Here is a 144179-nt window from a genome sequence, read left to right on the forward strand (position 1 = left end):
TTGCACAGGGAGGAGTTGAGACCCAGGGCATCCAGCTTGATGATGAGCTTGGAGGGTACTATGATGTTGAATGCTGAGCTGTAGTCAATGAACAACATTCTTACATAGGTATTCTTTTTGTCCAGATGGGAAAGGGCAGTGTGTAGGCATTTGCGTCATCTGTGGACCTGTTGGGGCGGTATATGCAAACTGAAGTGGGTCTGTGTATATCTCTATATTGTTTAGGGAATTATTCTGTTAATATATGTTTCTTGTCAGAATGTGTGTTGTTTCAACCATAGAGATCTGACTAATGTGTAAAAAAAAATCCATTATACAAAAAAGGCTAATAATTAAATGTGTATTAGATATTATTCTTGTAATGTATTTAATTGTTCATTTAATTAATTGGTGCCATCTGTGTAAACTGTCTGACAACTTCTTTGTATTGAATTAATGCAATGACAGACACCCCTGCTTCACAATGCTTTATGGTCATGTTCTCTTAAATCGATTTGACTTGAATAAAACTTTCAGGTTTGATATGTCTTCAGAAAAAAACATCCGATTCAAACTTCCAACATGTAGTAAACCTCTCTAGCCTCCATACCTTTCTACCCCATATGATTCTGGTGACTTGTTTAATATGGCTTTTTGCATTAAAAAAAGATTGTGAGACTAGAATCGAAAACTTGGAGTTGTATTTCAAGACATGAATAATGTGTGTGTCACAGGAGGTTGGTGGCACCTTAATTGGGGAGGACGGGCTCGTAGTAATGGCTGGAGCGAATCGAGTGGAATGGAATCAAATACGTCAAACACATGGTTTCCATGTGTTTGATGCCAATTCCAATAGCTCTGTTCCAGACAGTATTATGAGCCGTCTTCCCCTCAGCAGCCTTCACTGTGTGGGGAGCTAGAACCAGAACCTAAAGTTGAGGCATGCTTGAACAAAATGGCGACCATGCTTCACCCTCCAGTGACTCTCAATAAAGGTCTTCCAAGCTATGGTGCCAGTCATGTGTAGCCCAACCACCTCATCAGCAAAAACATCTAACAATGTCATGCATCTCATACCGTCACACTTTGTGTGCATTGAACATTATGATTTGCATGCTTTTTCAATGTGTAAAGCATAAGGACTGAGGCCAGAAATGTCTCTATGTAAATTATATGACAAGTAAAGTGTGGGAAACAGGAGAAAAAAAACATTGACTAATTGAAAGATTTATTCATCATCATTATTTTTTTATTTACCTTTGTGATAACAAATAAAATGCACCAAGAGAAAGGCATTATGAGTAGTGTAATAAATCCAAAGATTAACCAGGTAAATTATACAAAAGAATTACAATAAATTATGAAAATCAACATTTGGATTACAACATTAAATTCACTCTTACTATTTATTTTAATTAGAGTAATACCTTTTGAGCTAAAAATGTCAGATATTATCAATTAGTAATAATCAGCCCTGAATTCATTTGTGTATTGATAACAACCTGTTGTTCAATTCCCATCACTGGAATCAATTATTATTTTTTAAAAAATAATAACAAAATCATAAAAACTAACAGGACCAAGTAATGAATTAATACAGGAAAGATTAGAAATTGTATATTTATTTCAGGTTTATCAAAATGAGCACTGTATCTGAAAGAGAGAAAATATGTTGTATTTAGAAATGCCTACATTTCTATTTTATGTCCAGGAGTTGAATTAAATTATTTCTAGAAATTCTATAATATTAATATTTTGTTCATATAATTGTTGACAACTAAAACGGCACCAGAACTTGTTCTTGTTCTTTCTCTCTTTTACATCTTTGGCACTTACAACATTTTCACGTGGAAAAAAAATCATGCAGAATTTCATGAATTTAGTCTTAGAGAAATATTTGCAGTTCATTTGTACATTAACTTTTTTAAATATGTTTAAGAAAAAGTGCTGTTCAAACGTGTAACATTCTTAGATGTTACCCATCATTTTGGGCAAACATTTGAATCATTTGTTATTGTTGTTTCTATTGTCCAATTCAGATCTGTGATTCAGATGAATGAAATGAAGTTTTGTCTGGTTTAACTTGAGATGTAAATGTTCTGTATGAACAATATATCTGTGAGGAGGATCAAAAAGGTCCGTTCCAATCGAAATACTTCCCTTATTGGGAATTTAAGTTTCCTAAAAATAACATCCGCGTTCAATTTGTTTTTAAAATCTACTTTTAGATTCTTCTTCATCGATGCACGTTGCTTGGTAGCTACCCAAACACTGTAGTATAATCAAACTTTAATATTAATTCAAATATCTTCTACCACAAGACTAGCTATTTGAAAACAATGTAGACTGTTCGATTGTGAATTGTATTGTAGTTATTGTATGGTTTACTATTCACATTATATATTTCACTACATGTATTAGGGCTGCATCCTAGAGAGCCAATCCCCAGCAACCACCAGATGACACAAGAGAGCAAAACATTTCATGTAAATTCCACATTCGGAAATTAAATAGATACCCAGGCCTACCTATTGCTGTGAAGGTCTACAATAGAAACTACACATCGAAAGTAACAAACACAGTCAACACACAACTGAACAACATAATTGAAGTTTCAAATTATGAAAAAAAGGCTTTTTGGGGGGAGAAACGTAATATAAAATATATTGCTGCCCATTTCCAATAGGCTACACACTACACATTACTGTACTAGGCTTTCTTTCAATGTAATGAAATTAACACTAGATGGTGCTACGCTGTTACCTATATCAACATGATTGCACTGAGTTCCTAGGGGCAACACTCACTGTTCCAATGTGGCGCTATTTGTACAGGCATCCAATCAGTCATGAGAGTAGCAAAAGGTGAGGCTGCACAGAGGCACTATGGCTGGACAGCGCAGCTGTATGGGGGGTGATAAGGGACATATATAAGCCTAGGCAACCGTACCACCTGACATGACATGATACCAACACCCAACTAACATCTGCGTGATGCCTGCATCGCATGTTAATGAAAGTCAATGTGCGTAGTTTATATTTATATTAATTAAATCTCAACCGTAAATGTTAGAAACGTACAATTTTTCCAGTACACAGCCACCTTGAACTATAGTGTAGCTTACAGTTTGTGTATTTCCTGTTATCGCTAATGGCAGAGAAAAGATTATGCCCGATCTATAAATAATCTGTGTTTGCCTCAACACCTCATGGCATGTTATCTTATCTCGCTGTATACAGATCGAAATGTTGTTAGCCAATCACAGACTGTATTATTACCAGTTCCACATCAGACAACCAATGAGAGTTGTGTCCATGGCTTTCAGGGGAGTTAATAGTTGCTATTTTTAGGCTCCTTAGGATGTCCCTTCAGTCGAATAGAACAGTTCATAGACTTTCCCAGTGCTATACAGGATCTTTAGGATGTCCACACCTCTATCAAGTATAAATGTAAATTGGTTAAGGTTAGTGTTAGTTTAGGGTAAGGACGCCCCAAAGAATCCGGATTGCAGCGACCTTCATAGAGTGAGAGACTGGCACGGTATTTGAGAGCTCGGCGGCAACACGACATTCATTCGTTTTTTACAAGTGACAGTAGCGAGTGTCTGCCCAAGATAGTTTCCTTATTTGAGACGATGAAAATAATTACCAAGATGTCCTTGATCCAATTGAGGAGTAAGTAGGCTATATTTAAGTTAGGAAACTAAGGCTTTTATAATACTTTTTTGTTGTTAACGTATTGTTGAAAGCACGTAGACGATATCATTTACTGTGTCAATAGCGGGGTAGACTAGGGTACAATAATGTAATTTGATGTGCTAGTATTACTTATTTAATGGATTAATTCAATTGTAAATTAAATAACTACTTTTCACTGAAGGGAAACTAGGTACAACATGCAACTTCGAAGGAAGACCTAAAATCAGGCCTGACAAAATCACAACGGTATCCTAATATAGTGTGGATACAGTAGTAGCCTATTCTACCACAATGTAACTGTATGTGCTTGCTAGCTTTATTTATCGAATGGATCAATTAAATTGTAAATGTGGATGGGTACGCTATTTCATTCAATGATTACGTTATTGTACAAGGTAGATACAGGAGTAGTCGATAGTCTACAATAATAATGTAATTATCATTTATTACATTGATGAATACAATTGTAAATGGGGATGGTAGGCTACTTCATTCAGTGAATACATTGCTATCTCTGGGAGTATGTTAATGACGGCTTTTCAGCTGCTGAACTATGGCAATGTGGAACTCATTTCTACATTTCTTTCTTTTATTCAAGATGTTATGAGCAAGAGCAACCAATCAGCTTCACTGTAGGTGCTCAACCCAAACCCCTCATTGTTCTCCCTCCACAAGTAACCTCATCCTCTTCTCCTCTCCTAATTCTTTAGGTAACATTTATAAATAAAATGTTTTATTTATTTTATTGCATGCTTATGTGAGATATTTGTCATTAGAATGTCTTCTTTTAGATAATACTGTTGGCTGTTTGCAGTTATCTGTTCTCTGTCAGGGTTCAGTTACTTGGGCCACAGAAAGGGGAGAGGTCAAGCTTGTCTTCATATGTAAACATATCTTTTAAACCATGTGAAGGGATGATTGAGGGGGAACCAATTATCTCTTGGCTCCACAATGTCTGTGTGCCAGTCACTGTCTCTCTGTGATCTTGTCCAGGAGGGGGTGTATTTGATATATGCCATTGGGTGAGGTAATGGTGTTGGTCCTGAGTGGTACCAAGAGCGAGATAAGAACATAGTTTAGGAGACAAAGCTGAACGATAATTTTTAGCCAATGCTGGCTGGCTATGTGTGTCTTTGCTATAAAGGATCTCAGTTGCAATGTGTAAGGACTCTCAGAGAATTCATTTATAGACACTGAATTGATCTGAGAGTCACAGGGTTGTGATGGAGCTCATAATAATTAAAGATGGACTTTATGATAACTCTGACTTGTGTGGTGGTTTGCTCTCATGATTTGGTAAATACAGAACATTTCCACTACAACATATACCCCTGTGCCATCTCGGTGTAACATGATCCATCCAAGGCCTCAGCTGGATGCCTAAAATGTGAGGAGAGTGTAAGCTAAATACTATTGTGTGTGTGTGTGTGTGTGTGTGTGTGTGTGTGTGTGTGTGTGTGTGTGTGTGTGTGTGTGTGTGTGTGTGTGTGTGTGTGTGTGTGTGTGTGTGTGTGTGTGTGTGTGTGTGTGTGTGTGTGTGTGTGTGTGTGTGTGTGTGTGTGTGTGTGTGTGTGTGTGTTCCATGTAAAGACTTGATAAGATGGCAAAGGAGATGGTGATGAGAGTAAGAGCATACAGTATGAAAATAAGGACCCCTTGGGATCTATATCTTGAATAGCAAGCATATGTATGAGTACAGAATCAAATGGTATACACTTAATAGGCTACGCTTGTTGAGTACACTCTTTGAGAAAGGGGTTCCAACAGGGTTCTTTGGCTGTCACCAAAGGAGAGAACTTTTTGGTTCCAGCTGGAACCCTCTGTGGAATGGAGAAAGTGGACATTTTTAAGTTCCTCAACTAACCTGTACCCCCGCACACTGACTCTGTACCAGCACCCCCTGTATATGGCCTCGTTGTTATTGTGTTACTTTTTATTATTTTAGTTTTTACTTTAGTTTATTTGATGAATATTTATTTTAAACAATTCTTGAACTGCACTGTTGGTTAAGAGCTTGTAAGTGAGCATTTCACGGTAAGGTCTACACTTGTTGTATTCAGCATTTCACGGTATGGTTTACACTTGTTGTATTCAGCATTTCACGGTAAGGTCTACACTTGTTGTATTCAGCATTTCACGGTATGGTTTACACTTGTTGTATTCAGCATTTCACGGTATGGTTTACACTTGTTGTATTCAGCATTTCACGGTAAGGTCTACACTTGTTGTATTCAGCATTTCACGGTATGGTTTACACTTGTTGTATTCAGCATTTCACGGTATGGTTTACACTTGTTGTATTCAGCATTTCACGGTATGGTTTACACTTGTTGTATTCAGCATTTCACGGTATGGTTTACACTTGTTGTATTCAGTATTTCACGGTAAGGTCTACACTTGTTGTATTCAGCATTTCACGGTATGGTTTACACTTGTTGTATTCAGCATTTCACGGTATGGTTTACACTTGTTGTATTCAGCATTTCACGGTATGGTTTACACTTGTTGTATTCAGTATTTCACGGTAAGGTCTACACTTGTTGTATTCAGCATTTCACGGTATGGTTTACACTTGTTGTATTCAGCATTTCACGGTATGGTTTACACTTGTTGTATTCAGCATTTCACGGTAAGGTCTACACTTGTTGTATTCAGCATTTCACGGTATGGTCTACACTTGTTGTATTCAGCATTTCACGGTAAAGTCTACACTTGTTGTATTCAGCATTTCACGGTAAGGTCTACACTTGTTGTATTCAGCATTTCACGGTATGGTCTACACTTGTTGTATTCAGCATTTCACGGTAAAGTCTACACTTGTTGTATTCGGCATTTCACGGTAAGGTCTACACTTGTTGTATTCGGCACATATGACAAAGTTTGATTTGATTTGAAATAGCTAATCCTGGCTAAAACAGTCCAGCACAACAACACCCCTTTAACCAGACCTAGAGAGCTGGAGGTGGAAAGTGAGATATCTGCACTCTGGACTGTGGTGAGACAACTTCAACAATATAAAAAGCAAGAGCAGGAGAAGAACAGAGCACTAGAGGAGAGGATCAGACAGCTGGAGGAGAGGTTGAGGGAGATGGCGTGTGACAGAGAACAACGCACTAGAGAGGTGGCACCCCCTGCAGAGAAGCCAGCAGAACAGCCCACCTCAGCTCCCGACAAAAGTCTCGACACCACAGCAGAACAGTCCACACCAGAACCTGACCATAGCACCGACATCACAGTAGAACAGACAAATGAAGAACCCCAAGCCCAGAGGATCTCACCCCCTCTGAACACCTCCCCTATCAGCCACCCTGAAAGCCCTCCTGACAACCCCCCCACACCCACTGAGGACATACACAAGACACACAAGACACAGATTGTACTCCTTATGGACTCAAATGGGAAATATACACAAGAAAACAAAGTTCCCAAACAAAGTGTGTCTAAACTCTGGTGTCCAAACACCCAGCGCTCCCTAGACCTTCTGTCTGAGGACCAACTAGGTTCACCCAGCACTCCCTAGACCTTCTGTCTGAGGACCAACTAGGTTCACCTAGCCACGTAATAATACACACAGGCACAAACAACCTGAGAACACAGCAGGAAAGGGTGGCCACAGCACTGAAGGGAGTGATTGAAAAAGCTTCTACTTTCCCCAATGCACAAGTGGTTATCTCCACCCTGCTACCAAGAAAAGACTTCCACCCTGCTACCATACAGTAAACGCAAGTATTTCCCTTGACTGTGCCTCAAAATCAAATGTTTTCCTGGCCCATCACTCCACCCTGGACTTAAACAGCCTCTATGACCAGGTCCACCTATACAAGGCAGCAGTGCCCACCTTCACCTGGACTCTAAAGGACATCACTCTCAAACACAGCCCCAACACTTCACACAGGAGCAACAGATCAATACACACCCCGCCCAGACATTCGGGATTAGGTACAGAGCAGACCTAACTCACTCCATTAAATTAATCAAAATAGGAACATTTTACATTTGGCTAGAAATTCAAAAGGAAATTATCTTAACAGAAAAAAATGTCCTCCTGTGTGTTACCTATATCCCCCCACTAGAATCCTCATACTTTAATGAAGACAACTTCTCCATCCTGGAGGGGGAAATCAATCATTTCCAGGCCCAGGGACATGTACTAGTCTGTGGCGACCTAAATGTCAGAACTGGACAAGAACCTGACACCCTCAGCACACAGGGGGACAAACACCTACCTGGAGGTGACAGCATTCCCTCACGCATATGCCCCCCTAGGCACAACTATGACAACATAACCAACAAAAACGTATCACAGCTCCTGCAGCTCTGTCACACGCAGGGTATGTACATAGTCAGTAGTAGGCTTCGAGGAGACTCCTATGGTACACCTACAGCTCATCTCTTGGCAGTAGTACTGTAGACGAGAACTGTAGACTACTTTATCACTGACCTCAACAGGGTAGCCTAGTGGTTAGAGCGTTGGACTAGCAACCGAAAGGTTCTGTCGGTCTGCCCCTGAACAGGCAGTTAACCCACTGTTCCTAGGCCGTCATTGAAAATAAGAATTTGTTCTTAACTGACTTGCCTAGTAAAATAAAGGTAAAATAAATAAAATAAAAACCAAGAGTCTCTCAGAGCGTTCACAGTCAGCCCACTGACACCCCTATCAGACCACAGCAAAATCACAGTCTACTTGAACAAAGCAATACTCAATCATGAGGCATCCAAGACGAGTAAAATTAAGAAATTCTACAGATGGAAGGAATGTAGTTTGGAAACTTACCAGAAGACAATTACGCAACAACAAATTCAATCCCTTTTAGACAACTTCCTAGATAAAACGTTCCAAAACATTCCACTGTAATAGTGAAGGTGTCAGCTTGCCTTTCAAATCTAAAAATCTCAAATAGAAAACCGAAGAAAATGAACAACAATGACAAATGGTTTGATGAAGAATGCAAAAATCTAAGAAAGAAATTGAGAAACCTGTCCAACCAAAAACAGAGACCCAGAAAACCTGAGTCTACGCCTTCACTATGGTGAATCACTAAAACAATACAGAAATAGACTACGGAAAAAGAAGGAACAGCACGTCAGTAATAAGCTCAATGATATTGAAGAATCCATAGACTAACCAGTTCTGGGAAAATTGGAAAATACTAAACAAACAACATGAATAATTTTCTATCCAAAATGGAGATGTATGGGTAGACCACTTCTCCAATATTTTTTGGCTCTATAACGAAAAGAACAAACAGCAAAAACATATACATGATCAAATACAAATCTTAAAATCAACTATTAAAGACTACCAGAACCCACTGGATTCTCAAATTACCTTGAATGAACTACAGGACAAAATAAAAACCCTCCAACCCAAAAAGGCCTGTGGTGATGATGGTATCATCAATGAAATGATCAAATATATAGACAACACATTCCAATTGGCTATACTAAAATCTATAACATCATCCTTAGCTCTGGCATCTTCCCCAATATTTGGAACCAAGGACTGATCACCCCAATCCACAAAAGTGGAGACAAATGTGATCCCAATAACTACCGTGGGATATGTGTCAACAGCAACCTTGGGAAAATCCTCTGCATTATCATTAACAGCAGACTCGTACATTCCCTCAGTGAAAACAATGTACTGAGCAAATGTCAAATGGGCTTTTTACCAATGTTATCGTACGACAGACCACGTATTCACCCTGCACACCCTAATTGACAAACAAACCAAGACAAAGGCAAAGTCTTCTCATGCTTTGTTGATTTTCAAAAAGCCTTTGACTCAATTTGGTATGAGGGTCTGCTATACAAATTGATGCAAAGTGGTGTTGGGGAAAAAACATATGACATTATAAAATCCATGTTCCCAAACAACAAGTGTGTGGTTAAAATGGGCAAAAAACACACACATTTCTTCCCACAGGGCCGTGGGTTGAGACAGGGATGCAGCTAAAGCCCCACCCTCTTCAACATATATATCAACGAATTGGCGATGGCACTAGAAAAGTCTGCAGCATCCGGCCTCACCCTACTAGAATCTGAAGTCAAATGTCTACTGTTTGCTGATGATCTGGTGCTTCTGTCACCAACCAAGGAGGGCCTACAGCAGCACCTAGATCTTCTGCACAGATTCTGCCAGACCTGTGCCCTGACAGTAAATCTCAGTAAGACCAAAATAATGGTGTTCCAAAAAAGGTCCAGTCGCTAGGATCACAAATACAAATTCCATCTAGACACCGTTGCCCTAGAGCACACAAAAACTATACATACCTGGGCCTAAACATCAGCACCACAGGTAACTTCCACAAAGTTGTGAACGATCTGAGAGACAAGGCAAGAAGGGCATTCTACGCCATCAAAAGGAACATAAAATTCGACATACCAATTAGGATCTGTCTAAAAATACTTGAATCAGTTATAGAACCCATTGCCCTTTATGGTTGTGAGGTCTGGGGTCTGCTCACCAACCAAGAATTCACAAAATGGGACAAACACCAAATGGAGACTCTGCGTGCAGAATTCTGCAAAAATATCCTCAGTGTACATCGTAGAACACCAAATAATGCATGCAGAGCAGAATTAGGCCGATACCCGCGAATTATCAAAATCCAGAAAAGAGACGTTAAATTCTACAACCACCTAAAAGGAAGCGATTACCAAACCTTCCATAACAAAGCCACCACCTACAGAGAGATGAACCTGGAGAAGAGTCCCTTAAGCAAACTGGTCCTGGGGCTCAGTTCACAAACACAAACACACCCCACAGATCCCCAGGACAGCAACACAATTAGATCTAACCAAATCATGGCCCTAAACAGAGAGTACACAGTGGTAGAATACCTGACCACTGTGACTGACCCAAACTTAAGGAAAGCTTTGACTATGTATAGACTCAGTGAGCATAGCCTTGCTATTGAGAAAGGCCCCCGTAGGCAGACCTGGCTCTCCAGGAAGACAGGCTATGTGCACACTGCCCACAAAATGAGGTGGAAACTGAGCTGCACATCCTAACCTCCTGCTCAATGTATGACCATATTAGAGACACATATTTTCCTCAAATTTCACAGATCCACAAAGAATTCTAAAGAAAAAAAAAAGATAAACTAACAGCAGCAAGATTTGTGACCTGATGCCACAAGAAAAGGTGAACCAGTGAAGAACAAACACCATTGTAAATACAACCCATATCTATGCTTATTTATTTTGCCTTTTGTACTTTAACCAGTTGTACATTGTACACTGTATATATCCAGATGACATTTGTAACGTTTTAATTCTTTTGGAACTTCTGTGAGTGTAATGTTTACTGTTAAATTTTATTGTTTATTTCACTTTGTATATTATCTACCTCACTTGTTTTGGCAATGTTAACATATGTTTCCCATGCCAATAAAGCCCCTTGAATTGAATTGAGTTGAAAATTGAATGGATAGAAATGTATGAAGTTGACATTACATCATAAAATCCACCTTTTACATCGTACATTATCAATTTATCTTATTTGTAACTAATGTTGTTGGTTTGGCGTCAAATAAGCCACTCTTTATATGTTATTTGCCGAATCTCAGTTTGCCATGTGTGTTTTATTCTAGCTAACTTGCATCTTCTTTAGGAGTGCTATTTATATCCCGTCGACTACTCATCATTCATCCATACTGTTTGTCCCATGATTGCAGGTCATTTATGACAAATGTATAAAGTATATGTTTTATTCATTTATGAGCACCAGCCAGCAGCGTATTAGCCTGGATTTGTTAGTTCAGGAAAATATGTGGTACATTCTAGGTGTATTATATTTCTTCGCCACAAGAGTGTGACGTTGAATAATTTCAGGTTCATTTGACAAAGTTTGAATACTAAAATGGATGACAGTTAATTCTGAGGTTGTGAATATGAGATTAGAATATATTTTTATTATGGTAAATTAGGAATTATTAGAAATTGTTAAATGCACTATACGATCACAATGACTTTGATAGACATTTCAATTGTTCTTTTGTTAGTATATTATAGAACAGTTCTATGGAGAATTGCTGTGGGAGTGCTATTTATATCCCGCAGACTACTCATCATTCATCCATACTGTGTGTGTCCCATGATTGCAGCTTCGAAAATAAATGAACTATCTATCCATTACTCCTTTCTGTGTTGACTCGCTGACTTGAGGGAAGGGACCAGGAAGGTCACCATAGCATTGTTTCGCATAGGCGTCAAGTAATTTAGAGGGTTTTTCCCCCCGAAATTGACACTGATAGTACAGTGAGTTTTATATACAATGTGTAGATGTATGGTGCTCCACGTTTGGATGAACAGACCAAGGGGACTGCCAGGGGGAATCCCTCGACGGGTACCTGGAATGATGGAAGGACAATCTGAAGGTAATTATCTTTACACACAACACAGCAGTGTCCAGGCCTCCAGAGTAATCATTCTATAGCCTGCTATATGGCAGGGACCCGTAGCATTTAACTAACGTAAACAATGCACTTGTATATGACATTATGAAGTATCATTTTTTTGATTGACTTAGTGTTTTTCTTTTGCTGTTTTGTATAATGTACTTTGAGGTCACTGATACTCCACCTGATGTGGTGAAATTTGTCGAACCAGATCAGAACGCCTCCGAAGACCACCTTCAGGCACGGACTGAGAAGGATGTGGAGGTTTTTGACCAGGTAACACTGATTGTTCGCTGTTAATTTATTTTCTGGCCCTCCAAGATATACAGTTGAAGTCTGAATTTTACATACACCTTCACCAAATACATTTAAACTCAGTTTTTCACAATTCCTGACATTTAATCAGAGTAAAAAGTCCCGGTCTTAGGTCAGTTAGAATCACCACTTTATTTGAAGAATGTGAAATGTCAGAATAATAGTAGAGATAATTCTTTATTTCAGGTTTTATTTCTTTCATCACATTCCCAGTGGGTCAGAAGTTTACATACACTCAATTAGTATTTGGTAACATTGCCTTTAAATTGCCTTCAAACATTTTGGGTAGCCTCCACAAGCTTCCCACAATAAGTTGGGTGAATTTTGGTCCATTCCTCCTGACCTAGCTGCTGCAACTGAGACAGGTTTGTAGGCCTCCTTGCTCGCACACACTTTTTCAGTTCTGCCCACAAATTATCTATAGGATTGCGGTCAGTGAGGTTTGTGATGGCCACTCTAATACATTGACTTTGTTGTCCTTAAGCCATTTTGCCACAACTCTTGAAGTATGTTTGGGGTCATTGTGCATTTGGAAGACCCATTTGCAACCAAGCTTTAACTTCCTGACTGATGTCTTGAGATGTTGCTTCAATATATCCACATGATCTTCCTACCTCATGATGCCATCTATTTTGTGAAGTGCACCAGTCCCTCCTGCAGCAAAGCACCCCCACAACATGATGCTGCCACCCCCGTGCTTCACGGTTGGGAGAGTATTCTTCAGCTTGCAAGCCTCACCCTTTTTCCTCCAAACATAATCATGGTTATTATGGCCAAACAGTTATATATTTGTTTCATCAGACCAAAGGACATTAATCCAAAAAGTACGATCTTATGTGCAGTTGCAAACCGTAGTCTGGCTTTTTTTATGGCGGTTTTGGAGCAGTGGCTTCTTCCTTGCCGAGTGGCCTTTCAGGTTATGTCGATATAGGACTCGTTTTACTGTGGATATAGATACTTTTGTACCTGTTTCCTCCAGCATCTTCACAAGGTCCTTTGCTGTTGTTCTGGGAATGATTTGCACTTTTCGCACCAAAGTACGTTCATCTCTAGGAGACAGAACGCCTCTCCTTCCTGAGTGGTATAACAGCTGCGTGGTCCCATGGTGTTTATACTTGCTTATTATTGTTTGTATAGATGAATGTGGTACCTTCAGGCATTTGTACATTTCTACCAAGGATGAACCAGACTTGTGTAGGTCTACAGTTTTTTTTATGAGGTCTTGGATGATTTCTTTTGATATTCCCATGATGTCAAGCAAAGAGGCACTGAAATTGAAGGTAGGCCTTGAAATACATCCACATGTACACCAAATTGACTCAAATTATGTCAATTAGCCTATCAGAAGCTTCTAAAGCCATGACATCATTTTATGGAAATTTCCAAGCTGTTTAAAAGGCCCAATAAACTTAGTGTATGTAAACTTCTGAGCCACTGGAATTGTAATACAGTGAATTATAAGTGAAATAATCTGTCTGTAAACAATTGTTGGAAAAAATACTTTCGCCATGCACATAGTAGATGTCCTAATCGACTTGCCAAAACTATAGTTTGTTAACAAGACATTTGTGGAGTGGTTGAAAAGCGAGTTTTAATGACTCCAACCGTGCAGCCGAAACGCGTCGTTTAAAAAAAGCTTTATTTCTATTGAACATTCCATACTAATGCATTTTAATGAATTATATGAAGAGTGCCTTGGTCCTCATTTCTTTTTGATGTACTGAATATAAGATGTATTTGTAATAATATGAAATATAATTGCATTTATATCTATTATCAATCAAGGTGAGACTGAACATGGACAGGGTGCATGAGAAGGAGAGCCACCTGAGAAGAATCAAGGGGACCTAGTGCTTCGACATCTGGGTGAATAACTTGGCTTGGAAGAAGGACAAAAGGAAGTTGAGATATGGGAAAGCTTGGTGCTCTTTCGCTCCTAGCTGGGGTCAACATCCGTTAAGGTGAATATAAAAATCTCCGATGATAACTATTTACATTTGCTGCCTAGTGGTGGGCAGCTTCGCCAGTACCAACACTGGCACAGGGTTTTCTCCCAATAGTCAATCTCAAGGCTAACCACTGGGTCACGTTAAGTAACGGTCACGTCCAGGTAGGTACTGTTAAGGTGTATGACTCCAGTGGTCATGACACCACCCTGGAGTTTCTCAAAACTCATCTTTATCTTTTCCAGGGACCATCCCTTACCAACCCCACTGACATAAAGAAAATAGACAGGTATATTTTCTGTCTGCCAGTAACATTATTGCATATCTAATCAAACATTTAAATTAAATAATTCAATAACTTTATTTTTACATACCTGATAATAATTTAACCTGTGTGTTTTCTTTTTTATGTCTGTTTCCTACCCTGTTCCCTTTACTCTGCTCCTGTTCTCCAGGACCTAGTGGTTCTGCCTAACACCCAGACATGGATCCACCTGATGTTCTCCATTATCAACCACCCTCCAAATTTTCATTACATCAGCTACTGTTATTGTCAAGTTGTCATTATCTGCTAAGAAAGAGCAAGAAAACTATCATACTGGGCACATAATGTGAGCTGCATAGATTAGCTAAAAACACTGGCACTGCAAACACTCAGAACAAAGATGGCAGCAGCGCCTGGATATAACAAGATTCAACAACTGAGACATAAACTGAACAAGTTCCACAGACATGTGACTAACAGAAATTGAATAATGTGTCCCTGAACAAACGGGGGGGAGGGGTTTTTGAATGCGCCACTAGAGACCTAGACTACCCCTAACAAAGGAAAGGGAAAGGGGATACCTAGTCAGTTGTACAACAATGCATTCAACCTCAGAATCAGAGAGGTGTGGGGGGCTGCCTTAATCGAAATCCACGTATTGGTCGCCTGAGGAACAGTGGGTTAACTGCCTTGCTCGGGCAAAATTACAAAAAAAAGTTTATCATTGAGAAGATAGGCCTATTTTAGCGAAATCGGCAAATGAAATTGATGAACTAAACGGACACTTAAACTAACACAACGCGTAACACATGTAGATGTTTTTAAGGCGTTCACGGTAAGATCATTCATGATAAACTGGCACGTGACATGTCAGTGACACGTTACGCAATGTGAACACTGCGTCTACATGACGTGTACGTGTCACGTGACGTGAAGCGCCGGCAGTTTGACGCCTTAGAAACAAACTTGTCTCCATTGACAGTCCATGTAAACTCATGCTGTTATTTTATGGAGCTAGGAAAACGTTAGGTGACTTGGTGAGAGGTATCAGTAGCTTCATGAGGCTTAATTCTGGCATGAATCACCCCCCATAGAGCTGGTAGTTGCAAACAGCTTACCAAGACTAGTATCGATACACACTACCCTCTCCATCCTTCCTCAGGAACTGATAGCCTTTCCATCAGTTGCTATATTCTAGGCAGTGGTGAACAATCGGTAAGCTAAAATGGATGCATATGTGTTCCCCACTTCTTCCTCTTGCCTAATGTTCTGCAATTAATTAACCATAAACGTTATGCAAGTATGCTTTGATTTTGGACCAGGCAATGCAGAGACTGGAGGGGGTCAAATTAGCCAAAGGGGAGATTATGTAACTATAATGAAAAATATTACATTTATTTCATGTTCTTATAGGCTTTTTAATCAACGCAATTTTTTAGCATCCAGTTTGTTACCATGTGGACATTCTTACCTAAATTCTATTGAAATTCAAAAGCTATACTTTCTAAAAGGCTATATTCCGAAGATAGAGATGTGAGGTAATAGGCAAAACAGCTGTGAAACCAAAGGCAGTACAGTATGAAGATGGGCTAAAATTGCTTCTCCAATTTAAGCGATGTCATGGAGACGTTGGCTCGCCAAGTGCATGCATAGAAACACGTCTAATGGTCGTCTTGCGCCGAACTGCACATGTGCCGGCCGTCAAATCAACCGCACTCCTTCGATATAGGTTGTTTTTGAAGAAAAATGTAATCCTATCAGTTTGTCACTTTCGCAAGTTTGGAGTAATGACATTTGTTTACTGAAAACATTCGCTCGAATCTAGGTTGTACCTTTTTCTATTTTGAGGAAACTAACAACTAAGGAATCATTTTTTACTTCGTTCATTGACTCATTGGTCTGGTCTGTTTGGTCTGTTTCGCAAGTGTTTTCCCAGTAGTCTTGCGATGTTGCGCCTCTGGGTTTAGAAACTCTCTGGCGAAACTCTCCCGTCTCCAGTCGCTGAGCTGAGATGTTATCCTTTGCCAGACCGCTACCTCCATAGGTTGATTAAGGGTTTCCGACTCCGGGAACTAGATGGCGTTCAGCCTTATTGAATTGTACAATATATATTTTTTAATAATCCTTGGTCAATTTCCCTAGGTTACACTTGGGGGAGTAATTTATTATATGCTATAGTTGATATGAATGGGAAATGGTGGAATCTGTCTTTTTCCACATTTCATACAGTTCATACATTTACTTTAAGTTATCTTGGGCATTCAACAACTGGTTATGAAAGTGCACCCTCTTCAATGATGTCCCAAATGCAGGAGGCTAATGTGGAGTCTAGACGCGAGACATCCTCGATGCATTCTGGGTCTAATTAACAAACATCCCTGCTCTTCTTCACAGATATCCAGGGGTATGACCTCGCAGGGGACCACCTTAAGTAAGTGCGTCACGGTCACGATGTCTTGGATTATTCTGAAATAGGAAACTGTTAAAATCATTATGCATACGATAAGTACGTCTTTATATGGGGAGTGTAACTCAATCCAGTCCAATCCAATAAAAGCTGCTTTTATATGATCCATCCAAGGCCTCAGCTGGATGCTGAGAGAAATGTAAGCTAAATATTATTGTGTGTGTGTGTGTGTGTGTGTGTGTGTGTGTGTGTGTGTGTGTGTGTGTGTGTGTGTGTGTGTGTGTGTGTGTGTGTGTGTGTGTGTGTGTGTGTGTGTGTGTGTGTGTGTGTGTGTGACACATCTCCTTCGCATAGAGTTGATCAGACTGTTGATTGTGACCTGTTGAATGTTGTCCCACTCCTCTTCAATGGCTCTGCGAAGTTGCTGGATATTAGTGGGAACTGGAACACGCTGCCGTACATGTCGAACAAGAGAATCCCAAACATGCTCAATGGGTGACATGTCTGGTGAGTATGCAGGCATTGGACGAACTGGGAGATTTTCAGCTTCCAGGAATTGTGTACAGATCATTGCGACATGGGGCCGTGCATTATCATACTGAAACATGAGGTTATGGCGGCGGATTAATTGCACGACAATGGGCCTCAGGATCTCGTCACGGTATCTCTGTGCATTCAAATTGCCATCGATAAAATGCATTTGTGTTAGTTGTCCGCAGCTTATGCTTGCCCATACCATAACCCCATCGCCACCATGGGGAACTCTGTTCACAACGTTGACATCAGCAAACCGCTCGCCCACACAACGCCATACACTGCCATCTGCCTGGTACATTTGAAACCGGGATTCATCTGTGAAGAACACACATCTCCAGTGTACCAGTAGCCATCGAAGGTGAGCATTTGCCCACTGAAGTTGGTTACGATGCCGAACTGCAGTCAGGTCAAGACCCTGGTGAGGATGACGAGCACTCAGATGAGATCCCTGAGGTTTCTGACAGTTTGTGCAGAAATTCTTGGTTGTGCAAACCCACAGTTTCATCAGCTGTCAAGGTGGCTGGTCTCATACTATCCTGCCGGTGAAGAAGCTGGATGTGGAGGTCCTGGGCTGGCGTGTTTAGACGTGGTCTGCGGTTGTGAAGCCAGTTGGACGTACTGCCAACTTCTCTAAAACGACATTAAATTCTCTGGAAACAGATCTGGTGGCATTCCAACTGCACGCTCCCTCAAAACTTGAGATATCAGAGGCATTGTGTTGTGTGACAAAACTTCTAATTTTAGAGTGGCCTTTTACTGGCCTCAGTACAACGAGCACCTGTGTAATGATCATGCTGTTTAATATGCCACACCTGTCAGGTGGATGAATTATCTTGGCTAAAGATAAATGCTCACTTTTGTTTCTACGGAACATTTCTGGGATCTTTTATTTTAGATGATGAAACATGGGACCAACACTTCACATGTTAAGTTGATATTTTTGTTCAGTATGTTTGAGACTTTGTTATTCTACCATATGGTTAAACTAGATTCATTGTCCAATATTTAATTTCCCTTTAATGTGTTTCAACATAACATTTTTAATCTCCATAATCTGATATCGGGCACAATTGTGTATTTCAAAATGTGATGGACTAAAGATTTAAAGCCGAAAATATAACCTCGTTGAGCTCAACAGTTTAGCAAAGCGGTAGCCTCAGAGAACGAACAATAGTTTACACATGCATTCCATCAATGCATGGATACTTTCACCTCATAACTGTGACTATACATGGTCCGAATATGTGTTACCCTCTGTCCTCACCTTTTATGTCATACACACAACACATAAGGCTATAGCCTGAGTTTTCTGTTTCCAAATCCTCCCCAATCTTCCCAATAGGCGCTGATTCAGTTTGACGCATTTATCCCCTCCTTTATGATACCTGAGAAAATAACTGCTTCGGTAACATCTGATACGGCTGCTGCCTGGTCATTCTGGCCCAATGTTCCATGCTGCGTTTGTGCTGAGCTCCAATTCCTCTCGTATTCCGCATCTTCACAAACAATTTGAAGGCGGATTGAAGTGTGATGTGGGGTCCATCAGAGAATTCATGCGGGAGTGTGGGCGTATTTAGGTGGTATTGGGAGTATTTCTCCCCCAATCCCCTTCATAAAGAATTCCCCTAACCTTCGCCCTGGTCAATCTCTTGTGATTTGAACCCTCTGTCGTTATTCATGCTATAGTCAAATTATCGGGGAATTGTTTTTATTTCGACAATTCGACGATAATATTTAATAAAACCAGGTGTTAATACGCACAAATATCCTTTATGTGGCCTGTTAAATGTGTCCCATGCAAGGAACACATACGCCTATCAGTGAGATATTTCTGCTAACTTTATCTGTACATGGGTTTCGCTAAAAATGATAACCTACGGACGAGAATAGCACAGGAATGTCAACCACACTGGAATGTCAGGTCATGCCTGTATGATCTATGCGTTCATGTTTTGTCCTTAGTTTCCTTTTACGCGTTAGATATATATTTAGGCCAATCTGTTGTTGCCTCATACATGTCAGCACAGATGAGCTTTTAAGTAATACAGATTTCCATATTTTGTGATAAATAGCCTGAACTCACTTTACCTGGTGAGTTTCAAGTTTCAACGTTTACACAGGTGTAAAACAGTAGAGTGACATTCTTACCTTGAGAGCTCTTTCGCAATAACACAGTGATAACAATAATAATATAGATAATATAGATAATAATACACATTAAAAGACAGTTGAGAGTAATGTTGGCTTGTCTTTGTGAGACAACTGTGATACCTGTGAAAATAGGTTTATTTCATGCCCCGAAAATTGTGGCTGTGGTGCTCATAAATATATATTTTTGGTGTCTGACAAAGTAGTTAGGCTAATGATTTGTCCATCCCCGGAAAGAATGTACCCAACAAATTGGTTCATGTCAGCCACCATGTTTCAGACCTCGATACAGAGACCATATCTTAATAAGTTATTATTCTATCACATAAATCAACCCTGTGTCTAGTCTACTCACATAAACATTTCAAGAAGGATAGGCATATGTGTGATATGTCACAGTTACAGAGAGATTCATTTTGAACAGATAATAACGAAGTAGCCTAATTCAGTGCAATAGTTGTAGTTAAATGTAGTTGTAGTTAAATGTGATCACAGTTTTTATTGATATGTACAGTACCAGTTAAAAGTTTGGACACAGCAATTACAATTCCCTAAAATGCTTTTTTAAAAGCTAATTGGAGTGTCGCCCATATTAGTTATATTCAAGAATAAAGCCAATAATTCATTTTTATTGTGATTTTCATGTTGTGTCATTCAAGGGTTTTTCTTTATTTTTACTGTTTTCTACATTTTAGAATAATAACGAGGACATCAAAACTATGAAATAACACATATAGAATCATGTAGTAACCAAAAAAAAGTGTTAAACAAATCAAAATGTATTTTATCTTTGTGATTCTTCAAAGTAGCCACCCTTTGACTTGATGACAGCTTTGCACACTCTTGGCATTCTCTCAACCAGCTTCACCTGGAATGCTTTTCCAACAGTCTTGAAGGAGTTCCCACGTATGATGAGCACTTGTTGGCTGCTTTTCCTTCACTCTGCGGCCCAACTCATCCCAAACCATCTCAAATGGGTTGAGGTTGGGTGATTGTGGAGGCCAGGTCATCTGATGCATTACCCTCCTTGATCAAATATCAAATATATTTTGATTTGTTTAACACTTTTTTTTGGTTACTACATGATTCCATGTGTGTTACTTCATAGTTTTGATGGCTTCAATGTTATTCTACAATGTAGAAAATAGTACAAAAAAAATAAAGAAAACCCCTTGAATGAGTAGGTGTGTCCAAACTTTTGACTGGTACTGTAAATATCATGACTTAAGGATATGCCTATATATTTAACATATTCCATACATAAATTAGGCTACTCATTCAGGTTATTATTGGCATGAAATGACAGCTCAAGCATTTGCGTGTCAATTACTTTTGTTTCGAAACGTCTAATTAATAAATTAACATGGCATAGGTCCTACACAGATATGTTGATTTTCGGTTTGTGGAACGACGATTGGTTATCTCTGTTTCTCAGAATGAACTATTTTTCCTGGATTCGAGGAGAGAAAAAATGGCAGTGCTATCCGGTATCTTTGGGACGTCCATACCCTAAACCCTACCCTAATCTTAACCCCTACCTTTACTTTAACCCTAACCTTAAGCATAACCCGCAGTAACCCCTATCCTTAACCATTACCTTAACCATTTTACATGTAAACTTCAATTGGTTGGGGACGTCCTAAAGATCCCGGTTTGCACGGACCAAACTAAATAGTAGCCAGAAAGCATGTAAATTGACAGAGTCACGTGAACAGAGAAAGAGAAATCCATAGAAGAATATGCTGAAACTCTATGGGGGTACGCACGTTGGATCATGCACCCTAAAGTATGGTCGCTCGAATCAGAATATTCGACTGACGCAGAAGAATAAACAACATCAAGACGAGCAGAGTTTATATCAACGAAGTTTGGAGCGGAAACTTGGCAGGGAAACATGGACGAAGGTTATTCTATATTCTATGTAGCTCTGCGTAGATCTCTCTGGCGTCCCTCTTTCCTGGGAAAGGAGAGGAGACTGACTAGCCTCCGAGATGTTGTTGGGTATCTATTTACAAAGTGTTGTGTTATGTAGCCTACCGCCCACGGCGTTTGCTATATACTTCGAGTTTTTTTGTGCGCTTTTTGCAGAGCTTTATGGGTGACAATGGACACCTGTCCTTTGCGTCAAATGCAAAGTTATTTCACCTTTGTTGTTAGACAATTAAAAGTGACGCACGTGCAGATGGAAGTTCATAGCTGATATATAAACACTTCAATATCCATATTGAAGTAGCCTATGATGGCTATTTATCAGATAGCCATCAAAGCAAAGCAACTGCAAGCAAATTCCATCTGCTGGCAAATCATGTAAATAACGTTTTTGTATATGTTCTTTATGAGTTGGTTACCCGCTCTGGAAAATAAATACGTTGCATATGAATTGTGTACAGGACAGAATACATTTCAGAAGCGGAATGATTTGCACAAATACGTTTTACTGAAACACATGGGCAGTGATTTTATTGATGTTTTAACATTGTATTCTCGACTTGCTTTCAGGAGGGGTGGGCAAAGGTGGCGATAGAGGAGAGGAGCCAGGATCCTTGCAGGGTGGGCAGCAACAGTCCATGCACGGCGCAGGCCACTGCAAGTGGTTCAATGTGCGGATGGGCTTCGGATTTATATCCATGACTAGTCGTGGGGGAACTCCCGTAGATCCTCCTATGGATGTATTTGTTCACCAAGTAAGTTAAGTTGAACCATCTATGGATACAAATAATCAGCTGATAGATAGTCAAGCTGAACCCTCATGTCTACAGGAGTTGGATACACATTTTCCCACTCCTATACGAGGTGACCACACAGTGCAGGCTATTGGATAGTTTTTATATCAACCAGACATTGTTGAGGGGCAGTTGTAACATTGTAACACCTAAGATGTAGCATCAGGAGAATCATAGATTCTGAGTCCTTGTGAATGAGCTGTTATTTGGGATGTCTGTAGGACTACAGGAAATAATTAACATGTGGGAAATTATTGTTATAGTAAAATCATTTTGCATTGTAAAAATGGGTGATTGATAGATGTTACTCGTCATGTTTTATAGACCCAGAAGACGGGGGAAGGGCCTCTCTATAGGAGGGTTTTTTTAAGCCAAAGAAAAGATAGGTGGTGCATGCATGGTGGTTGTCAGGTTAACCGTGTGCTTATAGGCCAACCTCACAATCAGGTTTAGATTTTGGACATGATTTCACTCGTGTGGGCTTTGGGCTGTGTATGTTATAGCACTGCTTTCCTTCACCATCCCGTGCCATGTTGCAAGATTCCATTGACACTTAACAGCCTAATTAGAGCCCGAATTCCACCAAATCCACCCAAATATTGCCACATTTTATGTGTGCTTGATTTAGCTTGCCTAGTCCCAAATCTGTGTGGCTCAATTGGTAGAGGATGGCGCTTGCAAGGCCAGGGTTGTGGGTTAGATTCCCACAGGGGACCAGTGCGAAAACGTATTGCACTCACTGCTACTGTAAGTTGCTCAGGACAAGAGCGTCTGCTAAATGACTCAGATGTAAATGTAGTAGGATTTGCTTGGGCAGCATAGGCTTGGGGAGTGGTGTGGTGGGGGACATAGTGTATGATGTGATGGGAGACTGGCTGGAGTGGATCCTTGGTTATGAAAGCACATCAGTCCATCTCATCTCACTGTGTTTGGCAGGCTCCTCCTTCTTTCCAGAGCTAGGCTAATACCAGTCTTTGTTTCTTCCTGGTGTTTTGTTCCCTCAGAAAGGGGAGAAGAAGGAAAAAAAAGATGCCTACTTGTGTTCACGTGACTTCCTCCTTCCAGCAGGTCATCTATTGATAGAGGGACTGATTGTAGAGAAGACTGATTTCTATGGCCAGCTGATGAAATGCATATGACGACAGTGCATCTAACTGCTAACCAACGCTGTTGGAGCAATGCAGTTGCAGTATGTTATCTGTCTGTGTGCTTTTGACCCCTGCTTGTTTGATGTTGAATCACTGTCTCCACAGGCTTTTGAGACCACTGCAATGAATGATTTACTCACTCTTCAATTACAATTCAGATTCATTTAACTGGGAAATATTTGGTGCATGAATCTGAGACTGATTTCTGGGAATGTTTCACAAAGTTGTGTGGGTTGATATACTGTAGGTTTCCTTGCATAGCTTAAATGTGACTAACAAATGACTAACAGGAGGCTTCTGTAGAGAGGACTGTGGAGAGACCGCACATGGCTTTGTAGAATGGCCTGAGTAACTGCTTCAAATGGGGGAATTCCTCTCTTTAAACTGGGAATTTGTTGTGATCTGTTGACTATGAAACAGTTGAAGCTCAACAAATGCCTGAGGTATATTCAGGAGTTAAACTTGCTGAAGCCTAACCCAGCCTGAACTCTATGGTTTTGTCATTTATTCATCATATCTGGCCTCTCCAACCCTCTCATTCATATCACGTTTCTCTCAATCAAGCCTTCCAGTGGCAAAAGCTTCATCCACTATTGGAAGAGCTAGTAAACAGACCATGTGCTGGAGAAATGAAATGAAGGTACTGTATATACCCCGTACCCTTGCTCTGTCTCCTTGCACTCTTTTTCTCTTTCCCTTCTCTTCTATGCCCGTTTTCATTCCCAAATTCTCCAGGCCAACTTACACCCTCCCCCAACCGAAAACAGGCAAAATGGCTGTGGTGCTGGGTTGGTCTGTGGTAGCCCAGAGTTTAGGTGGCTCAGAGAGCTGGCCTGGGCTAACAGAGAGCTGGCCTGGGCTAACAGAGAGCTGGCCTGGGCTAACAGAGAGCTGGCCTGGGCTAACAGAGAGCTGGCCTGGGCTGAGGGCTGATGGCTCAGATATGTCGGGAGGAGGACGAGGTATCTGGAGCAGAGAATCCTGAATCTACGCTTTGACTTCTGTTGAAACGCAAATCGGTGACTACGAGTGACTCGTAGAAATATGGGCTAGATTAGTTGTTGGCCTCTGTAAAGGGTTAAGTTTCGTTGCATGTGGTTTCATTAGGATTCATGAGTTATTCCGTTTTTAGGGGATGGGGGTTTGTCACTGCAGTTGTTCAGATATACAGTCATTTACATTACTGTAAACAACTTTCACAGAAATCAAATAATTTGTTTTAATCAGTACTATTCCTTTTGTGTATTAGAAAAAAGTTATTATGTATTGTGAACTGGGGGTAAATTGGCTTAATTAAGGCTGTAGTTGAGGTAACAGTTGCTGTAAATGTATGAATTTGGATAAAAGCGTCTGCTAAATGGCATATATAATTCATTTTGTAAACATTCATTTTGGACCATATCCATGAAAATGTAATTAGATGTAAAATAGTAAAAGTTAATAGTAAAACTTGTTTATGAAAAGTTGTTTAAGAAAAGGAATAAAGCGCTATTTGAGAGATTATTAGGACATTTTGAATATATTCAAAACCTAAATAATCGGTGTTTAATTTGATAAAACATAAATAGTATTACCATTTATATACTATATATACCTACTATTTAAATGTTTATAATAAAATAATTGTTAAATAGTATTTTCTATTTGGTAATTGTGTTTTTCTTTGATGGATGAAATGTGTTTTTTAACTCATGAACCTCAATCAAGCAATTCATATTATTTGACACACTACGACTGTGAGATGTGGTTGTCTCGCCCAGCTACGCTAAGATGAATGCATTAAGAAAGTATAGTGTTCTGCTGTAGTGTGCTAAGGTCCATCTGAATCCTCTGGTATAGGAAGTGAACCAATGTGCTCAGTCCACAGCGACAGACCCAGGGAATGGCAGGGAGCAAGTGACTGTAGGGATCAGCCATTATGAGGGCTATGTCTGTCTTTGCCATAAAAGTCAAGCCCTCAAGCACGTATTTGGATAAATGGTAGAAAGTTATCAAACGTGATGTAGATGGATGAATATGAGCTTGATACCTAGATGGAGAGGTGGGTTGATTTGGTTTTACTGTGTGTGACTAGACCATGAGATCCCTGTGTAATCTGTGTCTTCTTCTCCCTATCTTGCCCCTGTCCTATCCTCCTCCTTCTATCCCAGAGCAAACTACACATGGAGGGCTTTCGCAGACTGCAGGAGGGAGAGCCACTAGAGTTTACCTTCCAGTGGTCCCCCAGGGGCCTGGAGTCTGTACAAGTCACAGGCCCTGGGGGAGGCCCCTGCTTGGGCAGTGAGAGGAGACAGAAACCCAAACCCCCGGCCCCACCGCAGAGATGGACGCCAAAGGGAGACCAGTGAGTGAACCATAGAAATAGAATTACTAGCACAGACTTTCCTTTCAAGTCAATGTTCCGTTATGGGTGAATATAGAGTGGGTATGACCTGCTGCTGCAGGGAGGGAATTGAGACTGAGACTGGCAACAGAACAGATGATGTTGGAAGGAACAGAGTAGTACTGCCGTGATCATTAGTGGTGTGTTTGCGTACATGCGTGTGCCTGTGTATGTGTGCATTGATGTAATCTATTTAGCAGTAGCTGCATATTCGTATTTACCTGTGTATGATTCAGAGGTTCTGTGTGGAGTATACCTGCTGCATTATTTACATTATGTCAAACGTTCACATTTGTAGAGGTTCTGTTTTAACAGCTGTTTCCCATCCAGATGCAATGTTGTAATGTAGAGCAAATATCACTTTAGACTGAAGAGGAATTCTCAGAAACAGGCTTTCTATTTTATACAGGATTTCCCTTTTATTCATCGTGTTAGGTGATGTTATATTGCATCATGTTGCGTTATGGTGGATACTAATTTTATGACCTGAGTTAGGCCTATGCTACATCAATGATCACATTTATTTAACAATGTATACTTATTTTTTGTATAGACATTTCATCCTAATTTCCCTCCCCATTGTTATAATGTAAGAGGGATCTTACTTCAAAAGAAGGAATAGAAATATGTTGAGGTCAGTGTGTTGACCTCTAACCCCTGACCTTTCTGGGTCAGTAACAGAGCTTCTGGCTGGATCCAAATAGGCAGAATAAAAACATTATATAAACACTACATTCCCTTTAGTACATCCACCAGAATGTATTTTTTTATATTCTTTATATTGGTTTATTATATTTTTTATTTCATAGATTGATATATTACAGTGTTACACTGTTAAACTCTTGGCTCCCCGATCTTTATAAACATTGACAATATTTTAACATTTTGGAATTTACAAATAAATTGTGCCAACAACTTTCTCTTCACTTGAGTTATTGGTTGACTTCAAAGTCAAACCTCAGCTGATTTGCTGTTCTGTGCGAGTATTAGAAATGATGCAAACATAAACGTTGTGGGAACTATGTAACCATGTGTCTAAACAGTGCCTGCCTATGTGATTGATATGTTACAAAAACATAGATTCAGCGACAATTGTGAAACCTTTACTACCAGCATGGCAGCTTGTCTTGTGAAAACTGGTTATTCACTCTTACCAGCTAGAATGGGAGTCTATGTGGTGGGGGTTGGGGAGTGGAGGAGAGGGTATTGGTAGGTAACCTCCCAAGCAAGCAAACTAGCCTGGATGAAACCTAAATTCCAATGCCCTTCCCCCTCCTCTCCTTCCCTCTCCCCCCTCACATGTTCTAATTGAAGATGCCACCGTGAGGGACCCCCTGCAAGCCTCCAGCTCAGTCATGCGAAACTCTTTGTTTCCATCTGGAAGAGTTACAGCTGCAATATGTAACTTTTTGGGTGACCGGCCTGAAATGTAGCCGTATAACATCTGACTGGGTGACCGGCCTGAAATGTAGCCTTTAACATCTGACTGGGTGACCAACCTGAAATGTAGCCGTATAACATCTGACTGGGTGACCGGCCTGAAATGTAGCCTTTAACATCTGACTGGGTGACCGATCTGAAATGTAGCCGTATAACATCTGACTGGGTGACCGGCCTGAAATGTAGCCTTTAACATCTGACTGGGTGACCAACCTGAAATGTAGCCGTATAACATCTGACTGGGTGACCGGCCTGAAATGTAGCCGTATAACATCTGACTGGGTGACCGGCCTGAAATGTAGCCGTATAACATCTGACTGGGTGACCGGCCTGAAATGTAGCCGTATAACATCTGACTGGGTGACCGGCCTGAAATGTAGCCTTTAACATCTGACTGGGTGACCGATCTGAAATGTAGCCTTTAACATCTGACTGGGTGACCGGCCTGAAATGTAGCCGTATAACATCTGACTGGGTGACCGGCCTGGGTGACTGGGTGACCGGCCTGAAATGTAGCCGTATAACATCTGACTGGGTGACCGGCCTGAAATGTAGCCTTTAACATCTGACTGGGTGACCAACCTGAAATGTAGCCGTATAACATCTGACTGGGTGACTGGCCTGAAATGTAGCCTTTAACATCTGACTGGGTGACCGGCCTGAAATGTAGCCGTATAACATCTGACTGGGTGACCGGCCTGAAATGTAGCCGTATAACATCTGACTGGGTGACCTGGGGCCTGAAATGTAGCCGTGAAATAACATCTGACTGGGTGACCGGCCTGAAATGTAGCCTTTAACATCTGACTGGGTGACCGATCTGAAATGTAGCCTTTAACATCTGACTGGGTGACCGGCCTGAAATGTAGCCGTATAACATCTGACTTGGTGACCGACCTGAAATGTAGCCTTTAACATCTGACTGGGTGACCGGTCTGAAATGTAGCCGTATAACATCTGACTGGGTGACCGGCCTGAAATGTAGCCTTTAACATCTGACTGGGTGACCGATCTGAAATGTAGCCGTATAACATCTGACTGGGTGACCGATCTGAAATGTAGCCGTATAACATCTGACTGGGTGACCGTGCCTGTATAAAATGTGAGCCGTATAACATCTGACTGGGTGACCGGCCTGAAATGTAGCCTTATAACATCTGACTGGGTGACCGATCTGAAATGTAGCCTTATAACATCTGACTGGGTGACCAACCTGAAATGTAGCCGTATAACATCTGACTGGGTGACCGGCCTGAAATGTAGCCTTTAACATCTGACTGGGTGACCGGCCTGAAATGTAGCCTTATAACATCTGACTGGGTGACCGATCTGAAATGTAGCCGTATAACATCTGACTGGGTGACCGGCCTGGGTGACTGGGTGACCGGCCTGAAATGTAGCCGTATAACATCTGACTGGGTGACCGGCCTGAAATGTAGCCGTATAACATCTGACTGGGTGACCGACCTGAAATGTAGCCGTATAACATCTGACTGGGTGACCGGTCTGAAATGTAGCCGTATAACATCTGACTGGGTGACCGGCCTGGGTGACTGGGTGACCGGCCTGAAATGTAGCCGTATAACATCTGACTGGGTGACCGACCTGAAATGTAGCCGTATAACATCTGACTGGGTGACCGGTCTGAAATGTAGCCGTATAACATCTGACTGGGTGACCGACCTGAAATGTAGCCGTATAACATCTGACTGGGTGACCGGCCTGAAATGTAGCCGTATAACATCTGACTGGGTGACCGATCTGTATAAATATAGCCGTATAACATCTAACTGGGTGACCGGCCTGGGTGACTGGGTGACCGGCCTGAAATGTAGCCGTATAACATCTGACTGGGTGACCGACCTGAAATATAGCCGTATAACATCTAACTGGGTGACCGGCCTGAAATGTAGCCGTATAACATCTAACTGGGTGACCGGCCTGGGTGACTGGGTGACCGGCCTGAAATGTAGCCGTATAACATCTGACTGCAAGTTAATAATGTCGTAATGTGCCTATCTGTTTATGATCTGATCACGTCTATTGCAAATGAATTGGTATGATTTGCTCTTATATGAACCTGTTAATTGAATAGCTTCCTATTTGATTCAGTAAAACAGACAATGTGACAGGCTGGAGTGACACGCCTTAGTTCCCTGTGTGGAAACCTGCTTTGTTTCGCCTTGTCATCAATGTATCGCCTTGTCATTGTTTCCGCCTGTGAGCAGCGTCTTGGTTATTTATTGCAGGCCTTAGGCCTGTTGTAGACATACTTAATTTCTATATACATTTGACAGTAAGCTATACATATCAGCATGTTGGCAACTGTTGGCAACTATTAATGCACATTTTATCAGGGAAAATTATTATCTATATATTTATTTTATTTGTCATCTCTTGATGAGAGCACATGTGAGAAGTATTGTATTTGCATTGGTCGCTTTAACTGTTTTCTGTTAGGTTCAGTATTGGTGTATTCTATGGTGTATTCTATGGTGTATTCTATGTGAAATGCTGCCATCTAAAGGATACATTTGGACCAACAGATTTTGGGTAAATATAATTAAACCAATCTAGTAAGCATGTTATAATAGGATTTGTACCATAATGCATTACATTCTAAAATGTAATGATATCCCATTTAAGAAATTCTAGGTTTTATTATTTAAATTCAGAATAAATATGCACTTTAAGCCCTGAAGTTGAGAGAAATTCCTTGTTTGTGAATTGGAATGTGACAAGGATCTCCACTCTCTGTCTCAGATGTTATAACTGTGGAGGACTAGACCACCATGCCAAAGAGTGTGGCCTGCCGCCCCAGCCAAAGAAGTGCCACTACTGCCAGAGCGCGACGCACATGGTGGCCCACTGTCCTCACCGCCCCCCCCGGCCCCTTGTCTCCCGGCCCTGCCACAGCCACTCAGGGAAGACGCCCTACTGTGGACCAGTACCCCTCTACCTTCACCACCACCTCCTACAGCCCCAGTCCCAGGCAGGGAAACAGGCACTCCCAGCCCTCTCAGGACAGTTCCTCCCCCCTCAGCAAGTCCTCCAGCAAGTCCTCCAGCTCTCCGGAAGACCCGGCACAGATCCAGAGGAGATCTGGAGGACACCACAGGTGGAAACAATCCTGATCCACATCCACCATGGACGGATGCCACCTGTTAGTATTACCTCTGGTCCAATAAAACCACCTTCCTTCAGTCTGATCAGTCTCCTCCTCACACAGACACATCCTGAGCTACATCCTGAGCAACCTCAAGCAGATCCACATTTCTAACCAAATGGACAGTAAAGTATCTATTTTACTTCCCCAATCCCTCCCGGACTTTCCCTCTACCAAACGCTATCTTAGCTACCTCCTGGGCCAACTCAATCCATCTCCACATAGATAGACCTATACTCTTAGCTACCTCCTGGGCCAACTCAAACCATCTCCACATAGATAGACCTATACTCTTAGCTACCTCCTGGGCCAACTCAATCCATCTCCACATAGATAGACCTATAATCTTAGCTACCTCCTGGGCCAACTCAATCCATCTCCACATAGATAGACCTATACTCTTAGCTACCTCCTGGGCCAACTCAATCCATCTCCACATAGATAGACCTATAATCTTAGCTACCACCTGGGCCAACTCAAACCATCTCCACATAGATAGACCTATACTCTTAGCTACCTCCTGGGCCAACTCAATCCATCTCCACATAGATAGACCTATACTCTTAGCTACCTCCTGGGCCAACTCAATCCATCTCCACATAGATAGACCTATAATCTTAGTTACCTCCTGGGCCAACTCAATCCATCTCCACATAGATAGACCTATACTCTTAGCTACCTCCTGGGCCAACTCAATCCATCTCCACATAGATAGACCTATACTCTTAGTTACCTCCTGGGCCAACTCAATCCATCTCCACATAGATAGACCTATACTCTTAGCTACCACCTGGGCCAACTCAATCCATCTCCACGTAGATAGAGCTATACTCTTAGTTACCTCTTGGGACAGATTCAGCCTCATCTACCTCAGATTGGTAGCACAGGAATGGTCAGTCACCCTTGTTTCCATCGCTCAGTCAGGTTCATTGACATCCGCTCTACTATCAATTGCAATAAGAAGACAACTGGGAATGGGACTGACACACAAACAGCCAAAGCAATCTTGTTCTTTCTTTTTTGATTGTTTACCTGGTCTGAACCATTTTGTCCCAAAGCTCAGTCTGTTCAAATTCACCATTTACCTGGATTCACCATTCACCTGGATTCACCAATCACCTGGATTCATCATTCACCTGGTTTCACCATTCACCTGTATTCACCATTCACCTGTATTCACCTGAATTCACCATTCACCTGGATTCATCATTCACCTGGATTCACCATTCACCTGGATTCATCATTCACCTGGATTCACCTGAATTCATCATTCACCTGGATTCACCATTCACCTGGATTCACCATTCACCTGTATTCACCTGAATTCACCATTCACCTGGATTCATCATTCACCTGGATTCATCATTCACCTGGATTCACCATTCACATGGATTCACCATTCACCTGGATTCATCATTCACCTGTATTGACCATTCACCTGGATTCACCATTCACCTGGATTCATCATTCACCTGGATTCACCATTCACCTGGATTCACCATTCACCTGGATTCATCATTCACCTGGATTCACCATTCACCTGGATTCACCATTCACCTGGATTCAACATTCACCTGGATTCACCATTCACCTGGATTCACCATTCACCTGGATTCACCATTCACCTGGATTCATCATTCACCTGGATTCACCATTCACCTGGATTCACCATTCACCTGGATTCAACATTCACCTGGATTCACCATTCACCTGGATTCACCATTCACCTGGATTCATCATTCACCTGGATTCACCATTCACCTGGATTCACCATTCACCTGGATTCATCATTCACCTGGATTCACCATTCACCTGGATTCATCATTCACCTGGATTCAACATTCACCTGGATTCATCATTCACCTGGATTCATCATTCACCTGGATTCACCATTCACCTGGATTGACCATTCACCTGGATTCAACATTCACCTGGATTCACCATTCACCTGTATTGACCATTCACCTGGATTCACCATTCACCTGGATTGACCATTCACCTGGATTCACCATTCACCTGGATTCATCATTCACCTGGATTCATCATTCACCTGGATTCACCATTCACCTGGATTCACCATTCACCTGGATTCACCATTCACCTGGATTCATCATTCACCTGGATTCACCATTCACCTGGATTCACCATTCACCTGGATTCACCATTCACCTGGATTCACCATTCACCTGGATTCACCATTCACCTGGATTCACCATTCACCTGGATTCATCATTCACCTGGATTCACCATTCACCTGTATTGACCATTCACCTGGATTCACCATTCACCTGGATTCACCATTCACCTGGATTCATCATTCACCTGGATTCATCATTCACCTGGATTCATCATTCACCTGGATTCACCATACACCTGGATTCACCATTCACCTGGATTCACCATTCACCTGGATTCACCATTCACCTGTTCCAACGGGAAGTATTTCTTAGATTTCTTTCTCTATTTTGGAGAACTACGGAAGGGCGGTTCGAAGCCTTGGTTTTCTCTGTGCGTTTTTCATCAGACGGTAGTCAAAGACACCCAAACCCAATCATACCTCTTAGGCCCGGTTTGCCGAACAAAGATTAAACCTCGTCTTAGACTAAAACGCCCTTTCAATGGATAATCTTGATCGTCATTGAACGTGCTTTTTAGTCCAGGACTAGACTAGATCTGTGCCTGGGAAACTGTTTCTAACTAAACCAATGCTAACATGATCATTTGTCTGTTCAGGGCAGTGAAGAAGCAGTATACCTGCCTCCTCATGGTCTCATTCATCCTCATCAATAAGAATACTCAATGTAAATATTAAGATGTTTGTACATTGCATTTATAAGGAGACGTGGTTTATGTTTCTTTTAACTTTACTCACACCATATCATGACCATACAGTACTCTCTCTCCCACAGGGTACAGCTGCACTGACTGACTGTGAAATGGGATTCTCAGTGTGTCAGCGGAGCAGTCACTTCTTAATGTGTGTTGACAAATCAAACTTAATCTAATCGAATGACCTTAGTAGGAAGTGTAAGATGACAAATAATCAATGGGGTGAAATGTTTGCCCTCAATCTTCTGACTGTGTGACTGAAGGGCACGATACTGCATGAAGCAAAGCCCAGATATGTTCTGTAATGCAGCTAAGAATTGAACGTCTAGGCTCTACTATGTTTACTGACAGTGAATACGTGTTATACTCATAGATCGTATATATAATCAAACATTAGCACAAACCAAACTAGATCCCTGGAGGACTCAAGTGTTATATTTTCTCGCAGGAGGAAGTATGTTCTCAGGGAACTTACCAAAAAGTTTACTTTTCATTTTGAGTTGAATCATCATCATAGAACTACATGTGTTTTTGTTTTAAGCAAACCATGTGATATCGATATAGTGTTCAACTCTATAGATTTATGTACTGATATTAGTAACTACCTCTGATTTCTAGGTATACATACTGTTATTATGTCCATGTTACATTGTAAACAGACATGTCCACATCTGTGTGAACCTGTGTGTTATTGTAAGTGCATACCACCATCTAGTGGTCAGTTCTGGTCATTTATATTCTGTTTACATTATGGTTTCTGTTTGTCTTAGCATTCCTTGGTCACATCACTAAGACAAAGGACCAAACTGTGAAATCCTACACACAGGCCTATTTCACTGAGTGTACAAACATTAAGAACACTCTCCTAATATTGAGTTGCACCTCCCTTTTGTCCTCAGAACAGCCTCAATTCGTCAGGGTATGGACTCTACAAGGTGTCGAAAGCGTTCCACAGGGATGCTGGTCGATGTTGACGCCAATGTTTCCCACTGTTGGTGTCAAGTGGCTGGATGTCCTTTGGGTGGTGGACCATTCTTGATACACACGGGAAACTGTTGAGCGTGGAAAACCCAGCAGCGTTGCAGTTCTTGACACAGGTGCACCTGGCACCTCCTACCATACCCCATTTCAAAGGCACTTCAATATTTTGTCTTGTCCATTCACCCTCTGAATGGCACACATACACAATCCATGTCTCAATTGTCTCAAGGCTTAAAAATCCTTATTTAACCCGTCTCCTCCCCTTCATCGAGAATGAATGAAGTGGATTTAACAGGTGACATCAATAAGGGATCATAGCTTTCATCTTGATTCACCTGGTCAGTCTATGTCATGGAAAGAGCAGGAGTTCCTAATGTTTTGCACACTCAAGTGTAGTTGTAATTTCGTCACTATCCTAAGTTATGAATTTCTCCTTAGATTCAAATAATGATGATTATGTAAGAAATGTTCATAATGTTTTTTACTGTCATCAAATCACTGCTGGACATATGGAACTGGGGTTTCTGTCAAACTCATCTGACAATTTTTTTAATGATTTAGTCATATTTGTTGTTTATATGGCAACTTTAACACCTCAGTGAATTATGTGTTGTAACCTCTCTGATCCTCGGAGTTTGATGTAACTACTGATATTGTTTTAACCTTGTATGGATCATATCTTCTAATCATGTGTATTAATGATCAATTCATAACAGGTAAGCAACAGTGAATCACTACCTCATGGTTATGTAACAGGGTAGGAGTCCATTTCAATTCAGTCAAGTCTATTTGGAGAGCAATTAGAAAAAATGGAATTGAACATTTCAGTTGACGTACTGAACTGACTGAATGGAAATGGAATTGAACATTTCAGTTGACGTACTGAACTGACTGAATGGAAATGGAATTGACCCCAACTATTCTGCAACATTTCTGTAACAGTTGAGGCAGCCCTGTGGATACAGACTGAACCAAAGCACTTATTGTGGAGATATATGTCCCAAAGACAATGCAGAAAGCACTGTTGTGTAGCCCACATCCAGTACATATTGTGATGTGATGGACTCCCGTTTTTGTTAAAAAAATAAAACCTTGTGTATGTATGTTTTTTCAGTGCTGTGGTTGTATTATACAATCAAGTGTTCCTCCAAAGCAGAAGATTATCTTAGCGTCTCAAAAGAGCACTGATATCTGTTTTATTGTTTTCCTGTTGGCCTGAATGAATGAATTATATTCAATTCATTCATTGTATTCAAAGTCATTTTTTTTGTTACATCAATCATGGTTTGTCTGAGATATTCAAAAGGTTTATTTGACTGAAATAATAAAGCCTGTTGCTAACCTCTTCTTTTGGTCTGGATGATCTTTCAGGGATGTGATGGTTTTATCCATGTGGCAAACTCATTCCACAGAGGGCCGAGTTTCTGTTTGGCTCCTCGTACTTGATTGATGAATTAAGGTCACTAATTAGTAAAGAACTCCCCTCACTTGTTTGTCTGGGTCTTAATTGGAAGGAAAACCAAAACATGCCCTCCATGGGAATGAGTTTGAACATTGACCTGGTTTAAACAGTGACAGTAGTTCAGACTGAGAAAATAAATCGGTAGTACTCATGATAGCTCCTAGAGGGCGCTATAGGATAAAAAGCAGAGGTCTACGAGCTATCCATCATTTCTGTTGATTTCTTTTTCAAGTGTTCCCTCTAAGTAATTAATATATGGTAACTATCATGGCATAATAAAAAGTGATCCCAAACTTGTACACTATGGAAAAAAACAGCACAACAGCCTCAAATGGTTAGCATTGACCAGGAGGTTTAACATGTTAAATCTGCATTAATCGAAGCACAACACTGCAGAAGCTCAGTGCATAAATAAGAGAATTAATCACACAATATGACACACAATGAGTAAAAGGTTTAAAAGAAACCTTCCTCAGAGGTTGTGCTTACACTAAAATGTTTTGGTTGTGACACGTAATACTTTTGAAACACTCACTGAGTATAAGAGCTAAAGCAAAGCCATTGTACAACATCCAATCAAACAGGATTTCAAAAGTACAGCAGCTACAAACTCACAATAATACCAAACACTACAAGACAAAGTGAGATGCCAAAATGTGCAGTTTTGTTTTCCAGCTATATGTAGATAGATATTTTGATCATGTAAAAGCCTTTTTCAAGCTATTGTTTAAGTTATTCTACCATAACTAACCACTGTCTGTATCAGATTACAGGATAGGTGGGTGATCAGTGGTGTTGTAGGATAATGTCACATCTCCTTACACCTCCTCTATGGCTGTCGTGGGGGTGTGGCGTTTCTTAACAGGAGAGTCTGGCTCAGACTCTATAAAGACGTCGTCTTCTATTTTTTCTTCAATGGGCTTCATCGTTTTGGATGTCTTGGAGGCAGGAGATTTCTCTGGAAAAAAGGACACAACGTTTAGCGTGGTAATAGAGGTGTGTGTGTTTTTTAATGTAACTGTGTGTGTGTGTTTTCATATGGCCACAGACGAACACACCCTAAAGGTGACACAAACAAGGTTATCGTAGGTCACAAATTCCACAAGCCTTCATTCTGACTCATATGACAATACTTTAAAAACAAAACAGAATCACAACCACACATTTGACAGAATACACAGATAGGCCCTAATTTCACATATTGTATGTTTGTGTTGGAGACGGGGGGAAGACAGTGTGAAGTTAAATCAACATGATCAGAAAACAAAATCATTCTGAATCCTTTTCCAGACATATCCCTCACATTTGCAATTCAACCCCTACATTTGATATGGAAATTGCAACAGGATAATGTAGAAGCTATTGGGGTTAAATTGTGTCTTGTATGTCTAAATACTGAACATGTTCCAGTAGGAGCTGTACAGCAGCACTATTACTACAGGATGAATGATATGAATGAATGATGTCCTACTCTTAAACACTGAACTTTGAAGATGTTAAAATGACAAACCAGGTTACCGGGGATCACTCGTTTTAGAACAGGCAACATAGTGCAGAGCTGTAGGGTTAAATATTTAGGCTTGGGTTTGAGGGAATGAACTAGCTTGAGTCCCAGATCTGTTTCAACTGTCTTGCCAACTCCTATGTCATTGTCACATCAAATGATAGTTGACAAGACAGCACAACCGGATCTGGGACTCAGGCATTAGGAAGGTGAATTTGAGGGCAGGGGGAGGGAGAGAAAATAGATAGTCTTACACCCCCTTCAGGGCAAGGTGTGATCTGAGAGAGTGGGTTGATTCATAGCTAGAGGAGGAAGAGGAGGAGGAGGAGGAGGAGGAGGGGACAGGATAAACAATGTCAGAGAATAACTAACTAGAACACAACACCTAGTAAACAATGTTGTCAGATTGGAGCTAAACCCCGAATAAACCAGGATTTAGTGTCTGTTAACATCACACACCAGAGAGGATATGAGGGCTAAACGACGAAGATGGACTCAACCGCGGATACCCATAATGCCTCATGATTTAAGTCAATTAAGGGGCTGTTTAACAGCTACTATTGACCTGGCAAAGATCCACCGTGAATCAAAACTTTGTCACTATTAAAAGGTGTCATGATAGTGTCAGTCCTTTTCAGACTCAATAGCTAATCAGGTTGATGGATACTGACAGATGGGCCAATAGTATCACAGCTTGATGGGAGGTGGTGAAACTTACGATGTGAAGAGCCACTGGAGCCTCCACGGTGGATCTGGTTCAGGATGTCATCGGTGTCACTGGTGCTGCCCATGCTGTTCCTCATCTGCATCATAGAGACCTGGGAGCACAGGCTGGGCTGACGCTCCATCTTCTTCGCTGCCTGTTCATGTAAACATTGTCATCGTTATCGTCATCATCGGTGTCACCACCACCATCATCATCATAATTATGTTATTTCTGCCTCCAGCTGTACCCTGGACACCATATGTGAATTGATTGCCCTCCATCTATCTTCAGAGCTTGTGCTGTTCGGTGACCTGAACTGGGACATGCTTAACACCCCAGCCATCCTACAATCTAAACTTGATGCCCTCAATCTCACACAAATTATCAATGAACCTACCAGGTACAACCCCAAATCAGTAAGCACGGGCACCCTCATAGATATCATCCTGACCAACCTGCCCTCCAAAAATTTGCTCAGGATATTGGACCCATACCGTCAGTAGAGGATGTTTGGTTATTCTTTAAAAGTACTTTCCTCACCATCTTGTATAAGCAGGACCAGATATAATTGACCTCATGACCAGCACAAAAACATCATGTAGAGGCATCAAATGTTTGACGTTAGCAACCAATATCTTTAAAAAGGCTACTTTCTGCAACACAAACTCAAAAAGTTCTGGGACACTGTAAAGTCCATGGGGAATAAGAGCACCTCCTCCCAGTTGCCCACTGCACTGAGGCCAGCACAAAAACACTGTCACCACTGATAAATACATGATAATTGAGAATTTCAACAGAAAGCATTTCTCAAAAGTTCTGGGACACTGTAAAGTCCATAAGAGCTTTCCACCTGGCTCCCCCTACCCCGGTCAACAGCCCTGCACCCCCCACAGCAACTTGCCCAAGCCTCCCCATTTCTCCTTCACCCAAATCCAGATAGCTGATGTTCTGAAAGAGCTGCAAAATCTGGACCCCTACAAATCAGCCGGGCTAGACAATCTGGTCCCTCTGTTTCTAAAATTATCTGCAGAAATTGTTGCAACCCCTATTACTAGCCTGTTCAAACTCTCTTTCGAATCGTCTGAGATCCCCAACGATTGGAAAGATGCCACGGTCATCCCCCTCTTCAAAGGGGGAGACACTCTAGACCAAAACTTCTACAGACCTATATCTATCCTACCCTGCCTTCCTAAGGTCTTCAAAAGCCAAGTTAACAAACAGATCACCGACCATTTAGAATCCCACCGCACCTTCTACACTATGCAATATGGTTACAGAGCTGGTCATGGGTGCACCGCAGCCACGCTCAAGGTCCTAAACGATATCATAACTGCCATCGATAAGAGACAATACTGTGCAGCTGTATTCATCGACCTGGCCAAGGCTTTTGACTCTGTAAATCACCACATTCTTATCGGCAAACTCAACAGCCTTGGTTTCTCAAATGATTGCCTCGCCTGGTTCACCAACTACTTCTCAGACAGAGTTCAGTGTGTCAAATCGGAGGGCCTGTTGTCCGGACCTCTGGGAGTCTCTAGGGGGGTGCCACAGGGTTCAATTCTCGTGCCGACTCTCTTCGCTGTATACATCAATGATGTCGCTCTTGCTGCTGGTGATTCTTTGATCCACATCTACGCAGACGACACCATTCTGTATACCTCTGGCCCTTCTTTGGACACTGTGTTGACTAACCTCCAGACGAGCTTCAATGCCATACAACTCTCGTTCCGTAGCCTCCAACTGCTCTTAAATACAAGTAAAACTAAATGCATTCTCTTCAACCGATCGCTGCCCGCACCTGCCCGCCCGTCCAGCATCACTACTCTGGACGGTTCTGACTTAGAATATGTGGACAACTACAAATACCTAGGTGTCTGGTTAGACTGTAAACTCTCCTTCCAGACTCACAGTAAGCATCTCCAATCCCAAAATTAAATTGTGAATCTGCTTCCTATTTTGCAACAAATCATCCTTCACTCATTCTGTCAAACATACCCTCCCGGACTTCGGCGATGTCATTTACAAACACTCTACTCAGCAAATTGGGTGTAGTCTATCACAGTGCCATCCATTTTGTCACCAAAGCCCTATATACTACCCACCACTGCGACCTGTATGCTCTCGTTGGCTGGCCCTCGCTTCATATTCGTCACCAAACCCACTGGCTCCAGGTCATCTACAAGTCTTTGCTAGGTAAAGCCCCGCCTTATCTCAGCTCACTGGTCACCATAGCAGTACCCACCCGTAGCACGCGCTCCAGCAGGTATATTTCACTGGTCACCCCCAAAGCCAATTCCTCCTTTGGCCACCTTTCCTTCCAGTTCTCTGCTGCCAATGACTGGAACGAACTGCAAAAATCACTGAAACTGGAGTCTTATATCTCCCTCACTAACTTTAAGCACCAGCTGTCAGAGCAGCTCACAGATCACCTGTACATAGCCCATATGTAAATAGCCCATTCAACTACCTCATCCCCATACTGTTATTTATTTATTTGCTCCTTTGCACCCCAGTATCTCTACTTGCACATTAATCTTCTGCACATCTATCACTCCAGTGTTTAATTGCTATATTGTAATTATTTTGCCACTATTGCCTATTTATTGCCTTACCTCCCTTATCCTACCTCATTTGCACACACTGTATATAGACTGTGTCACACTGCTTTGCTTTATCTTGGCCAGGTCGCAGTTGTAAATGAAAACTTGTTCTCAACTTGCCTACCTGGTTAAATAAAGGTGAAAATAATTATTATAATAATAATTGAATCTAAGGAGACAATTCTTAATTTAGGAAGGTTAATGACCAAATCACAATTACACTGTGTACAAAGTGTACAAAACATTAGGAACTCCTGCTCTTTCCATGACATAGACTGACCAGGTGGATCCAGGGGAAAGATATGATCCCTTATTGATGTCACCTGTTAAATCCACTTCAATCATTGTAGATGAAGGGGATACAGGTTAAAGAAGGGTTTTTAAGACTTGAGACAGTTGAGACATGGATTGTGTATGTGTGCCAGTCAGAGAGTGAATGGACAAGACAAAAGATTTAAGTACCTTTGAACAGGGTATGGTGCCAGGTTCACTGGTGTAAAGAATTGTAACGCTGCTGGGTTTTTCACACTCAACAGTTTCCCATATGTATCAAGAATGGTCTGTGGAAAGCATTGGAGTCAACATGGGCCAGCATCCCTGTGGAACGCTTTCGACACCTTCTAGAGTCCATGCCCTGACAAATTGAGGCTATTCTGAAGGCAAAGGGGGGTGCAACGCAACATTAGGAAGGTGTTCCTAATGTTTTGTACATTCCGTGTATGTTTGTAGAAAATAGAAACGACAGTGCCTCAGTTTCTGAACAGTGACTAAACCCACCTTGTCACTGAGAGTGGGGTCGTTGAGCGAGTACAGCTTGTTGGTGATGTCTTTGCCAATGAGGTACCTGAACACCTCGTTCAGGAAGGAGTCAGACTCCAGGAAGTAGGTGAGCCTCTCTCTGGACCAACACAGGAACTTACAGTTCTCCTCTGCCATGATGGTCACCTGTAAATGAATCACAGGTTGATACCATGACAGGTTGTCATGGTATCAAACCTGCCCTATCATGACCTAATCATGCCAACAGTACTTGTGTTGTTTGGTCTACCCAGTATGGATACACTATGAACTGGAATATGGGTAAGTGGTAAAATGGGTTATATATATAAAAGAAAGAAAAAAATACAATGAATAAATAAATGGTACATTCAATAATCTGAGTGTCTAGTTACCTGGAATTTTTCTCCTCTGTTCATCTGGGTTGATCTGAACTCAGGGGAGTCAATGAAGGCGTTGGTGTAGATGTTATGGAGGAAATGACCTCGATATGACACCTTCATTCTGTTACACAAAAACGTATAGTCAACATGGATGACCATGGACGGATCAAATGCACACAGATGCACACAGATAATGTTAAACCTTATTTTCTCAAACACAATTCATGGAAAATCGGGGATGGAATGACATGGTAGATAAGTGACAGGGAGATGTCTCAGAGTGATACCTACTTTCCTTTAAGGAGGATACTGAGGCGTTCATCCACGGAGGTCTTGTCCTCGGCAGCATACACCTGTCCCTTCTTCAGGCTCTGGATGGTGCAGAATTGGCCTGTCAGTCTCTGGAACAGGGCCTCGCGCACGTGAAGGGGCTCAAACATCCGCTTGTACACTGACTTCAGCTCCCTGTCAATCTTAATCTGACAGAAGACACAGCACGGTTACAGCTCATTGTCTGTAGCTGGTAGAGGGGAATATAAAGCGTTATGGTGGATGATTGACGTGACTTGAGCTAGGCTCCTCATTCAGGGTGGATAACCAAAGGACCAGGCATGAAGTATATTTTAGGGTCTTTAATACAATGTCACCACAGCAGCCAACATAAAGTGAGGGCCACCTAGTTCCACTCATCCTTGATATTGAATTGATAGGACATAATTCACTCATGTATGTCATTCAGTGTTAGTAGGTGGAGGGAGGAGTAGAGACATGGGAGTGAAGAGGACAGCAGTATAGATGTGTAGATAACTTCCTTCCTTGTTATGAGGAGAGGTGGTCAGGTATGTGAAGGCCCTCTACACACTGAAAGTCCCCTGGTGGCAGCAGTGCATTTGAAAGACCTGCATCTCATTTAGGTAGAGAGAGACAGAGTGGCCCCAACGCCAGGGGGATGTGACTGGCTGTCTCACTGCTGAGAGACACAATGGAAAACTCATCTCCAAAAGTCCTCATCAAAATAACTGTTCCAGGCAACTTGTATCTACTCTAAGCTGTATGTATGTGCGGTATTTAAATGGACCACAGTCTGCCTCTAACTGGACTGTGTTGGGTTGGGGCAGAACTCACAGGTCTGCGTTTGTAGACCAGGTAGAAGAAGTGCATGAAGTTGACCAGCAGGAAGACCACGTTCCACACCATGACATCCAGGTTACACCGGTACAGCGTTGCCCAGGTGATGAACAGACAGCTTCCTGTCAGGGACAGGAAGTAATAAAGCACACTTGAGTTATTATTGGTTGAGTTATATCCTCATATTGCCCTATAGCGGTACATTTTTATCATTCCACTCTACTCAGTGTCTTTCCCAGTTGTACTACCACCAACATAGTGGTCATATTATATGATATCATTCCACTCTACTCAGTGTCTTTCCCAGTTGTACTACCACCAACATAGTGGTCATATTATATGATATCATTCCACTCTACTCAGTGTCTTTCCCAGTTGTACTACCACCAACATAGTGGTCATATTATATGATATCATTCCACTCTGCTCAGTCCCTTTCCCAGTTGTACTTCCACCAACATAGTGGTCATATTATATGATATCATTCCACTCTACTCAGTGTCTTTCCCAGTTGTACTACCACCAACATAGTGGTCATATTATATGATATCATTCCACTCTGCTCAGTGTCTTTCCCAGTTGTACTTCCACCAACATAGTGGTCATATTATATGATATCATTCCACTCTACTCAGTGTCTTTCCCAGTTGTACTACCACCAACATAGTGGTCATATTATATGATATCATTCCACTCTAATCAGTCCCTTTCCCAGTTGTACTACCACCAACATAGTGGTCATATTATATGATATCATTCCACTCTACTCAGTGTCTTTCCCAGTTGTACTACCACCAGTTGTACTACCACCAACATAGTGGTCATATTATATGATATCATTCCACTCTACTCAGTGTCTTTCCCAGTTGTACTACCACCAACATAGTGGTCATATTATATGATTCATTCCATGATAGTGTCTTTCAGTTGTTCAACATAGTGGTCATATTATATGATATCATTCCACTCTCAGTCCCTTTCCCAGTTGTACTACCACCAACATAGTGGTCATATTATATGATATCATTCCACTCTGCTCAGTGTCTTTCCCAGTTGTACTTCCACCAACATAGTGGTCATATTATATGATATCATTCCACTCTGCTCAGTCCCTTTCCCAGTTGTACTACCACCAACATAGTGGTCATATTATATGATATCATTCCACTTTCCCTGCTCAGTGTCTTTCCCAGTTGTACTTCCACCAACATAGTGGTCATATTATATGATATCATTCCACTCTGCTCAGTCCCTTTCCCAGTTGTACTACCACCAAAATAGTGGTCATATTATATGATGTTAATCCACTCTACTCAGTCCCTTTCCCAGTTGTACTACCTCCAAAATAGTGGTCATATTATATGATATCATTCCACTCTACTCAGTGTCTTTCCCAGTTGTACTTCCACCAACATAGTGGTCATATTATATGATATCATCCACTCTCCAGTCCCTTTCCCAGTTGTCTCCACCAAAATAGTGGTCAGTGTCTTTCCCAGTTGTACTTCCACCAACATAGTGGTCATATTATTATGATATCATAGTGGTCATATTATATGATATCATTCCACTCTGCTCAGTCCCTTTCCCAGTTGTACTTCCACCAACATAGTGGTCATATTATATGATATCATTCCACTCTGCTCAGTCCCTTTCCCAGTTGTACTACCACCAACATAGTGGTCATATTATATGATATCATTCCACTCTGCTCAGTCCCTTTCCCAGTTGTACTTCCACCAACATAGTGGTCATATTATATGATATCATTCCACTCTGCTCAGTGTCTTTCCCAGTTGTACTTCCACCAACATAGTGGTCATATTATATGATATGATATCATTCCACAACATAGTGGTCTGCTCAGTCAGTCCCTTTCCCAGTTGTACTACCACCAACATAGTGGTCATATTATATGATATCATTCCACTCTGCTCAGTCCCTTTCCCAGTTGTACTTCCACCAACATAGTGGTCATATTATATGATATCATTCCACTCTGCTCAGTCCCTTTCCCAGTTGTACTTCCACCAACATAGTGGTCATATTATATGATATCATTCCACTCTGCTCAGTGTCTTTCCCAGTTGTACTTCCACCAACATAGTGGTCATATTATATGATATCATTCCACTCTACTCAGTGTCTTTCCCAGTTGTACTACCACCAACATAGTGGTCATATTATATGATATCATTCCACTCTGCTCAGTCCCTTTCCCAGTTGTACTTCCACCAACATAGTGGTCATAGTGGTCATATTATATGATATCATTCCACTCTACTCAGTGTCTTTCCCAGTTGTACTTCCACCAAAATAGTGGTCATATTATATGATGTTAATCCACTCTACTCAGTCCCTTTCCCAGTTGTACTACCACCAACATAGTGGTCATATTATATGATATCATTCCACTCTACTCAGTGTCTTTCCCAGTTGTACTTCCACCAACATAGTGGTCATATTATATGATGTTAATCCACTCTACTCAGTGTCTTTCCCAGTTGTACAGTTTCCACCAACATAGTGGTCATATTATATGATATCATTCCACTCTACTCAGTGTCTTTCCCAGTTGTACTACCACCAACATAGTGGTCATATGATATGATGTTAATCCACTCTACTCAGTCCCTTTCCCAGCTGTACTACCACCAACATAGTGGTCATATAATATGATATCATTCCACTCTACTCAGTCCCTTTCCCAGCTGTACTTCCACCAACATAGTGGTCATATTATATGATATCATTCCACTCTACTCAGTCCCTTTCCCAGTTGTACTACCACCAACATAGTGGTCATATTATATGATATCATTCCACTCTACTCAGTCCCTTTCCCAGTTGTACTACCACCAACATAGTGGTCATATTATATGATATCATTCCACTCTACTTTCAGTGTCTTTCCCAGTTGTACTACCACCAACATAGTGGTCATATTATATGATATCATTCCACTCTACTCAGTGTCTTTCCCAGTTGTACTACCACCAACATAGTGGTCATATTATATGATATCATTCCACTCTACTCAGTGTCTTTCCCAGTTGTACTACCACCAACATAGTGGTCATATGATATGATGTTAATCCACTCTACTTTCAGTCCCTTTCCCAGCTGTACTACCACCAACATAGTGGTCATATGATATGATATCATTCCACTCTACTCAGTCCCTTTCCCAGTTGTACTACCACCAACATAGTGGTCATATTATATGATATCATTCCACTCTACTCAGTCCCTTTCCCAGTTGTCATAGTGGATATGATGTTAATCCACTCTAGTGTCTTTCAGTTGTACTACCACCAACATAGTGGTCATATTATATGATATCATTCCACTCTACTCAGTGTCTTTCCCAGTTGTACTACCACCAACATAGTGGTCATATGATATGATATCATTCCACTCTACTCAGTGTCTTTCCCAGTTGTACTACCACCAACATAGTGGTCATATTATATGATATCATTCCACTCTACTCAGTCCCTTTCCCAGTTGTACTACCACCAACATAGTGGTCATATTATATGATATCATTCCACTCTACTCAGTCCCTTTCCCAGTTGTACTACCACCAACATAGTGGTCATATGATATGATGTTAATCCACTCTACTCAGTCCCTTTCCCAGTTGTACTACCACCAACATAGTGGTCATATGATATGATATCATTCCACTCTACTCAGTGTCTTTCCCAGTTGTACTACCACCAACATAGTGGTCATATGATATGATATCATTCCACTCTACTCAGTCCCTTTCCCAGCTGTACTACCACAGCAACTCCCCCTTCTCCGGGAAGTGTGGACTCATTCACTCACTATAGTGTTTGTATCATATTTCTAACAGCAATTCAATGCATATGAATCCTTGAGATGGAGTGAATGAGTGGATACTTTGAATAGAAGGGAGAGATACTGTGGTGGTAGAGCTGGAAATGAAACTGAAAAGTGTGTAATGAAATCGTATCATGACCACCGAGTTGGACTGTAATCAGGGCCAGCAGAGGCCAGTATGGACCCACCTGTCATCAGCATGAGGCGCAGCAGGATCATGTGCAGGGTCAGGGTGGTGGGGATGACCAGGCCCAGGAGGAGAGACAGGTTCCCCAGGTGGAAGAGCAGGTGGTGGGCCTCCTCCCACTCCTCACAGGAGGTTATGTTGGGCTCCATGGTGGTCATCACCAGACCTCCACCTCCAGCCCCGGGTACAGACCCAGGGACTGCCGACCGCAGGGGGGCCAGGGTGGTGTAGAACAGGCTACTGGTCATCTGTGGAGAGGCAGACATCCTGATCCTCACCTAGAGAGAGGTGGGGAAGGTGGTGTGGTTGTTTATGTACTGCTTATGAATGGGTTATGTACATGTTGTGAATATATTATGTTGGTACCTTTCAAGTTAAGTGTTACAGTGTTGATGGTAGAAACAGCAGATTTTTGCAGTTGAAATGTCAATTCACACTGCTGCTCTTCTCATAGTGTACATCAGTTTGTCACTATTACAATCTCAATATCCTCAGATTTCAATAGATTGTCATAACAGATTACTGTATTTCCAAACGTTTTATTTGATGTACTTATGCATTAGAATAACTTTTTAGATGCTTATAGGCCTACTGACACTGTCAACATAATACTTGATTCATCAACTAACAGATTTAATACTGTAAATAGCCTGGGAATTCATCACACCGATCATACAGCACTGGAGTGATATTGAAAGGTTTCACTTTAAGGGAAATATCAACCTCAACTGGGTTTTGAGCGAATCTCCCGACTAACGCGCGACAATATTTGATATAGATGGTGAAATGGAAATGGAAAAAGTGCGAAATGAGTCGGCTACAAATTAACGGGACGCACCGGCAGACGTCTTAAGAAATAGCGGTAACTTTCCTTTCACCACTCAGTCAGAGTAAGATAACAGAAAATTGGAGATGTAACTTACCAATCTGACAACAATCGATCAAAGGCGTCGCTGGAGAGGATAATGAATAGAAAACAATGGACACGTAATGAGGAGCTATAAATGTATGTCCTCGCGAGCTGGGGGACTGCACAATGTGAGTCGCGCATTCCAGTGAACTGACAGGCATTGACTAAAATGGGCAAGGCGAGGGGACAGCAGTCAACACTACCCCGCCGCTGCGCACCAGCATAGTCCGGGCACGCCAACAGGGGGAGGTAAAACGTCCCTTTAACTGAAAATATAGCCTTGCAGCCAGCAACTACTAGAAAATAATATTATGAAGCCCGTCGAGGGAATCGTGTTATGTGTTTCGAGATGTTGGTAAACCTAATTGAACAGTGCCCCTTCCCCCTCCAGAGGTGACATGAGCTGCGTGATGAGGTTGACAAGAGCAGGTATTAATGAGATCAGCACCAAGTTCAGCGCGAGAAAGTGATTGACACTCACCTGTTAGCTGCTCGACAGAAATTCACGCTCCCCGAGGAAAATGTTGTAGGCTTAATGAAAGTTATTCGAGATACAAAACGTATAGGGTTACATTGCATTGTTAATCATTTATTACGATTAAACACAAATATCGACCAAAAAAAATATACAGTCTCAATTTAAGACAGATAGTAAAGTGCACTCACTATAAACCATAAGCAGGAATCAGGGGTAACATTTCGCTGGTATTTTGATGCAGAGAAAATCTCTCTCTCTCTCACACACACACATAAACACACACACACGCGCGCGCGCGCCTATTGCATTATGTATGGGAAACCAAGTGGAAGGTTACTTGATGTGCTACAATGTATTCTATGTTGATGCGTAAATTACGTAGCTTATGCCCTATCTATAGCCTAAGCACTTGAGGATAACAAAAAGACAAAAACAACATCCATTAATGAAAAACAAACATCAAAGAGTTCCGTTCCAGTCACGAGACAGTCTCTTTCGGTGCTGTTATAGTTATAGGGACACGGGCACGGTGTCCATGGTCATATTGCGCTGGGACTCGTAGGAACGCATCTGTCCGGTCTAATTCAGGCCACGGGGGCACGTGACAGTAGGTGGGTAACCGGAGATCATATCGGAACCCGCGGCTGTCGAACGCCTTGTCGTTGAGGGAGTACAGCTTGTCCGCGATGTCATTCCGCACCACGAGCGCAAAGACCTTGGCGATGTAGCGGTGTTTGGCGAAGAGTAGGTACAGTTTCTTACGTCTCCAAGAAACGTACCTACAGCAATTATCTGCACGCAGGGTCACCTGGGAAAGAAAACACTAACGCTTATTCACTGAGTATACCAAACATTAACAACACCTTAATATTGAGCTGCACCCACACAGGGATGTTGGCCAATATTGACTCCAATGCTTCCCACAGTTGTGTCAAGTTGGCTAGATGTCTTTTGGGTGTTGGACCATTATTGATACACACGGGAAACAGTTAAGCGTGAAAAACCCAGCAGCATTGCAGTTCTTGACACAACCCGGTGCACCGGGCACCTACTACCATTTCCAAGGCACTTCAATCTTCTGTCTTTCCCATTCACCCTCTGAATGGCACACATACACAATCCATGTCTCAATTGTCTCAAGGCTTAAAAAGCATTATTTCACCTGTCTCCTCCCCTTCATCTACACTGATTGAAGTGGATTTAACAAGTGACTTCAATAGGGGATCATACAGTAGCTTTCACCTGGATTGGCCTGGTCAGTCTATGTCATGGAAAGAGCAGGTGTTCCTAATGTTTTGTATACTCAGTGTATATGCCAGACAGATTAGCCCAAAGTAGCATTTACTATTTACCTGGAAAACGCCCTCCTCTGACGGCCGGAGAGAGTCCCATTCAGGTGAATCGAGAAACTGGAAAGGATATATGTCATGTAAAAACTCTCCATTTACTGTCACACGAATTCTGTAAAAAAAAAAAAAAAAAGTGGGACATTAGGCGATTTTATATGACATAACATCAAATACAGTTGTATAAAATGTTAAAGTGAAGTTCAGATGCACCTGCCGGACAGAAGAACGGACAGCTTATCAATTGCAGTCTTGCCCTCCATGGCAAAACAGTGGTCTTTCTCTATAGTGTGGATGTCTCCTTCACAACAGGCGACTATCTTGCCGAAGTGGGTGAGCGACACCCCCAGCTTTTTGAACAGGTAGCTGTACAGATCTTGAAACTCCTTTTCGAAAGTAACGTTCCTCAGTCGGTAGGCGACAAGCACAACTTGAACTGCACATACCCCAAAGAGAGCGAAATTCCACAAAAACGTGTCGGTGGTGCACGCGTCCGACCATGACCAAATGGTTGTGCAGAAGAAACCGAGCGTCAGAAAGGTAAACAAGTAGAGGAGCCCATAGAACCCGCTCCCTCCCATGAACCCCAAAACAAGGAAGATACTGGCGAGGTGGAAGATGGCAACCTCGGATCCCCCCTTCCATTCTTCGCATAATGGGTGCACGACAGCCGCCGTTAAGTTTTCAGGAGGTGGGAAAGATTCTAGCACCTCCATTGTCGCGCGTGGGGAGCACGTCACTTTTTCGAAAAGAGAGAGAGAGGTGTTAAGAGAAAACTAATAAGTGAAACGTCACGGAGACTTCCACCCTAACTTTTAATCGCGCTAAGTTTTGATGATATCACCTCTTAAAATATGACCCGGGTATCGGGACGGGGGGTGGCTAAGGAGCCTACTGCTCCGCTTGGTCCTGACATCCAACTGATTAAAGCTCTATCGGGCACAACCAAACCATATCTTCTATGCACATGCGATATTGAGATATAAGATGTACGGATATCAAATTATCCATTCAAAAAATTACAGCCTGAGCAAATGACATTATACAACACCACCAAGTAGGCCTAACATGTTTACCTTTCAATGCAAATCTCAGATCATTCTCAAACTCACGAAACATATACTGTGATGATGGGGTTATGAATTTGCCTGATCAAGAGAAGATTGTGATGATGAATGACAAGCCTCCAAGGTCTCTGACAGAATGTGGTATCCAACAACTCAGTAGGGCTGTAACACCTCCACTACTTGTTATAGGTGTAAAGGTGAGTAGGGTGGATAAAAAAGCTCAACTTTAATGAGAGGTTGTGTATGTGTGTGTCTGTATCTGTGTGTCTTTCCTACTCCTTGATCTCTCTGTTTTCAGACCAGGACATCATAAATCACAGTGGTAGACTAGCAGTAGGGAGGCAGGGAGGCAGCAGTGATCTATCTGGGCTAAAATAACCCACTGCAGTTTCCCCTGGTGAGCTGCTGCCTACCTGACCAGACAGTCAAGGTGACATTGAGAATCACAGAGCTGCAGAGGACTGAAAACTCAGGAAGTGTGAAATATTTAGGACATGCTGCAATCACATGCAGAGATCCCCTGGGTCCAAATCCTTCAGTATGTCAGACAGACAGAGAGAGCTAGGTACATCCTCTGTGTTTGTGTCAGTGCTCTCTGTGTTTGTATGAGTGCTTTCTCTCTCTCTCTCTCTCTCTCTCTCTCTCTCTCTCTCTCTCTCTCTCTCTCTCTCTCTCTCTCCCTCTCTCTCTCTCTCTCTCTCTCTCTCTCTCTCTCTCTCTCTCTCTCTCTCTCTCTCTCTCTCTCTCTCTCTCTCAGCCCGCCACCTCTGTCTCACTCAGTCCCCCGATCTCTCTCGCTCTCTCTCTGAGGAATTCTTGCCCTCTTTTCAAAATGAAGGTTACCACAGCTGTCTATGGGAGATGGGAAACAGTAAGGGACAGTCTGAAGGTATGTAGTGGTGGGATCGGACCCTGGCTTCAGCTGTTGTGAGTGACTTGATGCTAGGAGTGGTTATCTCCCTTCCCACACTCCAGTCTAAGGTCAACATTGTGGTTGCACCACGGGCTGCTCAGAACACGAAACATATACACTCACCAACACACTACCCTGGTTATCAAACTCAATCTCATTATAAAAGAGGGGCAACTCATTTTAAGTGTTGGTACATTTTAGGCGACATAGTCAATGTTCATATTGTAGAGTAAATATTGGAGCAGTGTTGATCCCCCGGGACACACTCCAGTCTGAGATGAACAAAACCCATACTTAAGCAGTACAACATTAGAGGTGTTGCTGTGCACCGGACTAATTCAAGCACTGTATGTACGTGAGTGTGCAACTACATTTAAACACAGGGAGAATGTGATGTAGATTGTGCCAGCTACCAGTAGCCTGCCAACTATACAAAGACTATCATAAACCCAACATGTCTATAAATAGGACTATACCCTCCACACGCCAGTGTGTGAGTGTGTGAGTGTGTGTGTGTGTAAGTTCAGGTTTGGCAAATGGTGGACCTTCTCCCTCATTAACTTAGAGAGAGATGGTCTTAATTGGGCCATGGCATTAAACAACCTTGGCAGAGCGAGGGGAGAGAAGTATCTATCCCTTAGGTCTTCATCTGTCCGAGAGAGAGAGAGAGAGAGAGAGAGAGAGAGAGAGAGAGAGAGAGGAGAGAGAGAGAGAGTGAAAGAGAGAAAGAGAAAGAAAGAAAGAAAGAAAGAAAGAGAGACAGGTAGTGCGAGACAGATAGAGAGAGGGAAAGAGAGACAGGCAGTCAGAGACAGATAGAGAGAGGGAAAGAAAGACAGGCAGTCAGAGACAGATAGAGAGGGAAAGAGAGACAGGCAGTCAGAGACAGATAGAGAGGGAAAGAGAGACAGGCAGTCAGAGACATATAGAGAGGGAAAGAGAGACAGGCAGTCAGAGACAGATAGAGAGGGAAAGAGAGACAGGCAGTCAGAGACAGATAGAGAGAGGGAAAGAGAGACAGGCAGTCAGAGACAGGGAAAGAGAGACAGAGTCAGAGACAGATAGAGGAGGGAAAGAGAGACAGGCAGTCAGAGACAGATAGAGAGAGGGAAAGAGAGACAGGCAGTCAGAGACAGATAGAGAGGGAAAGAGAGACAGGCAGTCAGAGACAGATAGAGAGGGAAAGAGAGACAGGCAGTCAGAGACAGATAGAGAGAGGGAAAGAGAGACAGACAGTCAGAGACAGATAGAGAGGGAAAGAGAGAGGCAGTCAGAGACAGATAGAGAGACAGGCAGTCAGAGACAGATAGAGAGGGAAAGAGAGACAGGCAGTCAGAGACAGATAGAGAGGGAAAGAGAGACAGGCAGTCAGAGACAGATAGAGAGAGGGAAAGAGAGACAGGCAGTCAGAGACAGATAGAGAGAGGGAAAGAGAGACAGGCAGTCAGAGACAGATAGAGAGGTAAAGAGAGACAGGCAGTCAGAGACATATAGAGAGGGAAAGAGAGACAGGCAGTCAGAGACAGATAGAGAGAGGGAAAGAGAGACAGGCAGTCAGAGACAGATAGAGAGAGGGAAAGAGAGACAGGCAGTCAGAGACAGATAGAGAGAGGGAAAGAGAGACAGGCAGTCAGAGACAGATAGAGAGGGAAAGAGAGACAGGCAGTCAGAGACAGATAGAGAGGGAAAGAGAGACAGGCAGTCAGAGACAGATAGAGAGAGGGAAAGAGAGACAGATAGAGAGAGGGAAAGAGAGACAGGCAGTCAGAGACAGATAGAGAGAGGGAAAGAGAGACAGGCAGTCAGAGACAGATAGAGAGAGGGAAAGAGAGACAGACAGTCAGAGACAGATAGAGGGAGAGGGAAGAGAGAGAGCAGGTGGGTATGAAAAATGCCAATAGGTATGAGCATGTAGGGATATCTGGATGTCTGGTACTAACTTTGGTTAGGAGATAATAAAGTATGTCAGACAAATACACCCACCCCTACAGACACTCCACACATACAGACACAGAGACAAATGCACACACACACAACACTGGTGATCTCAAACCGAGGCGTAATGAATCTCTTTCAGAGAATTCTCAGCACTGTCATTAGGGTTATTTTTAGAGACTCCCCAGACAGAGACCCTGGACCTTGGATTGACTGAGGAAACCACACACACTGTACGCCAACTCTAATGACTCTACTCATGCAAAGATACACTGATGTATTTTGTCATGCACACACACACACACACCATGATTGACAAGATAAGTCCGGCAAGGGACAGGCTTGTGATAGTGTCCCATTACTCTCCATTAGATGCAGCCATTACCTACAAGCCCATAACTATTAACCACACACTCACATACATACATACCACACATACTCTCCTGTGTCCCTTCCTTCATCTGGGAGTCTGGACGATGAACTCAATTATTTCCTCATTAACTGACAGGCGAGACGGAGATCTGCTATGATTGACCCCTGTTTCCATGGAACTGATAGTTTTCCATTCCTGCATACAAATGAGTCAGACTGTCCTGGGAGGCACACACACACACACACGCACACGCACACGCACACACACACACACACACACACACACACACACACACACACACACACACACACACACACACACACACACACACACACACACACACACACACACACACACACACACACACACACACAGTCCCAGGAGGCAGTCCAGCTCTACAAATGCAGGGTGACAGGCCTGCTGCCTCGTGTTAGGGGAACACAGAGCTACAGGAAGGGGACAGAACTGGGGGCATGTAAGGAGGGGTGGGGGACAGGTAGATTTCTGGGGTGAGTAGAGGGGACAGACAGATACATGGACTGAGCTGGGGTGGGGATGAAAGACAGATCAGACGAAGAAAGTGGTGTGGGTTTGTTTGTCTCTGAAAGCCTTATATTGCAACGAGGCTATGAAAGTATTGGTTTACAATTATATTATGGCACATATTCTATGAAGGAAGAGAATATTGTGTTTAATTTATACCCAACACACACTAGCACACACACTTTACATACACATACATTGTAATATTGTTTTATGGTTATTATACATTTTGTATTGTAAATATGTAGTGGTGTAATAATGTTACACGATGTATTGTTTTATCTTTTGTTTAATGTGTAACGTAAGTTCCTTAATGTGTTTGGAACCCAGGAAGAGTAGCTGCTGCCTTGGCAGGAACTAATGGGGATCCCTAATAAATACAAATACAAATGAAGTAATGTAACTACAGGTACCAGCAACATATTGATAGGCTACCAGAGCCCAGATTTGACAGGAGGACTGAGATTGTCCTGGGAGTGGAACTAGAGAATTTTAAATTTGTCATTACCTCAAAAAGAGCCATGTATTAGCCTACTCTGATTTCCTGTTGCAGAGAGAATCTGTTGCATCTCGTAGTGGAGAATAGAAAACAGGCCATCCTCCTCCTCCTCGTTGTCTTCATCCTGTATGTGTCCATCAGAGCAGCAGATCAGCCTCGCAGAAATGTTTCTGGGTCTATACAACGCACAGACATGTGCGCACGCACACACACACACACACACACACACACACACACACACACACACACACACACACACACACACACACACACACACACACACACACACACACACACACACACACACACACACACACACACACACACACACACACACACACACACACACACACACACACACACACACACACACAAATACACACACGACAGGAAAGGGAAAAGGAGAAAAGGGACTGGCCTCTGGTTAAAGAGAATATGGAAAATGAAGTGCCTCTCATTCCTCTCGTATAATGAGAGACTCAGACGGTGGATTCTTTTCTGACCTTTTCTCTCTCTGTGCTCCAGAGACATTCATTTATTCATTCTTTCTGACGAACAAGAGACTCTTCTGTTTTTTTGGACTTGAAGAAAAAGAGAAAAGGTGAGCGGTGTCTCTGAGTATGGAGCCTGTCAAAACTCTGAGTATGGAGCCTGTCAAAACTCTGAGTATGGAGCCTGTCAAAACTCTGAGTATGGAGCCTGTCAAAACTCTGAGTATGGAGCCTGTCAAAACTCTGAGTATGGCTCCTGTCAAAACTCTGAGTATGGAGCCTGTCAAAACTCTGAGTATGGAGCCTGTCAAAACTCTGAGTATGGAGCCTGTCAAAACTCTGAGTATGGAGCCTGTCAAAACTCTGAGTATGGCGCCTGTCAAAACTCTGAGTATGGAGCCTGTCAAAACTCTGAGTATGGAGCCTGTCAAAACTCTGAGTATGGAGCCTGTCAAAACTCTGAGTATGGCTCCTGTCAAAACTCTGAGTATGGAGCCTGTCAAAACTCTGAGTATGGAGCCTGTCAAAACTCTGAGTATGGAGCCTGTCAAAACTCTGAGTATGGAGCCTGTCAAAACTCTGAGTATGGCCCCTGTCAAAACTCTGAGTATGGCCCCTGTCAAAACTCTGAGTATGGAGCCTGTCAAAACTCTGAGTATGGAGCCTGTTAAATGGCTCCTACACTCTTAGAAAAAAAGGAGTTACCTGGAAACTAAAAGGGTTCTTCCGCTGTCCCCATAGTAGAACCCTTTGAAGAACCATTTTTGGTTCCAGGTAGAACCCTTTTAGGTTCCATTTGGATCCTTTCCACAGAGGGTTCTACATGGAACCAAAAATGGTTCTCCCCGGATCATAAAAGAGATCTCCTATGGCGACAGCCAAAGAACCCTTTTTTTTAGAGTGTATAACCAAACAAACAAACACACACACACACACACAGAGACACTCTTTCCAGAGTTCAAAGCTCCAGTCACACACATCACTCTGAATATGTCCCCAACATAAAGTACTGGCATTAAAAATATCCCAACTAGCTTCACAGAGTTGGTAGCTAGCTAGAGCCATTGGTTCTGCTTTGTTGCAGTCAAACTCAGTAAACTCTCCATCTCTCCCACACACACACTCATGTGAACACATGTCCAGGAGCAGAGAGTCTTCATTTCCTTGTCTTCTTCATTAGCCAGTGTACCTGTAGGTCCCACTCCAGTAATCAGGAAGCTGCTTGCATAGTCACAGCTAGGAGGACCAGGGAGGTGTGTGTGACTAACACAAGAGGACTGACTCACTGGCTCGCTCTACATTGTCTAAAAGTCTGTTCTCTCCTCGCCTCCTCTCCTTCATTGCACTGATTTGAAAGATCTGACCACGTTAAAGCCACATCCTAACGATAAGCTTCCACCATATTGTTTCCACTTAGCAAATCTTTCCTAATCAGTGTAGATGAAGGGGAGAAGAAGAGGGGAGGGCGGTTTGATAAACCATTGAGCCAAAGTGGCAGGTGACGGAGACGGAGAGCGGGGGAGGAATGACAGATAGATCATCTCTTGGTGATGAAGACCACTTATAGCACCACAGCTACAGTTGGAAGTTTACATACACCTTAGACAAATACATTTAAACTCAGTTTTCACAATTCCTGACATTTAATCCTAGTAAAAGAATCCCCTGTCTTAGGTCAGTTAGGATCACCACTTTATTTTAAGACTGTGAAATGTCCGAATAAGAGTAGAGAGAATGATTTATTTCAGCTGTTATTTCTTTCATCACATTCCCAGTTTACATACACTCAATTAGTATTTGGTAGCATTGCCTTTAAATTGTTTAACTTGGGTCAAAGCTTCCCACAATAAGTTCGGTGAATTTTGGCCCATTCCTTCTGACAGAGTTGGTGTAAAAGAGTCAGGTTTCTAGGCCTCCTTGCTCGCACGCTTTTTCAGTTCTGTCCACAAATGTTCTATAGGATTGAGGTCAGGGCGTTGTGGTGTCCACTCCAATACCTTGACTTTGTTGTCCGTAAGCCATTTTGTCACAACTTTGCCATCTATTTTGTGAAGTGCACCAGTCCCTCCTGCAGCAAAGCACACACACAACATGATGCTGCCACCCCCGTGCTTCACAGTTGGGATGGTGTTCTTCGGCTTGCAAGCCTCCCCCTTTTTCCTCCAAACATAATGATGGTCATTATGGCCAAACAGTTCTGTTTTTGTTTCATCAGACCAGAGGACATTTCTCCAAAAAGTGGGATCTTTGTCCCCATGTGCATTTGCAAACCGTAGTCTGGCTTTTTTTATGGCGGTTTTGGAGCAGTGGCTTCTTCCTTGCTGTGTGGCCTTTCAGGTTATGTCGATATAGGACTCGTTTTACTGTGGATATAGATACTTTTGTACCTGTTTCCTCCAGCATCTTCACATGGTCCTTTGCTGTTGTTCTGGGATTGATTTGCACTTTTTGCACCAAAGTACGTACATCTCTAGGAGACAGAAGGCGTCTCCTTCCTGAGTGGTATGACGGCTGCGTAGTCCCATGGTGTTTACTTGCATACTATTGTTTGTACAGATGAACGTGGTACCTTCAGGCATTTGGAAATTGCTCCCAATGATGAACCAGACTTGTGGAGGTCTACAATTTCTTTCTGCAGTTTTGGCTGATTTCTTTTGATTTTCCCATGATGTCAAGCAATGAGGCACTGAGTTTGAAGGTAGGCCTTGAAATACATCCACAGGTACACCTCCAATTGACTCAAATGATCAGAAGCTTCTAAAGCCATAACATAATTTTATAGAATTTTCCAAGCTGTTTAAAGGCACAGTCAACTTGGTGTATGTAAACTTCTGACCCACTGGAATTGTGATACAGTGAATTAGAAGTGAAATAATCTGTCTGTAAACAATTGTTGGAAAAATTACTTGTGTCATGCACAAAGTAGATGTCCTGACTGACTTGCCAAAACTCTAATTCGTTAACAAATTTGTGGAGTGGTTGAAAAACAAGTTTTAATGTCTCCAACCTAAGTGTATGTAAACTTTCAACTTCAACTGTATCTTCCAATGGTGCAACTGCTGTCGGCATCTAAAGATTATCCAATTTGAATAAACGCTTGGATTTCACTTATTACTGATATCTACATAGCGCATTGATGTGAATCACACTGCTGCTCTCTCTTTTAGCTATTTGTGCCTTTTGGATTGTGGTTCTTGTGGATGGCTGTTCACAATCTAAATGTGTATTTGAACCAACGGTTGAATTCAACAAGTTTAAGCTGCCTATAAATCACTGTTTTTGAAATCAGGGGACTGGGTTCTTGCAACAGTTGAATAGTGTGGATCCAAGCCTATGGAATAAAAGCAGGGCTTTTATTGCTCAATCTAATTCATGCTGATTCATGCTGAAAATTAATGCATAGGCCAAATGGACACATGCTCAAACTTGCACACTTTTGATAGAGTTAAAGTGGCAATCTGTTGCTACATCCATTCTTTGATTTATCAATATTTTTTATATCATGGATTTTTGCATCCATAGCTCTGTCTATTAATCGCAGAGTGGTTACATTTCTGTAGGCCCATCCCTCAGATTTTTACCATAACAGAGGCGGGGCACTGTTTTGTTATTGTTTAATCTGTGGATTTGCCCTTTAAACAGCTGCATATTATCAATATATCAAAGTGTCACCAACAAAAAGGTAAACAATAGACCTATAGCAAATGCAGCATATAGCATTCATTTTTCACAGGTAAACAGCACTTTTCAGCAGTGCTCAAAGCATGCCGTTCCATGTAACGCAGCATTTAACTCAAATCAACGAGCCCAATCAGTCCTCCATGACAACAAAATCATAAACAACAGTAGGGCTGGCTAATAAGTCCTTAGTTTGGGGATCATGCTCAGGTAAAACAATTAGGCTAATCTATACTTCCATATTTCAATGTCCTATTCTTGAAGAGTAAGGGGTATAACATTTATTGGAATTACTGGAATTCTGATAACTTTACATTAAAAACCAAAGTATATAATTTAATCACAGTATTATATGTAGTAGAAAGCAATAGGTTAGAAGAAGCCTACATAACCAACCCATAAATAGGGCTGACAACTTCTGGTTAAATTGGAGGCCGCACAATTCAAATAAATAATCATAAAAATGATGAATATTAAACATCTAGGTACATACAACTGTCTTATATTGGTTAAAAGCTTAAATGATTGTTAATCTAACTGCATTGTCCGATTTACAATACGCTTTACAGCGAAAGCATGCCTTGCGATTGTTTGAGGACGGTGCCCCACATCAAAATATTTTTCAACCAGCACAGGATTCATAAAATCACAAATAGCAATGAAATATTCACTTACTTTTTAAAAATCTTCCTCTGATTTGCAATCCAAAGGGTCCCAGCTACAACATGAATGGTTGTTTAGTTAGATAAAATCCTTCTTTATATCCCAAAAGGTCTGTTTAGTTGGCGCCATCGATTTGAGTAATCCACTCGTTCAACAGGAGAGAAAGGAATCCAAAAAGCTACCACTAAACTTTGTTAAAATAAGTCAAAATATGTTTCTATCTAATCCCCAGGTACCCTAAAATGTAATTAAACTATAATATTTAATACGGAAATAAGTATGTTCAATAGGAAAGTAAAATTAGCAGGTGCATGTCCTCCTCGTCGCGCGTGCACAGACTGATTTCCAACTCTGACTCCCAGTACCAAAACTCAAAATTCTTCCTCATTTGGGAAGAAACAAGCCTGAAACCCTGAAACCTGTGAGCTGGAATTGCATATGCCCCATAGCTTTCCATTGTAAGAGCATGGGCTCTCAAAATATAAAAAATTCTGGTTGGTTTTTCTTTGGTTTTTCTCCTACCATATCAATTGTGTTATACTCTAATACATTATCTTTAACATTTCTACAAACGTCAAAGTGTTTTCTATCCAATGGTACCAATTATATGCATATCCTGACTTCTCAGCCTGAGTAACAGGCAGTTTACTTTGGGCATGTCAGTCAGACAGGAAGTGGAGAAAAATAGACCCTAGCCTGAAGAAGTTTGAAATTAAATTTAACATCCATTTATGGCCAGTTATGTAAACTTTAACATTGATTTATCCTGAAATAGATGTCATTTTTGTCTTCTTATAATGCATCTTAAGGGGAAAGTAATCTAAAAGTAACGTAATGTAGTCAGATTACATTACTGAGTTTGGGTAATCCAAAAGTTGTTACTGATTACAATTTTGGACAGGTAACTAGTAACTGTAATGGATTACATTTAGAAAGTAACCTACCCAACCCTGACGGTAACTATACCTCTCATCTCATGGAACAGTAATTCCATTACAGGGAGTAACTCCAGGTCCACAGGTGATGGGTTTGTGTAAAATAAAATATTATTTTAATAATGACAGTTGCCGAGTGGAGAATGTATCTTACAGTCCTAGGAGAGTCTGGGGAACTATTGGTCGCCCTATCCCCTGAGTTAGCTGTCTTGCTGAGTGGTTTTTATTACAGGTTTCCCCCACCCTGGCGACCATTGACTGTAAGGCTGGTGCCACAGCTGGAATCAGCAGGGCACGAGGATTGGGACAAGACCTGGAAAGGCAACACCCGTAGGTAATAGACCTGGAGCAGGGGTAAACTAGGCTAGCGCACTAATCACAAGGGAGAGGTGTGAGTCGAGCTTGACAGCCTCCACAATAACCGTCAGCACCACTGCAAATCCCCATTACAGTACCATGGGAAATGATCTCTAATCTTGTGCATAGTTAGCAGGACAGTGTCTTATAAACATATGGTAAACATGTTTTATTAAGGTACCAGTATGTTAACCAACCTACCACACATCAATACCACTGCAAAATTGCAAGACTACTACTCTCTTTAGTATATATTGACTTGTTTAATAGCTAAATAACAGCATGGTAGACTACATGGTTCTTGTGTAACCTTATAAGTTTACCTCATAATACCGGTATAACAGCGCCATCTTGTGGAACGTACATAGCCATGCGTGACACAGTCGGGACTCTTTGAACAGTTGATTTTATTAATGAAAGTGAGCATAATAATAATCATAATAATAATAATCATAGTAATAATACAAACACTTTGTTTGTTGTTTGTGTGCTATCAAAGGACTCTTCCTTATCTCAACTACATCATATCCTTGTGGTAATACTATAGACTATAAGATATCTGGATGAGAATCAGACATTCACAGCATGAAGAGAATAGGGAGGCAGAAAATAAACCATATCAAACCGTACACATGGAATTTATATACATACAAACTTGTGCAATATTGCATTAGATCAGACATATTCTAACACAGTAATGTATGTAATGATGACAGAGATGATTTGCATTTCTGACATGGAAGTAAGTGCAGGGCTGTGTTAGAACAGTTAGTATATAATATATACAGATGGGGAAGAGAATTTATACAATCTATTCCTTACGCCTCTGTCTATATCTTGCTTGAAAGCACGCCCGTGCACACCCGTCCATCCCCCCCACACACACATTCACTCACTCACTCACAAGTTCCATTGGAAGCCATTCTAGGCTGTCAGTGCGATGTACCATTAAAATCCTTCCCCAGTGCTCTTCCTGTCCTCTCATTTGATGGCCTGCCAGATGATGATAGCCAGGACGGTGACCACCAGAGACACCACCATGGCCAGCATACACATCCTCTTACGGGACTTCCTCTACAGGGGGAGGGAGCACAAACAGGCCGTGATTTGTGACTGGAAATAATAATTTGTTCTTAACTGACTCGTCTGGTTAAATGAATGACGCTGATCATCAACAGAGTGTTCGGACTTATCTACATATCAAACACAGCCCATGTTGTGATGGTGTTGATACCTGGTAGTAGGGCTGACACAATCGTTGTATAATTGTGTAAACGACAAGTATGGACAATAACCAAAACTATTGTCAGAATGGTCTTAATACGTTTTAGGAGGGGGGGATTAAACTTTATTTTCATGTATAAATAGTTTACCCAATAGCAGTTTTCCATTATTACATGAAGAGGGTAAAGTTATTTTACAAGCAGAATGGCACGTTTGGGAGGAAAAGCTTCCTTTCCAAAAGTTCCAAATGGTCAAAACCATTAGTTTTTGAGACAAGCGTGTCATGACGTTGGCTTGATGGGGGAGTTTTATAACCCCCCCCCCCCCATTTCTCTCTCTCTACTCTATAGAGTTGACTCTTGAAAAAGCCCTTTGTTAACTTTGAGATTCTGGGCACATCTAAAAGGAGGGAAACGGAACCATATTTCGGTAATCCAACCAGTTGAATATATGCGTTGGGACTTAATGAATATGATGTCAGTTCAGTTTGCGTCTGAGGCATGATTACTGATGACAGGATGACATAAACTGTATCTTGGAAAGTCGACACATTCTAGTTATCAGATTCACATGGAATTGTTGAGCAATTTAAATGTTTAAATATGAAACTATTTGTGAAAAGATTCTATGTAATTTTAGCTTCTTAAATGAGAGAACGGTTTATCATCGAGAAACTATGCTCAACTCAGTGGCCCCGCCCATGTGAACAGACACTGGTTGTAAACTACGAAACACGGCCCTCTCTCCCAATCCTATATAAGCCCCTTTACGAAAATGTAACTTCCTGTTCCAAGGACGTGCGGACTGGGAGTCCCCACGTTAAAAGGACAAAGACCACCTACACAACAAAGCCAACATCAGCAAGAACCTAACGCAATTGGCATCGAATTTCAATGTGAAGGTGACGACCTACATGCCGGAAGGATGAATTTCGACTATACCAGCCAGAATATAGCATGAGCTTAAAGTATGACCACTTGGTGTGAACTTTGAACTCTTATTCACTAAAGAAGTGCTACCCCCTCCGCCCGCTAAACGGGGGCTAGGAGAGGACGGACAGAGTATCCATTCTACCACGCTCCAGTTCACCACTAGACAGTCTTCAGAGGACCAGAGAAGGGACGTTTTCCTTCATTTGTAATCAATGTATGATACATTATGTGTATATGTAATTCTGTGTGATTATTTAGGTATTTAGTAAATAAATGATTAAAGCAAATTTTGTATTGCTGATTCAACTAGTTAGGCAGGGTTTGTGAAGATAACCAATAATTTATAACTTTCAGATGAGACTGAAATAAGGTGACGATTAAATATTGACTGTTACTGATGTAAAAGATTACTAGGTCTTTAAGAGTTTATTCAGAAGGTAACAGCTCTATAAACATTATATTGTGGTGCCCCTACATTCTAGTTAATTATCTACCTGATTAGCTTAATCAGGTAATGTTAATTACAGAAAAAATATTTTATAGAATAGCATGTCAAATCACTTACTCCGGCATAGCCAAAGACACGACAGGGGTATCACCAAAGCTGTGTTGTATTCATTAGGAATAAAAACAACATTAGGTATATTCTCCATTAGTCAGCACCTCTACACTAAAAAATGTTCTCTGGGTGTGCGCCAGCTCATGCTTTTTATTAGACTAGTATTCATTAGGTATGCTATAGCTAATTTTCAAAGATGCATTATAAGCTCAAACATTTTTCAACAAAAAATTACAATTATGACAATAATGGTGGTCATTCCATGATTGTCACAGCCCTACCTGGTAGTAGGCGGCCCTTTGGAGCTGTCCGGTCCCTCTGTCTACATGGACCTCTGCACTCTCCACGTTAGCCTCAATGCTGTCTGTGAAACAGAGAGGAGAGGTGACACAGTGAAGGACAGGGTCACAGGAGCCAGGACTGATACAGTATCAGATGGAATTCTAAACCATCACAGACAGCAACCTTCTGAACCAGCATGATATCAAACCAGAGAGGGAGAAAATCCATTTCACGTGTACTAACCGATCATCTCTCCCTGGTCGTGGATCATCACAGCCAGGTCCTTAAAGATCTGGTTTACATCCATGATGTCAGACTGGACGGAGAGGAGAAGGAGAATATCACCACCAGGGTTAGTTAGGCTGATGTCCAAATCGAACCCTACCCCCTACCCCCTACCCCAGTCCTGTCAGATTTACAGGAGTGGCTATACTCGGGAATAGGGCTATAGGAGGACAGGCTATAGGAGGACAGGCTCTGTGTAATGGCTGGAATGGAATAAATGGAACGGTATCAAACATGTGGTTTCCATATGTTTGACGTGTTTGATACTGTTCCATTTATTCCATTCCAGCCATTACACAGAGCCTGTCCTCCTATAGGTCCTCCCACCAGCCTCCACTGACTTTCACAGAGTTTGGGCAAAGGGTCGATTTGGAGTTCAACAATATGCCAAGTGACTAAAATGTAAATATAGTGTAGCTTTGTGATTCCTGTATGGAATGTGAGTGGAGCTGGTAGCTGGGTGAGTACCTCTAGCTGCCTGATGTTGGTCTCCCTCTCCTTGATGACCTCCAGGTCCTCCTCTGTGACCTCTGGCTCCTCCAGCTGCTGGGTCTGACTCTGATTCCAGTCATCATCATCTCTACACACACACACACCAAACACACACACAAACGGGCACAGACACACACAAACACACGCCTTTGTTACAACTTAACATTTTTATTCGAACAGTATATTTGATAGGATTCTACCTCCACTGTGTACCTACTTTTCAAATGTAACAAGTTGTTCATCGACGTTCCCCTCATCTTCCTGCTGAAATAAAAACAAACCCATCATTGAAACACTCATTCACATTGCATTACACTAATAAGTCTGTAATATGACAATGCATTTCTAATAACACTATTGGTGAGTGACTATGACAGATGGCTAATTCTAGGCCTATGAGAAAGCAGGGTGTTTACCGTGAGGCGGGACCCGGCCCGGGCCCTGGCCACTGATTCCCTCTCCTTCTCAGCCGCCCGTCGCTGGACTGCCTGGAAGTTGTTGAGCGCTGCAGAGAAGTCATTCATCAGTCGGTCCTTCTGGATCTTCTGCTGTCTCTGGAAGGATCAATCACACAATACAGTAAAGTAGATTAGAGTAGAGTAGAGTACAGAAAAGTAGAGCAGAGTACAGTAAAATAGAATAGAGTAGAGCAGAGCAGAATAGAATAGATACAGTAGGATATACTGTATAGTGAGATGTCCTCGCCAGAGTTAGATATGATTTACACATTTGGGTTGTTAGATAAGATGATATACTGTATCAGGAAACAGAACACAAGAATGTCGACATACAGTTAGTTAAAATGTTAGTATTAGTAGGACTTTGCTGTAGCCTGGTCCCAGATATGCTTATACAAACAGATCTGGGACCAGTTCATAGATGTGGAATTCTTCCAAAGAACTATACAAAAATATACAGTATCTATGCATATAACTTCCACTCACCTGTTCAGAGGGAGGGAGAGGCAGGGAGCCCAGATCTTTCAGGTGTCTGTTGGTCTCTTTGGCCAGCTGGTTGGTGTAGTGCTGTACCTGTTGGCTGTGAGTAGCAAACACACAAACACGCATACATACAGTTGAAGTCGGAAGTTTACATACACCTTAGCCAAATACATTTGAACTCAGTTTTTTTTTTTTTTTTAACAATTCCTGACATTTAATCTGAGTAAAAAGTCCCGGTCATAGGTCAGTTAGGATCACCACTTTATTTAAAAAATGTGAAATGTCAGAATAATAGTAGAGGGAATGATTTATTTCAGCTTTAATTTATTTCATTACATTCCCAGTGGGTCAGAAGTTTACATACACTCAATTAGTATTTGGTAGCAATGCCTTAAAATTGTTTAACTTGGGTCAAACATTTCGGGTAGCCTTCACAAGCTTCCCACAATAAGTTGGGTGGATTTTGGCCCATTCCTCCTGACAGAGCTGGTGTAACAGAGTCAGGTTTGTAGGCCTCCTTGCTCAGCACACGCCTTTTCAGTTCTGCCCACACATTTTCTATAGGATTGAGGTCAGGGCTTTGTGATGGCCACTCCAATACCTTGACTTTGTTGTCCTTAAGCCATTTTGCCACAACTTTCGGAGTATGCTTGGGGTCTGTAACGATCTGGGTGTCGTGGGTGTGAAGTCAGGTGCAGGAAACAGAGAGTTCAAGGTAGTGCTCTTTAATGCTCACACGGCGAACATAGGCCACCCCACGAAACACTGGGCGCTAAAAAACAAATGCCCCAAACACAGAGACTAAAACAGTCCAGCAAAAACCCACGAACAGGAACAAACACGTTTGACTCCAACATAAACAAATGTTACACAAACAATCATGCACAAAGAAACAGGCGGGCCGGCTGACTAATAAAGCCCAACTTATCACCACAATGCATAACAGGTGTAACCAATAAAAACAGACGGGGGGGAATCAGTGGCAGCTAGTAGGTCGGCAACGACGACGACCGCCGAGCGCCACCCGAACAGGAAGGGGAAAGCCACCTTCGGTAGGAGTCGTGACAGGGTCATTGTCCATTTGGAAGACCCATTTGCGACCAAGCTTTAACTTCCTGACTGATGTCTTGAGATGATGCTTCAATATATCCACATTATTTTCCTCTTCCCTCATGATGCCATCTATTTTGTGAAGTGTACCAGTCCCTCCTGCAGAAAACCACCCCCACAAAATGATGCTGCCACCCCCGTGCCTCACGGTTGGGACGGTGTTCTTCGGCTTGCAAGCCACTCCCTTTTTCCTCTAAACATAACGATGGCCATTATTGCCAAACAGTTCTATTTTTGTTTCATCAGACCAGAGGACATTTCTCCAAAAAGTGGGATCTTTGTCTCCACGTGCAGTTGCAAATCGTAGTTTAGCTTTTTTATGGCGGTTTTGGAGCAGTGGCTTCTTCCTTGCTGAGCAGCCTTTCAGGTTATGTTGAAATAGGACTCGTTTTACTGTGGATATAGATACTTCTCTACCTGTTTCAACCAGCGTCTTCACAAGGTCCTTTGCTGTTGTTCTGGGATCGATTTGCACGTTTCGCACCAAAGTACATTCATCTCTAGGAGACAGAACACGTCTCCTTCCTGAGCGGTATGACAGCTGTGTGGTCCAATGGTGTTTATACTTGCGTGCTATTGTCTGTACAGATAAACGTGGTACCTTCAGGCGTTTGGAAATTGCTCCCAAGGATGAACCAGACTTGTTGAGGTCTAAAAAAAAAATTCTGAGGTCTTGGCTGATTTTTAATATTTTTCCCGTGATGTCAAGCAAAGAGGCAGAGTTTGAAGGTAGTCCTTGAAATACATCTTAAAGAGATGGGGTTTCAGGTGTCTCCGGAAGGATGTGATTGACTCCGCTGTCCTGGCGTCGTGAGGGAGTTTGTTCCACCATTGGGGGGCCAGAGCAGCGAATAGTTTTGACTGGGCTGAGCGGGAACTGTACTTCCTCAGTGGTAGGGAGGCGAGCAGGCCAGAGGTGGATGAACGCAGTGCCCTTGTTTGGGTGTAGGCTCTGATCAGGCCCTACACCCAAACAAGGGCACTGCGTTCATCCACCTCTGGCCTGCTCGCCTCCCTACCACTGAGGAAGTACAGTTCCCGCTCAGCCCAGTCAAAACTGTTCGCTGCTCTGGCCCCCAATGGTGGAACAAACTCCCTCACGACGCCAGGACAGCGGAGTCAATCACCACCTTCCGGAGACACCTGAAACCCCACCTCTTTAAGGAATACCTAGGATAGGATAAGTAATCCTTCTCACCCCCCCCCCCTAAAAGATTTAGATGCACTATTGTAAAGTGGCTGTTCCACTGGATGTCATAAGGTGAATGCACCAATTTGTAAGTCGCTCTGGATAAGAGCGTCTGCTAAATGACTTAAATGTAATGTAAATGTACATCGACAGGTACACCTCCAATTGACTCAAATGATGTCAATTGGCTTATCAGAAGCTTCTAAAGCCATGACATCATTTTATGGAATGAGTCAACTTAGTGTATGTAAACTTCTGACCCACTGGAATTGTGATACAGTGAATTATAAGCGAAATAATCTGTCTGTAAACAATTGTTGGAAAAATTTATTGTGTCATGCACAAAGTAGATGTCCTAACCGACTTGCCAAAACTATAGTTTGTTAACATGCAATTTGTGGAGTGGTTGAAAAAGAGTTTTAATAACTCCAACCTAAGTGTATGTAAACTTCCGACTTCAACTGTATATATTTCATTAGTGATGCTCTTGCTGTCCCCATCAGTGGTGGAAAAGACTAACTGTAGGAGTAGTCAGCAGTAGTGTCAGTAGTACTCACAGTCTGTCCTGCAGCTCTGGGGTCTCTTGCTGTCCCCATCAGTGGTGGAAAAGACTAACTGTAGGAGTAGTCAGCAGTAGTGTCAGTAGTACTCACAGTCTGTCCTGCAGCTCTGGGGTCTCTTGCTGTCCCCATCAGTGGTGGAAAAGACTAACTGTAGGAGTAGTCAGCAGTAGTGTCAGTAGTACTCACAGTCTGTCCTGCAGCTCTGGGGTCTCTTGCTGTCCCCATCAGTGGTGGAAAAGACTAACTGTAGGAGTAGTCAGCAGTAGTGTCAGTAGTACTCACAGTCTGTCCTGCAGCTCTGGGGTCTCTTGCTGTCCCCATCAGTGGTGGAAAAGACTAACTGTAGGAGTAGTCAGCAGTAGTGTCAGTAGTACTCACAGTCTGTCCTGCAGCTCTGGGGTCTCTTGCTGTCCCCATCAGTGGTGGAAAAGACTAACTGTAGGAGTAGTCAGCAGTAGTGTCAGTAGTACTCACAGTCTGTCCTGCAGCTCTGGGGTCTCTTGCTGTCCCCATCAGTGGTGGAAAAGACTAACTGTAGGAGTAGTCAGCAGTAGTGTCAGTAGTACTCACAGTCTGTCCTGCAGCTCTGGGGTCTCTTGCTGTCCCCATCAGTGGTAGAAAAGACTAACTGTAGGAGTAGTCAGCAGTAGTGTCAGTAGTACTCACAGTCTGTCCTGCAGCTCTGGGGTCTCTTGCTGTTCCCATCAGTGGTGGAAAAGACTAACTGTAGGAGTAGTCAGCAGTAGTGTCAGTAGTACTCACAGTCTGTCCTGCAGCTCTGGGGTCTCTTGCTGTCCCCATCAGTGGTGGAAAAGACTAACTGTAGGAGTAGTCAGCAGTAGTGTCAGTAGTACTCACAGTCTGTCCTGCAGCTCTGGGGTCTCTTGCTGTTCCCATCAGTGGTGGAAAAGACTAACTGTAGGAGTAGTCAGCAGTAGTGTCAGTAGTACTCACAGTCTGTCCTGCAGCTCTGGGGTCTCTTGCTGTCCCCATCAGTGGTAGAAAAGACTAACTGTAGGAGTAGTCAGCAGTAGTGTCAGTAGTACTCACAGTCTGTCCTGCAGCTCTGGGGTCTCTTGCTGTCCCCATCAGTGGTGGAAAAGACTAACTGTAGGAGTAGTCAGCAGTAGTGTCAGTAGTACTCACAGTCTGTCCTGCAGCTCTGGGGTCTCTTGCTGTTCCCATCAGTGGTGGAAAAGACTAACTGTAGGAGTAGTCAGCAGTAGTGTCAGTAGTACTCACAGTCTGTCCTGCAGCTCTGGGGTCTCTTGCTGTCCCCATCAGTGGTAGAAAAGACTAACTGTAGGAGTAGTCAGCAGTAGTGTCAGTAGTACTCACAGTCTGTCCTGCAGCTCTGGGGTCTCTTGCTGTCCCCATCAGTGGTGGAAAAGACTAACTGTAGGAGTAGTCAGCAGTAGTGTCAGTAGTACTCACAGTCTGTCCTGCAGCTCTGGGGTCTCTTGCTGTCCCCATCAGTGGTGGAAAAGACTAACTGTAGGAGTAGTCAGCAGTAGTGTCAGTAGTACTCACAGTCTGTCCTGCAGCTCTGGGGTCTCTTGCCTCGTCCCCATCTGGTACAGCATGTTTTTGATCTGCCCAGCTGTATAGCAAAACAAACACTGTGAAGTGAGCTGAACTAAGAGAAGGGGGAACTGAGAACGCAGGATAGAACAACACTTCTCTCTCTTTATCCCTCTTTCTCTCTCTCGCTCTAAATAGAGCACTATATACTGTAGGCATACTCAGGCTATTATTGTCTCTGAAGGTCCTCTTCTTGACTTCAGACATCTCTCTCTGCCTCATACTAGTTCATTTCAGAGAGGAGATCAGAAGTAGGTGGAAGACACAAATAGACCCAAAACATCAAGCCTCCTAGACTTATTTGTGATAGTAAATTGTCCAAAGTGTGAGTGTCTGATGTTAGGGTAGGTTATAGAATAGAATGTGCCTACTTTAATATACCATATAGGGAAATGTGCATTGCAACAAGGTGTCGCTTGCAGCAGTAGAACACTGGGTTCTGTCACTGTCTTGTTCATTTCACCACTCACTGTTCTGTGTGATTTTCTGGATGTTGACACTGCATGTCTGGGTGAGGTTGCTGAAGTCTCGCGGCTGCGAGTGGTAGCTGTCTGTTCTCCCGTATGACATCCTTGCTCCTGGTGTCTGTCACACTCCGTAGTGGGAACTGAATTGTTGGACACACCTGTCATACAGTCACATATAGCAGCCTTCAAATAATCAAACAAGCACCATTATCAGAGTACATATAATATCATCACTTGAAGCTACATAAGAGTAAGGCTTGAAAGGAAAAATAGTTGTGGTTTATCCTCCATCCGACCACATGGGTGGGCTATAATATATCGACAACTTACAGTGCACATTGCCGCATAGGCTAGGCCACATTTCGTCATGAACGCAGGTTGTTTACAATCGGAGCGAAGGTTCGGCAGGCACCCGAGCCGACTGTAGGCTGGCTATCCATGTGCACATAACAAAAATACCAGTCTATTTTGCGCTCTATTTCATTATAATGGCCCAGATAACAGTAGTTTACTGTTGCAAAAAAATATCCCAGAAATTGTATTCAGCGGATCAACCATGACCAAGATATGAGGTCACGTTGCTATCATGTTAACTGATTATTAATTAGACAATTCTGTGAGCTGCTCATTTCATGATTGTAGGCTATAGTATAGCCCAATTGAACATGAATGACTATTTAAGAATTAGCCTCGGTCTAACACTATTATTCAACCATAACATCTGAAATCTCGGCAAAAAAAATATAAAGTGACAGCGACAAGCCGGAATAACATTCAACATGTTTTATAGAGAGCCCTCAGTCAGTCTGACATGCTCATATAGGCTATTGGGTTCAATGGGTTGTATAGCCTATAGGCCACTAGCATAATTAAAAGGCGGAAGACAAGCAATTCAAATTAATTAAGAAAACAGCTACACTTTGCATTGGGTTAGAAACAATTGTAACCAGTTCCATATTATGTGTTGAACGCGGTAGATACAACGAAGCCTATCCAATTGAATCACTGACAGTTAGGGGCACTGGCAGTCGCAACGTAGCCTACTTTCTGGGTGGTTTTTACCAGTGTAGACAATCAATATAAATATGTTTTCTACTTACATCTGTAAAATGGTTAATAAAATATTATGATAAAACCCTTACTTTCAATGGGATTGCAGTATAACGCGTCGTTTCCAGTTTATGTCTCTGTGTTATGAGATTTCTTTAAGACCGAGCCCATAATGTGACGTCACAGTATTTCAGCGTGCGCATGTCATTGTGTCAAAGTCGCTACTCTACTCATATTCTGAGTCAGCAGACAAAAACTCGTCAACTGAAACAACATACTAGATCTGTACTACATAAGTAAAATAGCCACTTCGGGTCAAGTGTATCCCGATAGAAAAGTAACTAATTTTATGAATTCGGATTTGTTTATGTTAGGTTATAGACTACTTTCTCTGTTGATGACAGATTCGTATCTCTGATATGAGCGTTGGGATATGATTGGAGTGCAACTCAATCTGCAGGTTCATTATTATCAAGCCACTATGAGCAACATCCGTCAGTCAGTCCTAAAATCTAGGTCAACATAACTAACGATAGAATAACTAAGCCTTTTGGTTTAATAGAGACCAGCAGTAGTAGGCTGCCCTGTGCCTGTCCCATGACTTTCACACTGCTTCTTATAATGGATCCCAAAGGCTGCTGCACTGAGCTGCACTCACATGACCAGCCGGTGTCAGGCCCATTAGTAGGACATGAACAGATTGAGTGGGTAAAATGTTGCAACATGGTCTCAGAGCATTTCGTATTATTCTGTATGTAAATCCGTGACATTCCATTTAGTCAAAATGCAAGCTGAGATCTACCACTGACTTTTTAAATCATGACTTAAAAAACATAAGCCTATGCAACATTAACCAATTAAAAACAGTACTGTAGCAATGAGGTTTGTGCAGTAGGCTATAGGCCCAATACATTATCACTGCGTATTGGTTATGCTGGAATTACCCTGCCAATGTTGTTATTCTCAGACCATTTAGAAAAAAAAACTGGTAGATGATCACACTGGTAATAGATGATTTGTTGTATTACTCGTGAAGCACTGCTAAGTGAGCATAATTTTTATTTAACCTTATTTAACTAGGCAAGTCAGTTAAGAACACATTCTTATTTACAATGACGGCCTAGGAACAGTGGGTTAACTGCCTCATGCACCAATTCATGTTGTTACTCCTATGTCCAGAGAAAGTGAAATATTCCTTGATATTAAAGGAGACAAGTTGATCGGAACACTTCGCTATACTCATTCATTGCAGCTGCAGTACTGTTTGTAGCGTTTGGAAGTAGGGAGAACGCACATTTAATGGCTTATAGCGGTTTTGAACAAAATGTTGACAGTGCTGAATAACAACTTAAACATGAACTTACACATAAAAACAGCAGCTCTTTGCTGTATCTGTTTTCTCTCTCTAGGCATGGTCTTAAAAGTTTTTAAATCTCAGTATCAACTTTGCTGTGCGTTTGATGCTTATTTTTTCCAGTCTATGGCTCGAGGAACTGTGCAGACACAGTCATCTGAGCCATCTCTTTGGCCAGCTGTAGGCCTATAGATGCACTTGAGTTGTTCTCTAGGCCTGCCGGGTAAGCGGAGTTCTACCTTCAGACGCATGAAATGGTTAAACATGGGAACACTTTGCCTTCCCGGTGCTAGGGCAACAGCGCAAAACAAAAAATTGGAACGCAAGGCTTTATCGTTGGGTTTTTTACAGAAATGTTTGGTGATCGACTAGGAATTCCTTGGAGATCGACTGTTTGGTGACCACTGATTTAGTATATGTTACGTTTCATATGGTATGTATTAATTTGTTGATGTCCATCATCCAGTTCGTATGTTACCAATTGAAAAATGTACAATATGTTAAAAATTTGCAAAACATATATGTTACAAATTCCAATTTGTTGTGGCTAACGTCAGCTAGGTGGCTAACGCTAATGTTAACTAGCTAACTAAGGTTTTGAGAAGGGTTAGGGTTGGGGGAAGGGTTAGCTAACATGCTAAGTAGTTTCTAAGTTGCTAATTACCTCAAATGTAAAAATGGTCCATAATGATATTCGAACTCGCAACCTTTGGGGTGTTAGACGTTCACATGATCCTCCCACCCATTTCAACCGACTGACCAACCTACTTTTGTTTTTGCCATAAGAAACCTTCTATGTAAGCATACCAAACTAAACATAACATACTAATTTTAGTGTTCTGGATATACGTATACTATGTTACATTGAGTCTATGAGAACAGTCTGCAATGATAGACTCTCTCTGGTGTCTGGGTGTGTGGAATGATTGAGGTAGCCAGATGCCAACTGAATGGCTGTTTTACTATTGTTTCAGGATTCTGATTCCAGCCTATAATTGAGGATTCTAGGAAGGAATACTTTCCCCTCAATTAATTACTGGGCATCTGGTGAATTTAAACTAGTAAAGATGGATTTTCAAGTGCATGGAGCAAAAACATATCATAGTTTTTGTGCTTCTCTACTCTTATTACAAGAGCAGGTTTGTAGTTAATATTTTCAAATAGAGTAACAGATTATTTTAGGGCCTTGAAGTTTGTTTCGGAATTAGGTTATTCCACATTTTAATACATGTCGGTCTCAGAGCATCAATGTCACAAGTATTTATCGTCAAAAGCAAGAAATATGAATACTGGTGATGTGAGCTTGTAGATACTGATATTCTTTGCTGCAGTCAGCATGTGGTCTTGGAGCTATTATCACTGAACAAGCTGATCTGATACTGTATTTCTACTACAGTAATATGAGGTGATCTGTAGACTAGCCATAAAGAATACCATCATACCCTGCTATACAGGACATCGCATTTGACATTGATGAAACAGTTACACTTAACTCTGAAGAATAAGCATTCATAACCTATTTATTAAAGTATTTCATTATATTAAAAAACATAAAAGCATTTATATTAATTTATTAAGCATTTATAATGTATTATTCATGTAAGATATTATAAAGTGAATACACGCACTTCCACATTGTCTTCTGTTGATGAGTATTTACATAAAGCAGAATCAACAATTGTCTGTACCACAGCTTTCAAATTATAACGTGGAGGAGAAAGGTTTAAAACACCCACTACACAGTCTTCCACTCCACAATAAGAAGCAAGTGACCCTAGATAGATAATCAATAGGTAGAATAGGGTGTCGAATAGGGATTATATTTCAATCTTATTCTATTTTCCAGTGTGGACAATAAATATGAAAAAGCCTGTTCATTGGGCAATTGGACCCAAACCAGTGCCCAATAACCCCCCCAAAAATGAGTGGGGGTGAGCAATAAAAATAAAAATTCAAACATGAGGGGGGCATCCTTTCAGTCACTGGAGCTGGGTTCACACGAATCATACACTGTGGTCTGTTCGCTTAGCTTAGCTCATTGCAAGTGTACGAGACACTGAAGACCAGCTACTCTTGGCAGGCAGGACGAGATGCCTTTACCCTTTGAACCTTCACACTGGGCTGTTCCAAACAATCCACATCGAGAGGTTGAGAGAGTCTGACTGTTGCTGTCTGTCGACCAGGGGGTCTGCTAGCTCTACTGTGCCTTGGATGGGGCAGCAGCAGTAGGACCAGGAGGCTCCAGGGCAGGCCAGTGGCAGTCTGTGAGGGCATCATACAGCTCCTCACTCTCCTCCATGTACTGCCTGTTGGCTGCCACCACATCCAGTGCCACCATGGGGTCTGCAGGAGGCACACACACAAGGCACACAGACAAAGGGGCACAGCACGAGAGCCATGAAGATCAGACAGACTGGGCAGTTTGTAGGCTATACTCCTGGCCTGGGTTCAATACATTATGTCAAATAGTGTCAAATACTTAAGCCGCTTTTTTGTATAATGAGAAATGAAAGAAAACAGAGCACTCACACTCCAATCCATCATCTTCAGTCTCCCCATAACCCTAAAACAAAGAGACAGATCTTTCCTCACAACATAGTACCGCTTATTTATATGTAAAGAGCGATAGAGTGGAGGGGGTGGGAGAACACACCTGATTGCTATAGTCATAGTGGTTGTAGTTGTAACCTCCGTAGCTGCCCGTGTTCTGGTCATAGCCCCAGTTGGAGTAGTAGTCAGGGTACTGTTGGTAGCACTGGCTGTTGTTGTATGAGTATGGCTGATTGTACCCATTGTCTGAGTAACCACCTCTGTTTATACAGGAAAGAAAACCTTTATGAATAAACATAATATTTATTCAAAATCAATATGCTATTTATAATGGGTAATGAATGAAAAGCGTGGATTATTTGGGATATTTCCTACATCCGTGATGGGAGACAACTTGAACATACCAGACGAATGGAGTAAAAGTGCCTTCTTTCATCTACACACAACTACCTTCTCTACTGTATGAAATGAGGCTCTGTTAGTCCCTGGACAAAGTAAGTTCAGAGGCATGCAGTACATACCTGTTCTCTCCTTGTCTTCCGTACGTGGCGCGGTTTAGTTTGAACCTCTTCGGCTGGAGAGAAGAGAGTTTTGCTCAGAATGGATTATTCCAGACGTTATTTATCTCTAATAAAGTTCATGGGTATATCAAGAGTTCACCATATACCCTATACATATCCAATCTTCTCACAGAGTGCCTGAGATAGGTGAAGGAGGTATGGGTCGATTCGAGATTGGAAATCAATATGGAATCATTAAGTGCTGTGTGTGTGTGGCCCTGTACCGGTGTGGCTCCAGGGAGAGGCTTTCCGTTGACTTTCCTGAGACACCTCTCAGCAGTGGCCTCGTCCGCCAGCTCAACAAAGCAATAGCCTGCCGCACCCCTAGACAAGGTGAAGAAGGACCAAAACACATACATGTACGTGTCTTGTTTGTGCAATTTCTTCTGTTGTTGAATAGTGATAGTAATATACAGTTACTAGACATTCCCAAAGACAAAAAAAAAGTATATCAGTCATTACCCTTCTATTGCAGTAGCCTAATGTTCTCCCGTCTTACCAGTTCATTTTGTTCCGGATGATTCTCACCCCCACCACAAGCTCTCCCATGGTGGCGAATGCACGAGAGATGAACTTCTCGTCCATGTAAGGCTCTAACTACAGGGGATGAGAGAAAAACACTAAGTTGAACAGAAAACATCTACTCTAGGTAGCTACTGTAAGTTACCTACACCCTGTAACTTAATGTAGCTAGCTAGCTACATTCAACTGAACATATTCTCAGACTTTCAGGGTCACTGACTTGGTGGTCTTTATCACCTGGAAATGACAGGCTTCATGAGACTAGAGGGTTCTTTAGGGCTTGTCAGTGAGCAAGAACTAGTTAACGTTGGCCAAATAATGAAAATGCCTGAGGGTGCATCTATTAGCTAACGAGCTAGTTGCTCGCATGGTGGTAGCACTGAGGGTTGGTAACACTAGCTATCCTAAAGTGGGAGTCACACAAGAGCTAGGATATGCTAATGCTAGTTTTCTATGCATGCAACGTTATTATAATAACATATCAGGACTTACATTACCCATCCATAAGCAACTCATTTTGTTTACAATTTCAGATCACCAACGTAAGTGGAGCTTCATAACACACCGTGGTAAATCTACAGACTGCCATCTAGACTAGAGGATTTGTGGCTGGTGGTTGGGGGTGTGCCGTTCACTGTTGCATTATGGGATAGTAAAAGTCCTCCACATTGCGTCACATTTCTTAAAACGTTTTGGTGATCTTGGTGCGTTCAAGACAACTGGGAACTCTGAAATATAGCGGCAATCATCTTCAAGTTGGAAAGTCAGAGTTCAAGCAAGGGACCCGAGTTCCCGGCTTGGAATTCCGAGTTGGATGACGATTCAAAACGATTTTTCTCAGGCGGAGCTGGTTCCCAGGTGTTTTGAACTTACTGAAGTCGGATACCTCCAGTTGGTTTGAACGCGGCGTAACTGCTGCGAAGGAGTCATTGGAAAGGTCGTGCCAGACAGAAATGTAGCTTGTCCACATGACAAAAACGTGGGTCACTAAAACGTTTTAAAATATGATGTGGTTACTTCAAGTATGTGCCTTTTGGATTCCGGGGTTAGATTTTACTGTAGCATGATAACGTGCGCGTTCTGTTGAATAACATCTGAAGAATTAAGTAGGAGATGTTAACTTCTAGCTAAATTCACAGAATAACTAGCTAATAACTAGCTAAACATGCGTCCTGTTGCTTCAAATCAAGAGACGGCTGCAACAGGACTTCCTGCTCCTGCTTCTTCTGGATCCCCTGGAAGTAGCACACCTTTATCCATAACTGGACATATCCAGCAAGTCTACAGCCATGTCAAAATAGAGAATTTGGTTGCAGGACTCAGTGGAGGAGTCGTGTCAACACTGGTGCTGCACCCTCTTGACCTAGTCAAAATCAGATTTGCAGGTAACGTATTGGTCAATGTGTGGTTATAAAACTCTTAGTTACAAGGTGTTTATTTGTCCGGACTGAAAACGATTTGCAGCAGCTAGCTAACTTTTACATTTGACAGGTGTACGATTGGGAACCTGCAAATGATGCAATCAGCACATGGTAATAACATAGGAGTAGCTAGCTACCTGGCTACTTGAATGGACAGTTGATGTTCTGTTGACTCTGACAGTGTATGTTTTCCCCTGCCTTGTCTTTTTCCTGCAGTGAGTGATGGACTGGACTTGAGACCTAAATATAATGGCATTATCCATTGTTTGAAATATGTGTGGCAGCAGGAGGGGGTCCGAGGACTCTACCAAGGAGTCACCCCAAACATCTGGGGTGCTGGGGCATCATGGGGACTCTACTTTTTCTTGTATGTATAACCAGAAGAAGTAAAACTGGTCTACTTTCTCTGGGATAATAACTTTACAATATTACGCTAGATGACATATGACAGCATGCAAGCATCAGCTGACATGTATTTTTTATTTCAGTAGTCAATCCCAGGTTGATGTTTTTTATTTCAAGGCGACAATATTGTAGAATAATAGTGAAGACATCAAAACTATGAAATAACACACATGAAATCATGTAGTAACCAAACAAGTGTTAAACAATCAAAATATATTTTATATTTGAGATTCTTCAAAGTAGCCACCCTTTGCCTTGATGACAGCCTTGCACACTCTTGTCATTCTCTCAACCACCTTCATGAGGTAGTCACCTGGAATGAATTTCAATTAACAAGTGTGCCTTGTTAAAAGTTAAGTTGTGGAATTTCTTTCCTTCTTAATGCGTTTAAGCCAATCAGTTGTGTTGTGACAAGTTAGGGGTATACAGAAGGTAAAAGACCAAGACCAAGTGCATATTATAGCAAGACCAGCTCAAATAAGCAAAGCGAAAGAACAGTCCATCATTACTTTAAGTCATGAAGGTCAGTGAATCCTGATAATGGCAAGAACTTTGAAAGTTTCTTCAAGTGCAGTCGCAAAAACCATCAAGTGCTATGATGAAACCCAGAATTACCTCTACTGCAGAGGAAAAGTTAATTAGCGTTAACTGCACCTCCGATTGCAACCCAAATAATATGTGCTTCACACAGTTCAAGTAACAGGCACATCTCAACATCCACTATTCAGAGGAGACTGCATGAATCAGGCCTTAATGGTAGAATTGCTGCAAAGAAACGACTGCTAAAGGACACCAATAATAAGAAGAGACTTGCTTGGGCCAAGAAACACGAGCAATGGACATTAGACCGGTGGAAATCTGTCCTTTGGTCTGGAGTCCAATTTGGATATTTTTGGTTCCAACCGCCGTCCGTATCTTTGTGAGACGCAGAGTAGGTGAACGGATGATCTCCGCATGTGGTTCCCACCGTGATTCATGTAGGGAGAGGTGTTATGTTGTGGGGGTGCTTTGCTGGTGACACTGATTTGTTTAGAATTCAAGGCACACGTAACCAGCATGGCTACCACAGCATTCTGCAGCGATACGCCATCCCATCTGGTTTGCGCATAGTGGGACTATTATTTGTTTTTCAACAGTACAATGACCCAACACACCTCCAGGCTGTTTAAGGGCTATTTGACTGAGAAGGAGAGTGATGGAGTGCTGCATCAGATGACCTGGCCTCCACAATCACCCGACCTCAACCCAGTTGAGATTGTTTGGGATGAGTTGGACTGCAGAGTTATGGAAAAGCAGCCAACAAGTGCTCCCCATATTTTGGAACTCCTTCAAGACTGTTGGAAAAGCATTCCTCGTGAAGTTGGTTGAGAGAATCCCAAAAGTGTGCAAAGCTGTCATCAAGGCAAAGGGTGGCTAATTTGAAGAATCTCAAAGCTAAAATATATTTTGAATTGTTCAACACTGTTTTTGGTTACTACAGTACATGATTCCATATGTGTTATTTCATAGTTTTGATGTATTCACTATTATTATATAATTTAAAAAAATTGTAGGTGTGTCCAAACTTTTGACTGGTACAATATATATTTTGAATAATACCATATTTGAGTACTAACAGTCAAATAATAGCTAGACAGTCAGGGAGAATCTATTTTATTTAAAAAAACATCGCATTCAGGGCACATGCCTATTGATGAAGTGAGTAGGTGTGCCCAAACGTTTGTACTGTGTATATATAGCATGCTTTCTATCTGATTTTGGTTGTTTAAGTTGACACTGAAACAGTTTTTCTGTTCTGAAAATGCCTGCCTAAGAATTTCCTATACAGCAAAATCCCCGTAATTATCTCCAATGACTGTAATTTCCTCCATATTAAAGTGGTAGATCGAGACTTCCCCAGAGTCGGTTGAACAGGAACAGTTCGTGTAGACTAACGGTTCGTGTAGACTTTAAGTCATTACGCTAACTAGTTGGCATTGGCTTGTGAAACTACCTCTAACTTCCTTCATACTGGACACAGAGACATAAAAATTGTATCCACGATGGTATTCTGTTTCAATTAGCGATATTCATAATATAATTATTTTTCACATGAACACCCCCCAAAATGGAAGATATCCTGTAGCCCAGTTTGAAACTCCGTGATCTATCCAATCAAATATGAACTCATAACTTAACATGACTGTTGACAATAGCACTTTTAAATAGCAATGGTAACTTAGGGATTTGTCTATTGAAGTGTGCAATTAATTTTCTGTACTGTCTGTGTTAACTTCCCCCACAGTTACAATGCCATCAAGGCGTATACTAAGGAAGGGCGTCAGTCTGAACTGAGTGCCACAGAACACCTGCTGTCAGCCGCCCAAGCAGGTTAGTACTGCCTTTGTCTAGACCCCAGGGACACACACACTGATGGTGGCGTGAGGTCAATACAATGTCTATAACCACAACTTCGAAGGTCAACACTGTTTGATCTATCCGCATAGGACCAGTGTGGCTCGGTCCATGCTTTCATTCCAATCAAACAGTTACCGTTACACAGCTAAATAAACATATCATAGTCTGCTCCTCTAGTCCAGACTTTGATTAGTTGAATCAAACTGACTGGTTGGAACAAAATATTTGACTCTGACTAAGGAAAAAGTACATATGTATACAGTTACTGGTCAATTTGCTGACATTTTATTATTTTTCTGGCTATATACAGTCATGTGATTTACCCTAATCATGTTAGAGAGTTCAGTGGAATAAACTAATCCACTGCACTCACTGCCAGACAATGGTAAAGGGAAGAAAGACACTGACTGCTCTGTGTTGTGTTCTACCAACCTCAAGTGACTTGAATTCAACTAAATGAGATAGGGATGTCTTCACCAGCTCCATGCGTCACAGGCTCCATGTAGTGTAGCGTAGAGCTTGTAGTTTGGTTTAATTCATGTGTGTGTGTGATAGCTCAGAAACTCACCTCTATTTCCTCCGTCTCCAGGTGTATTGACTCTCACCCTAACCAACCCTATCTGGGTGACTAAGACTCGCCTGGTGCTGCAGTATAACGCTGATCCCACCAGGAAACAGTACAAAGGGATGATAGATGCACTGGTGAAGATCTACCGGAATGAGGGGATACCTGGACTGTACAGGGTGAGGCTCAATATAACCCAGGTTTTGTCATCTGTATGTATGATGGCTGTATCCTGAATAGAGCTTATTTGGACTCTTGTCTGCTTAGAAGTCAAGTTCAGGTCCAGTGAATGTGCAGGACATGTGAATGGTGTCATATGTAGACATGTTTTCTCCTTATGATCCCTCACAGCCTAAAATTAGGCAATGTACCATGAAACTTCAATTAAATTCTGAGTCTCAAATAGCTGTCCTTTTTAATAGCTGGGCATCGGCAGACATTTCAGCAAGTAAACGCCTGTTTCAAATAAACACTGGGTCTAAATGAATTGTTTACGAGGTTACCATAGACAAAGCTCTGATATTCCCACAATCAACATTTTTTATTTAATTCTGTCATTGTTGGCGCCACCAAAAAGAAAACACGAGATCAAATGGAGCTCTCCATGGAGCTGATGGCCGAAATTGGGGTGTATGATTTGGCAGTCTTGTCTTTGCAAGTCTGATCTACAATGGCTTTGTTATTATAATGTTTATACTGGTCATACTGGTCACAATAATCAGTGTGGTAGTCTTTTCAACTTTTCATTGTGCAAAGGTTGTGTGCATTAACGAAATAGCCTCCTGGCTCAAGTGGAAACCTGTCTCTAATAAGCACAGATTGAGTTCAGTGATTAAAGAAAATAAACAGCCCTGCTATTAAATATGCACTATGCAGAAATTGCTCCACCATTTCCTGGTTGCTCAAATATCGAATAGTTGGCCTCATTTCATTTTACAAGCAAGTATAGTGTAGTGTAGAGAATCATTGTACCATCTAAACCGCTGTGAAACATCTTTTCCATACCCAAACATATTGTTTTTTCAGATGGTGTACAAAACCGGTGTACAAAACCAAAAGTTAAAGAGGCAAAAACAAAACTTAAGAACCAGAATCATAGAAATCGCCACATAGAACAGATCTACCACTTCTTAGACTTTCTTTCAATGAGTGACATACCTATAACTCACATTTCTATGTGAATTTGGTTGGTTTACCCAAAAGGTTAAAAGGGTGCAGCCTTTATTGAAGTTTTACGTATGTACTGTAGTTGCATAAGATTTGAATGCATGTTTTATATACTACCACTAGGGGGCAGTACCTCCATTTTTCATTTTAGCAATTTAGCACACTCTTATCCAGAGGGACATGCATTTAGTGCATTCATCTTAATTAAGATAGCTAGGTGAGACAACCACATTTCACAGTCATTGGTGGAAAAAGTACCCAATTATTAAAGATACATTAATAGGAAACGACTCAAGCAAAAGTGAAAATCACCCATTAAAATACTACTTGAGTAAAATTCTAAGTTTCTGGTTTAAAATATACTTAAGTATCAAAGTAAATGTAATTGCTAAAATATACTTGAGTATCAAAAGTAAAAGTATAAATTATTTCAAATTCCTTATATTAAGCAAACCAGGCGGCACCAAACCAGTACAGATACCCCCAAAAACTACTTAAGTTGTACTTTAAAGTATTTTCACTTAACTACTTTACACAGCTGTTCACAGTCATGGTAATAAGTACATTTTTTCCTCAATAAAGTAGTTATCAGCAAAGTCAGTGTTAGTAGGAGTAGATCATGCACATGGCAGGGCTGATCAATGACCGTCCTCTAGGGCTAAAACACTTCGGATTGTCATCTTCTCCGAACAAGGGACTAATTCAGATCTGGGACACCAGGAAGTGTTTCGGACCTCCAGGACCGGAATTGGAACAGCCTGGGTAGTCAATAGGATAAATTGTCTTTCAAGATATTAGTGTTTTTATATCAGCTGTAATTATTTTTCAATATTATAAATACCATGATCATATCAATTGGATTTGGAAGATAATATATAACATTTAATTTCAAAGTGTATTTGTCAGGTACAGATAAATGACCCCTGTGTTTAATCCTCCAGGGGTATGTTCCTGGTTTATTTGTCAGGTACAGATAATGACCCCTGTGTTTAATCCTCCAGGGGTATGTTCCTGGTTTATTTGTCAGGTACAGATAATGACCCCAGTGTTTAATCCTCCAGGGGTATGTTCCTGGTTTATTTGTCAGGTACAGATAATGACCCCAATGTTTAATCCTCCAGGGGTATGTTCCTGGTTTATTTGTCAGGTACAGATAATGACCCCAGTGTTTAATCCTCCAGGGGTATGTTCCTGGTTTATTTGTCAGGTACAGATAATGACCCCAGTGTTTAATCCTCCAGGGGTATGTTCCTGGTTTATTTGTCAGGTACAGATAATGACCCCAGTGTTTAATCCTCCAGGGGTATGTTCCTGGTTTATTTGTCAGGTACAGATAATGACCCCAGTGTTTAATCCTCCAGGGGTATGTTCCTGGTTTATTTGTCAGGTACAGATAATGACCCCAGTGTTTAATCCTCCAGGGGTATGTTCCTGGTTTATTTGTCAGGTACAGATAATGACCCCAGTGTTTAATCCTCCAGGGGTATGTTCCTGGTTTATTTGTCAGGTACAGATAATGACCCCAGTGTTTAATCCTCCAGGGGTATGTTCCTGGTTTATTTGTCAGGTACAGATAATGACCCCAGTGTTTAATCCTCCAGGGGTATGTTCCTGGTTTATTTGGCACATCACACGGGGCATTGCAGTTCATGGCCTATGAGGAGTTGAAGAGAGACTACAACAAATACAAGAAAATGCCTTCAGAAGCTAAACTGGTGAGTGCAGACTGCAGAGTGAGGAAACATTAAGACTTCTATAACCACACCTAGTTTGAATGACTCAAACATATGGGGAATAAACCTTTAAAGTACTTATAAAGAAAACCCACATCTAAGTGTTGCAGGATTTCTGGAAGAATTACCGTAATGCTTATTAAAGAAGTGACTCTCAGGCATCATTCCTCCAACCTCTCTGTCTTTCCCACTCTCTCCGTCTGACCAGAATGCATTGGAATACATCACAATGGCAGCTCTATCCAAAATATTTGCTGTGGCTACCACATACCCTTACCAGGTGGTGCGGGCTCGCCTGCAGGACCAGCATAATAAGTACAATGGAGTCCTGGATGTGGTCCAGAGGACATGGAGGTAGGCCAAAACCACACTGTTGGTTTACTGTACATACAGAGAAAACAGCTAGTTTTAGGTTAACTAGCCAAAACTTGGTATAATTGACTATTAAGTGTGCATATAACCATGTTCATGGGATTTGGTAACATAACAGTGTGAAGCAACAAAGATCTGCAGCTTCAAACTCTGACTACAGAGAGCCACAAGAAATCTTGCCTATACCAATGCTGCCATTTCAATCCGTTTTTTTCCCTCCCACATAGTGACTACTGTGTTTATTTTGGCCCCTCCTCCACAGAAATGAGGGAGCTGTAGGGTTCTATAAAGGCATGGTGCCCAACCTGATCCGTGTCACCCCAGCCTGCTGTATCACCTTCGTGGTCTATGAGAACGTGTCTCGCTTCCTGATGGGCCAGAAGTGAGGAGGACTACAGCCATGGAAGGACCACAAATAGGAAGGGACTCAGACAGTGTATGTGGTGCTAGATAAGATAAGCCATGAACTGAAGTCTCCAGAACTGTCACAGCAGGTAACTGGACAACTGAAGTCTCCAGAACTGTCACAGCAGGTAACTGGACAACTGAAGTCTCCAGAACTGTCACAGCAGGTAACTGGACAACAGGAGCAGACATATCCCCTGTATACACCTCTGGCAGCCGAGTCAAAACAACCATAAAGGAACACCTAAAGCATGTGGTGGAATTAGATCTTATTACCACTATGAAAAACCAGGATTCGCGTCTATCGTATACATTTGAGGTTTGGCATTCTCAGAGACATGATGTTGACAATGCTGGTAATTAAAGACTGGTCTCTGTCTCTTGGATGCATCACAGAAGAACAGACCTCACTGGAGGTACTAATGTACCCCCAATTTGTTTTAATTTAACTTATTGGCATCATACTGTAGTGCATGTAAACCTTCATGTTGATTATGTCATAGGAAATGATCACAGAGACTGATTGCACAGTTCAACATCTTTGAAATATTGTTAATTTCAGAAGTATTCAGCTGAAATATCAGGTATGAATTGGCATTAGTCCATTTCTTTCAGGTAAAATATTCTATTCAAGTTTCAACCTTTATGTTGCTTTTGTATTTGTTAAGCTTTTTGTTGTTTCAGATTCAATTTTACAGCTGTTCTGTGTTCACGTGTCATTTGGAAAAGGGGATCAGCACATGCATTTCTTTATGATTTTACCTGGTCATACAAATATCATGCCCTGACCTTTGAGAGACTTTTTATTTCTATATTTGGTTAGGTCAGGGTGTGATTTGGGTGGGCATTCTAGTTTTTCTATTTCTTTGTTGGCTGGGTATGGTTCCCAATCAGGCAGCTGTCTATCGTTCGCTCTGATTGGAGATCATACTTAGGCAGCCTTTTTTCTACCTTTAGTTTGTGGGATCTTGATTTTTGTATAGTTGCTGTGTAGCCTGCAGAACTTTATGTTCATTTTGTATTTAGTTGTTTTTCGGTGTTCATTTGAATAAAAGTAATATGTTCGCCTACTACACAGCACCTTGGTCTCCTCATTCAAACGAGGAGCGTAACAACAAAGCCATTTTCAAATAATGTTCTTCTCTGAGAGGAAAACATTTGGTAGATTTTTTTTGCTTCAGATGAAATTTAACAGCTATGATGTGTTCACTTGTCACTTGAAAAAACGATGTCTAAATGCATTTAAATGCATTTCTTTATGAATTCACACATTTTCAAAAAAATATATTCTGATAGGAAAACATGTTATAGTATAATGAGTAACACAATGCTTGATTCATACAAAATATTACTTTATTGACAGTAATTCATTTAAAAATGTACGACTTCAACAGATTACATGCACAGCCAAAATCTTTCCTTATTAAACAGGAATGGGACTAATGAGGAATAAATCTAATTTCAGGTGGCCAATAAACTAGACCCTACCCATGTGCTGTAGTACAAAACATTCAAGTGAACATCAGTGATACTGTAATAGGATTTAGCCACAACTGAAGTTGTCTGATTGGCCAGAGGACATTGTCAAAGACTAGGAACCCATCCAGAAACTAAACTGATATGTAGTCAAAGGCTTCAGAAGTATTGTTAGGGGTTCTTTCTCTATGGGGCCTGGTCCCATCACTTAATAAAGAAGGCCTCATTTGGGCAGCTCCTCTATGAAGACCCTGGATACAGAGTTCCACCCTGTAGATGCATCTCCTCTGGGGTAGTCAGCACAGGTCCCCACCCAGATAGCCACGTCCACCAGGCCTGCCCGGATCCCCTCACACAACCCTTCAACTGGGACAAGACAAGAGGAATACACAGGTCATAGATCCCCTCACACAACCCTTCAACTGGGACAAGACAAGAGGAATACACAGGTCATAGATCCCCTCACACAACCCTTCAACTGGGACAAGACAAGAGGAATACACAGGTTATAGATACCCTCACACAACCCTTAGACTGGGACAAGAAGAGGAATACACAGGTCATAGATCCCCTCACACAACCCTTCAACTGGGACAAGACAAGAGGAATACACAGGTTATAGATCCCCTCACACAACCCTTCAACAGGGACAAGACAAGAGGAATACACAGGTTATAGATCCCCTCACACAACCCTTCAACTGGGACAAGACAAGAGGAATACACAGGTTATAGATCCCCTCACACAACCCTTAGACTGGGACAAGACAAGAGGAATACACAGGTTATAGATCCCCTCACACAACCCTTCAACTGGGACAAGACAAGAGGAATACACAGGTCATAGATCCCCTCACACAACCCTTAGACTGGGACAAGAAGAGGAATACACAGGTCATAGATCCCCTCACACAACCCTTCAACTGGGACAAGACAAGAGGAATACACAGGTTATAGATCCCCTCACACAACCCTTCAACTGGGACAAGACAAGAGGAATACACAGGTCATAGATCCCCTCACACAACCCTTCAACTGGGACTAGACAAGAGGAATACACAGGGTATAGATCCCCTCACACAACCCATAGACTGGGACAAGACAAGAGGAATACACAGGTCATAGATCCCCTCACACAACCCTTCAACTGGGACAAGATAAGAGGAATACACAGGTCATAGATCCCCTCACACAACCCTTAGACTGGGACAAGACAAGAGGAATACACAGGTCATAGATCCCCTCACACAACCCTTAGACTGGGACAAGACAAGAGGAATACACAGGTCATAGATCCCCTCACACAACCCTTAGACTGGGACAAGACAAGAGGAATACACAGGTCATAGATCCCCTCACACAACCCTTAGACTGGGACAAGACAAGAGGAATACCCAGGTCATAGATCCCCTCACACAACCCTTAGACTGGGACAAGACAAGAGGAATACACAGGTTATAGATCCCCTCACACAACCCTTAGACTGGGACAAGACAAGAGGAATACACAGGTTATAGATCCCCTCACACAACCCTTAGACTGGGACAAGACAAGAGGAATACACAGGTCATAGATCCCCTCACACAACCCTTAGACTGGGACAAGACGAGAAGTTACTCTAAATTTGGGTAAAGTGTCACTGAGAGAAAAACTAAGGTAATTGGGGTTTATTTTCAAGACAACTTCCTGAGTTACATTGAACACTCACACTGCCGTATGTGTGCCAAGACGAGGGCTGTTAATTGCTTTGTTTTGGTCTTGCTACACTGGTGAACTTGGCAGCTAAAGAAGGAAAACTATGGAGTAGGCATGCATATGCCAAATGTCTTGCTTCACAGTGGAATTTAAACAGTAATAGTAGAGATATTATTCATATTTTAAGGCTACAATATATTTCACATTTGAGATATATAAGCAAAATACCACCACAAACAAATAGCTACCACTAGCTACAATAGCTCAGTTTACTGGATGAGCTGTGCATGTTGGTGGTATAATCTCTAACCAGATGAGGTTCTGTGTATAGTGAGTGTAAGGTTGATTACCAGATGAGGTTCTATGTATAGTGAGTGTAGGGTTGATTACCAGATGAGGTTCTGTATATAGTGAGTGTAAGGTTGATTACCAGATGAGGTTCTATGTATAGTGAGTGTAAGGTTGATTACCAGATGAGGTTCTGTATATAGTGAGTACAAGGTTGATTACCAGATGAGGTTCTGTATATAGTGAGTGCAAGGTTGATTACCAGATGAGGTTCTGTATATAGTGAGTGTAAGGTTGATTACCAGATGAGGTTCTGTATATAGTGAGTGTAAGGTTGATTACCAGATGAGGTTCTATGTATAGTGAGTGTAAGGTTGATTACCAGATGAGGTTCTGTATATAGTGAGTGCAAGGTTGATTACCAGATGAGGTTCTGTATATAGTGAGTGTAAGGTTGATTACCAGATGAGGTTCTATGTATAGTGAGTGTAAGGTTGATTACCAGATGAGGTTCTATGTATAGTGAGTGTAAGGTTGATTACCAGATGAGGTTCTGTATATAGTGAGTGTAAGGTTGATTACCAGATGAGGTTCTGTATATAGTGAGTGTAAGGTTGATTACCAGATGAGGTTCTATGTATAGTGAGTGTAAGGTTGATTACCAGATAAGGTTATGTATATAGTGAGTGTAAGGTTGATTACCAGATGAGGTTCTGTATATAGTGAGTGTAAGGTTGATTACCAGATGAGGTTCTATACATAGTGAGTGTAAGGTTGATTACCAGATGAGGGTCTGTATATAGTGAGTGTAAGGTTGATTACCAGATGAGGTTCTATATATAGTGAGTGTAAGGTTGATTACCAGATGAAGTTCTATATATAGTGAGTGTAAGGTTGATTACCAGATGAGGTTCTGTATATAGTGAGTGTAAGGTTGATTACCAGATGAGGTTCTATACATAGTGAGTGTAAGGTTGATTACCAGATGAGGTTCTATACATAGTGAGTGTAAGGTTGATTACCAGATGAAGTTCTATACATAGTGAGTGTAAGGTTGATTACCAGATGAGGTTCTGTATATAGTGAGTGTAAGGTTGATTACCAGATGAGGTTCTATATATAGTGAGTGTAAGGTTGACTACCAGATGAGGTTCTATACATAGTGAGTGTAAGGTTGATTACCAGATGAGGTTCTGTATATAGTGAGTGTAAGGTTGATTACCAGATGAGGTTCTATATATAGTGAGTGTAAGGTTGACTACCAGATGAGGTTCTGTATATAGTGAGTGTAAGGTTGATTACCAGATGAGGTTCTATATATAGTGAGTGTAAGGTTGACTACCAGATGAGGTTCTATACATAGTGAGTGTAAGGTTGATTACCAGATGAGGTTCTGTATATAGTGAGTGTAAGGTTGATTACCAGATGAGGTCCTATACATAGTGAGTGTAAGGTTGATTACCAGATGAGGTTCTATATATAGTGAGTGTAAGGTTGATTACCAGATGAGGTTCTGTATATAGTGAGTGTAAGGTTGATTACCAGATGAGGTTCTATACATAGTGAGTGTAAGGTTGATTACCAGATGAAGTTCTATATATAGTGAGTGTAAGGTTGATTATCAGATGAGGTTCTATACATAGTGAGTGTAAGGTTGATTACCAGATGAGGTTCTGTATATAGTGAGTGTAAGGTTGATTACCAGATGAGGTTCTATACATAGTGAGTGTAAGGTTGATTACCAGATGAGGTTCTATACATAGTGAGTGTAAGGTTGATTACCAGATGAGGTTCTATATATAGTGAGTGTAAGGTTGATTACCAGATGAGGTTCTGTATATAGTGAGTGTAAGGTTGATTACCAGATGAGGTTCTATACATAGTGAGTGTAAGGTTGATTACCAGATGAGGTCCTATACATAGTGAGTGTAAGGTTGATTACCAGATGAGGTTCTATATATAGTGAGTGTAAGGTTAATTACCAGATGAGGTTCTGTATATAGTGAGTGTAAGGTTGATTACCAGATGAGGTTCTATACATAGTGAGTGTAAGGTTGATTACCAGATGAGGTTCTATACATAGTGAGTGTAAGGTTGATTACCAGATGAAGTTCTATATATAGTGACTGTAAGGTTGATTATCAGATGAGGTTCTATACATAGTGAGTGTAAGGTTGATTACCAGATGAGGGTCTGTATATGTAGTGAGTGTAAGGGTGATTACCAGATGAGGTTCTGTATATAGTGAGTGTAAGGTTGATTACCAGATGATGTTCTATGTATAGTGAGTGTAAGGTTGATTACCAGATGAGGTTCTGTATATAGTGAGTGTAAGGTTGATTACCAGATGAGGTTCTATACATAGTGAGTGTAAGGTTGATTACCAGATGAGGTTCTATACATAGTGAGTGTAAGGTTGATTACCAGATGAGGTTCTATACATAGTGAGTGTAAGGTTGATTACCAGATGAGGTTCTGTATATAGTGAGTGTAAGGTTGATTACCAGATGAGGTTCTATACATAGTGAGTGTAAGGTTGATTACCAGATGAGGTTCTATATATAGTGAGTGTAAGGTTGATTACCAGATGAGGTTCTGTATATAGTGAGTGTAAGGTTGATTACCAGATGAGGTTCTATACATAGTGAGTGTAAGGTTGATTACCAGATGAGGTTCTATACATAGTGAGTGTAAGGTTGATTACCAGATGAGGTTCTGTATATAGTGAGTGCAAGGTTGATTACCAGATGAGGTTCTGTATATAGTGAGTGTAAGGTTGATTACCAGATGAGGTTCTGTATATAGTGAGTGTAAGGTTGATTACCAGATGAGGTTCTATGTATAGTGAGTGTAAGGTTGATTACCAGATGAGGTTCTGTATATAGTGAGTGCAAGGTTGATTACCAGATGAGGTTCTGTATATAGTGAGTGTAAGGTTGATTACCAGATGAGGTTCTATGTATAGTGAGTGTAAGGTTGATTACCAGATGAGGTTCTATGTATAGTGAGTGTAAGGTTGATTACCAGATGAGGTTCTGTATATAGTGAGTGTAAGGTTGATTACCAGATGAGGTTCTGTATATAGTGAGTGTAAGGTTGATTACCAGATGAGGTTCTATGTATAGTGAGTGTAAGGTTGATTACCAGATAAGGTTATGTATATAGTGAGTGTAAGGTTGATTACCAGATGAGGTTCTGTATATAGTGAGTGTAAGGTTGATTACCAGATGAGGTTCTATACATAGTGAGTGTAAGGTTGATTACCAGATGAGGGTCTGTATATAGTGAGTGTAAGGTTGATTACCAGATGAGGTTCTATATATAGTGAGTGTAAGGTTGATTACCAGATGAAGTTCTATATATAGTGAGTGTAAGGTTGATTACCAGATGAGGTTCTGTATATAGTGAGTGTAAGGTTGATTACCAGATGAGGTTCTATACATAGTGAGTGTAAGGTTGATTACCAGATGAGGTTCTATACATAGTGAGTGTAAGGTTGATTACCAGATGAAGTTCTATACATAGTGAGTGTAAGGTTGATTACCAGATGAGGTTCTGTATATAGTGAGTGTAAGGTTGATTACCAGATGAGGTTCTATACATAGTGAGTGTAAGGTTGACTACCAGATGAGGTTCTATACATAGTGAGTGTAAGGTTGATTACCAGATGAGGTTCTGTATATAGTGAGTGTAAGGTTGATTACCAGATGAGGTTCTATATATAGTGAGTGTAAGGTTGACTACCAGATGAGGTTCTGTATATAGTGAGTGTAAGGTTGATTACCAGATGAGGTTCTATATATAGTGAGTGTAAGGTTGACTACCAGATGAGGTTCTATACATAGTGAGTGTAAGGTTGATTACCAGATGAGGTTCTGTATATAGTGAGTGTAAGGTTGATTACCAGATGAGGTTCTATACATAGTGAGTGTAAGGTTGATTACCAGATGAGGTTCTATATATAGTGAGTGTAAGGTTGATTACCAGATGAGGTTCTGTATATAGTGAGTGTAAGGTTGATTACCAGATGAGGTTCTATACATAGTGAGTGTAAGGTTGATTACCAGATGAGGTTCTGTATATAGTGAGTGTAAGGTTGATTACCAGATGAGGTCCTATACATAGTGAGTGTAAGGTTGATTACCAGATGAGGTTCTGTATATAGTGAGTGTAAGGTTGATTACAGATGAGGTTCTATATATAGTGAGTGTAAGGTTGATTACCAGATGAGGTTCTATATATAGTGAGTGTAAGGTTGATTACCAGATGAGGTTCTATATATAGTGAGTGTAAGGTTGACTACCAGATGAGGTTCTGTATATAGTGAGTGTAAGGTTGATTACCAGATGAGGTTCTATACATAGTGAGTGTAAGGTTGATTACCAGATGAGGTTCTATACATAGTGAGTGTAAGGTTGATTACCAGATGAGGTCCTATACATAGTGAGTGTAAGGTTGATTACCAGATGAGGTTCTATATATAGTGAGTGTAAGGTTAATTACCAGATGAGGTTCTGTATATAGTGAGTGTAAGGTTGATTACCAGATGAGGTTCTATACATAGTGAGTGTAAGGTTGATTACCAGATGAAGTTCTATATATAGTGACTGTAAGGTTGATTATCAGATGAGGTTCTATACATAGTGAGTGTAAGGTTGATTACCAGATGAGGTTCTGTATATAGTGAGTGTAAGGTTGATTACCAGATGAGGTTCTGTATATAGTGAGTGTAAGGTTGATTACCAGATGATGTTCTATGTATAGTGAGTGTAAGGTTGATTACCAGATGAGGTTCTGTATATAGTGAGTGTAAGGTTGATTACCAGATGAGGTTCTATACATAGTGAGTGTAAGGTTGATTACCAGATGAGGTTCTATACATAGTGAGTGTAAGGTTGATTACCAGATGAGGTTCTATACATAGTGAGTGTAAGGTTGATTACCAGATGAGGTTCTGTATATAGTGAGTGTAAGGTTGATTACCAGATGAGGTTCTATACATAGTGAGTGTAAGGTTGATTACCAGATGAGGTTCTATATATAGTGAGTGTAAGGTTGATTACCAGATGAGGTTCTGTATATAGTGAGTGTAAGGTTGATTACCAGATGAGGTTCTATACATAGTGAGTGTAAGGTTGATTACCAGATGAGGTTCTATACATAGTGAGTGTAAGGTTGATTACCAGATGAGGTTCTATATATAGTGAGTGTAAGGTTAATTACCAGATGAGGTTCTGTATATAGTGAGTGTAAGGTTGATTACCAGATGAGGTTCTGTATATAGTGAGTGTAAGGTTGATTACCAGATGAGGTTCTATGTATAGTGAGTGTAAGGTTGATTACCAGATGAGGTTCTATGTATAGTGAGTGTAAGGTTGATTACCAGATGAGGTTCTGTATATAGTGAGTGTAAGGTTGATTACCAGATGAGGTTCTATGTATAGTGAGTGTAAGGTTGATTACCAGATGAGGTTCTATATATAGTGAGTGTAAGGTTGATTACCAGATGAGGTTCTATACATAGTGAGTGTAAGGTTGATTACCAGATGAGGTTCTATACATAGTGAGTGTAAGGTTGATTACCAGATGAGGTTCTATACATAGTGAGTGTAAGGTTGATTACCAGATGAGGTTCTATGTATAGTGAGTGTAAGGTTGATTACCAGATGAGGTTCTGTATATAGTGAGTGTAAGGTTGATTACCAGATGAGGTTCTGTATATAGTGAGTGTAAGGTTGATTACCAGATGAGGTTCTATACATAGTGAGTGTAAGGTTGATTACCAGATGAGGTTCTATACATAGTGAGTGTAAGGTTGATTACCAGATGAGGTTCTGTATATAGTGAGTGTAAGGTTGATTACCAGATGAGGTTCTATACATAGTGAGTGTAAGGTTGATTACCAGATGAGGTTCTATACATAGTGAGTGTAAGGTTGATTACCAGATGAGGTTCTATACATAGTGAGTGTAAGGTTGATTACCAGATGAGGTTCTATACATAGTGAGTGTAAGGTTGATTACCAGATGAGGTTCTGTATATAGTGAGTGTAAGGTTGATTACCAGATGAGGTTCTGTATATAGTGAGTGTAAGGTTGATTACCAGATGAGGGTCTGTATATAGTGAGTGTAAGGTTGATTACCAGATGAGGTTCTATATATAGTGAGTGTAAGGTTGATTACCAGATGAGGTTCTGTATATAGTGAGTGTAAGGTTGATTACCAGATGAGGTTCTGTATATAGTGAGTGTAAGGTTGATTACCAGATGAGGTTCTGTATATAGTGAGTGTAAGGTTGATTACCAGATGAGGGTCTGTATATAGTGAGTGTAAGGTTGATTACCAGATGAAGTTCTATATATAGTGAGTGTAAGGTTGATTACCAGATGAGGTTCTGTATATAGTGAGTGTAAGGTTGATTACCAGATGAGGTTCTGTGTATGTTGATGGTGGAGTTGAGCTCAGGGCTGCCTTGGTCGAGGTAGATGATGAACTCGATGGGCAGAGGTCCTGTACACTCAGCTCCGTTGAAGGTGAAGTACCAACGCTGGCAGCAGGCTGTCTTACACTTCAGCCTCAGGGAGCCGCTGAAGAGCACACGCAGGGCACTGTCTGAACGCAGCTTGGTGAATGTACAGTCCTACAGGGGAGACACGAGAGGTGGAGACACTAGCATCCAATGATAGCATCTTCAATGTTTTATGTTTTGTATTCATGTCTCATTTCAATTCAGTGTGAATAATACAATGTTGTTACTAGCAATTACACTGTTAGTACACAGGCTTAAGAGCAAATGAAAATAACATGTTAACAAATGTTTTTCTCTAAACAAACACAATCAATCTTATTATGGATGATCAACATAGTAATAATGCTGATGTAACTATATTACTCTGTGCCCCAGATCCTGTCTAATGAGCATTGCCTGCCACTTACAGCTATTTTGCCCAGGTCGATCCCATAGTTGAGTGAGTTCCAGGCACACTGCTTGTAGTTGGGTTTCCATGGCTCCTCAAACACCTCACTCACACACTCTCCTTTCTCCCCCTTGATGCCATCGCGCCCCGGGATGCCAGGAGTCCCAGGGATGCCATTGGTGCCAGGGTTACCCTCCCTTCCAGGGGTGCCAGCCGGACCCCGGGGGCAGCTGTTGTACTGGAGAATGAGAGAGGGAGGGAGATAGGAAGAGAGATGGAGGGAAAGAGACACTGTTATAATGGGGAACAAGAGGGAGAGACAGACTGTTCTAATAACCACACTAATAACATACCACCTAGAGTTAAGAAGTGCCAGGTTGTCATCTTAGCATCATATGAACTACATCAAATGTATGTGCCCACATTCATGACAATGAACATCTATACCTGTAATGGATAATGGTGGACACAGACGTCAGTTTAATGTCTAGTTTTGATTTACAGTTGATTTGGTTGTCAACTAACGTGAATTCAACCTGAAATCAACAGAAATGTGAACCTTGTCATGGATTTAGGTGAAAAGTTGGGTGAGAAAATGACAAACATTTCTGAAATTCTTTTACGTTGATGACTTTTTGCAAATCCAATCAGTTTTCCATATTGATTCAACTTCATCACATTGATTTTTGGTTTGTGGAAACAACACTGATTCAACCAGTTTGTGTCCAGGGGGACTTGACTCCCAATCACAAAAGTGCAAAAGAAGATGTCAAATGTCTGGGCCTTTTGTGACCAAATGAAGTGAGTGACAGAGTGAATGAAGCAAGAATTCAGAGTGTAAATCTGTGTCCCTGTGTTTGTGGTCAGTCAGTGACTTGAAACAGACAGACCAGCATGATTCAATGTCCAGTTCAATGTCCAGTTCAATGTCCAGTGACTCAAACACATACAGACAGGCTGGCTGGCCAGAGTAACCATACCACACAGAGAGACAAACCATGCTTCTCTAACATGACTGTTTATCGCAAGACTCTCATACGTAGATATACTTGGTGAATCAGCAACTGAGTAGATGTAAATCAGGGGAAATCAGGAAGTATTTTTCTGTGCTATTTTCTGATGTACTCGGCCTAGAGTCCAGTATTTAACATACAAACTTGTGATACTCTTTGTTAAGCACATTGTATCAGAATAAATATGTAGCATTGTTCTCAGATCAAGAACATTCACTTAAAGGATATAAAAGGACATAGGAAAAAGGAAAAAGTTAGCCAGTGGTCAATGGAGTCATTACTAACCATTGAGAACCGGCTGGGAAAATGTCAGCTTTTTATTAGTCATGCAGCTGTGCTGTGCTAGGTTGTGCTGTGCTGTGCTGTGCAAAGACTGAGTCTTCGATAACAAATAAGAAACCAAAGACAACGTCAGCTTATATTACAGTGAACTGGTTATTTCAAGAACTTGTTCTAACTTGAGCTGATATTGTTCATATTACTTTTAGACAATGAGCATTTCAGGAATGCCAAAATCAAATATAAAATGGGGTAGGCTATGGAATTACATGTCGCATTTAAATTCCAGCTGTCGAGACACAAATGGTATACTGAGCAATATACCAGGCCTGAAGAGCCCTTGGCCAGGTTTCCCAAAAGCATCTTAAGACTAAGTTCAAAACCATCGTTATTAACGTTGAACTTGAAAACACTCTAAATCTAACGCCTGCCTCAGACCACTCATAGAACAGCTAAGCACGCCGTTAGATGTTTTTTTTTGCCCTCCCACTTCACTTTATACACAGAAGATCTCTGCTACACATAAAATCACATCTGTCTCTGTGAACATGATATCTTCAGAACAAAGTTGACTAGAAATTCAAAGTTGCCAATGTCCTTGCAATTGATACAAACTAGCGACTTGTAAAAATATGTTTCAAATGAGAGATGGCCGAATTAAAATATAAAAACAGTAGGCTATAGGCCTATTTCAATCATATTGAAATACATTTCATGTTCAATAAATTGAGTTCTATTTTGCTGTCTTTAATTTGTCTCAACATATTTTATGATGTGTAGCCTAACTTGTGCACAATGATCTGCCAAATAAGTGATTTAGTGGAATTTTATCATTAGAATAATACCCCTCAATATTTCCAGCCTTGTGTGATAATATCGTTCTGCCCCTGAACAAGGCAGTTAACCCAATGTTCCTTGGCCGTCATTGTAAATAAGAATGTGTTCTTAACTGACTTGTCCAGTTAAATAAAGGTAAAATAAAAAATCAATAAATACAAATATCTCTCTAGGTCTAGGAGCTGATCCGTTGTCAGTATTGTGAAATACTATAATGTTAAATAAAGATTTTGATTGAGAAAGCTGATCCAAGAGCAGCACTCACTTTCTTTCGATCTTAACAGTATCAACACATGCTCCAACGATACACAGCGACAATTCTCTCTGCATGGTGATTAGGAAAACGCCTGATATATCTTTGGCTTTTGTATGAAGATGCATTGTTAAAACACTCGCAAGCCTACATTCCATCGCTATTAGAAAACCGGACCCAGGTCCGTTTTTGCCATTAAGTGACTATGGTGGAGCCACCTGGGGGTCTTCTCTGACTGGGGGAGTGATGTGTCTGGGTCCCACAGCTTACCAAACAAAGTACCAGGGTCATGCTGTTGAAATGACAGATTGTGACTTTAAGATAAACCAAGTATTCTCCTATAAAAGCACTTGAGCACATGTATGGGATTTGTATGGTATGGTTCTCAATCAGAAGCAGCTGTCAATCGTTGTCCCTGATTGAGAACCATACTTAGGTAGCCTGGTTTCACTTTTGAGTTGTGGGTGATTATTTTCCGTGTCAGTGTTTGTGCCACACGGGACTCGTTTGTTTCGTTCTTTCACTTTGTTATTTTGTAGTATTCAGTTGTACATATTAAAATGGACACTTACCACGCTGCAAATTGGTCCGATATCTCTTACTCCTCGTCAGAAGAAGAGGACGAGCGTTACAACCATATGTAAATGCCTCTGTGACTATAAAATGTGGTTATTATCCTTTATTAATATATGCCATTTAGCAGACATTTTTATCCATACATTACTTATGGGTGCTCCAACCCACAATCCTGGCATTGCAAGTGCCATGCTCTATCAACTGGGCCATACAGGACTGGATCCAATATCCTTATAAGAACACCATTGAGGGAAATGGATGTCTCAGACGTTTATGAGGGTTTGATTTGTTTCTGGAGAGAATTCAAAAACCATGAAAGGCACCTCTGTTCCGCTCAGCTACACAGCTGACTTTCCTATTAACTAATCCGAAACGTGCTGAACAAACTGCAGTCGCCCACTGTATAATATAAAGTGTTTATACTTTACACAGACAAACATACTTCTGCTGCGTAAACAGAGAAAGTGACTGTTATTGTAACTGTGGACTAACATTGAGAAATCCCCAACACACCATACATTAACTATGGACTCAATTAGGTTTTACACAGATCCAAACTTTTCAAACGAGCTGAACAAAAAGAAGACCCAACATAGAGAAAAAAGTGAAGTCTCAGCAAACCGTGTGCAGACTTCAAACCAGGCTGAGAGCATGCTGCTAAAGACATACATAATACACAGTAATGGTACAGTGGCAAGAAAAAAACTATACGCTCTGGAAAGGATGATATTATTACCATGTTGTTCAAATAAGAGGTTCTTGAATTGGATTCAGCAGAGTTTCTGGTGCAGTTTGGTTTGTCTGCATCGTTTCCAGTACACTAGACAGATAATAACAACATTACTCAGTTATTACCATGCAGTCCTTTACTGCTGGTGAGATGTATGCACTAGGACTACACCAAAGCAACCACCCACTATTTTACAGTAGGCTAAACCTCCTGGGCAAAAACTGGTTGAAACAACGTCGTTTCCAGGAAATTCCAATGTGATGAGTTGAATCAACGTGGAAAACTAATTGGATTTGCAAAAAGTCATCAACATAATGACATTTCGTCTTTTTTTCACCCAACGTATAACCTAAATCCAATGACATGGTGACATTATTTGTTGAATTCACGTTAGTTGACAACTCAACCAAATGTAAATCCAAACTAGATGTTGAGCAGACGTCTGTGCCCAGTGAACAAACAATGAACCAGCCAGACCCCTCATGACTTCTGTCTGGGTCTTTTTTATTCTTCTGCATGCTGGACCTTTGCCAGCTTCTTGTTTGAGTCAGTCATGCCCAGTATGCCATATAATATTGAAAGAACATTTGCGAGTGGCCACTGGTCAACGTGGCACCAATCATCCATAGCCCATTCAAAATGATGGTAGTAGATATGGAACTGAAAATCACTGAAAATAAAATATCTTTGAAAAAAACGTTTGATATTTTAAAGGATGAAATAATGAAAGATATTTGCAACAATTAACGGCTTAAACATTGGTTAAATTAATCGGGATGAGATTCTGTAGTTTTCGGCACTTTGAGGGCTGTGCAGCTTTAACCCAAAATAGTTTATTTGAGATGTTTTTTTTTACCTTTTCGTATTCAACATCCTTCCTGTCAAGTGCCTTTCTCAATTTCTCTGCTCCATTGAAAGGTAGAATCACGCAGGTGAGGAGCAGCAGACGAGTTAGAGCTGATACCATCTTTTATTTTCCCAAAAGATCGAGAGAGACCACGGCAAGGATTCCCTGCTGCTGTGCTGCGCCGTATTTCAAGTGAGGGGATGAGGGAAATTTAGAGCGCGCCTAAGCTCTGTCTGTAAATGTGTTCTCAAATAGCATATGATTAATGAGTTTTTGCCGATAAAGTTTGTCAAATGTCTGGACCTACTCAGAAGTTGTCATGGGCGGGAAATACAATTTTACTTAAAAATATTATTTATATTAATGTGAGCCTACTGCGTGTCAATTGGTCTGGAACTGGAACATGTGTCAACCACATGGTCAATTGTTCAAGACCCATTTTAGGCTATTTGTTCCCCCTCAATTGCTTCACAACAAACGGCTCCAGCGAATTTTGAACTTTTAGTGTTGAAAAGCGATATCTCAAGTATAAATAACATAAAGTGCACACACTAAAGGGAGATTATTATGTTGTTGCTGAGCAAAATAGTGTTTTTTTAGACACAACTGCAAACTTCAAGGAGTTGGTGTGATGGGAATCGTGATGTCATCGGCCTCCCACCTTGCTTGAGGAATAATAGAGGAGCAATAAAGAACAAAAAAGGAAACGTCTTCAGCGTTATAGATTGAATAGAACCCAACATATTGATTATGCTTCAGCTTGTTTACAGTTGTTGTGGGCTGCCCTGTGCCCCACCACTAATAACAGATTGTTGTAATTTCTCATATATTGTAGATCCACATCATGTTATAGAATCAGTTATATGTGGGTATTCTAGTCTGTTATTTCATGAAATTGGGAATAACTTAATGGCATACTCCTTGTGTCCTCTCGCCTAACCTCATTGGGGACACTCTTTCGGATGGGACGTTAAAATGGGTGCCCTGACTCTCTGTGGTCACTAAAGATCCCATGGCACCTATCATACGAGTAGAGGTGTTAACCCCGGTGTCCTGGTTAAATTCCCAATCTGTCCACAGTTTACAATTGGCTCATTCATCCCCCTCCTCTCCAACTATTCCCCAGATCGTTGCTGTAAATGAGAATGTGTTCTCAGTCAATTTACCAGGTAAAATAATGGTAAAATAAAACACTCAAAACCCATTGGGTGAGAAAGTCAGAGGTCCCTCCCCTCTGATCTTCTCCTCCAATGGGTTTTGAAAAGGAGGCTTATTTAATTGAAATCTTCCTTAAGTATTTTTCCTGTAGACTAGCTGATGATTAATGTTGATGACTACAAACAATTATAGGTTATGTATAGTATATAGGTTATGTATATTATGTATAAGTCTGAGCTCTAGAAAGACACCAGAGTTTCCGACTTGGAACTCCGAGTTGGATGAACGTTCGAAAAGATTTTTCCCAGTCGGATTTCCGAGTTCCCAGTTGTTTTGAACACGGAATTTAACACAAACATGACAACATGGTTCACTATCTGTATGGGGAATACAAAACTAGGCATCCATTCATGAGACAAATGACATTTTATTTGATTCAATAATCTTTTATTAAAAGGAAATATAATTGATACAAAATATATATCAAATAGTACATACAACATAAGTCTACAAAAGTTCACAAAAAAGTATAGGGAATTTAAAATATATATATACAAAAAAATCTATAGCCTAAACAAGTCTATGTGCAATCAAGGATGAGTAGTGGTTATATTATTCATGTGTGAAGGAGTGGAAGCAAGATAACACATTCCCTTTAGCTGGAACCTTTGTCTTCTGATAGCCACATAATAATATACAATAGATATGGATGAAGATCAAGGACAGGGTCAGATTAAAGACAATAAAACAATTCAGCATGGAGGGATTCAAATACTTATCAAATTATTGTGAGTATGTATGGATGGATACATGGTTTTTATTCATACAGTGTGCAAGACTTATTCCCAACAGGCCTTTCGGGAAAATGCTTGCAAGAAAAATGTGTAGTCAAACACAGTTCATGGATTACCGGTAAGAATCATGACAAGTGAAATACTGAACAAAACCCACACATTTGTCAAAAAAGATCAACTCAACTAGGTACATGCTTTGGATTGGATTTCGTCTCTGATTTTTCTACTGGTGTTTTCATATTGGATCATCAGTTATGTTAGGTATACATACTACTATATTTGGTTTAAAGATAATTGCGTAACAGAAATATAAACTCCAAAAAAAGACATTCGATCTCTGTACAAATTGTACAGTATCACTCATTATTTGCACTGGGTTCATCTCTAAGTGGTAACTCCTCTAGTGTAGTGAGATGTCCAACCACAACAACTTACATAAGGTCAAGAGCCAGAAATAAGCCTGGTTACTTTGTCCACATATTTCACTGGAGATGAATGCACACATGGAATGACTGTCACACATGTAAAGCATCTGTAGGAAGACAGACAAAAAGTAGGTTATCTGAAGACCATGATTCAGTTCACAAGGCACATTCTTCTAGAAACTGTAGTATAAAAAAACACATGCTCCACTCAGATTTACAGGAAATTAAGTTAATGAGGAGAATCAGCAAATTGAAAAATGCTTATTTAACTATTTATAGATATACTGAAAAACACTAATGGAAAAGGAATGAAAAGTAGAGTAGCATACTGATTGTATTGGTAGTGAGAACCTCCTGTCTACTGCAACTACAGAACTGCTATGCTTGCTTCTCATTGTTTCATGATGGAAGTGTCTACATATACATGACATTAACCATTTGAATACAAAAATAAAATAAAAAGAGTTAACCACCACAGCTAGATATCGTTGAAGTTCTGATTGTTTGGTGAAACCTTCACGATTTTCAGATTTTCAAGCGCTTAAACTCAGTGTAAAGACTAGTCCAGTGATAGAAAATAAAATAGTTTACATAAATATTGCCAGTGTATATTCTACACACTTTACATATCAATCTACCCTCAGAAAAGTACAGCTTTCATAAGTAAATAAACAATATGTCAACCGAAGTGACTGTTTTACAGCAGGGAAATACAACTGTTGGTCTGAAGAGCTGCATGATTCTCTAACCTCATTCACCTTGATGTGTCCAGTGATCCAGTCCAGCTGACTGACGTACAGTAGCTACACCTGTTGGGTCGGTCACTGAAGGGAACTCTCTAGGATCTTAGTGGCCCACCTAGTCTCTTCCTTCCCGTCTCTGTGGTGTGAAGGAAAACTCCTGTCCTTTGGATTTTCTCAACTCTCTATTCTCCCTCAGGTACTTAATCGATCCACTAATATCACTGATTGTTCTGAGTGTACACATCTGGTATGGTATGACAGGTTAAATCAGTTGCTCATTTGAAAGGAAGAACAGAACAAAAACCAGCAGACACTCAGTCCAGCCCCTGAGGACCAGAGTCACCCATCTTTGTTGGTGTTAAGTATCATAGGAGCCTGCTGGTTGGGCTCAACAGCTGCTGTCCTTGTCCTTTTTCTCCTCTGGTAACTGGCGAACCAGGTGAGGGACGGAGCCTTTCGCACTGCCGCTGTGGGAGTTGCTTAAAGCCAGGTGCTGTCCACTGGGCATCTGTCTCGTCTCTGATAGTTCACTCCGGGGAGTCATCCTACAAGACAAGTTTGTAAAAAACAACCTGTAAACAGTGGAGTGGACAAAACCTTTTGAAGTACGTATGTGTAGGTCAGAAAGTACTTGGGCAAAACGGTGAAAGTATCGGTCTTTACCTTCCCTCTGGGACTCTGTGGAAGCTCTCTGAGCGGCTGCTAACCTTGCTGGAGCTGCCCTTCTTACTACGTCTCTCTGCCCCCTCTCTCCCCCCAGACAGGGCCTGTCCACTGGGCTGCTTCTCCCTGTCCCTCAGCCTGGAGCCACGGGTGGAGCTGCCCCTCTCCAGCTGCTCCCTGGCGGAGGCCTCAGATGAGCCCCTGGCCTCTGAGAAAGATGCCTGGCCCCGGATGGCCTCATGGTTACCCACTGCTGAGGTGCCGTGGTTGCCTGTGACTGAGGCACCAGTGCTGGTGCCCATGGACTTGGAGATGACCTTGAGTTTGTGGGAGCCGGGGTTGTAGTGGTTCTTCTTGTGCTGGACACGGCTGTTGTGTTTGAGGAAGAACTCACAGGACTCCTGGAGAACTCTTCGGCTCTCACTAATGGGGCTGGATAGATAAATAGAATTAGAACACAGTAGAATGATATCATCTGCAATCTGTAAATGTTGCATACTGTAAAACCCAAGTTGCTTCCCAAATGGCACCCTATTCCTTATATAATGCACTACTTTTGCCTTAGGGTGCCATTGAGAGACAGGCATTAGTGAAGTGTCCTTACTCTTTCTTCCTGGTCCTGTTGAAGAAGAAGGCCCATTCTGAGCAGGTCTTCTTGCTGCTGACCCAGAACACAGCTGAGATCCCAACCACCAGGGTCATCAGGTATTTAATGAGGAATAGGGACAGGTCTGGATGACCAGACTCTGTAGTCTGAAACACAACATTACAGTGTTATAAACTGTATTATAAACCGGGTATTATAAACCGGGTGGTTTGAGCCCATGTGTATGACATAAAAATACTTTTTACTGTTCTAATTACGTTGGTAACCAGTTTATAATAGCAATAAGACACCTCGGGGGTTTGTGGTATATGGCCAAGCCATTAGACGTGTAATAATAGACATATACACTATCGGTCAAAGGTTTTAGAACACCTACACATTCAAGGGTTTGTCTTTATTTGGACTATTTTCTACATTGTAGAATAATAGTGAAGACATCAGAACTATGAAATAACGTAATAATAATAATGCTTCTACACCTGCATTGCTTGCTGTTTGGGGTTTTAGGCTGGGTTTCTGTACAGCACTTTGAGATATCAGCTGATTGATGTACAAAGGGCTATATAAATACATTTGATTTGATTTGAATCATGTAGTAACCAAAACAAAAATCGAAATATATTTCATATTTGAGATTCTTCAAATAGCCACCCTTTGCCTGGATGACAGCTTTGCACACTCTTGGCATTTTCTCAACCAGCTTCATGAGGTAGTTACCTGGAATGCATTTCAATTAACAGGTGTGCCTTGTTTAAAGTTAATTTGTGTAATGTCTTTCCTTCTTAATGTGTTTGAGCCAATCAGTTGTGTTGTGACAAGGTAGTGGTGGTATACAGAAGATGGCCCTATTATGGCAAGAACAGCTCAAATAAACAAAGAGAAACAACAGTCCATCATACATACATGTAGGTCAGTCAATACGGAAAATGTCAAGAATTTTAAAAGTTTCTTCAAGTATGAGTCGCAAAAACCATCAAGCACTATGATGAAACTGGCTCTCATGAGGACCGCCACAGGAATGGAAGACCCAGAGTTACCTCTGCTGCAGAGGATAAGTTCATTAGTTCCAGCCTCAGAAATTGCAGCCCAAATAAATGCTTCACAGAGTTCAAGTAACAGACATTTCAACATCAACTGTTCAGATGAGACCTGTGAATTAGGCCTTCATGGTCGAATTGCTGCAAATAAACCACTACTAAAGGACACCAAGAAACACAAGCAATGGACATTAGACCGGTGTAAATATGTCCTTTGGTCTAGAGTCCAAATTAGAGATTTTTAGTTCCAACCGCCGTGGCTTTGTGAGACACGGTGAGGGTGAACGGATGATCTCTGCATGTGTATTTCCCACTGTAAAGCATGGAGGAGAAGGTGTTATGGTGTGGGGGTGCTTTGCTGGTGACACTGTCTGTGATTTATTTAGAATTCAAGGCACACTTAACCAGCATGGCTCCCACAGTATTCTGCAATTATACGCCATCCCATCTGGTTTTGGCTTAGTGGGACTATAATTTGTTTTTCAACAGGACAATGACCCAACACCTCCAGGCTGTTTAAGGGCTATTTTACCAAGAAGGAGAGTGATGGAATGCTGCATCCGATGACCTGGCCTCCACAATCTCCCGACCTCAACCCAGTTGAGATGGTTTAGGATGAGTCGGACCACAGAGTTAAGGAAAAGCAGCTAACAAGTGCTCAGCATATGTGGGAACTCCTTCAAGACTGTTGGAAAAGCATTCCAGGTGAAACTGGTTGAGAGAATTTACATTTGAGTAATTTAGCAGATGCTCTTATATAGAGAGATTCCTCTTAATTATTCCTCTTAAGATAGCTAGGTGGGACAACCACATATCACAGTAAGTACACCTTTTCTCAATAAAGTAGCTATCAGCAAAGCTAGAAAGAGGGTGGGGGGGTCAAGTGCAATTTTGTTGTTTCAGGAATATTTAATTATTATAAAAAAGAAGAAGAGCTTGGACTGGGCTGAGCAGGAGCTGCCCTTCAATAGGGGTGGGATGGCCAAGAGACCAGAGGTGGCAGAACAGAGTGCTCGGGTTAGGGTGTAGGGCTTGAGCATAGGTAGGGAGAGGCAGTGCTCCGTAGGCAAGCACCATGGTCTTGTAGTGAAAGCGAGCTTCAACTGGAAGCCAGTGGAGGGTGCGGAGGAGTGGGGTGACATGGGAGAACTTGGGAAAGTTGTAAAACCAGGTGGGCTGCAGCGTTCTGAATAAGTTGCAGGGGGTTGATGGCACAAATGGGAAACCCAGCCAACAGGGAGTTGCAGTAGTCCAGACCGGAGAGGACAAGTGCCTGGATTAGGACCTGCGCCGCTTCCTGTGTGAGATAGGGACATACTCTACGGATGTTGTAGAGTACCACACACCCCCGTGCCTTATTGCTTAATGATACCATTTCCATTTAAACATCTGCCAAATATAATCATACATTTTACTGTGGCTGAAAGAAGGCATAAGAAGAGCACTGATTTTTAACATCTATTAATGTTAGATTAATTTTGCAGCAGCATATATTCATAGAGATATCAAATTATTATGAAAATGTTCTAGTGCTGAGCGTGTGTTACCTTGTGTGAGCAGGGAATGCTGTACTCCTGGCAACGGTCATTGATCCAGGTGTTTTCCCAGGTGGAGCGCTGGCTCTGTTCATAGATATAACACCCCTGCAGAGTGACTAGGGGCACCAGGTACAGACCACTGAACACCCCAATACGGATCATAAACTTCTTCAGCTTCTCCTGGTTCCTCTCATCGTGCTGGATCACCTGACGCACGTTGTTGAGCGACACGATCCCAGCCAGGAGCAGAGACAGCCCAACCACAACCCCGATACACAGTGGCGCCAGCACAAAGTACCGCAGTGCGTCCAGATCATAGAGCCCCACGAAGCACACCCCGCTGATGTTATCTCCCTCCACCTTGTTGAGAGCCAGTAGCATGACGGTTAGTGTTCCGGGGATCCCCCAGGCGGCAGAGTGGAACCACACCGCCTTCTTCTCGATGGCCTCGCAGCTCCACTTGGGCCCGGCGGCCAGGAACCAGGTGATGGTGAGGATGACCCACCAGACGATGCCGGCCAGGGAGAAGAAGTAGAGTAGCATGAAGAGTAACGTACAGCCTTTACTCTGGGAGCCCAGCACTACCGTGTCCATGGCAGCCGGGTGCACCGCCTGGAATGAATGAATGAATAAATAGATTAACGGATGAATGACTACTTTTATGTCCCATAGAGAAGTTTGCTAGGAAAACAAGTATACCTGGCATACATATAAAACATCACAATATATAGCTACATGACTTCAGATATCGTCATAAGACATGGGCTGTATCCCGACGCCACCCTATTCCTTACATACAGTGCATTTGGAAAGTACTCATACCCCTTAACTTTTTCTACATTTTGTTACGTTACAGCCTTATTCTAAAATTGACTCAATTCATTTTTTTACTCAATCTACACACAATACCCCATAATGACAAAGCGAAAAAATGTTGACATTTTTGCACATTTATTAAAAATTAAAAACAGAAATACGTTATTTACATAAGTATTCAGACCCTTTGCTTTGAGACTTTTGAAATTGAGCTCATGTGCATCCTGTTTACATTGATCCTCCTTGGAATGTTTTTACAACTTGATTGGAGTCCACCTGTGGTAAATTCAATTGATTGGACATAATTTGGAAAGGTATAGAACTGTCTATATAAGGTCCCACAGTTGACAGTGCATGTCAGAGCAAAAACCAAGCCATGAGGTCGAAGGAATTGTCCGTAGAGCTCCCGAGACAGGATTGTGTGAAAACACAGATCTGGGGAAGGGTACCAAAACATTTCTGCAGCATTGAAGGTCCCCAATAACACAGTGGCCTCCATCATTCTTAAATTGAAGAAGTTTGGAACCACCAAGACCCTTCCTTGGGCTGGCCACGGCCAAACTGAGCAATCAGGGTAGAAGGGCCTTGGTGAGAGAGGTGACCAAGAAACTGATGGTCACTTTGACAGAGCTCCAGCATTCCTCTGTGGAGATGGGAGAACCTTCCAGAAGGACAACCATCTCTGCAGCACTCCACCAATCAGGCCTTTATGGTAGAGTGGCAAGACAGACGCCACTCCTCAGTAAAAGGCACATGACAGCCCGCTTGGAATTTGCCAAGAGGCACCTAAAGGACTCTCATACCATGACTAACAAGATTCTCTGGTCTGATGAAACCAAGATTGACCTCTTTGACTTGAATGCCAAGCGTCATATCTGGAGGAAACCTGGCACCATCCCTACGATGAAGCATGTTGGTGGCAGGATCATTCTGTGGAGATGTTTTTCAGTGACAGGGACTGGGAGACTAGTGAAGATCAAGGGAAAGATGAACAGAACAAAGTACAGAGTGTTCCTTGATGAAAACCTGCTCCAGAGCACTCAAGACCTCAGACTGGGGCAAAGGTTCACCTTCCAACAGGACAATGACCCTAAGCACACAGCCAAGACAATGCAGGAGTGGCTTTGGGACAAGTCTCTGAATGTCCGTGAGTGGCCTAGCCAGAGTCCGGACTTGAACCCGGTCGAACATCTCTGGAGAGATCTGAAAATAGCAGTGCAACGACACACCTCATCCAACTTGACAGAGCTTGAGAGGATCTGCGGAGAACAATGGAAGAAACTCCACAAATACAGATGTGCCAAGCTGGTAGCGTCATACCCTAGAAGACTCGGGGCTGTAATCGCTCCCAAAGGTGCTTCAACAAAGTACTGAGTAAAGGGTCTGAATACTTATGTAAATGTGATATTTGTATTTTTAATACATTTGCCCCCCCAAAAAATGCAAAATTGTTTTTGCGTCGTCATTATGGGGTATTTATTGTGCGTAGATTGATGAGGAAAAAAACAATTAAAATAATTTTTGAATAAGATTAATGTAACGAAATGTAGAAAAAGTGGTCTGAATACTTTCCGAATGCACTGTAGTACAATACTTTAGACCAGGGTCCATAGGGCTCTGGGGGCTGGTCTAAAGGAGTGCACAATACAGGGGATTGGTTGCCATTTCAGACACAGACATAAACAGACCTTGTTGCAGGATGCATTGTTCCCCAGCAGGAAGCCAATGAAGTAGATGAGCGACACGAAGCTGTAGCACACGGCGTAGAAGATGATTGGCCGTTCGGGGTAGCGGAAGCGTTTGACGTCGATGAGGAAGGTGAGAAAGGTGAAGAGTGTGGCGCAGAGGCAGATGATGGAGCACACCCCGATGAAGGTCTTGGCGAACTCGATTTCATGGGGCTTGAAGTACATGTTGGAGCAAGGGGGAGCGCAGTCCCCGGCACCCAGGAACGTGGATCCCTGGCCGGGTCGGGTCTTCAGCTGAAAGGGGCACCAGAAGCCCATGTCCCTCTTGGTAGACAGAGAGGTCTTGGGTGTGGTCACTCTGGTTGGTGGCAGGACTGAGCCATCTGGAGAGTAGAGGCAATCTTCCAACCTAGAGGAGAAAAAGTAGGGTAAAGATTCAAAACCATAACTAAATTAATACCATTTCAAAACTTAGTGCTGATAAATGTAATAACTGGTCAACTGGCTGTTAGCAAGCAGTTTATAAACACTTACTATTTGGTCATCTGAAAAAAGTCAGGCATGTGTCTTTTCATCTATACAACTTGGCACAGTACAACACGCCTATGTATGTAACAGATGTTGTGGTTCAGTGAACCTCACCCACGTTGATGAGTAACCTGGCCTGAGACCTGGAGAATTGAGTTCAACTCAGTCAGTCACATTTACCTGTCGCACTGCAGCTCCGGAGGCCAGGTGATGCCGAAGGTGCTGATGTCCTTCCTGCAGTCTGACCTAACTTTCTCACACAGGTCGCGACATGGCCGGATCACTTTGGTGTCCTCAGTGCATGCTGGGATAAAGGCCTGACACAGGAAGTGATGTACGTCCGGAGAGCAGCGCAGGTTGACCAGCGGCATGAAGGGCTATGGAGACAGAGGAAGGGAAGGGGACAGGGGGAGTGAAAGAGAGAGAAAGAGGGAGAGGGGGAGAGAGAGAAAGAGGGAGAAAGGGAGACAGAGAGAGAAAGAGGGAGAAAGGGAGAAAGGGAGAAAGAGAGAAAGAGGGAGAGAGAGAGAGAGAGAGAGAGAGAGAAAAAGAGAGAAAGAGAGAGAGAGAGAGAGAGAGAGAGAGAGAGAGAGAGAGAGAGAGAGAGAGAGAGAGAGAGCAAAAGATAGACATAGATCCATTCAGATTTTTATGGTTCAAGAAATACTAGGACTGCAAAATTCCAGTATCTTTCCCTCAATTCAAAGCTTTTCCAGAAGTCCTGGTTGTAGTTTCTGGATTTCTGTCCTAATTCCAGGAATCTTCCAAACAAGATTTTGGGAAAACCTGGGAAAGTTACCGGAATTTTTCTACCCTAGCAAATACTAGTACCATGTTCCTGTAGCTGTACCTGTAAGGGTGGAGCTGAACAACTGTTCATGCATGTTTTTAATACAAACAACCAATATTGATTTCAACTAGATTCATCTAGACATCACAACAGTTTGTAATTAAAGTCAGTCAACGTGAGGTTAATACCGTCACTCACGGCCACAATACAGTCCATGCAGTTCCCTTGCCATGGGCAGATCCAGAAATAGAATAGTTTTATTTTCCTGTACACGTGACTTGGTTGGAAAAGCTAAAAAGGCTACAGTACATAAGAGGCTGTAATGCACTGTATTATGGTGCCACACAAAGGATTCCTTTCACAGGCTGTCTCAGTTTCAACAGATTTGAGTAGAGGGGGGTGGGCATCAGGAAATGACTCTGGGACTATTTGGAAACCAGGAATTAAGAGGGATGTTGACTGGAATGGACAGAACTGTTGGGCTTCTGCTCAGTATCCATTCCATCACACTAAAGCTGCTGCTCTGTTCTAACAAAAACAGTTCACAGTTATTTCTACCAAAGTATGAAAACATATCTTTCCAAAGCATGAATGGTTATTTTTGGCATTGTTGAGTCACGCTTAACAGAGTTTATCCAAATAAACAGATCTTGTCGAAGTAACGACCATATCACAAAAGCTTAAGATACCATCTGAAACGACTGCCACAAATCATTCCCAAAACAAGTATAACTGTATCCTTCAAAGGTTACAGACTGTATCATGTTGCCATCTTAATCTAAGGGCCACTTGGTTTGGATCAGATACACCATGTTATCAAACAGTCCTGTTCAGTTTACAAAAGCAGTTATGCAGAAAGAACTATGACTGCTGGAGGCAGTGAATCCAGCCGAAGTTTACACTGTATAAGCAACATTTCCCCATCAGCACAGGGCCAATCTAACAACCACACTATTCAACGTTCTCTCCCTGACGGTTTCCCCAGCTCCAGGCTGGCTGCAGCCCAGATCTAGACGGGGGCTGGGGAACTGGCCCTCCGACTGTATGAGTCCTTGTTTCACTTCTTTAGAGGTTCCAAACTCCATCTCAAAGAGCTCTTTTTAGTCTACAATCTGCAGTTTCTTGTATTTTTCTGTTTAGAGTGTATTGGAATTGGGGACTCTGTATAGCCTCATTCAAAAAGTTTGATCCCTCTAGTGGGGATTTCCACACAAGGTCCCTTGACTATGGATAGCAATGACTCAATGAACCTTTTACTGCAGTGGGCTAAATCAGGGTCACACAGTGTTTCTTGGTAGTCTTAAACAAATATACACCTCATACACATGGTTATGGGCTTTAGAAAAAGAAAACACCTGTACCATGTCAGAAATAGAGTTGAAATGTATTTTTTTTTTAATATTGCATCCCAATATTACACTTTATATATATCACAGAAAACTGAAAAATAACAAAACTGTTTGACATAGAAACACCGGATTTCTGTCAGTTAATTTTTTTAAATTTTATTAATTATTAAATTATGAAAATATGAATAACATTTCACCCATGAGGCCACTAGACGGCGATTTGGTCATTTGACTGCAGGAAAGGGCTGGCTACGCAATATGGCATCCTAACTTCAAAATGCATTGCAGTGTGTAATGTATACTAAAAATATATACTAGTTTTTCACTCTATTTAGGTCTATTTCCTTACAGGTGCTGAAAGTGTTACCACTAAGCTGCCAAATACTAGAGGAATATTGGCACATTGACATCGTAACAGGAACAATGCCCCTAAAGGAAAGGGCTAGTCCTCAACCCGGAAAATCCTATCGAATAACACTGAACAGAAGAGCAACAGGAGAGTCAACTTCATAACAATACCTAGATCCCATTATGGCACACTTTCCAACAGGCCATTTGGTCAGATTGTCTGTCAGCAGTAGGTACTGCATGCATCTATTACTATAGATACGGCTGGCCATGCTTTCCACCTGGCTACCCCTACCCCGGTCAACAGCTCTGCACCCCCCACATCAACTTGCCCAAGCCTCCCCCATTTCTCCTTCACACAAATCCAGAAAGCTGATGTTCTGAAATAGCTGCAAAATCTGGACCCCTACAAATCAACTGGGCTAAACAATCTGGACCCTCTCTTTCTAAAATTATCCACCACAATAGTTGCCACCCCTATTACTAGCCTATTCAACCTCTCGTATCGTCTGAGATCCCCAAAGATTGGAAAGCTGCCGCGGTCATCCCCCTCTTCAAAGGGGGAGACACTCTAGACCCAAACTGCTACAGACCTATATCTATCCTACCCTGCCTTTCTAAGGTCTTCAAATGCCAAGTTAAACAGATCACCAACCATTTCGAATCCAACCGTACCTTCTTTGCTATGCAATCTGGTTTCAGAGCTGGTCATGGGTGCACCTCAGCCACGCTCAAGGTCCTAAAGGATATTATAATTGACAAAAGACAATACTGTGCAGCAGTATTCACCGACCTGGCCAAGGCTTTCGACTCTGTCAATCACCGCATTCTTATCGGCAGACTCAGCAGCCTTGGTTTCTCAAATGACTGCCTTCATCAACTACTTCTCAGATAGAGTTCAGGGTGTCAAAATCGGAGGGCATGTTGTCGGGACCTCTGGCAGTCTCTGTGGGGGTGCCACCGGGTTCAATTCTTGGGCCGACTCTCTTCTCTGTATACATCAATGATGTCGCTCTTGCGGCTGGTGATTCTCTGATCCACCTCTACGCAGATGACGCCATTCTGTATACTTCTGGCCCTTCTTTGGACACTGTGTTAACTAACCTCCAGACGAGCTTCAATGCCATACAACTCACCTTCCGTGGCCTCCAACTGCTCTTAAATGCAAGTAAAACTAAATGCATGTTCTTCAACCGATCGCTGCCCTCACCTGCCCGCCCGCCCAGCATCACTACTCTGGACGTTTCTGAAATCTAAGGGTTTTATCACAGTGAAAAACACTCACCTCCATCCTGCTGGCTGCTATGTCCTGGTCATAGTGCTCCATCATGTTGGGGAAGAAAGTCATGTTGTAGAGCATCCCCAGGCAGCGATGCACCTTGATGGGTTCACAGGTGAATAGACTGTGGGCGTGGCAGCTCCTCGCCCCTAGCAGTGCCAGGCACACCCAGACCAGCCTGGATATCATCATGGTGGCAGCCGGTTGCTAGGCTAAACTCTTTGTGTATAATCAGCCCTATTTGGTTCAGTGGAGGGATAACTTTATGTTGGAGGCCGAATCACTCTTCATCTACATTCCTCTAGGCTTGCTGGGGTCCTATGGAGACAAAAGGAGTAACGACAGGTAAAACATTCCCATCTGCCACCACGGCATCAGCACGGTGGCATGTTTGGAAATCCCAAACTTTAAAAAAGAACAGAGTATAATTTATCTGGTGTGTTTTGAAGGGCTATTATGGAGTTTGGTTCCAAAGCATTAAAGGTCCAATGCAGCATTTTCTTCTCAATTTCAAATCATTTCTGGTTACAATTAAGTACCTTAATGTGATTGTTTTCAATTAAAGTGGTCCCCCAAAAAATGAGTAGCTTCTTAGCAAAGATATTTGCTAGGACTGTCTGGGAGTGGTCTCAGTCGGGAAAGGAAAACTGAAAACTAGCTGTTGGCAGAGAGGTTTTGAACTCTTTCTTACTGTTCTATTAACTAATTGATATCACCAGGCAGGCAGCTCTTACATTAAAAGGGCATTATCATAATTTTCACAATTTTCACAGTATTATTCCAATCTCATTGCGTGGAAATATGTATAAAACACAGGATATCACGTTTTTTCACTGCATTGGGCCTTGAACATCAATATTTATAACACCTTACTGATAAACTTTACAAAGTACTTGTAAATAATAATTTGTCCTAGTTAAATAAAGGTTACACAGAGATAATTCATATTGATCTGAGTGGATTATTGCTAGTGAGAAATACATCTGTCCAGACTCTTCTGCAGTGGAGAATAGATTATGTGGTGGAATTGCACACTGAATTGCAGACTAATTCAATAACAGCATCAGCTTGTTGATACAGGCGTAAAGCTTTAAGTGTCCTGTGAAGTCTGGTATGTAACAATGTCTGATTGGAGCATGCCACGCCATCTAATCTCACACAGGTAATCATTCACAGAAAGCACCGTCTGGAATGCATGCAGTTTGCATTCAATAAGTGTATCATTTGCTGTACTGCAGAACATAAATCACTTATTTCACTTTTTAATCTGCTGCAATAGTCCTATGCACTTTTGTATGGTTGTTTTGTTTATGTTTACATGTTTGAGTCGTGGAGAGAATTGCTTTAACAATAAACAAATCAATCAAAACTGATTTAATGATTATTATTATGATTTTACCAAACAATCTAATGTTTTGCTACTGTATCGATTGGCATATAGCGAACCACGTGACTGTTTTTATCATGTTCAGTAGTTTGGAATAGTTTAGCCAACAAAAAACATATTCGATTCCCAAATTAGGCTACTAACAAAAATAGCACTGAGAAAAGGCTATTGAATAGTCAAATGTTTTGACTTGGTTACAAATCACGTACACTCCAGTCAAATTATTTCAAAAACATATTTCAAACTCATTTTTAAAGTAAAAAACAACTACTTCAGAATAAACCTTATTATCAAATGTTTAAGAAAATTACACTGCAGTTACATGGAATAGAATGGGAATATACAGTTCCTTTCTTCATGTTTTTCCCAAATTAGCATTCGGAATCTCCATTTGTTCCCCGTGTCTGGCATGCAACTTCGGGAAGTGCGACTAGTAAATATCCCTGTTTCAGTGCCTTGGAAAGGGCCTCGATAAGTTTCGAATGTAACATTTATTTAGACAAGGACAGAAAAGTCACAATTACACTTACCCTTTCGTTATTAGTTTATTCTAAATAAAGGGCATCGTTCCATTGCAATCCTTTCGGATTTTGCGACAATGTTTCCAGCGACTTTGAACTATTCTCCGCCTTCTTTCTTTCAGCTCCACATCCTGTCTGTCTCGGAGATCGATACAACACCCATTACAGTAACAATCCGGGGAAATACTGTCCGTTGTTATATGCAGGTGCTATTATCAAGCGTAGACAGTGTAGCCACAAACATTATGTATTTTATAGTGGTACTATTCCAAGATGGATAGTCCTCGAGCTCAGATAATACATGCATCATAACACTGTATCAATGTTGTACAATTAAATTATGTTTTTTCTTAAATTATTATATTTTTCACTGTAAGGGGAGAATTCAAGATGAACATTAAAGATACAACATTCACATTAAAAGGCTGCAGATGAAATGACACAAGGAAATGCAGATCATGGTTGTATTATGTGACTGACTGGATTCACCAGCAGATGGCAGGAATGGTTATACGAAGCATAGGCCTACAGTGTATCATATTGTAGCCCATTTTGGGGACAAAAATCGGTATCAAAAATCTAAATATCATGCATAGGACTTAGCCATCATCTTCATCTTGATGTCTGGAAACATCTTGACACATACTGTTGAGAAGTATTGAGTTGAGACACTTAGCGACTAGATAGTAGACCTATCAGGTTATAAAAACAAATGAGAGGCAGTGCACTACAGTAACTGAAGTCGTGTTTAGGGGGTCACATGTCATCAACACAATAATAGCATACAATCTCGGCTGCATTCTATACCATCTAATTTTGGTCAAAGGTGCTGCCCATTCCTCTTTTCTCAACTGGGGGGGATTGGGTCTGGCAGCATAGCACTTGACTTGACTTCAGAAAAGAAAGATTGACTAGAAAACCTGTAACTTGAAAAACACTTATATTCACGCTGTCCCATCAGCAGCTGTTTCTTTCACACAAGTAGCCTCCATCATGTACCCATAAGTGGACGACCACTGCATCCCGATGGTGCAGAATTAAAGATGCCTGGCTACTCAAACTCCTTGCTCCGGCGAAACGATACGCAACGCCCACTAACGTTGGTTTGTAGGAACAATGGAGCTGAATAATTCAGTTTGCCATCAGGCATTAAAGTGATGCTCATGAACTTTTGGATAATTTCACAGTCGTATTAATGTAGTGCTCACAAGCCAAAACGGGTACACATTTTTTGTTTACAATGTAATCCAATGGTGTACTTTGTCATTCATTTCGTAAGATATGTTACATTTTTGCAATTTGTATGAAATGTTATGAATCCACTTCGTACAATATGTTACAAATGTGTTGTGCTTAAGATCCCGGACTGCATCTTTAACTTAATCACACATTAATTTCCCTCTTCTGATTATCACACTGGATCGTGTCTTGGACTTTATGTCCTGTTTTTCCCGTCTATGTCCACCAACCCTATCATGTTTCCTCACCATTCAGACCTAATTGAAATGTCTTAATCAGCGATATCAGACACTTAAAGATATAGAAAGTCATGTCAGAAGCTAACAGATTCATTACTTACCAACAACAGCTGCAAATTCCAATAAAACATAACGTTTTGAAGTTTTACTTTCCTTGCTTTGTCGAACAACACTATCATGAATCTAGCAAATAATTGTTGTGGGGCAGAGTCACGCATTTATGTTGTTTCATAGCACAAATGTTTAATGGCACGTTTCTCATATTGGCTTTAGCCACGAAGGGAGCAGTCCACCTGCCCCGCAAGTGCAGGGGGTTTCCTAGCAACACCGGCCTCTGGGAGTCAGTCTGCATAGCACGATACATTCCCATGATTTGTGAATCAGTTTGAATCTGGGAGTCAGTCTGCATAGCACGATACATTCCCATGATTTGTGAATCAGTTTGAATCTGGGAGTCAGTCTGCATAGCACGATACATTCCCATGATTTGTGAATCAGTTTGAATCAGTTCAGACCGAACAGCTAACGCCACATCCGACAGCTAAAATTACTTAGAAAAAATACGATTTCAGCTAATAGGGTGAAGTATCTAGCAAAATAACTACATTATGGCTTTCACTAATCATAAACTATTTACATATAATAGAAATTGCAGTACATTTGTGGATACACTTCTTACTTAGCCTACTCAACCTTGAATTAGTCTTGATACCATACACGGAGGGTGATTAATAATATGTTATAAAGTTGTTGTTGTTTGAAATGAACCTTTGCTCATTTACTTTCAGTGCCATGATAACTCTGAATCATACATATTTTCCTTGGGAACTGATGGATTCAACAGAACAGGCTGTTCTCATTGGGATGAATCCAAGATAACTGTCATTGCCCAATATCAGCTTACTAAGTTTCAGCCTCACGGCTAGAGGGTAATGCCAAGAACCTACGCCATAGCCTGTGACAGCTTGTTCATTTAATTTCCCATGTGAAGTTGGGCTGAAGAATTGCTGATGTATTTGAAGTACAAAGCTTTGTGACACCAATGTAGCTTCCTGGAGCAATGCATGATAACATCTGCAGCACCTATTGCTGACAATGGTATGTGGCACTGAATTGTGACATAATCAACTTTGACTGTTCTGTTCCTGAATCATCGACAGTACATTTTCAATGCTGGAAAGAGGGAAAGTTTGTATGAGGTACAGTGGCTTGCGAAAGTCTTGGCATGTTTCCTATTTTTTTTACCTTACAACCTGGAATTAAAATAGATTTTTGGGGGGTTGTATCATTTAATTTACACAACATGCCTAGCACTTTGAAGATGCAACATATTTTTTATTGTGAAACAAACCAGAAACAACACAAGAAAACAGAAAACTTGAGCGTGCACAACTATTCACCCCCCAAAATTCAATACTTTGTAAAGCCACCTTTTGCAGCAATTACAGCTGCAAGTCTCTTGGGGTATGTCTCTATACACTTGGCACATCTAGCCACTGGAATTGTTGCCCATTCTTCAAGGCAAAACTGCTCAATCTCCTTCAAGTTGGATGGGTTCTGCTGGTGTACATCAAGACATACCACACATTTTCAATTGGATTGAGGTCTGGACTTTGACTAGGCCATTCCAAGACATTTAAATGTTTCCCCTTAAACCACTCAAGTGTTGCTTCCGCAGTATAATTAGTGTCATTGTCCTGCTGGAATGTGAACCTCTGTCCCAGTCTCAAATCTCTGAAGACTGAAACTGTTTTCCCTCAAGAATTTACATGTATTTAGCACCATCCATCATTCCTTCAATTCTGACCAGTTTCCCAGTCCCTGCCGATTAAAAACATCCCCACAGCATGACACTGCCACCACCATGCTTCACTGTGGGGTAGTGTTCTCGGGGTGATGAGAGGTGTTGGGTTTGCACCAAACATAGCGTTTTCCTTGATGGCCAAAAAGCAAAATTTGAGCCTAATCTGACCAGAGTACCTTCTTCTATATGTTTGGGGAGCCTCCCACATGCCTTTTGGCAAACGTCAAATGTGTTTGCTTACTTATTTCTTTAAGCAATGTCTTTTTTTATGGCCACTCTGTCGTAAAACCCAGCTCTGTGGAGTGTATGGCTTAAAGTGATCCTATGGACAGATACTCCAATCTCCGCTGTGGAGCTTTGCAGCTCCTTCAGAGTTATCTTTGGTCTCTTTGTTGCCTCTGATTAATGCCCTCCTTGCCTGGTCTGTGAGTTTTGGTTGGCGGTCCTCTCTTGGCAGGTTTGTTGTGGTGCCGTATTCTTTACATTTTTTAATAATGGATTTAATGGTACTCCGTGGGATGTTCAAAGTTTCTGATATTTTTTTATAACCCAAGCCTGATCTGAACTTCTCAACAACTTTGTCCCTGACGTGTTTGGAGAGCTCCTTGGTCTTCATGGTGCAGCTTGTTTAGTGGTGTTGCAGACTCTGGGACCTTTCAGAACAGGTCTACTGAGATCTACTGAGATCATGTGACACTTAGATTTCACACAGGTGGACTATATTTAACTAATTATGTAACTTCTGAAGGTAATTGGTTGCACCAGATCTAATTTTGGGGCTTCATAGCAAAGGGGTGAATACATACTGTATGCAGTTTTTTATTTTTTACTTAAACAAGTTATTTTTTTCATTTCACTTCACCAATTTGGACTATTTTGTTTATGTCCATTACATGAAATCCAAATAAAAGTCCATTTAAATGACAGGTTGTAATGCAACAAAATAGGAAAAACGCCATGGGGGATGAATACGTTTGCAAGGCACTGTATGCAGAGAATGTCATTTCAGGGAGACATTTTCAATCTTCCATCACTGCATCAATCATTGCTCACATGTCTACCCTCTGAACTCATGGCATAAAGCTGTTTCATCATAGTGTCCTTTTCAGTGGGACAGAAAGTGAATAGCGCAGAGGCTTGCTGGGACATAGCTTCAGAAAGTGGCTGGGGCTGGAGAATAGCTGCCAAGGTTGACAGCCAGGGTGTCTGTTTCTGAGGCTGTGTTGATCTGACAATGACTCTGAAATCTGCCCATGCACCTTACAGAATGACCCCAAATAATTTCCCCAGCGGGCACTTGATGTTCCTCAATCAGAGGTCGTTATACTGTCTCATAGACTCATCAGCCATGATTTATCAATGTATACTGAACAAAAATATATACGCAACATGTAAAGTGTTGGTCCCATGTTTCATGAGATTAAATAAAAAATATGCACAAAAAATATATTTTTCTCAAAGTCTATGCCCAAATTTGTTTACATCCTTGCATTTCTCCTTTGCCAAGATAATCCATCCACCTGATAGGTGTGGCATGTCAAGAAGCTGATTAAACAGCATGATCATTACACATGTGCACCTTATGCTGGGGACAATAAAAGGCCATTTAAACAGAAAGGAACTATATACACAACAACTTGCTTGTGAGACCCACAGTTGGTCTATGACAAATGTGACATAACATATTGTTTGTCCAAAGTGATGATTGGTGATCAGTAAAGGCACACATAAACTTGTACAATTCTCTGTTTTCTTTAGAAAATGATCTAGATAGCATGTATGGCATCTCTAAAAAGGCCTTGATGTTGAAAATATCTTAAATCTATTATTTACTACTCAAATCTGGTCAATCTGTCCAGTGACAAAATCAGTATTGTTAAAGGACAATGTAAAGAGAGGTCCATCTATTGCAAAACTTCCAGATAGCATGCTAGCATTTCCAGGATCTATACCTCTACATCATCACATGGAATTATTGTACCGATATAACTACAGGGCAACCCTTACTGAGGAATACCTGGGTAATCTGTCCACTAATACATGCACTGATGATGAAAACTTTGATGCGTGATACAAGAACAATGGACTCTGAATGATGAATAAATATTAAATACATTCAGATGAAGATCAAAATTTTCCCTGTACTTTGGCTCTGACATTTGGGTGAAAGATTAAATACAATGTATACTATGTGCTCAACTCTGGTACCAGAGGTCATATTACCTTGAGAAATATCCTGAAGCATTTAGCCTATGAGGTATGTGAAAAGTCTGAGGCGCATGACTGACCTTTAACCTGTTTGTGTGGTTAATACAATGCTAATACAACTCAATGAAATTAAATTGGTGTTAGTCACTCTTTCAACTGGTTACCTTCCTCACAGGACAGCTGTGAACCAACCTGAAACACCAACCAACCTGAGCCAACCACGGTGACAGCATTGGCAATGGTATGATGTAGTAGTGTAAACATAGAACCTTAACATTATAAGAGGCTCTGGAGAACCACAGTACAACACACAACCTCACACACAGACCAACTGTCCTTCATCTCCAGCCAAAAGCAAGTCCCAGAGAAGCCTATAGATTAGCACATCTAACAGGGAGTTAGTCAACTCTCTCACCTCTCTCTCCACTATGCTCTACACACACAAGATTAACAGTCTAAACAGTGGGGATGTGTATCTGGTAAATGTCCATTGTGATGTAAAGGAGAAGGACCAGGAGAAGAAGGAGTCCTACCAGGCCACTTGGCTGGACTTGGTGATGGAAACGAGACCAGAACAACAGTATGCACATTAGCATGATCGATAGTTTCATCAAATTGAGCTTTTAATCACTGTTCCAGCCAAGTGCTGTTGTTCATGTTCAATGTGTGCCAGAAATTCAATATCATCATTCACTAAATGAACACATTTTCACAAAGATTATATTGGTCTTACTAATCATGTGTCTAAGAACAGCAGAACACTTTCAAAGGGCTCTTTAAGAAACACTATTGCTTGACTCCAGGACCACATTGTTTGAAAACGACTCCTCGAGAAAGGAGACCTACAAGCAAAAACAGGTGGTTCTTTTCTTGGTCCAGAGAAACCCCAGTCACAAGGGGTGGGATGCTGAAGGAGTACCTGCTGCCGTACAAGAATGCCCTCCGTGTGCCCATCTTCACTCCCAGCAAAGCCGCCTCACACAAAGACCTGTACAGATCTCCCTCTCCATCAGAGTACAAGTCTATCATGGAGTTTGAGACGATCGCCAAAGGAGTATGTTCAGATAAACAGGAGATTTTTGAAATCACTAAGGACTTGCCTAAAGTCTCCCAACCTATCCGTGCTAACTTCAGGGCATCTAGTCTTATATCCCCAACACGTGACTTTTCACACTCTTTCAGGGGTTGAAAAGGAAGAATGAATGCAGGACGTTGGAGGTCAAATCAGAGGAAATTATATCAGCAATGTGTAAATGGGCAAAGGAAAAGGTGAAGGGAATTATTAATTTCTTTATAAAGAGACTTTTAACATAATTCTGGCTGTGAAAGTTATGTTGAGGGAGCTGTTAACATGTGGAAAGGATAAAGTGAATTGACAACATTTTCTTGATCAGTATCATAGATATCATGGTCAGTATATTCAACCTAGGAAAGTTTTTTATTGGCAAACCTCATGTAGGACCTCTTAAGGTATTGTCATGGACATTAGCTGGTGCTGCGATACAAGGAAACAGAAGCTAATGTCTCCATCTAGTGGTGAAGCATCAAGATGGAAATGAAAATGCCTTTCCTATACCTACATGTAACATTTTGACTGTTGTACTGTGATGTGATCTGTAATGTAACAAATACATCAAATAATAAAAATGAATCCAAACAAAGGATTTATTTATGGGATCTCATCCCCCACCCATTCAGTATGTATTTTCACAGGCGTGTTTATTTAATTTCATTCACAGACAGACTTGCCTATAGTTGACATCAGTAACAACATTCTAAAGGTTCTGTGTAATAGAGCCCCACGGTGGAGGTGTTATAATACCCATAAAACATAGTGGTCAAACAGGGAAATGGTTCTAATTGTTTTTCCACCATTTTTCCCATAGGGAAATATGGGCTGTGTTTCATGTAAGCCTACCCTGGCAAGACATTTTAAAAACCATGTAAATATCTCTTGGACAAGTTGACTTATATCAATATATTCACCATTATTTACTCTCAGTTTCAAAAATACAAATTACCATCAAAGTAGACATCATGCAAGACTGCAAATCCCTGCAAGCTCCTGCAGGTCATATCTAGATGACACCTTTTCTAACAGGTATTGTGCCAATTTAAAATTTGCCCAAGACAGTTGACAGAATTGTCAATTTAAAGAAATGTAGCCAATTTATTAATTACTATATTTAGCTAACATTAGATAGTTATTCCAGAGAATATTACCTTTGCCTAAAATCTTCAGGCTCATCCAAATTATCATGGTATTTGTAGTTCTTTATGGTAGCCACATTAGCAGATAATTTGCATTCTTTTTTTTGGGGGGTAAATACAGGCAAATATATTGATAAAAGTCACCTTTACACAGTTGTTAAAATGTCACGTATGCCTACACAAAACACAGCCCTTATTTGAAGTGTTTCTAAATCCCCTACGGGGAAAATGAATGGTGGAAAAACTATTGGAACCATTTCCCTTTTTGACCACTAGGTTTTATGGGTATTATGACTCATACTGTGGTACTCTATACTAATTCATTTCTGTGGTAATGTTGTATTTGATAATACAGTTAAACATCTATGCCACAAGGTGGCATCATGAACATACAGTTACTACAGGAAAACAGCTTGGTGTCACACAGTATACACTGAGTGTACAAAACAGTAGGAACACCTGCTCTATCCATGACAGACTGACCAGGTGAATCGAGGTGACAGCTATGATCCGTTATTGATGTCAGTTGATAAATCAACTTCAATCCGTTTAGATGAAAGTGAGGAAACAGGTTAAATAAGAATTTTTAAGCCTTAAGACAATTGAGACATGGATTGTGTATGTGTGATTCAGAGGGTGAAAGGGCAAGACAAAATATTTCAGTGCCTTTAAACTGGGTATGGTAGTACACTGCTGGGTTTTTCACGCTCAACAGTTTCCTGTGTGTATCAAGAATGGTCCACCACCCAAAGGACATCCAGCCAGCTTGACACAACTGTGGGAAACATTGGAGTCAACATGGGCCAGCATCCCCGTGGAATGCTTTCGACACCTTGTAGAGTCCATGCCTTGACGAATTGAGGCTGTTCTGAGGGCAAAAGGGGGTGTAACTCAATATTAGAAATCTAATTATACATGTCACAAGAGGAATAAAATACAAAATAATGAAGCTATATACAGGCAGTACCAGAAATATAACACTGTGCATGGGTATGAGGTATTTGCATATATGTACATAAAGGCAGGGGTAGAGTGACAAGGCATCACATTAGCAGAAGCTGAAATATCTCTTGAGTCCCTTCCATGGTCCTCCTAGTTCAAGTTCAGTTACAGTTCCACACCTCTGTCCCACCTTCCCACATAGGAACCTTGGGCACCCTGGGCTACTGCTTCAGCCTAGAACCAGCACCCTTGTCTGGGGTGGGGTGAAACAACTTGTTCCTGGCCGTAGATACAGCAGATAGAGGATTACTATGCCTCAAGGATTACCATACCTGCCCGAATGTAGCACTACGGTTAATTAAATATTGGCAGGGGGCGCTGTTTTGAAGCTACCACGGAGCCATTTTAATGCTATAAAATAAATGTATTAATGTCTACATTTGTTTTTGATAAGTATATTATATTACAGACACCATAATGCATACTTTTAAATTATATTAAGTGAACTGAACCTGAAAATTCTAAATCAACACCTAAAAAAATGTTCCTGAAAGCATTTAAACATTTTTTATTTTATTTTTTACAAATGTTGCTGTCCCCAATACAACAAAGAAATACTTAAATACATGTAATTTTGTCCTTTGAACATTTTTTAAAAATAAAGTACAATTCGATTCATTCCTATGGAGAACGACTCCTTCTGGGGAGTACCAATATGGCAGCCAGTAGCTTCAAAGCCTCTCACTGGCCACTAAATAGCATTAGCAATTCAGGGTTTATACTGACAAGGTACAAATCTGTCGTTCTGCCCCTGAACAGGCAGTTAACCCACTGTTCCCAGGCCGTCATTGAAAATAAGAATTTGTTCTAAACTGACTTGCCTGGTTAAATAAAGGTAAAAAAAAAATACACATCATTGTCTACTAAGGCCTTGCTGATCACACAGCCACACAATGAGTCTCAATAGAGCTTTGCAGGTTTTATTCAGGAAGCTGATAAAGCATGGGCAGACACACCTGTCTTATCTATCCTTATCTAACTCACTTTATTGGTCTGGCAGGCCAGATCCTGTTTCATGGGTAAACATTGGTCTCTTTTGAACAGTCTGACGTTATACCCCATTATAAAAAAGGCACTGCCTCTGAAATATGGCTGCACAGTTCTCTAGTCATGGTTCACATGGTTCATATTCACTAATCGATGGGTTGGTTGTTTAGCAACCAAACTATGGGACAAAAAAGATGGGGTTGGCTTAGAATTTTCACAGCATGTAAACATATTTTGGTCTCCAATTTGTATTGAAAACAAATAGGCATACATTTGCACAATGAGCACTATTTGTCTCTCAAAACATACACTAACGTTCAAAAGTTTGGGGTCACTTAGAAATGTTAATGGAATATCTACATAGGCGTACATAGGCCCATTTTCAGCAACCATCACTCCTGTGTTCCAATGGCACGTTGTGTTAGCTAATCCAAGTTTATCATTTTAAAAGGCTAATTGATCATTAGAAAACCCTTCTGCAATTATGTTAGCACAGATGAAAACTGTTGTCCTGATTATAGAAGCAATAAAAATGGCCTTCTTTAGACTAGTTGAGTATCTAGAGCATGTTCTAGGAATGTTCTAGGGATGATCTCTTGATAAGTGTGTAAAATGGACCATTTTCATGTCCTGCTAAGCATTCAAAATGTAACGAGTACTTTTGGGTGTCAGCTAAAATGTATGGAGTAAAAAGTACATTATTTTCTTTAGGAATGTATTGAAGTAAAAGTAAAATTGTCAAAAATATAAACAGTAAAGTACAGCCCCCCCAACGTCAACAAAAATATATAATTATACTTAAGTAGCACTTTAACGTATTTTTACTTAGGTACTTTACACCACTGGAAATGAGGGTGTGCATAACCTGTCTGCTTGTTTTTGGTCATGATTTCTTGTGTTGAAAATGTGCCCTCATTTACAATATTGCTTTGTAAATGTTTCCCTTACCTTGGTTGAATAGTTTATTCTCAATTATTGCGGGTGTTGGGTTGGCAGTTGCAAAGATGATGTGAAGTATTGTAACAAAATGCGTTTTTGAGGTCTCATTTGCTATTTTTTATTTTATTTATGTCATGTTTTTCCACCAATGTTTTCCTCTTTATGAAATTGAACGGTATTGATGCAGGCGCTATAGCCTACATTTCACTTTGTAAACGTAATCTAAGGAAGGCTCTACTGCGCATGCTCTTGGGGGCGGGTGACAGGTGACGATCGACTTCACTGTACAATACTTTGTGAAAGCCCGCTCTCCTGGTTGACACACACGTTTGTGTTGAAGAAGCACGATGCTCCGAATTGTGTTATCCAGAACTTTGCCTCGAATCTCTGGCATTTCGAATTGTCAGTATTCTGCAGCCGCCATCCCGGTACCAAACGCACAGCCCGAAGTCCATTACAACAAGGTAAGCGATAAGCATTCACAACATGTAAATGACATGTTGAGTATCCATTATCATTGTTGCACACGACTGAAATGATCGGTTTAGTGTAGTTCTGCCATGTGAAATTCATTGCAAGGCAACTAGGCTTACGTGAGAATTGCAATATATTTTGGACGATGCATTTTTATAAATTTTTGCTTGACTAGCTAGCCTACTTGTTTATAACTCTTTTGTTAACATTAAAACGCTTGACCTGATTGAACCATGTGATTACGTACTTATCCGATACATTGGGTCAACTGAATTACATATTCACTAGATAATTGTTGGGTATGATGGTGTTATGCAAAACTGTAATGTGGCAGACAGCCAGAAACCTTCCTGGGTTGCATTAATAAAACGTTTGCTAGAGTTGAAAGACCAGCTTGTACATAGAGAGCCACAACACATAATGTACATGCATGTGTTTCTGTTCAATTGTTTTGGGGGAATTTATAAAGAGACTTCTATACCACTGCAATATTATGTCAGAGACAGTATCTTACAATACTGCACAAATAAAAACTGAAGGCACGTAATGGGATGTAACTGGACAATACAGTGTTTATACTGGCTCCCAATTTATTTTTGGTCTGTTGGATGATAGAGTTGTGATAACATCTGTAATCTAAACATAGAGCCTAATCAAATCTCCTCTGTCTCATTACAGCTGTTCATCAATAACGAGTGGCAGGATGCCGTCAGTAAGAGGTCCTTCCCCACCATCAACCCAGCCACAGGAGAGGTCATCTGTCAGGTGGCTGAGGCAGACAAGGTCAGTGGCTGGAACTGCCTTGAGACCTGGCCCTGTTCTGTCTAATTACAAGACTTACATCCTTGGTTCCTTGGAGTAATCACTGATCCAATATAATTGGATAGGTGAAAGCAGGTGTTCCACTAGCCTACATAGCTTGGACCTATGCAGTCGTAATGACTGTCTCAAGGGAGGGAGGAAGGAAGACGGCATTTTCAAAGCATTTGAACAGGCCCCTCACTGTTCCTGTATTCAACAACACTACATCCTTGACATGCTAAGACAACAACAAGTTGCCTGAAGCAGAAACATGACGTGTGGTAGGAGGACGAGAGGGTGAAATACCCAGGGGGAAAGTGAACCTAAACAACAGGCGTAATTAGAGCACAATCTTGTAGGGGCCAGGTGTGTGACCATCTTTTTTGTGTTATTACACTGTCGTAATTGAATGACTTGAGGAGTCATTTTTTAAATTATGCCTGATGATCGAAGGGTTGAAACGTTGTTGTAAATTAATATCACCTACGAGCATGAGCAGCAGTGTGAGGCGTTGTCATTTCTATTTTCCATTTTTTTTAAATGATATGACCTAATATTTATTTTCATCTCCCTCTGTTTTCCCTCTGGCCTCCTTCTCCGTCTTTCCAGGCAGATGTGGACAAGGCTGTGAAGGCTGCCAGGGAGGCCTTCCGGTTTGGGTCACCATGGCGACGCATGGACGCGTCGGACCGCGGGCTGCTCCTGAGCCGGCTGGCAGACGCAATCGAGAGGGACACAGCCTACCTAGCGGTCAGTGACGCCGTCCCATTACTGTTGGTCAATGGAAATGATTCACCTGAAGTGGTGTTATGAGCGGCTAATTAGATGCACAACATTCCTGTTCTGGCACTCATGCCAAAGAAAGCAGTTGTTTGGGTTGTATTAGAGTTTACATGTGTGGCACAGTGCTTTGTCTGATGACAAATGTTACCTTCCAGTGGTGGAAATGTTTTACCCAGAAATATTATCTTCAAAAAATGTATGTTAATATAGATTTATTTGGCTTGTAAACAGCAGCACCATATTTTGCTGAGTCACTGTGTTAGTCCTGTATTCCACAGGTTGCTGGCCTAAGCAGCACCCGCACTGAAGTCACATGGCAGAGATAGAGACGCAGAGTCACTGTTAGTCCTGTATTCCACAGGTTGCTGACCTAAGCAGCACCCGCACTGAAGTCACATGGCAGAGATAGAGACGCAGAGTCACTGTTAGTCCTGTATTCCACAGGTTGCTGGCCTAAGCAGCACCCGCACTGAAGTCACATGGCAGAGATAGAGACGCAGAGTCACTGTTAGTCCTGTATTCCACAGGTTGCTGACCTAAGCAGCACCCGCACTGAAGTCACATGGCAGAGATAGAGACGCAGAGTCACTGTTAGTCCTGTATTCCACAGGTTGCTGACCTAAGCAGCACCCGCACTGAAGTCACATGGCAGAGATAGAGACGCAGAGTCACTGTTAGTCCTGTATTCCACAGGTTGCTGGCCTAAGCAGCACCCGCACTGAAGTCACATGGCAGAGATAGAGACGCAGAGTCACTGTTAGTCCTGTATTCCACAGGTTGCTGACCTGAGCAGCTCCCACGCTGAAGTCACATGGTAGAGATAGAGACGCAGAGTCACTGTTAGTCCTGTATTCCACAGGTTGCTGACCTGAGCAGCTCCCGCACTGAAGTCACATGGTAGAGATAGTGACGCAGAGTCACTGTTAGTCCTGTATTCCACAGGTTGCTGACCTGAGCAGCTCCCACGCGGAAGTCACATGGTAGAGATAGTGACGCAGAGTCACTGTGTTAGTCCTGTATTCCACAGGTTGCTGACCTGAGCAGCACCCGCACTGAAGTCACATGGTAGAGATAGTGACACAGAGTCACTGTTAGTCCTGTATTCCACAGGTTGCTGACCTGAGCAGCACCCGCACTGAAGTCACATGGTAGAGATAGTGACGCAGAGTCACTGTTAGTCCTGTATTCCACAGGTTGCTGACCTGAGCAGCACCCGCACTGAAGTCACATGGTAGAGATAGTGACGCAGAGTCACTGTTAGTCCTGTATTCCACATGTTGCTGACCTGAGCAGCTCCCACGCTGAAGTCACATGGTAGAGATAGAGACGCAGAGTCACTGTTAGTCCTGTATTCCACAGGTTGCTGACCTGAGCAGCTCCCACGCGGAAGTCACATGGTAGAGATAGAGACTCAGAGTCACTGTTAGTCCTGTATTCCACAGGTTGCTGACCTGAGCAGCTCCCACGCGGAAGTCACATGGTAGAGATAGAGACGCAGAGTCACTGTTAGTCCTGTATTCCACAGGTTGCTGACCTGAGCAGCTCCCACGCTGAAGCCACATGGTAGAGATAGAGACGCAGAGTCACTGTTAGTCCTGTATTCCACAGGTTGCTGACCTGAGCAGCTCCCACGCTGAAGTCACATGTTAGAGATAGAGACGCAGAGTCACTGTTAGTCCTGTATTCCACAGGTTGCTGACCTGAGCAGCTCCCGCACTGAAGCCACATTGTAGAGATAGAGACGCAGGGTCGTGGCTAGGTCACATGATCAACACTGAGAATCTCCAGTGGAAGTGGTGTAAAATAATTCCTTCGTGCTGCTCTTCCAAGACATACACAAAGCATATTTGTTGATGTTATGTTACAAGTTTAGCTTGTTTGGTGAAAGTAATAGGGGAAAGGCTATAGTGGTGAAAGGGTTTCTCTGGGCTTGTTTTGATAAAAGAATGAACGGCCTCAGCACAGGACGCTGCCCTACTTTGCTTGGTAAATGAGGTCCTGCTAAAATCGCAAGGATTGGTTCTTGGAGAGAGAAAAAAGCTGCTTAGTTTGTGTGTGTGTGTGGGGGGTGTATTATAAGAGAGTAGGATTGTTAGTACAGTATTTAGGTTGGACTTGATTAACTACTGTCAGATTGGCTTATCAGGGGTGCAAGGTCCATCAGGTCTGGAAATAGCACTGATTCTGTCCACTGAACTTGCTCCACCTACATGTTAAATATGGATATGGTGTGTATGTGAGAGGGAGTCTGTCCAGAGCCAACTCTAGTGACTCGTTAGTACTTGTAAGACTGGCCAATCTGTTCCAAGTATGTACAGTCCAATGTGCTCAACATGAACTGTATGTGCCTGTAAATGTTGTATATTGATACATTTTGCAGTGTGTGTTATGTTGACCACATGTACTCTTGTGTTCCCATTTGCCAGGCCAAATAAATGGTGCGTGGACAAAAATAATCTTTGATTCACTCTTGACGATGAGCCAATTAATTCCCTGGGGTTTGTCTTGCTTGTGCAACGGTCTCTTTTTTTCAAAATATTGGATTCTAATGTGACCTAACTAAAGTTACTGGTGTTTAACTGGACTCTGAACTGATTAACACCCTGTAGCAGCAAATAGTCTCTGTAATTTGATATGACAATGTTATAGTATAACATCTGTTTGGCCCATTAGCAGCATGTTACAGAGCCTACCTCTCAATACATACTGTATGCTTCTGTGTACAACACTGATTATCCATTAGCTGTTTCTAGGAAGGTATAGCAATCTGGCATTTTTCTTAAATTCAACATTTTTTATGGGGTAAGATCAGCTTTAACATTGCAGATGGCTTCCAGCAATGTAATTGTCTGCATGGTTTCCAATCCCCCATGTAAACCAAAATGTGTATATATACACACACACACACAGTGCTTTCAGAAATTATTCAGACCCATTTACTTTTTCACATTTTGTTACGTTACAGACTTATTCTAAAAAATGGATTTTAAAAACTGATCTCAATCTACACACAGTACTCCATAATGAAAAAGCAAAAACAGATTTTTTTAAAAAATGTTTGCAAATATATTAACAATAAAATAAATGAAATATTACATTCGCATAAGTATTTAGACCCTTTACTCAGTACTTTGTTGAAGCACCTTCGGCAGCGATTACAGCCTCAAGTCTTTTTGTGTATGACGCTACAAGCTTGTCACACCTGTATTTGGGGAGTTTCTCCCATTCTTCCCTGCAATCATCTCAAGCTCTGTCAGGTTGGATGGGGTGCGTCACTGCACAGTTATTTTCAGGTTATTTGTTAGATCGGGTTCAAGTTCGGGCTCTGGCTTGGCCACTCAAGGAAATTCAGAGACTTGTGCCAAAGCCACTCCTGTGTTGTCTTGGCTGTGTGCTTAGGGTCGTTGTCCTGTTGGAAGGTGAACCTTCGCCCCAGTCTGAGGTCCTGAGCACTCTGGAGCAGGTTTTCATCAAGGATATCTCTGTACTTTGCTCCGTTCATCTTTCCCTCGATCCTGATTAGTCTCCCAGTCCCCGCCGCTGAAAAACATCCCCACAGCATGATGCTGCCTCCACCATGCTTCACCGTAGGGATGGTGTCAGGTTTCCTCCAGATGTGACGCTTGGCATTCAGGCCAAAGAGTTCCATCTTGGTTTCATCAGACCAGATAATGTTATTTCTAATGGTCTGAGAGTCCTTTAGGTACCTTTTGGAGAACTCCAAGCGAGCTGTCATATGCCGACAGACAAGTTCCTTATTTTTCCCCACTTGCCTCTTCCATTTTTGCAGTAATGCTGCAATTAGTTGGTTGTAATTTTGTGTAGAGTAGACATTTCTATATATTTTTGTTAGCTGCATGTGTGACAACTCCACCAGTCCTATTTATGATATAATTTACAAAGATAATTCCTATTTCAAAAAAATATATATATTCAATATATTTATATATTATCAATTAGTATATTTGAGTTTAACCATAATATTCTTTCTGTATTTTCTGGTGGATTCAACTGAAATTGCAACCAAGTTTCTATGGCTTGTTTTTAAAAAAGCGATATTTTGGAGATTATTTCATTTTCAAATAACCGAAAGTGAGAGGTTGTAATCTGAATAAAGGGGAAAAGGGCATTCTTGAACATGTGGTGAGACATTCTTACTAATCTGCTAGAGAACCAGTTCGTATTAAGTTTAACTCTTGTATGAATGTAATCTTTAGTGAGAGGTCTAATGCTTTGATATTGAATCATTTCTGCCCTTTGAATTCATATTCATTATATAAATAGGCTCTTTTAATTTTGTCTGGCTTGCCGTTCCAAATCAAATTTGAATATTTTTTGCTCATGTAATTAAAAAAACAAGTCGCTAGATAATTTGCTGTTGTTCTGGGATTGATTTGCACTTTTTAAGCCCATATACAGTTGAAGTCAGAAGTTTACACACACTTTGGTTGGAGTCATTAAAACTTGTTTTTTCAACCATTCCACAAATTTCTTCTAAACAAACTATAGTTTTGGCAAGTTGGTTAGGACATCTACTTTGTGCATGACACAAGTCATTTTTCCAATAATTGTTTACAGACAGATTATTTCACTTATAATTCACTGTATCACAATTCCAGTGGGTCAGAAGTTTATATAGACTGTGCCTTTAAACAGCTTGGAATATTCCAGAAAATTATGTCATGGCTATAGAAGCTTTTAATAGGCTAATTGACATCATTTGAGTCAATTGGAGGTGTAGCTGTCGATGTATTTCAAGGCCTACCTTCAAACTCAGTGCCTCTTTGCTTGACATCATGGGAAAATCAAAAGAAATCAGCCAAGACCTCTTAAAAAAAATGTGTAGACCTCCAAGTCTGGTTCGTCCTTGGGAGCAATTTCCAAACACCTGAAGGTACCATGTGCATCTGTACAAACAATAGTACGCAAGTATAAACACCATGGGACCATGCAGCCGTCATACCGCTCAGGAAGGAGATGTGTTCTGTCTCCAAGAGATGAACATACTTTGGTACAAAAGTGCAAATCAATCCCAGAACAACAGCAAATTACCTTGTGAAGATGCTGGAGGAAACGGATACAAAAGTATCTATATCCACACTAAAACAAGGTCTATATCGACATAACCTGAAAGACCGCTCAGCAAGGAAGAAGCCACTGCTCCAAAACCGCCATAAAAAAGCCAGACTACGGCTTGCAACTGCACATGGAGAAATGTCCTCTGGTCTGATGAAACAAAAATAGAACTGTTTGGCCATAATGACCATCGGTGTGTTTGGAGGAAAAAGGGGGAGGCTTGCAAGCTGAAGAACACCATCCTAACCAGGAAGTACGGGGGTGGCAGCATCATGTTGTGGGGGTGCTTTGCTGCGGGAGGGACTGGTGCACAAAATAGATGGCTTCATGAGGCAGGAAAATTATGTGGATATATTGAAGCATCTCAAGACATCAGTCAGGAAGTTAAAGCTTTGTCGCAAATGGGTCTTCCAAATGGACAATGACCCCAAGCATATTTCCAAAGTTGTGGCAAAATGGCTTAAGGACAACAAAGTCAAGGTATTGGAGTGGCCATCACAAAGCCCTGACCTCAATCCTATAGAAAATGTGTGGGCAGAACTGAAAAAGCGTGTGCGAGCAAGGAGGCTTACAAACCTGACTCAGTTACACCAGCTCTGTCAGGAGGAATGGGACAAAATGCACCCAACTTATTGTGGGAAGCTTGTGGAAGGCTACCCGAAACATTTGACCCAAGTTAAACAATTTAAAGGCAATGCTACCAAATACTAATTGAGTGTATGTAAACTTCTGATCCACTGGGAATGTGACGAAAGAAATAAAAGCTGAAATAAATCATTCTCTCTACTATTATTCTGACATTTCACATTCTAAAAATAAAGTGGTGACCCAAACTGACCAAAGACGGCATTTGTACTTGGATTAAATGTCAGGAATTGTGAAATACTGAGTTTAAATGTATTTGGCTAGGGTGTATGTAAACTTCCGACTTCAACTGACAGATATTCTCCTCTCCATGGTAGCAAGATCTTATCTATTTTTGCAAACTTTCTGTTAAAATGTATTGTAGTGAGATAATTTTTTTCTTTCGGGATATGAATACCGAGTATGTCCACATCACCATCAGACTATTTTATTGGTAAACTACACGGTACTGTAAAAGTTGTATTTTTTTAGTGATCCAATACGTAATATAGTAATTACACTTATCATCATTTGTTTTTAATCCAGAGAGGTTAGCTAAAGTATCTAGATCCTCTGAGGCTGTGGAGGGATTCTAATGGTGGTGTTAAAAGAAAACATGAATCATCAGCGTACAAGGACTTCTTTTGTTTGACAATGTTTCGTAATACAGAATACAGCCTTGCTACTTACTATCTGTCCTCAATCAAACTTCATCAGTTAGGCCAACTCTGACACTTTGACCTTATTTTGCCATAGGAACTGGAGACCCTGGACAATGGGAAGCCCTATGCCGTGTCCTACAGCGTGGACGTGCCCATGGTGGTCAAGTGCCTCAGGTCAGTCACAGTAATATACATTGCAGCGTGTATGTGTGAGAGCAGTGAAATGAACGCATGCATTAAGTCCTTGGGAGATCAGGCTTTCAGCTCGACTGCCGACGGCCTCTGGAATGCCCTCCCGGATCACCTGAAGGCACCACAGACTCTGGGATCCTTTAAAACGGACATTAAAACCTTTCTCTTTAGCAAGGCTTTCGGTTGATAGCTGTGCTCCTTGGTGACCCTTGTAGTGTCAGCTGTGTTCTTTGTGTCAGTTGCATTCTAACGTTCTATTTTTTATTTTTTTTATGCACTTTGATATTATTCTGTATAATGAAAAGCTTTACAAATGTAATTTATTATTATTATTATTATTACTTTCTGCAAACCAAAATGTATGAGTTGTCATAAATCATAAGTGCCAGATGTGGCATTATGCTATATGGTTGAATGTTTGTAGGGCAAGGTAGAGACAGAATGGTGGGAAAGACAGGGGGGGGAAAGAGGGTGAGACTGACTGTGATGGGAAAGAGAGGGGGGAAAAGAGGGTGAGACTGACTGTGATGGGAAAGAGAGGGGGGAAAAGAGGGTGAGACTGACTGTGATGGGAAAGAGAGGGGGGAAAAGAGGGTGAGACTGACTGTGATGGGGAAGAGAGGGGGGGAAAGAGGGTGAGACTGACTGTGATGGGGAAGAGAGGGGGGGAAAAGAGGGTGAGACTGACTGTGATGGGAAAGAGAGGGGGGGAAAGAGGGTGAGACTGACTGTGATGGGAAAGAGAGGGGGAAAGAGGGTGAGACTGACTGTGATGGGAAAGAGAAGGGGGGAAAGAGGGTGAGACTGACTGTGATCGGAAAGAGAGGGGGAAAAGAGGGTGAGACTGACTGTGATGGGAAAGAGAGGGGGGGAAAGAGGGTGAGACTGACTGTGATGGGAAAGAGAGGGGGGAAAAGAGGGTGAGACTGACTGTGATGGGAAAGAGAGGGGGGAAAAGAGGGTGATACTGGCTGTGATGGGGAAGAGGGGGGAAGAGGGTGAGACTGGCTGTGATGGGAAAGAGAGGGGGAAAACAGGGTGAGACTGACTGTGATGGGAAAGAGAGGGGGAAAAGAGGGTGAGACTGGCTGTGATGGGGAAGAGGGGGGGGAAGAGGGTGAGACTGACTGTGATGGGAAAGAGAGGGGGGGAAATAGGGTGAGACTGACTGTGATGGGAAAGAGAGGGGGAAAAGAGGGTGAGACTGGCTGTGATGGGGAAGAGGGGGGAGAGGGTGAGACTGACTGTGATGGGAAAGAGAGGGGGAAACAGGGTGAGACTGACTGATGGGAAAGAGAGGGGGAAAAGAGGGTGAGACTGGCTGTGATGGGGAAGAGGGGGGAAGAGGGTGAGACTGACTGTGATGGGAAAGAGAGGGGGAAATAGGGTGAGACTGACTGTGATGGGAAAGAGAGGGGGAAAAGAGGGTGAGACAGGCTGTGATGGGGAAGAGGGGGAGAGGGTGAGACTGACTGTGATGGGAAAGAGAGGGGGAAAATAGGGTGAGACTGACTGTGATGGGGAAGAGAGGGGGGAAAAGAGGGTGAGACTGACTGTGATGGGGAAGAGAGGGGGGAAAAGAGGGTGAGACTGACTGTGATGGGAAAGAGGGTGAGACTGACTGTGATGGGAAAGAGAGGGGGGAAAGAGGGTGAGACTGACTGTGATGGGAAAGAGAGGGGGGAAAGAGGGTGAGACTGACTGTGATCGGAAAGAGAGGGGGGAAAAGAGGGGGAGACTGACTGTGATGGGAAAGAGAGGGGGAAGAGGGTGAGACTGACTGTGATGGGAAAGAGAGGGGGGAAAAGAGGGTGAGACTGACTGTGATGGGAAAGAGAGGGGGGAAAAGAGGGTGAGACTGGCTGTGATGGGGAAGAGGGGGGGGGGAAGAGGGTGAGACTGACTCTGATGGGAAAGCGAGGGGGGGGAAATAGGGTGAGACTGACTGTGATGGGAAAGAGAGGGGGAAAACAGGGTGAGACTGACTGTGATGGGAAAGAGAGGGGGAAAACAGGGTGAGACTGGCTGTGATGGGAAAGAGAGGGGGAAAAGAGGGTGAGACTGGCTGTGATGGGGAAGAGGGGGGGGAAGAGGGTGAGACTGACTCTGATGGGAAAGAGAGGGGGGAAAAGAGGGTGAGACTGACTGTGATGGGAAAGAGAGGGGGGAAAAGAGGGTGAGACTGACTGTGATGGGAAAGAGAGGGGGGAAAAGAGGGTGAGACTGGCTGTGATGGGGAAGGGGGGGGGGGAAGAGGGTGAGACTGACTCTGATGGGAAAGAGAGAGGGGGAAAATAGGGTGAGACTGACTGTGATGGGAAAGAGAGGGGGGAAAACAGGGTGAGACTGACTGTGATGGGAAAGAGAGGGGGGGAAAGAGGGTGAGACTGACTGTGATGGGAAAGAGAGGGGGGGAAAGAGGGTGAGACTGACTGTGATGGGAAAGAGAAGGGGGGAAAGAGGGTGAGACTGACTGTGATCGGAAAGAGAGGGGGGAAAAGAGGGTGAGACTGACTGTGATGGGAAAGAGAGGGGGAAAGAGGGTGAGACTGACTGTGATGGGAAAGAGAGGGGGGAAAAGAGGGTGAGACTGACTGTGATGGGAAAGAGAGGGGGGAAAAGAGGGTGATACTGGCTGTGATGGGGAAGAGGGGGGGGAAGAGGGTGAGACTGGCTGTGATGGGAAAGAGAGGGGGGAAAACAGGGTGAGACTGACTGTGATGGGAAAGAGAGGGGGGAAAAGAGGGTGAGACTGGCTGTGATGGGGAAGAGGGGGGAAGAGGGTGAGACTGACTGTGATGGGAAAGAGAGGGGGGGAAATAGGGTGAGACTGACTGTGATGGGAAAGAGAGGGGGGAAAAGAGGGTGAGACTGGCTGTGATGGGGAAGAGGGGGGAGAGGGTGAGACTGACTGTGATGGGAAAGAGAGGGGGGGAAACAGGGTGAGACTGACTGATGGGAAAGAGAGGGGGGAAAAGAGGGTGAGACTGGCTGTGATGGGGAAGGGGGGGAAGAGGGTGAGACTGACTGTGATGGGAAAGAGAGGGGGGGAAATAGGGTGAGACTGACTGTGATGGGAAAGAGAGGGGGGAAAAGAGGGTGAGACAGGCTGTGATGGGGAAGAGGGGGGGGAGAGGGTGAGACTGACTGTGATGGGAAAGAGAGGGGGGAAAATAGGGTGAGACTGACTGTGATGGGGAAGAGAGGGGGGAAAAGAGGGTGAGACTGACTGTGATGGGGAAGAGAGGGGGGAAAAGAGGGTGAGACTGACTGTGATGGGAAAGAGGGTGAGACTGACTGTGATGGGAAAGAGAGGGGGGGAAAGAGGGTGAGACTGACTGTGATGGGAAAGAGAGGGGGGAAAGAGGGTGAGACTGACTGTGATCGGAAAGAGAGGGGGGAAAAGAGGGTGAGACTGACTGTGATGGGAAAGAGAGGGGGGAAGAGGGTGAGACTGACTGTGATGGGAAAGAGAGGGGGAAAAGAGGGTGAGACTGACTGTGATGGGAAAGAGAGGGGGAAAAGAGGGTGAGACTGGCTGTGATGGGGAAGAGGGGGGAAGAGGGTGAGACTGACTCTGATGGGAAAGCGAGGGGGGAAATAGGGTGAGACTGACTGTGATGGGAAAGAGAGGGGGAAACAGGGTGAGACTGACTGTGATGGGAAAGAGGGGGGAAAACAGGGTGAGACTGGCTGTGATGGGAAAGAGAGGGGGAAAAGAGGGTGAGACTGGCTGTGATGGGGAAGAGGGGGGGGAAGAGGGTGAGACTGACTCTGATGGGAAAGAGAGGGGGGAAAAGAGGGTGAGACTGACTGTGATGGGAAAGAGAGGGGGGAAAAGAGGGTGAGACTGACTGTGATGGGAAAGAGAGGGGGAAAAGAGGGTGAGACTGGCTGTGATGGGGAAGGGGGGGGGGAAGAGGGTGAGACTGACTCTGATGGGAAAGAGAGGGGGAAAATAGGGTGAGACTGACTGTGATGGGAAAGAGAGGGGGGAAAACAGGGTGAGACTGACTGTGATGGGAAAGAGAGGGGGGAAAAGAGGGTGAGACTGGCTGTGATGGGGAAGAGGGGGTAAGAGGGTGAGACTGACTCTGATGGGAAAGAGAGGGGGAAATAGGGTGAGACTGACTGTGATGGGAAAGAGAGGGGGGAAAACAGGGTGAGACTGGCTGTGATGGGAAAGAGAGGGGGAAAAGAGGGTGAGACTGACTGTGATGGGAAAGAGAGGGGGGAAAAGAGGGTGAGACTGACTGTGATGGGAAAGAGAGGGGGGAAAAGAGGGTGAGACTGGCTGTGATGGGGAAGATGGTGAGACTGACTCTGATGGAAAAGAGAGGGGGGGGAAATAGGGTGAGACTGACTGTGATGGGAAAGAGAGGGGGGAAAAGAGGGTGAGACTGGCTGTGATGGGGAAGATGGTGAGACTGACTCTGATGGGAAAGAGAGGGGGGAAATAGGGTGAGACTGACTGTGATGGGAAAGAGAGGGGGGAAAAGAGGGTGAGACTGACTGTGATGGGAAAGAGAGGGGGGAAAAGAGGGTGAGACTGACTGTGATGGGAAAGAGAGGGGGGAAAAGAGGGTGAGACTGACTGTGATGGGAAAGAGAGGGGGGAAAAGAGGGTGAGACTGACTGTGATGGGAAAGAGAGGGGGGAAAAGAGGGTGAGACTGACTGTGATGGGGAAGAGAGGGGGAAAAGAGGGTGAGACTGACTGTGATGGGGAAGAGAGGGGGGAAAAGAGGGTGAGACTGACTGTGATGGGAAAGAGAGGGGGAAAGAGGGTGAGACTGACTGTGATGGGAAAGAGAGGGGGAAAGAGGGTGAGACTGACTGTGATGGGAAAGAGAAGGGGGGAAAGAGGGTGAGACTGACTGTGATCGGAAAGAGAGGGGGAAAAGAGGGTGAGACTGACTGTGATGGGAAAGAGAGGGGGGAAAGAGGGTGAGACTGACTGTGATGGGAAAGAGAGGGGGGAAAAGAGGGTGAGACTGACTGTGATGGGAAAGAGAGGGGGAAAAGAGGGTGATACTGGCTGTGATGGGGAAGAGGGGGGAAGAGGGTGAGACTGGCTGTGATGGGAAAGAGAGGGGGAAAACAGGGTGAGACTGACTGTGATGGGAAAGAGAGGGGGAAAAGAGGGTGAGACTGGCTGTGATGGGGAAGAGGGGGGGAAGAGGGTGAGACTGACTGTGATGGGAAAGAGAGGGGGAAATAGGGTGAGACTGACTGTGATGGGAAAGAGAGGGGGGAAAAGAGGGTGAGACTGGCTGTGATGGGGAAGAGGGGGGAGAGGGTGAGACTGACTGTGATGGGAAAGAGAGGGGGGAAACAGGGTGAGACTGACTGATGGGAAAGAGAGGGGGAAAAGAGGGTGAGACTGGCTGTGATGGGGAAGAGGGGGGGAAGAGGGTGAGACTGACTGTGATGGGAAAGAGAGGGGGAAATAGGGTGAGACTGACTGTGATGGGAAAGAGAGGGGGGAAAAGAGGGTGAGACAGGCTGTGATGGGGAAGAGGGGGGAGAGGGTGAGACTGACTGTGATGGGAAAGAGAGGGGGGAAAATAGGGTGAGACTGACTGTGATGGGGAAGAGAGGGGGGAAAAGAGGGTGAGACTGACTGTGATGGGGAAGAGAGGGGGGAAAAGAGGGTGAGACTGACTGTGATGGGAAAGAGGGTGAGACTGACTGTGATGGGAAAGAGAGGGGGGGAAAGAGGGTGAGACTGACTGTGATGGGAAAGAGAGGGGGGAAAGAGGGTGAGACTGACTGTGATCGGAAAGAGAGGGGGGAAAAGAGGGTGAGACTGACTGTGATGGGAAAGAGAGGGGGGGAAGAGGGTGAGACTGACTGTGATGGGAAAGAGAGGGGGGAAAAGAGGGTGAGACTGACTGTGATGGGAAAGAGAGGGGGGAAAAGAGGGTGAGACTGGCTGTGATGGGGAAGAGGGGGGAAGAGGGTGAGACTGACTCTGATGGGAAAGCGAGGGGGGGAAATAGGGTGAGACTGACTGTGATGGGAAAGAGAGGGGGGAAAACAGGGTGAGACTGACTGTGATGGGAAAGAGAGGGGGGAAAACAGGGTGAGACTGGCTGTGATGGGAAAGAGAGGGGGGAAAAGAGGGTGAGACTGGCTGTGATGGGGAAGAGGGGGGGGAAGAGGGTGAGACTGACTCTGATGGGAAAGAGAGGGGGGAAAAGAGGGTGAGACTGACTGTGATGGGAAAGAGAGGGGGAAAAGAGGGTGAGACTGACTGTGATGGGAAAGAGAGGGGGGAAAAGAGGGTGAGACTGGCTGTGATGGGGAAGGGGGGGGGGAAGAGGGTGAGACTGACTCTGATGGGAAAGAGAGGGGGGGAAAATAGGGTGAGACTGACTGTGATGGGAAAGTGAGGGGGGAAAACAGGGTGAGACTGACTGTGATGGGAAAGAGAGGGGGGAAAAGAGGGTGAGACTGGCTGTGATGGGGAAGAGGGGGGGTAAGAGGGTGAGACTGACTCTGATGGGAAAGAGAGGGGGGAAATAGGGTGAGACTGACTGTGATGGGAAAGAGAGGGGGGAAAACAGGGTGAGACTGGCTGTGATGGGAAAGAGAGGGGGGAAAAGAGGGTGAGACTGACTGTGATGGGAAAGAGAGGGGGGAAAAGAGGGTGAGACTGACTGTGATGGGAAAGAGAGGGGGGAAAAGAGGGTGAGACTGGCTGTGATGGGGAAGATGGTGAGACTGACTCTGATGGAAAAGAGAGGGGGGGGAAATAGGGTGAGACTGACTGTGATGGGAAAGAGAGGGGGGAAAAGAGGGTGAGACTGGCTGTGATGGGGAAGATGGTGAGACTGACTCTGATGGGAAAGAGAGGGGGAAATAGGGTGAGACTGACTGTGATGGGAAAGAGGGGGGAAACAGGGTGAGACTGACTGTGATGGGAAAGAGAGGGGGAAAGAGGGTAAGACTGGCTGTGATGGGGAAGAGGGGGAAGAGGGTGAGACTGACTGTGATGGGAAAGAGAGGGGGGAAGTAGGTGAGACTGACTGTGATGGGAAAGAGAGGGGGAAAAGAGGGTGAGACTGGCTGTGATGGGGAAGGGGGGAAAGAGGGTGAGACTGACTGTGATGGGAAAGAGAGGGGGGAAATAGGGTGAGACTGACTGTGATGGGAAAGAGAGGGGGAAAACAGGGTGAGACTGACTGTGATGGGAAAGAGGGGGGAAAAGAGGGTGAGACTGACTGTGATGGGAAAGAGAGGGGGGAAAGAGGGTGAGACTGACTGTGATGGGAAAGAGAGGGGGGAAAAGAGGGTGAGACTGACTGTGATGGGGAAGAGAGGGGGGAAAAGAGGGTGAGACTGACTGTGATGGGGAAGAGAGGGGGGAAAAGAGGGTGAGACTGACTGTGATGGGAAAGAGGGTGAGACTGACTGTGATGGGAAAGAGAGGGGGAAAGAGGGTGAGACAGACTGTGATGGGAAAGAGAGGGGGAAAGAGGGTGAGACTGACTGTGATGGGAAAGAGAGGGGGAAAGAGGCTGAGACTGACTGTGATGGGAAAAGAGGGGGTAAGAGGGTGAGACTGACTGTGATGGGAAAGAGAGGGGGAAAACAGGGTGAGACTGGCTGTGATGGGAAAGAGAGGGGGAAAAGAGGGTGAGACTGACTGTGATGGGGAAGAGAGGGGGAAAAGAGGGTGAGACTGACTGTGATGGGAAAGAGGGTGAGACTGACTGTGATGGGAAAGAGAGGGGGGAAAAGAGGGTGAGACTGACTGTGATGGGAAAGAGAGGGGGAAAGAGGGTGAGACTGACTGTGATGGGAAAGAGAGGGGGGGAAAGAGGGTGAGACTGACTGTGATGGGAAAGAGAGGGGGGAAAAGAGGGTGAGACTGACTGTGATGGGAAAGAGAGGGGGGAAAACAGGGTGAGACTGGCTGTGATGGGAAAGAGAGGGGGGAAAAGAGGGTGAGACTGACTGTGATGGGAAAGAGAGGGGGGAAAAGAGGGTGAGACTGACTGTGATGGGAAAGAGAGGGGGGAAAAGAGGGTGAGACTGGCTGTGATGGGGAAGAGGGGGGGGAAGAGGGTGAGACTGACTGATGGGAAAGAGAGGGGGGAAATAGGGTGAGACTGACTGTGATGGGAAAGAGAGGGGGGAAAACAGGGTGAGACTGGCTGTGATGGGAAAGAGAGGGGGGAAAAGAGGGTGAGACTGGCTGTGATGGGGAAGAGGGGGGGGAAGAGGGTGAGACTGACTCTGATGGGAAAGAGAGGGGGGAAAAGAGGGTGAGACTGACTGTGATGGGAAAGAGAGGGGGGAAAAGAGGGTGAGACTGACTGTGATGGGAAAGAGAGGGGGGAAAAGAGGGTGAGACTGGCTGTGATGGGGAAGGGGGGAGAGGGTGAGACTGACTCTGATGGGAAAGAGAGGGGGGGAAAATAGGGTGAGACTGACTGTGATGGGAAAGAGAGGGGGGAAAAGAGGGTGAGACTGACTGTGATGGGAAAGAGGGTGAGACTGACTGTGATGGGGAAGGGGGGGGGGAAGAGGGTGAGACTGACTCTGATGGGAAAGAGAGGGGGGGAAAATAGGGTGAGACTGACTGTGATGGGAAAGAGAGGGGGGAAAACAGGGTGAGACTGACTGTGATGGGAAAGAGAGGGGGGAAAAGAGGGTGAGACTGGCTGTGATGGGGAAGAGGGGGGGTAAGAGGGTGAGACTGACTCTGAATAGAAAGAGAGGGGGGGGGGGAAATAGGGTGAGACTGACTGTGATGGGAAAGAGAGGGGGGAAAACAGGGTGAGACTGGCTGTGATGGGAAAGAGAGGGGGGAAAAGAGGGTGAGACTGACTGTGATGGGAAAGAGAGGGGGAAAGAGGGTGAGACTGACTGTGATGGGAAAGAGAGGGGGGAAAGGAGGGTGAGACTGACTGTGATGGGAAAGAGAGGGGGAAATGAGGGTGAGACTGACTGTGATGGGAAAGAGAGGGGGGAAAAGAGGGTGAGACTGGCTGTGATGGGGAAGATGGTGAGACTGACTCTGATGGGAAAGAGAGGGGGGAAATAGGGTGAGACTGACTGTGATGGGAAAGA

General features: G+C 42.3%; 8 protein-coding genes, 2 long non-coding RNA genes and 2 pseudogenes across 18 annotated transcripts in view; 5 read left to right on the forward strand and 7 right to left on the reverse strand.

The window, feature by feature from the left end:
* The first annotated feature begins 21169 nt into the window (after positions 1–21169).
* On the forward strand, positions 21170–30657 carry LOC118367779 (protein lin-28 homolog A-like; annotated as a pseudogene).
* A 62-nt stretch (positions 30658–30719) lies between these two features.
* Positions 30720–32850, reverse strand: LOC127915204 (uncharacterized). Its single transcript, XR_008090559.1, has 3 exons — positions 32795–32850; positions 31850–32114; positions 30720–31710 (listed from the first exon to the last, which is right to left on the reverse strand). It is a non-coding gene; the product is annotated as an uncharacterized LOC127915204 (long non-coding RNA).
* Positions 32851–35527: 2677 nt separating this feature from the next.
* On the reverse strand, positions 35528–48052 carry bves (blood vessel epicardial substance). Of its 2 annotated transcripts, XM_052494606.1 has the most exons (9): positions 47887–48052; positions 46965–47241; positions 42925–43049; positions 42091–42278; positions 41812–41920; positions 41417–41584; positions 38052–38193; positions 37588–37635; positions 36729–36787 (listed from the first exon to the last, which is right to left on the reverse strand). In XM_052494606.1, exons 2-8 carry the CDS (start codon positions 47227–47229, stop codon positions 37595–37597), a joined length of 1038 nt encoding a protein of 345 aa, XP_052350566.1. In that variant the 5' UTR covers positions 47230–47241; positions 47887–48052; the 3' UTR covers positions 36729–36787; positions 37588–37594. The 2 variants fall into 2 exon arrangements, with proteins under 2 accessions (XP_035607294.1, XP_052350566.1); XM_035751401.2 differs by lacking the exon at positions 37588–37635 and having other exon boundaries at positions 35528–36787.
* A 384-nt stretch (positions 48053–48436) lies between these two features.
* On the reverse strand, positions 48437–50603 carry popdc3 (popeye domain containing 3). Its single transcript, XM_052494607.1, has 3 exons — positions 49911–50603; positions 49704–49812; positions 48437–49159 (listed from the first exon to the last, which is right to left on the reverse strand). The coding sequence occupies exons 1-3, from the start codon at positions 50411–50413 to the stop codon at positions 48830–48832; spliced, it is 942 nt and encodes a 313-aa protein (XP_052350567.1). The 5' UTR covers positions 50414–50603; the 3' UTR covers positions 48437–48829.
* Positions 50604–61542: 10939 nt separating this feature from the next.
* On the reverse strand, positions 61543–72072 carry stx12l (syntaxin 12, like). Of its 4 annotated transcripts, none has more exons than XM_035751416.2 (10): positions 71919–72072; positions 70780–70916; positions 70259–70328; positions 65870–65963; positions 65342–65479; positions 65143–65189; positions 64902–65013; positions 64392–64464; positions 64148–64230; positions 61543–62225 (listed from the first exon to the last, which is right to left on the reverse strand). In XM_035751416.2, the coding sequence occupies exons 2-10, from the start codon at positions 70877–70879 to the stop codon at positions 62133–62135; spliced, it is 810 nt and encodes a 269-aa protein (XP_035607309.1). In that variant the 5' UTR covers positions 70880–70916; positions 71919–72072; the 3' UTR covers positions 61543–62132. The 4 variants fall into 4 exon arrangements, with proteins under 4 accessions (XP_035607309.1, XP_035607310.1, XP_035607308.1 ...); XM_035751417.2 differs by having other exon boundaries at positions 65143–65186; positions 70780–70934; positions 71919–72070; XM_035751415.2 differs by having other exon boundaries at positions 70780–70934; positions 71919–72070.
* A 2601-nt stretch (positions 72073–74673) lies between these two features.
* LOC127915205 (tRNA selenocysteine 1-associated protein 1-like) lies at positions 74674–77475 on the reverse strand. Of its 2 annotated transcripts, none has more exons than XM_052494612.1 (7): positions 77378–77475; positions 76790–76887; positions 76515–76614; positions 76252–76304; positions 75834–75990; positions 75710–75743; positions 74674–75523 (listed from the first exon to the last, which is right to left on the reverse strand). In XM_052494612.1, the coding sequence occupies exons 1-7, from the start codon at positions 77399–77401 to the stop codon at positions 75378–75380; spliced, it is 612 nt and encodes a 203-aa protein (XP_052350572.1). In that variant the 5' UTR covers positions 77402–77475; the 3' UTR covers positions 74674–75377. The 2 variants fall into 2 exon arrangements, with proteins under 2 accessions (XP_052350572.1, XP_052350571.1); XM_052494611.1 differs by having other exon boundaries at positions 77305–77473.
* A 61-nt stretch (positions 77476–77536) lies between these two features.
* LOC118367785 (mitochondrial folate transporter/carrier-like) lies at positions 77537–86350 on the forward strand. Of its 2 annotated transcripts, XR_008090560.1 has the most exons (8): positions 77537–78197; positions 78450–78600; positions 80923–81008; positions 81625–81779; positions 84369–84482; positions 84709–84854; positions 85135–85366; positions 85406–86350. XR_008090560.1 is itself a non-coding variant. In XM_052494610.1 (7 exons), exons 1-7 carry the CDS (start codon positions 77978–77980, stop codon positions 85256–85258), a joined length of 996 nt encoding a protein of 331 aa, XP_052350570.1. In that variant the 5' UTR covers positions 77537–77977; the 3' UTR covers positions 85259–86350. The 2 variants fall into 2 exon arrangements, 1 of the variants encoding a protein (XP_052350570.1); XM_052494610.1 differs by having other exon boundaries at positions 85135–86350.
* Positions 86351–86608: 258 nt separating this feature from the next.
* On the reverse strand, positions 86609–100500 carry LOC118367781 (collagen triple helix repeat-containing protein 1-like). Its single transcript, XM_035751425.2, has 4 exons — positions 100197–100500; positions 95672–95890; positions 95159–95375; positions 86609–87119 (listed from the first exon to the last, which is right to left on the reverse strand). The coding sequence occupies exons 1-4, from the start codon at positions 100305–100307 to the stop codon at positions 86977–86979; spliced, it is 690 nt and encodes a 229-aa protein (XP_035607318.1). The 5' UTR covers positions 100308–100500; the 3' UTR covers positions 86609–86976.
* Positions 87119–95167, forward strand: LOC127915206 (uncharacterized). Its single transcript, XR_008090561.1, has 6 exons — positions 87119–87258; positions 87313–87424; positions 88151–89388; positions 91431–92030; positions 94830–94909; positions 95070–95167. It is a non-coding gene; the product is annotated as an uncharacterized LOC127915206 (long non-coding RNA).
* Positions 100501–101770: 1270 nt separating the features above from the next.
* Positions 101771–117581, reverse strand: LOC118367788 (frizzled-6-like). Of its 3 annotated transcripts, XR_008090562.1 has the most exons (9): positions 115868–116114; positions 113957–114268; positions 110365–110561; positions 109657–110065; positions 107162–107764; positions 104575–104723; positions 103971–104402; positions 103323–103852; positions 101771–102671 (listed from the first exon to the last, which is right to left on the reverse strand). XR_008090562.1 is itself a non-coding variant. In XM_052494615.1 (8 exons), exons 2-8 carry the CDS (start codon positions 114140–114142, stop codon positions 103696–103698), a joined length of 2133 nt encoding a protein of 710 aa, XP_052350575.1. In that variant the 5' UTR covers positions 114143–114268; positions 117438–117581; the 3' UTR covers positions 101771–103695. The 3 variants fall into 3 exon arrangements, 2 of the variants coding, with proteins under 2 accessions (XP_052350575.1, XP_052350573.1); XM_052494615.1 differs by lacking the exon at positions 115868–116114 and adding an exon at positions 117438–117581 and having other exon boundaries at positions 101771–103852; XM_052494613.1 differs by having other exon boundaries at positions 101771–103852.
* A 4195-nt stretch (positions 117582–121776) lies between these two features.
* On the forward strand, positions 121777–122716 carry LOC118367783 (telethonin-like; annotated as a pseudogene).
* A 4044-nt stretch (positions 122717–126760) lies between these two features.
* The window catches only part of LOC118381193 (aldehyde dehydrogenase, mitochondrial-like), a 32356-nt gene continuing 14937 nt past the window's right edge, over positions 126761–144179 (forward strand). The window contains exons 1-4 of the mRNA XM_052494616.1: positions 126761–126951; positions 127640–127744; positions 128372–128512; positions 135002–135081. Coding sequence (XP_052350576.1) covers positions 126835–126951; positions 127640–127744; positions 128372–128512; positions 135002–135081 — 443 coding nt within the window. The 5' untranslated portion in view covers positions 126761–126834. The remainder of the gene's footprint in view (positions 126952–127639; positions 127745–128371; positions 128513–135001; positions 135082–144179) is intronic.

This window comes from Oncorhynchus keta, chromosome 34, assembly GCF_023373465.1.
Source record: "Oncorhynchus keta strain PuntledgeMale-10-30-2019 chromosome 34, Oket_V2, whole genome shotgun sequence".
Classification (NCBI taxonomy): Eukaryota; Metazoa; Chordata; class Actinopteri; order Salmoniformes; family Salmonidae; genus Oncorhynchus; species Oncorhynchus keta.

Coding starts and splice junctions, on each gene's coding strand:
- popdc3 (XM_052494607.1), bottom strand. CDS start 50,413: ATGGAGGTGCTAGAATCTTTCCCACCTCCTGAAAACTTAACGGCGGCT. Junction 49,813..49,910: donor TCCGTTCTTCTGTCCGGCAG/GTGCATCTGAAC, acceptor TTTTTTTTACAG/AATTCGTGTGACAGTAAATG. Junction 49,160..49,703: donor CAGAGGAGGGCGTTTTCCAG/GTAAATAGTAAA, acceptor TTTCTTTCCCAG/GTGACCCTGCGTGCAGATAA.
- LOC118367781 (XM_035751425.2), bottom strand. CDS start 100,307: ATGGTATCAGCTCTAACTCGTCTGCTGCTCCTCACCTGCGTGATTCTA. Junction 95,376..95,671: donor TCGACCTGGGCAAAATAGCT/GTAAGTGGCAGG, acceptor TCTCCCCTGTAG/GACTGTACATTCACCAAGCT. Junction 87,120..95,158: donor CATACACAGAACCTCATCTG/GTAATCAACCTT, acceptor GTCTTGTCCCAG/TTGAAGGGTTGTGTGAGGGG.
- LOC127915205 (XM_052494612.1), bottom strand. CDS start 77,401: ATGGCAGTCTGTAGATTTACCACG. Junction 75,991..76,251: donor GGAAGACAAGGAGAGAACAG/GTATGTACTGCA, acceptor CTGTATAAACAG/AGGTGGTTACTCAGACAATG. Junction 75,524..75,709: donor TGAAGATGATGGATTGGAGT/GTGAGTGCTCTG, acceptor TGCCTCCTGCAG/ACCCCATGGTGGCACTGGAT.
- stx12l (XM_035751416.2), bottom strand. CDS start 70,879: ATGTCATACGGGAGAACAGACAGCTACCACTCGCAGCCGCGAGACTTC. Junction 65,480..65,869: donor CTCTCCCTCCCTCTGAACAG/GTGAGTGGAAGT, acceptor TGATCCTTCCAG/AGACAGCAGAAGATCCAGAA. Junction 64,465..64,901: donor CCAACATCAGGCAGCTAGAG/GTACTCACCCAG, acceptor CTCTCCGTCCAG/TCTGACATCATGGATGTAAA.
- LOC118367785 (XM_052494610.1), top strand. CDS start 77,978: ATGCGTCCTGTTGCTTCAAATCAAGAGACGGCTGCAACAGGACTTCCT. Junction 78,198..78,449: donor AGTCAAAATCAGATTTGCAG/GTAACGTATTGG, acceptor TTTTTCCTGCAG/TGAGTGATGGACTGGACTTG. Junction 78,601..80,922: donor TGGGGACTCTACTTTTTCTT/GTATGTATAACC, acceptor CTTCCCCCACAG/TTACAATGCCATCAAGGCGT.
- bves (XM_035751401.2), bottom strand. CDS start 47,229: ATGTCTGCCTCTCCACAGATGACCAGTAGCCTGTTCTACACCACCCTG. Junction 42,279..42,924: donor TGGTCTACAAACGCAGACCT/GTGAGTTCTGCC, acceptor GTCTTCTGTCAG/ATTAAGATTGACAGGGAGCT. Junction 41,585..41,811: donor ACAGAGGAGAAAAATTCCAG/GTAACTAGACAC, acceptor ATTCATTTACAG/GTGACCATCATGGCAGAGGA.
- LOC118367788 (XM_052494615.1), bottom strand. CDS start 114,142: ATGATGATATCCAGGCTGGTCTGGGTGTGCCTGGCACTGCTAGGGGCG. Junction 110,562..113,956: donor TAGCAGCCAGCAGGATGGAG/GTGAGTGTTTTT, acceptor CTGTCTCCATAG/CCCTTCATGCCGCTGGTCAA. Junction 104,724..107,161: donor GCATTCCCTGCTCACACAAG/GTAACACACGCT, acceptor GTTGTGTTTCAG/ACTACAGAGTCTGGTCATCC.